This window comes from Dipteris shenzhenensis, chromosome 4 (assembly GCF_047967505.1).
Source record: "Dipteris shenzhenensis isolate YYH24624 ecotype China chromosome 4, Dip_SZ_1.0, whole genome shotgun sequence".
Classification (NCBI taxonomy): domain Eukaryota; kingdom Viridiplantae; phylum Streptophyta; class Polypodiopsida; order Gleicheniales; family Dipteridaceae; genus Dipteris; species Dipteris shenzhenensis.
In genome coordinates this window covers 52,967,680-53,080,676 of record NC_141599.1, presented here as the reverse complement: position 1 = coordinate 53,080,676, position 112,997 = coordinate 52,967,680, and the positions used below count along the sequence as shown (strand labels likewise).

Below are 112,997 nucleotides of genomic sequence, written 5' to 3'. Positions count from 1 at the left end.
AGACCTACATGTGGTTTCAGCAGACACGCAAAATACATTGTGATTTTGGAGGTGCTTGATGGCTCCAATTGATATGCTACCTCCCCAATCTTGCAGGTGAGCCTATAAGGGCCATAATACTGATGAGCTCGTCAATGAAGCATAACGATTTTTGTGGAGACGTAAATGCACACGATCTCCTTTGAAGACTAAATATTTGCATTTTTATTCTTCTTCGCTTGGGCATCTTTCATGTTCATTTTAGCTAATTGTAGAATGGCCTCTATTCTTTTCAAATCATTTCATGCTTTTGATTTTTCACCACAGTGTTGGCACTTGAGGGAGGCATGCCAACACATTGCCTCAAACGGGTTCATGCCGATAGAGAGATGCTTGGTTTATTGTGCCAACTAATTATCCCATGCCCTCTAGGTATCATGGCAAAATGCCTCAAGTATTGATCCACCTATTTGTTCATCCTTTGTGATTGTCCATCAATCTCAGGATGGTATGTAGCATTAGGTGTGAGTAAAGTACCCGCTATTGTAAATAATTCTTGCCAAAAGTGACTCATAAATTTTGCATCCTTGTCATGAAAATTTCATGGGGGAAGCCATGGTGCTTAAACACATGATCAGTGAGCTGCCAAGCAACTTGTGATGTTGAATATCGGGTCTTAGTGGGTATGAAATGGGCCTGTTTTGTCAATTTATCCACCACAAAATAAATGTTGTCCCATCCCCTCTGTCTAGAAGGCAAGCCTGTGATGAAATCCATTGCTATATGTATCCATTTGTCCTTTGGAATGGGTAATGGTAATAGATCAGTTGGTAGTTTGCTGTCCACTTTATTCTATCATGGTAAGGTAAACCTTCAGCAACATATTTGACCACATCTCATCACATGCTTTCCAAGAAGAAGATTTGTCTGGCCCTCTCATAAGTCTTGGTGACACTTGTATGTCCAACCATAGGAGAGGAATGAATTTCTTGTAAGACCAATTGCTTATATTGTAGTCGGGCACTAAGTTCTGTTCTAGCCCATTATGCAATTTATGTCAGAGTGACTTTGGCATGAGGGATCTTGCAAAATGTGAAAATAGCCTCTGCAACTACATTTTCTTTCCTCTTCCTATACTCAATGTCAAAATCATAGGACTCCACTGAGGCCAACCATCTCTTTTGCGCTTGACAGACAAGATGGGTCAAGTGAGGAAATATATGAGAGTCCTATGCTAGTTTTGACTTTGATTTTTCGTCCGTACAGGTAGTGATGCCACTTTTCGAAGGCATGTAGGATAGCCAATATTTCATGATCATAAATATGGTACTTGAGCTCTTTTTTTGCTTTCATAAGCTATCACGCAATGCTCTTGTCGTAAAACAATCCCCAAGCCTTTGCCACTAGCATCTCTCTCCACAATGGAAGGCCTTGAGACATACCAACATAGGCACGTGAGTCAAGGTAAATTTGAATTCTTTAAAACTCAGCTATGCTTCTTTCTACCACAGAAAGGCGTCCTTCAAAAGGTGAGTAAAAGGGGTTGCCCTCTTGGATAAGGTTTGAATGGCAAGACCCAAAAACCCTATCAGGTAGGTGGGATTTTGTGGTTGCAGCCATTCCCCTTTGGATTTCACTTTTGCAAGATCACCTCTTCTGCTATGAAAGTAGATATGTTGGCTTTTGCATAAAGCTGATGCAACCTCAAAATTTCCAACACGTTTGACATGTCCAATGTGCTCTTGGTGTAACTAAGGATGTCATCAAAGAAAATTAGCATGCATCGGAAGAGAAGTGGCTGCAATCTTTTGTTCATCAATGCCTAGAAAGTGGTTTGTGCATTAGTCAACCCAAATGGCTTGAACTCATATAAACCTCATTCTCTGTGGGGCGGCTAAAGGGTGCCTTGTGCTTGTCTCCCTCTTTCACTCTGATTTGATGGTAGGCCGACCTCAAATCTATTTTCGTGAAGAATTGAGCACCCTTGAGTTCATCCAAAAATCAATCTTGGGGATTGGAAACCTATTTTTTATGGTAGCCCTGTTGAGATCCTGAAGTCAAAGCACATTTGGTAGGAACCACATACTGGGGAGGCAAAGGGAGAGGTGCTATGAGAGATGAATTTTTTCTCAAGCAACTCTCGCACCTATACTGCTAATTCCCCCCGTTCCACTTTGGAAAGACGGTATGGGGCTTTGTTTATGGGCTTACTGCTAGGTTCCAAAACTATGGCATGATCCACATCCCTCTTTGGAGGCAATTGAGATGACATATCAACAAATATATCTGAAAAATTTGAGAGCATGTCCATATCCCTCACCTTAGGAATGTTGCCCGTATGAGCCATCGACATATTTATTGCATAAATGGCACTTTCTTGAGTTATTAGGCCAACTGCCTTGCTGAAATGATCTACGTTTTTGGGGCTGTCATGCCATGCGATATCATCGATGTACCCCTGTGTGCGAAGAGAAGTGTCAAGGCATTCAAGTCCATGCTAAACTCCCAAGGATTTCATCCAATTGCAACGTAGGACAATATCGATCAGACCCATGTCCCCAATGCAAAGAGATCCCCCGTAAAATCATAATCTTGAGAGAGCCGGATCCTCGCATCTTGGCAACATAGTCTACTGATCATATGTTGTCCATTGGCAACCTCCACTCTCAGCCCATGGTCTATTTCTATGGCAACCAATTCCACATTCTGCGAGGTCTTGGTGTTGATAAAGCTATGTGTACTCCTGCTATCCACAAGCATATAAACAATATTGCCTTTGATCTCACCCATCAATCTCAATGTTTTGGCACTTCTTGCACCCATCAATGCATCAAGCGAAATCAAATAAAGATCTGGTTGAGCATCCCGATATTGCTCCTAATCCACAAGAGCATTCCCATCTGCATATTCCCCGCATGGAATGGCATAGCAATACAATGCTCCACTAAGGAAACTTTAGGCCTACGATTTGGAATACCCTTGCTTGGCTGAATCCTGTGTGTGCCACTGGAGTGCCTTCTACGTTGAGTAATACCACCCGGGTACCCATTGCATATGAGTATTTTGTACTCAGGATTTGGGTACTTGTGTTTTTTTGCACGATATTCTCTTTCTTTGAACCCTACTCTTTGAGGGGGTAGCTGGATCGGGTTTGGTCCGAAGAGGTGTAGGGTTCCTCTGAAAATTTGTATGTAATATTCCCCTGCAAAACGCTCTATACTAAGTAAGTGACATATGCTTTCCCTTCTATGTGACGACTTTTGGAATCCAAAGTTGTTGTTCCCTTGTTGGGCATAGAGGATGTCCTTGCATATCCATTAATCACATTGCTTCTCAACTCTCTTCTTAGGAGGGAGTTTCAGAGGAAGAGGCTTAGGGGCAGCTAGTGTTATATGCTTCCCCTTATCGCCTTTTTTGTAAGGCCATTGAGGTTTATTGTTAGGAGATCCCTAGGAATTGTTCACTTAAGGGGTGCTCATTGTGGGAGTTCTTGATGACTTTACTGCCTTAAGGTTGTCCTCAAGATTTGAAGGTGTTGGGACTGATGTTACAGCAGCTTCTTCCTTGCATAGAGGCACCATTGAGGCGTGGCCACCATTCGTGAGAGTCACCATCTGCTCTCTCTAGTTGATCTGGCATTTGACCGTGTAGCACCATGTCCTTCCTAGGATCATTTGTTTGTTTGTTACTTTTGTGGGAAGACATAGAAACAACTTTCTACCACATGCCTATTCACTATTAGTTTGAGATTGACATAACCAAGTGCATTAAGGAATTGGCCATTAATGGCTCTAACATTTGCATTGAGTGGTACTTGTAGCGCTTCCCATACAACTTGGTTGTAACCCGAGAACCCATCTAAGAAGTTATAGGCTTCTTTGCCTGCCACTCTCTCCAAAACATGTTTGGTGAATGGGAATGGATAATGATATTTTCTTGTTGTGGCATTTACTTTTTTGATATCCACACAAAATCGATATCAGTGTACTTCTAGACAAAGCAATCCTTGTATTCAAGGAGAAGAGTGATTAGATATTTCTCCTCTGCTCCAATGAGGTCATCAACAATAAATATTGGCTGGCACTAAATGCCTTCGGGAGACAGATTTACCTCTTTCACATTTGTGGGGCTGTCATAAGCTTATGATCTATTCTCATCAGCTGTTCTTTTCGCTTGTTGATAGAGGGTCTTACGATCCTCTATGGTGTAGGCTCTGAAGTGAGCTGGACTGGACGTAGGTCCCCTTTGTTCTCATCCTCTTCTTCTAAGGTTGCCCTAGGTTCCTTTCCCTTGGCCTTAGTGATGCCTCCTTAGTGGTGCTTACTATCTCGACGGGAGTAATCACACGATTGAGTCACCTACCCCGATTGGGTGAGAATTCCTAATGCACGGGGGCATCTCCTACATACATCAACCATTGGAAATTAGATTTAACTGTGATTTCTCCTTTGGTGATGTCCCTTGGTCTAATTACATTGAACATATTGAGGGGGACTATGGTTTCTAACTCTTCAAGGTTCGGTGTGGCTAGCTGCATCCCTATTCTCTCGGGAGCATCTATGGTTGCCAGCACGTGCATCATATTATGTGAGAACTCTAGCTCTAAAAGTGGAGCATACCAGTGCTCATCATTGTCCTCACTTTCATTCTTTTCATCAGATGTTGGTACCATCTTTACTGAGGTTGATTCTTGGGTGGTGTCCGATTTAACGTGGTGAACAAGTCCCCTACCATGGGGAGGGATTTCCAAGTACTTAGGACTACTCAGGTGACTTGGTCTTTGTAACGCAAATAGATTCTGTTGGCATGCCAATCATGGACTAATCTCGCTTGATGCAAGCAAGGTCTTCCTAGGATGGCTTCATATCTTGAGTCATTTGGAAAGTCCATCGCTACTACGAACCTCATGGGGTACGTGAAGTCAAAAACCTTAATCTTAACCTCCTTCAAAACCCCTAGGGGTTTGGCAGTGTAACCATGAGCTAGTTTCACAATTAGGGTTGTGGCTTTTGTGCTAGGCTTACCCCATTTCACCTAGCATTGTTTTGTGAGAACACTCACACTGGCTCCACCATCTGAGATGACTTAATGTGCCGCCATAAGAGGTTGACTCCTTATTGAGGGTAACCTTTTGCAGTTGTGTACAATTCCGGACTCTCCGAGTCACTGGGCAATTCCTCCACTAAGACGATTTACAAGTGTAATATGTGGTTGAGGGGGTTGTGAACCTAGGATTGGTGGGGTAATGGCACAGTTTGAGCAGGATTGGCTCCTTGTATGGCTAGTTGGTTGGGTGCACCTGCGTTAAGGCTGACTAGGTCCTTGGGTGATAGTTTGGTTTTGACCCTTGGGAATCGGCATTCAAATGTATCATAGTTTCCAATGGTAGCAATGCACACATTAGAGTGATGGCCTTGCCCTGAGGCATGGACACTCAAACTCCACACCACACTTGATCTCTATGTGGAAATAGGTAGGGGTTTCTAGGAGCCTTTCTTGCTCCTCCACCCTTCCATTGCTGGCCTAAGTTGGTTCAGTAGGCTGGTGGCCAGCTCTTCCACATTCATACCTTTGGCCTTGGCTTCCTTGGTCAGTTCAGAGGTAGAAGATTTTTCACCAATGACAACTCGGATCTGGCTGCTGTATTTTGGGCCTTCTCCATCATGTTGTCACTTAGGCGGATAGCCACCTTGTTACAAATCTCGAAGGATGTGGGGTTCGTGGAAAATAAATGGTCATGAAGCTTTGGATCCCCGTGCCATAATAATTGCACGTCTCTCATCCTCTCATGTGGCTTGCAATGAGAGTTGAGGTGTTTTATCTTAGCAATATAGTCTCGAAGAGACTTATTTCCCTTCTGCTTCACCTCATAGAGCTGGTTTATTGGGCTCCTCTTGGTGCAAACCCTACAATAAAGGCTTTACACAGCATCTCCTAATTGACTTTTTCTTCGGGATTGAGAGCCCTAAACCATTGCCATGCCTTGCCATCTAGGCTAATTCTGAAGGCATTTACCAGATCTAGATCTCCTGGAGCACCAAAGGTCTCGCACCAAAGGTCTCGTGGGAGACCCAAATCCTCCTAAGAATTTCATCATTAGTTTGGAGATGGAAATGGGTCTATCCTGGAGGGATTTAGGTCTCTTATTGGAAATAATGGGGCCCCCCTTCCTAGTTCTTCCACTAGGATCCACATGGCATCGTTCGATAGGACCATTTGAATTATGAGCAAAGTCTACATCGTTGTGGGCCTTGTAGTATACATTGGTGGACTTATACCCTATAGGTTTGGCCTTGGAGTAGGGGTCCACTGATTCATGGGTGTGGATGCTGGAACTAAGGAGCTTGTCCCTCCAAACATAAGAGTTGTGATTAGGGGACAGGGCGGTCTCATTCCTTGGGTGGGTATCCCACTTGGCATCTGCATGGTTATTCCTTGTATAGGCCTATAAGGAGGGGCTTGGTAGGGCACACCACCCATACTTTGCGGCCAAATTACAAAGGTCGGGGGAACTTGGAAGGTAAGGTGTCCAAAAGGGGATCCCTCTTTAAAGGCTTGTGTGTTTCCAAGTTCTGAGTTCTATGAAGCATAGCGGGCTTGGGTGCCATATTGGTCTCTGAACCCCTGGTCATCATCATAGAATGGATATGGGTTTAGGTTACTTGTGGATACAAGGGGTCCTAAATCCATAAAAATAGCTTTAGCCCCACCAGTGGAGTAGAAACTGGTGGCTGATGTTGATCCTCCCTAACTATTTCCTGGTCTGCAAAAGGGTTCTCCAGGTTAGTGGACTTTGTATGCCCTAATTGGCCGAACATATTGGCAAAAATACCTCTTAGATGGGAGGCCATGGAGGGTGTAGGAGAGTGGGCTTGTGCTGATGAGTCGGTGTAGGTAGCTCCTAAAGCTCTTAAGTTGGGGGGCTCTCCCATTTCCTCTTTCAGACTTATAGATTCGTCTGAGCTAGAGGTTTCACTCTATCAAGAACTAACGTAAGAACTAGGGATAGACTTCCCCATCCTAGCGGATTCAAAGGTGGGCTGAAGGGTGGACAAAGTATGATTAGAATCACTATCCTCGGGCTGAAATTCTCTGGTTAGGATCCTACTAGACCTTAGGTGCATGTATCTTGACCAGCTTTTGGGCCCACCTAGACTTCTCTCTAGTCTGAATTTTCCTAGCTTTTTTACCCAAGCAACTTTATGTTATAACCCGATGGTGCCTGTTATAGCTTCTTCCGTGTCTCGCTGATAGTTTTTTCCCCCTAGATGGATTTTTGAGTTTTTGTTCTAGACTTTTGGTGCTGGGGGGATGCTAAACTGCCTAATCTACCTACTCAAATGAAAAACAAGAAAGAAAATCAACTTTTGAATGAAAAATGATGTGTTTTGCAGAAATGACAGTCTTCCCCCCTTCAAACCACTTTGAAATTCAGTCCTAGATTCATTTCTTAGTGTTTTTGTTAGGATTTTCTATCACATACACCTTAGCCAATTACCTAAGCTACCTTTCTATCAACTTGAAACTCAAAAAAGCATAAAGAACACTTCACAATTAACCAAAATCACCCCAAACACATATCTTTCAATCACACTTTCCTACTGTTCAAAACCAATAGTATTTAGCTATTCCTTAAGCATTGGTCCTTAAGCATTGGGCAATGGGTAGTTTATAAAAGAAGGAAAAAGCATACCTTGAACTCCCCATAAAACAACACCAAAAACGTTAAAGGTTGGTGGTGACTCTAAAGTGTCATGGAGATCTTGAAGAGTATGCCGATGGAGACTCCACTCTAGAACAACTTCCTTGTGAGAGCTTTGCGGAGCATTCATCTTCACTTGTGTCATGCAAGTGCTTCCTGGATTGTCGTAATGGGATTCCACAAGAGAGGGGAAAGAGGAAGGGAGAAGAGAAGGTAAGAAAGCAGATTCTTCTTCAAAGCCAAATGGTGGAAATTTCCAAAAGAAGGCAATAAGGTGCTACAAGTGCAACAAGATGGGACATATAGCAACTGAATGTCTAGAGAGAAAGAAGACTCCAACGGCAAAAGTGCATATGATCGCAAACAAAACAGCCAAGCAAGAGAAAGACACGATGCCAAGCCACTCCGAAGGTGGAGGTAAGTATAATTGTCATGCTCTTTTGAAAATGAAAGGTGTCATTAACGGTAAAGAAGTTGTTATTCTACCTAATGATGGTAGTACACATGATTTCATCTAGGAAAGAGCTTTGGCAAAGCTAAACCTACAGTCATACCCATCTCATTATAAAGTTAAAGTTGCTTTCACCAAGATGAAGTATAACTGCACTAGAGAAGTCAAGGATCTAGAAATTTCAATCAAACCTTACAAGGATAGATGAGACTTTCTAGTGGCACCCCTACAAGGACTTGATATCATCTTAGGAATGGCATGGAGACATCAATACAATCCCAAGATAGATTATGACTCACATCAGATGTGGATTGAGAAGGACAAATAAGAAATATGTCTAAAGACTTCTATGAAAATTGAAATCAGTTCTTTTCTCAACCATACACAATCCAAGAGAGCAATTAGAAAACTTGAGAAAACACATTTGATTTTGGTGAATACGATAACGGCAGCTACTAAGCCAAACACTAAGCCTACACACCAAAAGCTTCTTTCTCAAATTTCTAATTGTTTCTTAGAGGATTTATCACCCAGATTACCTTGTTATCGACCTGAAGATCATAGGATAGAAATCCTACCGGGTCATAAACCACCCTGCAAGGCTCCTTATAGAGTCAACCGGTTAGAACAAAAGGAAATTCAAAAATAAGTGGAGGAATTAATAAAGAGAGGATTGATTAGACCCAGAGTGGAGGAATTAATACAGAGATGATTGATAAGGCCCATTAGTTCACCTTATGGGGTACCTATCTTGTTGGTCAAAAAGAAAAATGGAACCTATCAAATGTGCATAGACTACCGTGCACTAAACAAAATCATAGTGAAGAACAAATATCCAATCCCTAGGATTGATGATTTTTTAGACAAATTGGAAGGGGCCAAGGTCTTTATAAGATTGATCTTAAATTCGGCTATCATCAAGCTTGTATGGTAGAAGAGGATATATACAAGACTGCCTTTCGAACTCAAACAAATTCCTAGTTATGTGTTTTGGGCAAACTAATGCTCCAGCTACTTTCAAAAGAATGATGAATCGAATCTTTCTTAAACACCAAGATTGTGTGGTAGTATTCTTCGATGATATTATGGTGTTTAGCAAAGACATTGAGGAGCATAAGAAACATCTAAAGTTAGTCTTTTCACTTTTGAAAGAAAATCAATTGTCCATGGATCCTGAAAAGAGTAGTTTCTTCCAAGATCAAATAATAATTTGAGTCACATAGTATCTGCTGATGGGGTTCGAGTAGATCCAAAAAAGATTGAATGTATAGTCACTTGGCCTAAACCTTGAGATATACATGAATTAAGATCATTTTTGGGATTGAGTAGCTTCTATAGGAAGTTTGTCAAGAATTTCGCATTCATTGCACATCCATTAACAAAACTTCTTAGAAAAGTTTGTGGGCGTTAAAGGCCACTATGCCTTAACCTCGATTATGTACAATATTCAAGCACACATATATATGGATAACATAGAAGATTAGGGTGTTCTGCACCCACCAAACAACTGTCCACTATCTCTTATGTGCTCTCTTCCCCTCACCATTTTCCATTCTGCTTTTGTAGTTGAGATCTCTCAATTGGTATCAGAGCATGGGTGTTCTAGTTGAGCTCAAGTGTGTGCTTGGAGCCCGAAGTTTGTTGCTACAGCTCCTCAAGAGGACAAAGCAAGCCTGTGCGTGCTTGTTTGAGATGCCCAAGTGGTATTTAAACCTTATGGGGTGCTTATTTGAGCTGCCCACGTGGTATTTAAAACTTGTGGAAGCCTATTGGTGGTTTTGGAAGTCTCTAGAGTGGTTTTCCAAGATTTGAGTGGTTTTTCTTTTTAAAAAACGTGGTTTTGGGAGCCAGTGACAAATTTTGAGCTATGTGAGCCGATTTCTCTCCGATAGCCATTTCGTGGGTGTTGTGGGTGTGGCTATTCTATGTCCTTGACTGGCCTAATCATTTAGTGAAGCATTATGAAGTGTTTGAGCATCAATACGTAAGGTAGCTCACGAAAAAGAAATCGGCTACTCTATCACGAAATAGATGAGGTTGGCCACTTTTGCACCTGGGAGCCAACAAGCTGCACTTGGAGGGCAGCAACATGAGTAGCCAGTAGCAACTAAGAAAGTTTAAAGCAAGGAAACAATCTATGTTGACTTTATGATTATGTTCTATGTTTCAACACTTGTGTGCTAGATTGGCTCATAGAGACCATCATTTTTGATTCCATCAGTTCCAGTGGCTTGGAGATGGGCCAAAACTGCTATCTGCAAAGTATTATGCAATTCGGTGGAGTATTTGCAAAGATCTAGAACTCTGTGGCACCATTTTGACTCTCTGTTTTAGATTTCTTCCAAAGCTCTACACAAGTGCCAAGGTCTAAGTTACCTAAAGTTTTTTAATTATTAGTGAACTACAAGGGTTGACTCCCCATTTACATTCATCGGTTAGGATTTTGGAGTTCGAGCAAAAGAGAGATATTTGCAGATTATCTTGCTGAGTCCGATTATGCAATGATGCCCATGTTTGAGGCATCCCAGGTTCTATTTTCACTAGCGGTCATTGCCGTGGGGTCATGATTTTTTGGATATACCTTATGCAGATCACTCTAGTTGTAGTCTAAGCCATGTGCGCTCATTCATGGTTTGCATTGGGTTGTAGTGGATGCTTTACAAACCATTTGGATCCATTGCGATCCTTGTTAGATGCGCTGATAGGCCTAGATTGCCTTGTGGGATACTTTATTAATGATGGACATTTAGCACACAGATGCTATTTTATGCTAAGGGACAATTTGATACATTGCAGTTGATGCACTGATAGTGCTATGCTCTCTTGGATGAGACGTTATTGATGCTTATGACCATGGATGGTGTTTATGCTTGAGGCCTTTGGCTCTTATTGGCATTGGGTTTGCCATTGTTTTTTCATTGCAGATTGGCATTTTCTTTTGGGCCATATTTGCTCATATTGATGCATAGTACATGCACATGGGGATTTCCAATTTTTGAGCAAAACCATCTGAGCATTTGAGCAAATTGGATTAGAATGTAGTTTTTTTGTGTCAAAGTTTATGAAAACAATCCAAGTGTATGAACCCCTTTTGTGAATAAAGGGGTCATATTGCTTAATAAAAGAAATGGATATCCTCATTTCTGACTAAACAAATTTTCTTACTCTTGAAGTTCATGAAATGAGGCCATGATTATGAAACCGTTTTGTAAATGAAGGGTCCATATTGCTCAATAAAAGAAGTGGCTATCCTTGTAAACTAATAAACCACAACAACCAATAACCAAAAAACAAATCTTGAAGTTGCTAGACCCCTTTTTTTATTGAAAGGTATGTATAGTCCACAAAAAAAAAAAGATTACGTTCGACCTTAGCAAAATCCAGTATTCTGCATCTTTGTTACACTAGCTTAATTTTAAGTCAAAATATTTTCCACTTATAGTTTTTTAATTATTCTATATTGACAATTTTAATATGTTTCCAACCTACATCACTACAAATGAAGATATGATTTATCACGTAAAAGACGTGTTCAAAGTTTTATAATTGTAAAATCATCCTACAAGGCATCCCATCACAATTATCATAATTATCAAGTATGAAGTATAGAAATAGCCCAAAGTTTCCATAAGGAGTAATGAAAAAGACTCCAAAACATTATTTTGGTGGTTCAAAATCTCCATGGTAAAAAGTATTATTATAATACTCCTTTCAAATTTTGTTCAACATCATGAAGGTGTACAATCTGTAAAAACCAGGCCTTGAGGCATGCAAGATAATGCTGTGAAGATCTTTTTGTACTCAAGTTAGCTTGGTGACCAAAAATATTATCTTTTCTATCCATAGAAGTAATATAGCCCAATTTTAAGTCAAATACACTCACAAAGCGGCCTTTCTTCTTTGCTACCACATAGAAAGACAGTGGTTCACATAATCACAAAACTTTGATGCATGGACCAAAGAGATCTCACATTGGATGAATACGTCACCAAGTTCTACACCCTTGCTAGTCACATACTATAATCACAATGCCACACCCTAGAAGTAGTCAATTCATTCTTCGTGCATGGGCTAAATGAAAAACTAAAAAAAGTTGTTGCCTCTTCAAATATGGCAGCATTGAACTTCGACCAACTTGTCAATGGTGCCTACCGTGCTAAATGCATGCTGATCCACACAAAGCATGAACCATTAACCCATCGAGCTAACCACAACTCTAGTATAGGCTCTAATGATAGTAGTAGAGAAGAGAAATCCCATGACATTGTGAGCATAGATCGCTCAAGAAATCCGATACATCATCCATAAAATGTGGCCTTACATGAAGATGGTAATGAAGCCTTGCTGCGGTTGTGCCATGGTGTCTAGTGTCCCAAATGATGTAACAATAGCATAGCTAAGAAGAATGTGGCCTTAATCAACTATGGTGTGCCATATGCCAAACAACCACTCACACCATACATGCCTGTAGGTATAATGCTCATCACATGCCACCCCTACCCCATGCGATTCACCATGGCCATAGCCCCAATTTAGCTAGCGACACCGGTCAATGATCTTGCCACTCATGGTAGACCCTATCGCCCTCACCAAAGACCACCTCATGGTCGTCCAAGCATCTCATTTGTTATCATTATGATGTGCTCATCCACCATTGGAAGAGTGAGTGCAAGCCGATTAAGAAAGACATGGCAAAAAGAGCCGTCTCCCATGTCCACATTCCTGTGGCTACACTTGTGACACCCCAGATTCACAATGTACAGATCATTGAGCTCGATGAGCTGGAAGTTGTAACTATTGACACTAGTGCCACCACCAATGTTGTCATCTAGCTAACTAGACAAAAAGATCAAGAAGCCATTAAACTGGTAGGAACATGTAGATGTTTGTGACATAGTGACAAAGTGGGTACAAGACTTGCAACCTCCAGTTGCTGATGTAAAGGTTTTGATGGAAACAATTCCAAAAGTGAAGGATGAACTCCCCTAGATCGGGTTGAGTATGCCCTAAAAAGTGTCAAAAATCCCCAATAAGGGTGAGCAAGTGTCATTCGAGGCTGAGTTCAGCATATGGAGCATGTTGAAGGACCTATAGATCAATATGTCTATAAAGTAACTATTAGATCTAATGCCAACCTTTTGGCATTAGCTCTATCATCAACTCGATGTTCTAGCAATGCTATGTATTGCTAGACCATACGAAACCAATACAATGGTCTGCATCGCCCATTCAAAACTACCAAGGGTATAACTAGAACCATCAATTTACAACACAAATGTGGTAGAGATCATAGTGACACTGAAGGGCCAAGAAATTCCGGGCACATTGCTTGGTCGTGGTTTAGGGATCAACATAGTATTTGATGACATGTGGTGATTGGGATTCTCTAGATGGAAGCCAATGTTGTTTGCATTACAGATCAATGGCATGTACAACCAATGGGCCTCCCCAATCATAGTGGCAAACCTCACATTTGTGGTTGCCATAGTCATCCTTTATATGGAAGATATTAGCAGTGCTACCCGATATTGCTGGACAGGCCGTGGTTGTTGCAGCAACAAGCATGTGTAAACCAAGATTGGCATTACAATGAGATCACAATCTGGTAGGGCAAGAAAAAGGTAAAGTATTTTGTAAAAGCCCAAAGGCCAACATGCATCCGTCCGTAGGTGGTTGAAGGAGTCAACATGATGGAAGGACTTGATGATAATGAAGAGGAGGAATTCCTTTGGAACATCCCTGATATTTGAATCTCTCTAAGGCGGACATAGTCTCCATCCTTGACAAGTACCACTTCCCTCAAGAAAGACCATCGTGAGACAATGATGTGCCAGTTGAGGATGATCTAAATCCTTTACTAGAAGCAGTCGATGATACCTCGGCTGATATCATATAGCTCATATAGGCCAAAAAAGATTTTGAAAGGGAGTTTCCTCACTCAAAATGAGTGATAGAAGATGCCTTGGTGGACTTGAACCTCAGCACAGAGAATGACTCATGGATGGTTTGCATCAGCACGAGACTCAATCCAAAGTTTTTAATTGAACTAAAAGATCTCCTTGGGACATTTGCCGATGTCTTTGCATGGAATTACATAGATATGGAGCAGATAAATCCTTTCATTTTACCAGCACAAAATCGTCCTAAAGGACAATGCAAAACTGATCTGGCAATAGCATTATTGGATGAACCCGAATTATGCAAAATGGATTAAAAACAATATTGATAAGCTATTGCAAGTGGGAATCATATACCCAATTGACCATGCAACCTGGATATCCCCAAGTGTAATTGTCTCGAAAAAGAACAACAAGTTACAAGTGTGCATAGATTACCACAAGTTAATACCTTACCAAATGCCATGTGGTGCAGCTATCCCTCAATCTAGAATGTATGCCTTTGTGGTCAATAGCGGATGTCTGCTTTGCCACATCATCTCGAAGGACAACATCGCCTTGGATCTTGATAAGGTTAAATGCATTTGCAAGGCCAAACAACCTACGAAGAGCAAGCAATTAGCTTGAGATCCTTGGCCAAGTGTAGTGCAATAGCCGCATGCTCCAGTACCTTACGAATGTGGCAACCCCTCTCAATGCGCTTCTCAACACCAAACCGCTCATATGAAAATGGGATTGCAAGTGGGATTTTTGATTCCTCAAATTGATGCTAGCCAGAGTCTTGGTCATTCAACCGCTTGATGGAAGGTTTCCTTTTGTATCTTTGTGGATGCCTCTGATAGCTATTGGCACGGTCTTTATGCAAGAAAGGAAAGAGCTGGTTTTGTCTGGTGTATTATGCAAGCTACCAACCATTCGCAGTCGGAGAGAAGAACTACTTTACAATGGAGAAAGAAACGATTAGAATGAGCTATTCCATCAACAAGTTTTGCCCGGGGGATTCACAAGGGGAAACTTATGATATCACGTGAGTGTACAATAGGGGGTTTTTTTGAAATGAGGCATAAGCTTATACATTAGGGGTGGAGGCCCTTTTTATTTTTTCCCAATATTGAATTTAAGTTAGGGGGCCATGCCATATTTAAAAGCGAGGGACTTAGTATAGCCTACCTTGTGTAACTAGTCCGAACAAGTTTGGTTTTGTTTATGGTTTTAAATAGTCATAGGGAAAGTAATCAAAATTTGCTTTTTGTGTAATCTAAATGCTTGAGAAATAACGTAGATTTAAGGAAACGGGGGGACATAATAGAATTTTGGTGGTATCTTATAAGCTTAAATAGGGGTGTTTTATCATCCTACATGGATCTTAAATAGGGGGTTTTCTTGAAGTTCATGCACGTAGGTGACACCCCCCTTTAATGAAGAAATCCCTTGGGAAGTTTGGCACTACTTACTCCAAAACCCCTTCGTCTTCGGAGAACTTTTCAAAAGGCCCATTAATGGGCTACCACCTTAGGCCTTATTTTGGCTCTATATCGCTATATCCCTTCCTCGAGAAATTATACGACGAGCTGGTCGTAATGCCCGCACATGTGGATTTAATTTGGCCAAATGTTGAGTCACAAAGTGATAGGGCGCACTCCAACTTAACTGCAATTCGTCACGTGCCGCATCCCAAAAAAGACCATCATCAAACATGCATGCAAATGACTACTTGCCCTTGCATGCCCTTTTTTCATCGATGTTTCTCATTCTCTTGGCCATTTGCAACCCTATTCATCACACTTCTGCTCTTCCTACTCTTTTTGCTTTCTTGCATTCTGCCTCTGATCCTTCCACCATGATGAGTTACACTTCGCTTGTCAACCTTCAACACTATTGCACTTGTGGTTGACGATTAGCTCAAGGCAATGTGTCTCAAAGGTTCAGTGAATCTACCATGGACCACGATCCCCATTCACCCTAAGGCTAAAAGCATCAAGGCACAACTCCAATAAGGTAGGATAGTGCATGTAAACTCAGGGGGCTATCTTCTCAACTCCAACTTGGTGGCTTCAGCACTTCATCTCCCTCTCAAGCAATGAAGTCCACTACTCCAGTACCAAGCCCAAAGATATGGAGGCGCTATTTGGCAAGAAGAGTATCCAGGATTACTTGCTCAGTAACCATGCCGACCCTCTCCTCATCCCCAAATATAGAATTTTTTTGGATTTAATTTGGTTGCAAGCAAAGCCTACTACTATTTTGGCTGCTGCAATAGGGTGGCTAATGCAGAAGGCGAAGGACAAAAAGCCCATGACATGGGCACACCTATTCATGGAGTGCTTCCTCCATGAGGTGAAATGCCTCGTTGAGCACAACAACATGCAGAGTTGCATCAGATAGGTGTACTCCATATTTTTCTCTTTCTCAGTACCACCAATAGCCAGAGAACCAAAGGTCAATTCCATAGAGACATTGAAGGCAAGAAAGCATCGTTCAAATTGCAAGCGAGAGAAGAAGACTGATCGTACTAGGAAAACCTTGCAAGTCTTGGATGAGAAGGATAGGAGCCCCCATGAGAACCTTGACTCCAAAGCATTTGCATATGATGACTTTGAGCCGATCACTTCATTAGCGCTACCGTTGGGTCTCAAAATAGTGACCTTCTCTAAGCCACCTCCATCAGCTCCCTTGATAAGCCCAATTGCCTTGGCACCCCTTCCCCCTCTTTTGACTGCCTCAGCTTCACCCTCATAGCCAACCCTTCCTCTACTCTACCTTTGACAATTCTGATCATACCACTCACCTCGGTGTCTATTTCGCCTCCCTAGGTGACCACATCTATTACAACTAGCATAGGGGTGATTCCCACTCTTAGCAACCCCATCAAGGCATAGTTCAAAAGGAAGGCTCAGCAAGGCCCAATTGTCAAGACATTCACCACCCCTTCCAACAAGCACTCAATCAGGAGGTGCAGTCGAAGCTCCCCATTATCATGCCACCACTGCTAGTAAGAGCTCAAGATGAACACGGATTAGCAGGAGGTGCAGTCAAAGCTTGCCATTACCGTGCTTCCCACTGATTGGCCACACTAGTGGAATTTCCCCCTACATGCCAACGAGGAGCATGTTCAAATGCTAGAGAGCCTCCATCGGGAACATGTAGACATGACAGCTCCAGTCCTTCTCTACGATACATAGCTTTGCACTGCCCAAAACTAGCCAAAAAGCACAGTCTCCATGGACAAGGGCACGCTGATGGAGCTACAAGCACTTGTCATGGTAGACAAGGCCCAGCGGTAAAGATAGCATGTTGAGTGCCTACAGCTCATCCTAGCATCTGGCTACAAATGAATGGTTGTCAAGCAAGACAAGCCGGAGCCAAATGCAGACATGATTGGTGCTTCTACTCTATAACTATAGGGACAAATTGGCATAACCAATCTAGCCAACCAATCCTTAGTATAGGATCAAGAGATGATGCTTGTGCTAGATGCTAGTACCCAGAAGCAGGCCGCCCTGTCCCTTGCAAAGGAAAAAGCCCCCCTCATGATAGAGCCTCCATGAATGGATGGCCTTCTTCTTCTTGTCAAATTGGCTGAAGAAGTAGAGCCCCCTCGATTCCAGCTCTTATAGAAACACATTTTTTCCCTACAACACAATTGGGATGATGCCAAGGAGAAACTCAAAGTTGCTAAGCTGCATTTTGGGCTTGAGTCAAAGAGTTGGGCAGAGCAAGAGTACAAACTTAGGCAATAGATCAAGATTGCTTGAGCAGAGCATGAGCCTCCTCTAGAAGAAGAGAGCACAAATACAAATCCAAGGAGATATGGATCCTTTGAAAGATGTACTAGCACATGAGTCACCTCCAATTCGGCGAGCAAAGAAAGCTCCCCATCCACCATAGAAGTGAGCACAATAGCTTCCTCCCTCCAAGATTGTTTTGTAGCAAGTGTGGGAAGCATAGAAAAATGTCAATTGCGGTCCGCATACTGTGGATAAACAACAACAACCTCCTACCTAAGAAGCAATAGCTCTAGCAAATCCACGACATTGCTTGGAAGCAATTGATATTCAACTGGTAGATTGTTGGCACTGCGTGCATGGGTATCTAGCACCTTGCTCAGTTGGCAGCACACTCGTAGATTTTAGAACCCCCATGGTATTCGGTGCTCTCTATATTCTCCAAGATACATGCATGCAATTGGGTTACTCTTCCACAATTAGCACCACTACCTCCACTAGCAACACCAAATCCACCAACCGTTGCACCTTGCAACAGGTGCCTCCACCGCTCAGTAATAAGCAACTGTCTATATCAATAGCCCAGTGAGGCGACAGTGTAGAGTTGGAGTGTAGAGTTGGAGATTGCTAGATGGCACCCTTCTTTTATGCAATGAGTATTGCAATTTCTCTAGCCACAAATAGCTGATACCATCTGCCCCCTCAAAGATCCAAGTATTCTTGGTTCATCTTTAGATACCATCCTGACTACTTGATAAGGACCTCTTCAGTTGCCTTGCATATTTCTTCAGTAGCTTGACAAGCTCCAAACGGTGCAAAGGAACATGCCATGACATACAGTTGGAAGTAGCCTCCTCCTCCCATGGGCTTACAATGACATGCAGTCCAGAGGGGAATGGTGAGACGGAGGAGCATCTTTTAAGTCATTAGGGGAATAGTGTGAGGGCACATCTTCACAAGCCTTCTTCATAGGTTCTCCTTCACAACAAGCATCTTTTGAGTCATTATTCGAGTTCTCAAACCACATGGCACCTTATGATACTTCTATTAGCAAACCCTATGGCACCTTATGATGATAGTTGGTAAGAAGTAGACCTTGAATGGGGCACCTTGCCCCTCTTTGTAAGTTGTTGATTCTAGACTTCTAATATACTAGTGACCTTGCTCAGTTAGGACCCGCCGACAGTTGAGTCATAGCACTTTGTGGGGATACTTTGAGTGCTGTATTCTTCAAGTTTTACATTCTGGCTTCCAACCTTGTCTTTGTTTGTTCTTGTTGTGTTTCTTTTAAGTACTGTAACGACGTAGCTAATCAAAAGCTTAAAGTAGCAGCTCAATGTGTTGCACCTTAACTTGAAAGCATGCATAGGCTTGGTTATAGGCCTCGACCCAGAGGATCTAGTGGTTATGGGCCCAACTAATCTGAGAAATCCACCCTCTACCCCACCTCTGACCCAAGCAGCACCAACTTTGATCCCTCCAATGCCCCAGTCCCAAGACCAAGGTTGGAGCCTTTCCACCATGAATCGCAGTTGAGGAAGGAAAAACCCAAGATGTGCACTGAGTTGGAGGACTAATAGATGGGCAACATGGATTTGAATCAAAACCATAACTCCCTCCATATACAATTGGTGGAAGGCCAACATAGATTGATGTTCTAAGATCATGTTATTGAAGGCGCGTGTGTAGGCATTCACTACCTTCGACAGTTGGTCACCCAAGCTTAGGTACCACAGATTGATGTTCTAAGATCATGTTATTGAAGGCGTGTGTGTAGGCATTCAGTGCCTTCGATAGCTGGTAACCCAAGCTTTCACCCAAGCTTAGGTACCACATCCTCCATTATACCTAACCCTTTTTAACCTCACGCAAGCTCTTCCCCAGTTCCTACCTCTACCACTACCTCTTCCCCTCTTCCTTGAAGATGCAAAGGGGGGAGAGATATCAACACAAAGCCTAGGATAGATGTTCATGAATCCACCTTCTCTATTACTGAATGCACACTTCCATTACACCTTACTTCCCTTCTTCATACACCTCATAGAGAAGAGAATCCTCAAGTCCATTTACACATGTACTATACAGAAGCCACATTAGCATGGCTTAACCCACACTCTATACATCAACAATCTCCCCCTCAAGCTTAGCATGAGTTTGTATATCACATAGGCCTAAAGCCTCTTTGAAAAAAAAAAATTTATCTTTATCCAATGACATGGTAAAAATATCTACAGCCTGTGCATCCATCTTAATATATCTCATGTCAAACTCTCCACTTATCACTTTTCTCTGATATAGTGATAGTGAACTTCTACGTGTTTAGTCCTTGCATGGTATATGGGATTCCTCACCAACATTATAGTACTCATATTGTCATAGTATATCACAACTGGACCATCAATGCATACACCTAGCTCACGAAGAAGTAATCACAGCAAAGTCACTTCATATGCTGCTATGGTAGCCCCTCTATACTCAGCTCTATGCTAGACAATGCAACTTTGGGTCGCTTTTTGTTGCTCCAACTAATCACACCACTTCCAAGAGAGAATTCATACCCTTTCATGGATCTTCTATCATCAATACTGCCAGTCCAATCTGCATCCGTATACCCATGTAAGCATATTTCTCCTTCCTTTGCATAGAACAACCCAACATTGATTTTGACTTTCACATATCTAAGTATCCTCCGCACCACATCAAGGTGACTCTTCAGGGCTTTTGCATAAATTGACTCACCCCACCTAATGCGTAGCTCAAGTCTGATCTAGTGATGGTGAGATATATTAGATTTCTGACCATCTTCTTGAACTTTAGTGACATCCTGCAAGAAGTGGCCATCATCAACCATCTTTGCATTTTTCTCTAGAGGAGTTTCAACCGGTTTGCATGTTGTGATACCATATTTTTCTAGCATATCCAAGGCATGTTGCCTTTGAATCATCCAAATACCATGATCAGTGTCAATGACCTCAATGCCAAGAAAGTACCTAAGTTGTCCTAGGTCTTTCATGTCAAATTCCTTGCCAATTGCTTCTTTATGGTTGTAATTCCTACATCATAGTTGCTCGTGATGATTAAATCATCAATATATATTATTATCCTCACCAGTTTTGACTCCTATTGGACATACAAGGAGTAATCAGCTTTGAATTGTCTGAAATTTAATCTCAGTAAGGTTTTGCTTATTTTATCACACCATGCCGTTGGTTCTTGCTTCAGCCCAGAAAAAGCTTTTTTCAGCTTGCACACATGCATTGGAAACTTAAGGTATACATACCCCTTCAGCTACAGCATATATACCTCCTCTTGTAATAATGAACCATTTAGAAAGGCATTTTTAGCATCCATCTACCACCATAAATTTCAACCAAATGTGTTAGCTAATGCAATAACCATCCTTATGGTGGTCATCTTTGCTATGGGGCTGAAAGTTTCATCATAATGTTTGGGCATAACCCTTTTCCTACTAACCTTGCCATGTACCTTTCAACACTCCATCTGATTTGCATTTAAGTTTATAGACCCATTTATAGCTAATAGCCTTTTTGCCTGTAGGAAGCTTAACAAGAGTCCATGTATTGTTTTTTTTCCAAGGCATACATCTCTTTACCCCCCCAATCTAAAATTTTGACAGCTTCTTCAAAACATGATGGCTTAACATGTTGCATGTTAGTAACCATATTTGCATCACTAGTGCATCCTCATATAACAATTATAAGTCAACCTATCCACAGGATGTTTAACCCTTTCCAATCTCCTCAAGGTTATGGATTTGACATTTTCTTTCTTGCATGTGGTGGCACACATTTTGTGGCATGCTTGGTCTCTTGAACTTTGACAAGTTGTAAATCACTCCCTTCATCAACACTTGCATCCTCAAGGCTCTCATCAAGTTTCAACCTCAACTTTTTGCTTCCCTTTGTCCACATGCATACTCCCCCTTACTCTACCACTCCATGTTTGAAGGTCCAACCTGTTGTAATTTTTCTTTCTCAACCTTAGGCATGTTTTCATCCTCAACCATAATTGACTTGGGTTGATACCACGGTTCATGCTCATTTGACATCACGACTCTCATATACTTGTCTTGTAGTGGAATCATTACTTTTATACCCTTTCCTTTCACTAGGTTATCCCAAAAGCACACATTTTATAGCTCTTGGCTCCACCTTCCTTCTTACTTCATTGGGAGCACAAGTAGCCTGACCCATTTATGACAGGTTGGAGACCCGCTCTGCTGGGTCTCAACGTGGGATCTTTAATTTCAAAAGATAAATTTTGAAGTTTGATGACCCCTTCAAACACTGGAACCACTTGGCTTGGCTCACTTAGTGTAGGATCACTCCTTAGGGTATTAAGTCTTTTGTGGCTGGCTTTGTCAACTACTAATGCTATTGCACAAGCGGCTACAAAGAACCCCTCAATAAAGTGCATGTGTTCCCATTGGCTCCATGTACCCAATGAAGTGCACAGATGGTCTTGGGACCATTATTCCCATTAAGAAACTAAGGAGGATTACCAGAATTCGAGCGACTGCGTTCGAGTGAGATGATGGTTCGAGCGAGGAATTTCATAACTTTTGACATTCTAGTGTGATGTTTTATGTTCAAAAAGTAGCATTCATCGCTTACTTTTATAGTTGTCCTACCCATGATATTGTGAGTAATCAATTGTCTTATAGACAAACAACAATTCCTGAAAATGTTTGGCAATGTTTTTCAAGAGTCAACGAAGGAGGGGTGGAAGAAAGGGGTCAAAGTATGTGTTTTTCTTGTGCAATTTCCATTTTCAAGGCAAAAAAATAATGGGAGGAGGAGCCTCCCTAGAGGCCACGATATCGCGGCCTCTTGGGAGGCTCCTCTTGCCAATTTTATTTGGGCCATATCTTGGTCAATTGGACTCCAAATATGGTCATGTTTGTAGTCAAAACGATTGGAATGATATGAATGAATACATTTATCATGTTAAAGTGTCAAAATCCTAGATCTTTAGAAAGTTTATACTTATCTTTGTTTCATAAGAGTCAGACCTTATCAAACTCTATATTTAATTATGACCATGGATTTTTCTCATATAGAGTCTAGGTCCTTGGTTTCCTCCCTCCATCCTAGAGGTGTATACATGGTCAAGGACATATGAAGGTGATCCATATTTAGTTAGCATCATCATGGTCATAAGGTGATGAATAATTTACTAGTTCCATAGTTTAAACATTTTATTCATGTGATCATTTTGTGTACAAATTGGATCAAATCATGTCAGTAGCACAAAAATCGATGAGCTACAAATAGTTGTTTATGAGAGATTTTGCTAGGAGGAGCTTCTATATCATTGGTGGGACTATTGTTGCCATGTATGTAACTCCATAAAATAAAGAAACCTGTTCAACTCACGTGCTACCTTACATGATTTTGAGTGATCGCCTCGAGGTGTAGACATTGCAACATTTTTCCTTTTGTATCTATTGAATGATTGCTAACTTGCATGTATTTATTATTTATCGAATAATAGGTTTTCTCTTTGTATGTTGCCAAGAATTTTCCCTTTGATATTCATTGAATGATTGCTGACTTGCATGGATTTATGAGTTATCCAATAGTAAGTTTAATCTTTGTAAGTTGCCAAGAATCATACAAAAAATAATTTAAAACAATATGTAATAGTGTCATGTAGATTTACCCTTGATGCACCTTTTCAATGAGATGCATGCAAATTTGTATGCTAGATCCTTCACCATGTGACTTGCAATAATTAAATTGATAAATCACCATCTATTATGATATTGAGCATGCATGATGGATGATTTAGTTGAGGGGATGCTGAAATGAAGTAGACATGCAAGGTGGTTTTGTGAATAAAGGGGTCTTATAAACCCTAAATCCTATTGGAAAATCAATAATAGAGAGGTAGTTGTCTACTTTTTCAAATGTTTGTCAAAGTTTCTTGGTGGGTTGGTGGAAGGACAAGGTGATTCTCAAATTATGACTTCTTTATCATGAAAAAGTAGACACTATCAAATTTACCTCAAGTAATTTTATTTAATACTCTATTAATAATTAACTAATTTAAAAGTAATTATTAATTAATAAAAAAATTAGTTAGTAATAAAAATTAATCAATGATTAAAGAATTAATAAAAGGTAATAATTTAAAACTTAATAAAAAATTAGTTAGTAGTAAAAAGGTAATAAAAATTAATAATTAAAGAATATAAGAAGTAATAATAACTAATAATTACATCAAGATATCTTGAATTATTATGCTTCAAAATCAAACTCTATTGCATATTGAGTCGGATCAAGTCTATCCAAATGGTTTTTAATATGTGAGGCTATTGTCCAGAATCATGATACTTTTTTCCACATCATACCCATGCTTCTTTCTGCAGAGTTCGAAGGAAGTGGGATTCATAACCATTACGTGGTCATGTAGCTTTGGGTCTAGCAATCCGATGAGGAAGCGTGGTAGCAATCGTTCCACTCTCATTTGGTTTGTAGCGAGAATTGAGGTGTTTGATCCTGGCGATGTAATCCGAGAGGGATTCCTTGTCATTCTATTTCACCTCATATAACTAATTAATCGGGCTCCACTTATGACCACTAGGGGTGAACACTACAATGAATGCTTTTTGTAACGCTTCCTAGTTGACTTTCTCTTCTGAGTTGAGGGCCCTATTTTGAGGCATGTGCAAAGTATCATGCCCATCGGATATGTTTTTCATGGTCGATCACACATTAAACCTTGATTTTCATAGTGTTAAAAATATGCTATGAGGTGTGTTATTTGATTGCGCACGTACGCGATGGGGACGCTACATCGTATGCACATAAATACCATGTATGTTTAAATGTGTGCAAAGTATTATTCCCCTCGAATATTTTTTGCATGGTCGATCATGCATTAAACCCTGATTTTCACCAAGTCTTATTTACAACCGTTAAAAAACACGCCCTGAGGTGTGTTATTCGAATGTGCACAGACCCGATGGGCATGCTACTTTGTGCGCATTTCAATCCCATCTATGTTGAGGTCTGTGAAAAGTATCATGTGCATTGAATACATTTTGCATGGTTGATCATGCATTAAACCATGATTTTCACCAAGTGTCATGCATAATCGTAAAAAAACACGCTTGAGGTGTGTTACTTAAACACTCACATGTTTGATGGGCATGATACTTTGCACGTGCATCAATATCACCTATTTTGAGGTGCTTGTAAGTTATGATGGCCATCGAATATGTTTTGCATGGTCGATCATGCTTTAAACCCTGACTTTCACCAAGTCTTATGCACAACTATAAAAAAACCTCTGTGAGGTATGTTATTCAAACATGCACATACCTGATGACCTCGCTACTTTGCATGCACTTGAATACCACCTATTATAAGAGAATCATGCCATCAAATATGGTTTGCATGGTCGAGGTTGCATTTCCACCAAGTCTTATGCACAATTGTCAAAAAACACGCTCTAAGGTGTGTTTTTTGAATGTGCACATACAAGACGGGCATGCTGCTTTACACACATGTCAATCCTACCTATTTTGATGAGTGTGAAGGTTATGTTTTGCATGGTCAATCATGTATTAAACCCTGATTTTCACTAACTCTAATGCACAACTGTCAAAAATCCCGCTTTGAGGTGTGTTATTTGAACACTCATGTACCCAAAGGGTACCCGATGGCCATTCTAATCATGCATTACGCCCTATTTTCACCAAGTCTTATGCACAACTGTCCAAAAACATGCTCTCAAGTATGTTATTCGAACGTGCACATACTCGATGGGCATGCTACTTTGCATGTGGGTCAATACCACCTATTTCAAGGTGTGTGTACACTATGATTCCCATTGGATATGTTTTGCATGTTTGATCATGCATTAAAACTTGATTTTCACCAAGTGTTATGCACAATACATAAAAAACATTTATGCCTCGAGGTGTGTTATTCGAAAGCACATGTCCTCGATGGGCATACTAGATTGCAAGCATCAATACCACCTATCTTGAGGTACATGCAACATATTTTTCCCATCAAATATGTTTTGCATGGTCAATCACACATTAAACCCTGATTTTCATCAAGTGTCATGCACAACACACAAAAAACACGCTCTACGGTGTCTTATTGTTATCTTTGTGCTAACATGGACTTAGGTAGCACATAATGTGTGTGTAGAGTAGCAACAAAGATCCACTTGTACTTGCATAAGTCTAGTAATAATCTCTCTTAGGAATCCAACATGCATGTTCTACATGCAAGCTCTACATGCAATTTCTACATGCAAGTTCCTACATGCAACATGCGATTCCTACATGCAACATGCAACTCCTACATGTAACATGTAACTCCTACATGCAACATGCAACTCCTACATGCAACATGCAACTCCTACATGCAACATGCAACTCCTACATGCATGCTCTACATGCAAGTTCTACATGTAGTTCCTACATGCAACATGCAACTCCTACATGCAACTTGCAACTCCTGCATGCAACTTCTAGATGCAAGTTTTACATGTAGAGAGAAAATCTCTTACAATTCCTACATGCAGAAAGAGAAGCTCTCCAACTTGTATAAACACCCCATAATGGAATGAATCCCACACTCTTTGGGGCATTGTGTTGAGTTCTAATTTGGTATTCCAAGCAATTGTCTCCAAGTGTCCTTGCATCCTTGCACTCCATGTCCAAAAGCATGTCCTAAACATGCAACTCCTCCTGGCCTCTCCTTCGACCTTGCAACCCCTCCTCTCCCTCTCTGGATCCCAACTCCTCCCTCTCCTCCTCCCTCTTCCTCCCTTCTACTCCCTTCTCCTCCTTCTCCTCCTTCTCCTCCTCCTCCCTCCTCCTTCCTTCTCCTCCTCCCTTCTCCTCCCTCTACTCCTCCCTCCTCCTCCTCCCTTCCCCTCCTCCCTCCTCTTTTCTTCTCCTCCCTCTCCTCCTCCTTCCTCCTCCTCCCTTCTCCTCCTCCCCCATGCTCTTGTACCTTCTTCCTCTCCCACTCCTATGCTCCCCCTAAACCCTTAGTCCCTCAAGCCTTGACCTCCATGATCTACGAGGGAGACGAGTTCTCTGCCCTGTACTCTACCTTGAACCTTGGATCCTACTTCTCAATCCTGAACCTCTTCTAAACCCTATAATCTACTTCTAAACCTTGGAATGTCCTTCTAAACCCTGAACCTCCCTCTAATACTTAAACTCCTCCTAAACCCTTCAACCCCTAATGACGGCGGCAAAAGCCTTCATTACCCCAATCATGATGATGGGCGTTCCTTTCACACATGCATGCAATATGTTTGCTTACCACACTTAAGCTCGCTTCTCTCACCGGAATATGACCCGAGGTCCTAAGCTACACTTATACTACAAATGACAACCCTGATATATCTATAGGTGACAAAAAGCCTCGGAACCTTGCATACTGAGATTACCTTGCTCTTCCTACAAAAGCCATGAGAAAGAGCCAACATTTGGTGCCACTGTTGAGGAATGAACTTGGGTCACTAGCATGAGAGGCGGGAATACTTACCACTATAATAAGTGTGGTAAGCAACCATAGTGCATGCATGTGTTAAAGGAACATGCAAGGTTTAAAAGGAGGCTTTAGGGTTTAGAAGAGGTTCAAGGTTCAAAAGAAGGATCCAAGGTTGAGGGTACAGTACATGGCGGAGAACTCATCTCCCTCGTAGATCATGGAGGTCAAGGGTTGAGGGGCTAAGGGTTTAGGGAGGAAAATGTTGGCTCTTTCCCACAACTTTTGAGGGAAGAGCAGGGTAATCTTAGTATTCAGGGTTCCGAGGCTTTTGTTCACCTACAGATATATCAGTGTTGACCTTTGTAGTATAAGTGTAGTTTAGGACCTCGGGTCGTATTTCGGTGAGAGATGTAGGCTTAAGTGTGGTAAGAAAACATAGTGCATGCATGTGCGCAAGGAATGTGCATCATCATGATTGGGGTAATGAAGGCTTTCGCTGTCATTGGGGGTTGAAGGGTTTAGGAGGAGTTTAAGGGTTAGAGGAAGGTTCAGGGTTCAGAAGGAGGTTCAAAGGTTTAGAAGAGGGTTCCAAGGTTTAGAAGAGGTTTAGAGTTCAGAAGGAGGATCCAAGGTTGAGGGTAAAGTACATAGTGGAGAACTCATCTCCCTTGTAGAACATGGAGGTCAAGGGTTGAGGCACTAAGGGTTTAGGGGGAGCATAGGAGTGGAAAGGAAGAAGCTATAAGAGCATGGGGGAGGAGGAGGAGGGAGGAGGAGGGAGGAGAAGGGAGGAGGAAGGAGGAGGAGAAGGGAGGAGGAGGAAGAAGGAGGAGAGAGAGGAGGAGGAGAGGGAGGACAAGGGAGGAGGAGGGAGGAGGAGAAGGGGGGAGGAGGAGAAGGGAGGAGAAGGGAGAAGGAGGGAGGAGGAGAGGGAGGAGTTGGGAGGAGGAGACAGAGAGGATGGGTTGCAAGGTTGGAGGAGAGGGGAGGAGGAGTTGCAAGGTTAGGACATGCTTTTGGATGTGAAGTGCAAGGATGCAAGGACACTTGGAGACAATTTTTTGGAATACCAAAGTAGAACTCAACACAATGCCCCAAAGAGTTAAATCTTCTAAAATAGTTGACATGTCCCTTAAAGACCTGTACACCTTTGGAATTTGTAGGAGGAGGCAATTCCATGATGATTTTGATATTGTCCATGTCAGTTTTTGCAATCCCATGTTGAGAAAGAATATGTCCCAAAACAACTCCACGGGTGACCATGAACTAGCATTTTGTTGGATTTAGGGAGATGCCATACTCCATGCATTTGATTAGAACTGCTTCAAGACATTTTAAGTGATCTCTTTTTCTCGAGTGGATCATCCAAGAACACCTATAGGAACTCATTTAGAAATGACTTGAAAGCGGTAAACTTGACTCTTTGGAATGTGGCTGGGGCATCACAAAGGCCGAATGGCATGACTCTACAGGCAAATATACCCTATTCTATAGTAAATTCTATTTTTGATTGGTCAATAGAAGAAATTTGCACTTGGTTATAGCCACTAAAGCCATCCAAGAAGCTGTATATCTCTGATCCAGCCACCTTTTCCAACACTGTTTCCGTTAAGGATAGGGGATAGTGATCCCTGATTGTGGCAACTTTCACATTTTTTAAGTTAACACATATTCTTAGCTTCTTGTTGCATTTAGTCATGATGATGATTGGTGAAACCCAATTAGTGTGCTCTATCTCATAGATGAATCTGGCATCTAAGAGTTTTTCCAGCTCATCATAGACCATGGTGCCACATTTTGGATTTGTTCGATAAGGTCCACATACCTAGGGTGGGTACCTTCCCTAAGAAGTATCATGTGTACTACCACTTCTGGTGAAATTCCCTTCATTTCCTTGTATGACCATGCTAGGCAGTCTCGGTCTTCCATTAGGAGTGCTTTGAGCTTTGTTTCATCTTCTTGTGTAAGTTGTTTCCCAATGAATACCAATTTTTTGTCCTCCCCTTCAAGGGCAAGGTTTATTGTGCTAGTTTTGGCCTGTTCCTCATAGATTGGAGTCTCTACAATGTTATCGATTTCTTTCACATCAGATTCTCTTACTGGTCTTGGCATTGCTATGGGGACACTACCACTTGTGTAGTTCTTGAAATACTCTGGCACTTCTCGAAGATCAACCTCTGATGGTGTTGAACTAACCTGACATGTGCTATGGGTACTGGGTGGCAAATTTTGAGGCTCTTGTAGACTTATTTTTTTTGAAGTCTCATTATCAAGCTTCGTCCACACATGTGGCTTAAACATTCAAAACTTATTACGTTAGTGGCAAAGTATTCCCAAGTAAGGGTTCATTTGCTATGCGCAGACTCCTTTAAGTCCATTACAGGACCATTCAAGAGGAGGTGGCTCAGATGTTGGGGAATCTGGCTTGGTAAGATACAACTCAAAAAATCCTAGTCTGGACTTGTTCGAACTCATTGAAGTGGTCGGCCTTGGCTTTGCAATGATATTATCCTTCAGCTTTCTTGTGGGACCTTTTGCTATTATTCAACTTTGGGAAGTTTGACTACCATTAGGGCATGGAGAATGGCTAAATCATTGTCAATCTTCAAATTGAGCATTTTCAGCCTCTATTTCAAGGTCCCAAGGAAAATCCGAGCCCTTATTGGAATGGGTAGCTTCTTCAGGTTCACTATTCCATTCAAGGTCAACCATAAAGAATGGCACCTCTGGATCGATGGGTTCTTCATGTGCAAGTGGAGGATTTACCTACATGATCTAGCATCAATTTGTGAGAATATGGTATCTAGTGTATGATAGTTGTTGTTAATGCTTGGATCCAATTGTTGATGTTGCTTTGTGTATCTCCCACTAAGGCATATTGTTATATGGGTGCTGATTTGCTTGAGATTGTCATTGAGAAGATTTCATCCAATGCTCTAGGCACAATGGGCTTTATTGCTCCTATCCTCACATTGACCCTTATTGTGGCATCGCGATTTTGGATTGTCATTCTATTAGTTTTCCAATCATGGAGGACTGATGCTTCACGAAACCAAGGACGTCCAAGCAAGATTTGATAAGATTTCTTGGGGAGATCTAAGATAGTGAATTAAAGAGAAAAGTGGATGACTTTTGTTGACATGCCAGTCACTATTCCTAAGGGCTTTACACGTGAATCATCTACACGGTGTATGTTGAAATTAGCCTTTTGCATTGGTGGGAGACCCCATTCATCATAGAGCTCCTTGGATAGGACATTCACACCTGCTCCACCATCCACTATGGCTTGGACTTCATCATATGCTTTATGGATCAAAGGCACGGTGATGTTACGTATGTCATCTCTCTCACCCATCCGCACAAGGATATCTTCTATGTCTTCCATGGGTGGAGGGGGATTTGCTAGTCCAATCCATCCTTTGAAACTCTCCCAGATATTGGGACAATTTCGTAACAGGATTCCAATGGGAATTGACACATAGCAACTTAGAATCCTAGAGAGTGCGGCACCTTCAAGTTGGCGTGGTGGTACATTATGTTGTGGATTTTGTTGATGGGACAAAGACTCAAGTATAGTGCTAATACTTGGTGGGGCCAAGTTAGGGATTGGATCTTGTGCTTGCTTCTCAACCTCAAATTGTGCTTGTTCCTTTTGCACCCATTGTTGAAGTGCCTAAAATCGAGCCTTCTCCACTTCTGCATTAAGGTATGGAGATTCTTTTATTTGAGGCTCGGGAGCTGATGTGGATGAGCTTGGCTGCTCATTGCTTGGCAGAGGATAGGGACTTATGCTTTCTTTTGGAGAGATCTTTTTGATTAAATTGGAATATTAGGGCCCTTGGTGGCCTCTTTTTGTTGCCATGTAATTACATTCATAGGTTGTGACCTAGACTTTGATGGTCCACCCCAATAACGTCGATTGGGATGCCAAGCTTAGCCTTATTTTGTTGTGGGACCTTATTTTTTATTGGACAATCCATACAAACATGGCCAATGCCACAGTCTTTATGAAGTGGTTGGAAAGTAGTGGGACTACCACCACGATGAGGGCACTCTGTGATCTGGTGATTCTCTCCACAACTGTAGCACTTGATTGGCACTTGATATGTGTTGGGCTGGACTTGATTCACATAGAACAGTATTAAACCTTTTGCTCCTTCCACATAGTACACTAGGTACTCAGCTTCATACTTGAATTGCGAATCTACCTCCTCGACTTGAAGCTATTGTATTGGAACTGTTGGAGGAGCTGGATTTGGCACTCTTGGATATGGTCATGGATTTGGATTCCTGAGTTATTGCAGGACTTGGGTCTGGATGAGAACATGATTTAGCCTTGGAGCTAGGGGTGCTTGTGCAGGTGCTGGCTACCTATACACTGGGATGGGTATCGGTTGGTATTGTTGAGGTCGAGGCAGGTTGTTGCGTATGTTGAAGTTGCAACTATTTTCATCATGCCCACTTACTACGCAAATATGGCACCACAACCGTGGTAGTGGATTTGCTTGTGCATTGATCCTGGCTCTTAGGATGGGGCATTCATTTGATGTATGATTAGCCATGCAATGTGGACACCATACATTTTCTCATTGTGGATAAGTCTGAGGTGGTGGCTGAGACATGTGAAGCTTTTGTTCCATGGCTTGCATCATTTCTTCTCTTAGCTTCATGGCCATGGCTTCTAGGTGATCTTCATTAGACGTTTCTGCAGTGGACTTGGATTTTCCCTTTTTAGAGCACTTATCGCATGTACTGACTCTTCATCATCATTGCTATTTTTAGAGTCTGTCATGCCATCCTCGATATCAATGGCTGCTACATGAGCAACATTGAATGTTTTGTAACGGCTAATCTTTTTCATGTCTTTGCAGATTTTCTTTCTTAGGCATGCAATGAACCAGGTTGTGAGGTACTTATCATTAGGGCATGGCTCACATTTGGCAATTAAGCATTCGAGGTATGTGCGTACATTTTCTTGCTGACCTTATTTGAGCTTGCTTAGTTGGAGAGCGGGATCATCTTGTAATCTCTCTGTTTGAAAGCGCCTCTTGAATTCAGTTTGTAGCAGGTCCCATGTGGCTCTTTCTTCCACTAGGAGGTCTATGTACCATTCTAAGGCTTCATTGGTTATCTCCTCTAGCTCGGCATGCGGCATTAAAATGCTAGAGGAATCTTGTTGGATCCTAGCTATTGTATTTGGGAAGTTTGAATTTGCTCAGGGGGCACTGCCTTGATTGTTATTGTTGTGGCCAAAATTATTGCGAGGTTAAAGAAATTATTCCCATCTGCTTCGAGTTCAAGGTCACCATCATCTCGCGATGGCGATCTGGCATGTTGTGTTATGGAGGAGTCAAAGGGATTGGCTGAATTTCAGGGGGGGAATTAGGGGTAGAGGGTTCTCAAAGATGTTGGCTGGAGCAAAGTTGCATGCAGATTTGTCAAGAGGTGGAACGAGTGCCTCTTCCGCAAATGTGGGTGTTGATGTAGGTGTATTAGGGGGGTTAGAGATGCATTAGTGTTTTATGGACTGTTGTGTTAATAATGTGCCTAGGATTGTCCCATGTGAGTAGGAAAATGTGCTGGTGTAGACAAATCGTCAATCGAACGTCACAACATAAATTTATGAATGAATTGGTGCAAAAAGGGGCGTGCATGGGGGCACAAATAACGAGTGCTAGGGGTGCCAAAATGGTGTGAAATGGGTTGGAAAAAATTTCCATGGTGTGGTGTTTTTGTGTGTGAAACAACAGTTCAAACTGGCTTTAATTTGGGTCTTAAATGGATGAGTTACGATGTGTTGAAGTAGGGGTAAAATGTGGCCCTTTTTTTTGTGTGTGTGTGTGGGGGGGGGTCCTTTGGCCTTAAGCATGGTGTGAGTGGACTTTAGTGGGAGGTAACTGAACTAGGGAACTCCATCTAACTGGCCAGTTACCCTAATTGTCCAGTTACTTTAATTGGCCAATTACTCTAACTATTAGTTAGAGGAATTGCTAGCTATAATGACAATTACTCTAACCTAACTTAGTCTAACCTAACCTAATTGTGAGTCTAACTAACTACAATTAGTTGAACTAACTATAATTAGTATCCTAACTATACCATAATTAGTCCAACCTAACTAGATCTAACTAACTCACCCTAGGTTAGAATAACCTAACCTAACTAAGCTAACCTAGGTTAGTGGTTAGGTTAAGTTTAGGGTTAGGTCCCTTTTTTTTTTTGATAGGGGGGACTAGCTGGCGGTGGTGGCTGGGCTATGAGGGGGATGAAGGGTGGAGGAGGGGATGGTGGTTGTGAAGGGGAGAGGAGGGGGCGGAACGTGGGGTGGAGGTGGAGAGCGTGAGAGCTGTGGGAGGAGTTGGGCAGATCGGCGCTGTGGAAGGAGCTAGTGGATGGAGTGTTGCAAAGGCATCGAGAGCGGTAGGTGGGCTAGAGTTGAAGGCCGCCGCCATTAGCAAGCACGTGACCTCTGGCAGTTCCACCACTAACGGTTAGCTATGCCGCCGTACCGCCCCTGTGGCAGGCTTTGCATTGCCTTGGGTGGGTTGTGCCACTCTATGGGCAGCTGGCCTACAAAGGCCTTAAGGCCTAAGGTCCTTAGAGGAGATGTTAGGGAGGGGTCGAAGGGGGAGGCGAATAGGGTGAGTGGAGGAGAGGGGGGGGAAGGGGGTGAGGGGGGACCAGGGGGGGGAGAGGAGGGGGGGGCAAGGGGGGTTAGAAGGGGTGGTGGGTGGAGGGGGGGGTTGGAGAGGGGTTATGGAGGGGGTGGTGGTGGGTAGAGGAGGGGGGGTGTTTGGGGCAGTGAGGAAAAGGGGGGGGGGAGGGGGGTGAGAGGGGGGGTTGGGTGGAGGAGGAGGAGGAGGGGGGGTGGTGGTGGAGGGGGGTTAGGGTTGTGGTGGAGAGGGGGGGGTGGGGGGTGGAGGCGGGGAAGGGGGAAGGGGGGGAGAGGGGCGGGGGTGGAGGTGGAGGTGGAAGGGGATTGGTGGTGGAGGGGGGGTGGGGGATGGAGAGGGGGGGGGGGGTGATGGTGGTGGAGGGAGAGAGGGGGTGGAAACTCAACAGAAATTCAAAGGGAGGAGGAGATGATCACCTACAATGCTCTCCTAAGTATTTCTCGATGTAACATGATTTTTTAGGGCAAATGAACGGTGGGTGGATGACTAGGTTATCGCTACGAGAAGGGCTCGATATAACTCACCAACGAGGATGAGTAGGGTGGTGGTCAATGGAGAGGGAGGAGAGTCTTGCATAGGGCTCAAAATGGGGAAGAGGACATAGGCTAGATGGGGAAGAAGAAGAATGAGGGGGTGGAGTGGGTTTTTATAGGAATGGGTCTAGTGGGTTTTTATAGGAATGGGTTAGGGTTAAACTCTAAGCTCTTTCCTGACCATAACTTTTCATCGTTAGCTCGGATTGCTCTTCTGTAAAAAGGTGAAATGTTTGAAATTGTGATCTCTACGCATTGGTATCCATTTCATAGCATGATTTGTTCTTCAAGTGGCATATTTTTAAAAAATAAAGAAAAGTTCTTAAGGTAGTAACCCAAGGTTGATGCTTGGGGTTGATATCTTTGGCTAGAGTTGGAAATTTTTTTACTCTCCTTGCCCTTGAGTGCTATGCTTGTGAAAGTTTATGGTATTTTGTTTTTTACACATACTTGCGCATGTTTACTCGTTACTTAAGATGCTAGTCTCCTCAGTAGTAGCAGTACCAAATGTTGGCTCTTTCCCACGGCTTTCGTAGGAAGAGCAAGGTAATCTTAGTATGTAGGGTTCCGAGGCTTTTTGTCACCTATAGATATATCGGTGTTGTCGTTTGTAGTATAAGTGTAGCTGAGCACCTCGGGTTGTATTCCGGTGAGAGATGTAGGCATGCATAGTGCATGCATGTGTGATTCGTGCACCATCTCATGATTGGGGTAATGAAGGATTTCCTTGTCATTGGGGGTTGAAGGGTCTAGGAGGAGTTTAAGGGTTAGAGGGAGGTTTAGGGTTCAGAAGAAGGTTCCAAGGTTTAGAAGGAGGCTCCAGGGTTTACAAGAGGTTCAGGGTTCAGAAGGAGGATCCAAGGTTCAAGGTAGAGCACATGGCAGAGAACACTTCTCCCTTGTAGATCATGGAGGTCAAGGGTTGAGGGACTAAGGATTTAGGGGGAGCATAGGAGTGGGAGAGGAAGAGGTGTAAGAGCATGGGGGAGGAGGAGAGAGGAGGAGGAGGGAGGAGGAGGAGGGAGGGAGGAGGGAGGAGGAGAAGGGAGGAGGAGGGAGGAGTTGGGAGAAGGAGAGGGAGAGGAGGGATTGCAAGGTCGGAGGACAGGGGAGGAGGAGTTGCCAGGTTAGGACATGCTTTTGGACGTGGAACAAAACCAGACTTAGATTTGAAGAAAGGCTTTTTGTCAAACCTCCTCTTCTTATTGAAGGGTATAGGTTGATCTAAACTCTTTCCTTCTTTTGGGATTCCATTCTTCCTCTCACAATTCATTGCAAGTGAAATGGTAGAGTTCAGTGAATGCAGGTGGAACATGTTGATCGCAGCCCTCAATTTAGATTTTAAACTTGCCACATACTTTCTTCGTTGATCTCCTCACTTACTCTCTAAGGATTGTAATTGAATCAAGGTTTGCCAAAACCTATCAGTGTATCTAGAGATCATTTCTTTGTCGAATTGTCTGAAAATATCCCACTATTGCCTGGTTTTTGCTTTGAAGTGTGAGGGAAAGAAATGTCTCTTGATAAACCTTTGAAAAGACTTCCTTTGGTTGTCTTTTACTATGCTTAGTGATGTTCCACCAAAGTGGAGCACTCTCAACTAAATGATTTGCAACACATTTAATTTTGTCTTTTTCAGAGAATTTCTCCCCTAAAAAATAATCATCTTCAAGACAGTACGTGCATCTTTCTTTCCATCAAAATTTTGAAATGAGAAAGCTTTTCTACTTATCTTACTTCCATTTTTTGAATTCTGTGCTCCCAGTGAATGAATGCCTCTTCTTTTCTTACCATTGAATTTCTATAAAAATCTCTCCCTATGCTCATGCTCATATACCAACTATGCCTGAAGTGCGTCTACCTGCTCTTAGAGAGTTTGTGGCTGATCCACCATGATAATGCAACAAATACAAACAAAGTGGAGAAGAGGGAATTAAGGACACTAAGTGTATGAGAAAATAAACGGTTGAGTGTATGGTAAGAAGAGGATGGTGGATGTTACTAAGTATATGAAATATAAAGCAAAAGAAATCAATTATCTTGCTTTTTGATCAGATGCAAAAAGGGCTAGAGTGGGAGATATGTGATCGATGATGTCACTTGAAGTCACCTTTGTGCTCAAACGCTCTCCAATTAATTGCTCAGTGATTTTGTGGTTCCAAACCCCCTTGTTGATTTGAGCTTTCTCAGATCCAGCTGCACCTTTTGCCTTTGTTATCGATGGAGTGGCCACACCTCAATGAGTCTCCTTGGAGCAAATTCCCTTTTAAAGGGGCTTTTATGAACCTTTGGGGGCTCTCTCTTCTTCTTCTTCTTTTTTAAAAATAAACTTAAATATAGACCTTTGAGTCTATTCCTTTACCCTTTGTATATAGTCAAAGGGGTCTTTGACTTGGTAGCATGCATCTCGTGATGATCTCACCCCCCAAAAAATTGAAGATTGCACGTATTGACTCTATGAGGGTGGCAAAGGAGTTGCAGGGCCTGGCAGTTGCTGATTCCATGCAAGGACGACGACCAAGAATTGATGGGCACGGGGCACAAGTGATGATGCAATACAGTTGTGGGTAGAGAAGTAAAGGGTGATGATGTTTAATGCAAGGCTATGGGCAGACCACTGTATTGATAGTGAGTAGAGAGGTAAGGCGGCTGCTATGTGCAAACAAAGGAAGTGGGAGTCTGAAGCTGCGTATAGAGCCTCGTGGAGTGTGTTTCATCGAAAACTCTACTCCATATTAGGGTTGCTGGCAAAGATCTTTTGAGCTCCTTTAAAAAAAAAAAGACTCTCTTGATTCTCCTTTTGAATTGACCCTTCTTCTTCTACCACAAGTACCACTTTGAGCAACTCTTGTCACAAGAGATGTTGCGTCAATTTCTTTTCCTCCTCCACAAGAGCGTGACCAAAGCTCTGATACCATAAACAAAAAGGGAAACCTTCCACACAAATTCACCACTTAATTCAATCGGAGAAGAAGTACACAATCACACATTGATAGTGACAAGCATACTGGGTACAATCTCCCCCCTTAGATGAGTGGCTCACACTTCCTCATCTAGAGTATTTATGATATTTCATAAAAGCACAAGGAGCCAAAATTATCCCTCTCTTCCAAAATAAGGGATTTGCTTTACATAGCCTCTTTGGGCCCAGAATTGATTTATGTCCTCTCCAAAATGTATTACTTAAACTTTGCAATATTAAAGAAATACAAAATTGGCCCATGGCCATAAAAGACGCACCATACGACACGTCGATCAGTACCATCACACTAATTCCAATCCTTGCCATTAGTTCCATCATCACCTATACTCAAGATGCCAATTACATTAGTTTATTAGCAATTAATTAAACGAATCACTGAATCAACCGATCCCAACATAAGCGCACTCAAAGTATAATAATCAAGCACAAAATCAATAACACTAGCGACATCATTATTAACATGGAATCACCCACAATATTGACCATATAGCATGGCAAAACACAGGCTTTTTCAAGACGATTTCATTCACTTAACAATGAGTTCACACATAAATCCTCCAAACAATATCCAAGGCACTGAATGTAAAATTGTGTCAGGTACACTAAAATTCCATAGAAATATGAAGGAAAATCTCCATAATTCTAAAGAAGATCTCATCCTAGATCATTGATTACTCTTTTTGCATTGGGGAAAGAGAGGGAAAAGAAGGGCAACATCGAGTAAAGGAGTGGGTAGCACTTTAGGAATTTAATGTGCACGTGGAAAGACAACACTAAATGAGAGAAAAAGATCCAACAAGAGGGCATGGTCCCAAATAGTGGTGGTGGTGAGCAAAAGGAGGTAAGGCACATGGAGTAACGACATAGTAGGATGAGGGGAAACTGTGAAAGTAACAGCTTGGATGGCATTTGGTGGAAATTGGAGAGTATTCCACTTCATGGTGGGTTTCCCCTTTGCAAAAAATGAAGCTCAATGTGTTTTTAAAATTTATCATAATTCTTGAAACTTCTATGTCTAAACAATTACGCAGGGATCCCATATCTTTCATGTGAGAAGAAATTCAATTTACGTAAGTCAGTTAATAGGTTTGATTTTGAGTTTGAAATAAATTGACCATGATAACCTACAATGATTGAATCATCGACATGTAAAACAACAAGAACAATGTTCCATTCTATTTTTCTAATGTAAAATAAAAAGATTTAATCTAACGGCTAAAAACCCATATTGAGAGAATACCTTTGGATTCGGCATTCCATGCTTGCAGTGCCATACAAGGATTTTGGTAATTGTAAATTACCTTCTCTTTACCTTTAAAATAACCTTATTGTCGAGGTAAGTAGCCTTATTGCTCCAATAATCATGTTAGATGGCATTATTAACATCTATCTAAAATTAAAACGTGGTGATAAATAATTACTATAATGATGTAAGTTTATGCTCTATATACATTCTAATGCATTGCATTTTTCATTAAACTTTACTTTGTACATTTTAATTGATCCATCTTGCTTTGTCTTGACTTCATAAACATAATTGCATCAAATAGGTTTCTTTTATTCTAATAAATTTGTCAGTGGCCATGCTTACTTCTTCATGAGAGCATGTACTCTTAATCTATGGCTTAATTAGACCATCACTTTACCAGTTCAATTCAAAAAGTTTTTTAGTCCAGTATGAAAACAAAGCAAAGGAAAATAAACTTACAAGACCTATAGATAATACAACAACCACATTACCTCAACAACCCCCTAAATTTTCATGTTTAGAAGTCACCAATTATTTAAAGGAAAGAAAATAACTTAAAAGAGGACATATAAAAGAAAGTTCTCATCTATGGCCAAAGTTATGGAAGTTGAAAATCCAAAATCATTCAAAGAAATAATTAAATCTTAAGACATTATTGTAGAGTATCATACTCTCATGAATGGAAAGAATCCATGAATGAAGAGTATCATGATCTCATGAATGGAAAGAATCCCCATTTCGATCCCCATGCAGGTCTTAAAAACATCTCCTTTATGTGGATTTCTCATTTCTATGAGTTATTGTCCATTTGAACTCAAGCTATGTGAATTCTTTATGACAAATACCACAATATTTGTGTTAATCTTTGATTTATATGTTAGATTACATAGTCATAGCTCAGAATTGTTATCCACAAAATCTTGGATTATGGCTCTATCCAGTTCTGTGTGGTCCCAACCTCTCTGCACGATTCCTTTATTACCATGTATGCACCTTCGTATACCAATTTCAAATTGCTCCCTGTATCGATAAAATATTGTTTTTGGAATACCATGCATTTCATACCATGCTCTACAACAAACTTGAATACTATTCAATGAAAAGACATATTTGAACTGCCCATTGTCATCTTTTCGACAAGCAACCCCAAGAGTGTCATATACATAATTGGTGCGAGCCTCCAAACTTTGGCCCCAATACTCTATGCATGATTTGGATATCATTTGATGATCGGCAAATTGACAACAATTTTGTTTACAACAATCAATCATAGATACTTTTATGACTGCATCCCTTGTGAGTCTAGATGATGCTAATGGCATGCCATGTTTTTTAACTTTTCTCTTTGTCATGCAGTAACGCCTCTTTTTTGTGGATTTTTCCATTGGGTCCTCATCTTCCATGTGCTTTTTCCCAAAACCACTTGAAGAATTCATGGTGTCATCGATTCTTAATGAAGTTCCATCTAAAAAGGTTATTTGTGCAATGGGCCATTTTATTAAGTGGATGGTATCGATGCCTGATACATCACTATGATACTTTTCAATTCCCACACCTAGATTACCTTCACCAAGCATCTCAAAATTTATAGGTTCAAATGGGTAGACATACAAAACAACACCCTCTGCAATGCTCTTGGTTTTCTGCTCATCCCATATTAAGACTTTCTTGTCCTTCCATGATTCTCGAATGGAAAACTCATCATATTCACATAGAGGTTCAACGTCAATGGTATCTGATGTTATATCATTCATTGGTACAATAGCTCCATTGACATTGTCCACACAACTCATTGATCATGCTGGGTGGAGTTACGTGTTGAGTCTACTTTAAAGGGTTAGCAGCTGGGTGATCCTAATCCTAGGTGTAGCTTAAAGTATCAGAGCACAAACGATCATGTGTCACAACTAACTCTTTTGATGGAGGTGGATCTTCAAAGGAGAAAATGGTTCTATATATTAAAATTTTTCATTCACATCTATGGATCAAGAGAAAAAAAGGGTAGACATGGAGTTATTGGCACTACTTTATATAGCTCCATGTCTAGCACGAGCAATCCCCTCTCAATTTCCCTATCCCCTCTTTTGTCTTGTTTCCTTCTCTTTCCCTTTTCACCACTTACCATAAACAAGTAGCCTCAAGTGGGAGGAACATTTTGCTTAAGTGTAAAGGGGAATCTTTACTTTCCTTTGATTTTTGTTTTTCTCTCAACGTGAGGTTCCTTTGAGTGCAAAGAGACACATGAAATGGGAAACCTATTATGGAGCGGCCTTGTCCTTGTGCCCACTCACGGAACCAACTTGTTAAACAAATATATAATTTTAAAAACATAGTAAGGAATCGTTTCAATTCTATTTGCTCTTTTTGTTTATTGAAGTTTCCTCAATAAGGAATGTGGCCCTATTGCTATGGACGCTAGAATAGGGTAACACACTATAGTAGGGTAACACATATTTTGAGGGACCTCATTTAAGTACTCCATGTTAATTGAGAAGGTTTCATTCAAAAAATGCTTTGTTTATTGTATGCATCCATTCCCAAAGGGGCTTGTGTTAACAAGATAGGAAATTGTGCTACTATGAGGTACTTAGTCCCCATATCCTTCTAGTTAAGAGAATGTCATTTGAAAGGTGATGCATGAGAATAAATGTGTGGGGCCATATTTTGTTTCTCTAAAAGAAAATGGAATTTTGGTCAACAAGATAGGTGGCTATACTACTATGAGATAGAACTTGTAAGATTTTTTTCCTAATAGAAAATATATTCTTCCTTACTTATTAGCATTGCTCAATAATAGTAGGGGACTGCACGTTGTTGTGGCACAACATTGTATGTAATTTCTTGAAGCAAGAACAAACCCAATCGCATTGCATGGTCTTGTGTCAACACCGCACCTTCTCCATAATTTCTCAAAAGCTTCTCTACAATTCAAAAATGGATCGAAGTGGTGGGTTGGGGGGTGGGAGCGTGTTGGGCAAGCCTTGTGGGGGGAGGCTTGTGAGGGTGTGTGGCAAGCCCTTCGTGCCACTTCTTGCATTGTTTCTTTATTTTTTTAAAGCCTCATTTTTGGGAGCTTTGTAAAGGTGATGTATAGAGAGAGAACGCTCAGTTTTAAACAAAGAATGAAGTCAATTATATATAGTATAGATTAGGGTACCATAAACATGAAAATATCGCTTGAAGTTGTGAGCATATTTGTCATTACTGCGTATGACTGGAAGCACATTAAAGAGCAAGAGGCTTGCATTGATCCCATGATCGGCATGCTTCAAAACGTAAAGGCCCAAGATATTCACTTTGTGGATGATCTTCTACCCTCACAATAACACGACTACCATCAAATAGACATGATACCTAGAAGCTTTCCGCCATTTTGAGCTCTACATGTCGAGCTTTGCATTGTACTAGCTAGTATTGCTTACCAACAAGAGATCCAAAAACTTATAGAAGAATTGCTTGAAGAGAGCTCATTTGATCTAGTACGTTGCCATTCAGCTCTCCTATTATATTGGTCCAGAAGAAAGATGGTTCATAGCAAATGTGAGCTGATTAATTGACCTCTCAACCATATCACAATGAAGAACTACTTTCCTAATCCCAAGATACAAGGTCTCTTCAATCAAATCCAAGAATCTTGCATCTTCTATAAGATTGATCTAAAGAGTGGTTATTATCGAGTGGAGGTGTTGTCCGCTCACAAAATGGCCTTTGTAGCATCATTTGGTCATTATGATTCTCTTGTCATGTCCTTGGCTCTTACACATGCAACAATTGAGTTGCAATTTTTCATCGATATTCCATCCTCATCATGATGGTGTATCTAAAGTAGCAAATCATGGAATTATAGACTTATTAAAAGCCTATATGTATGATTAGCAACATGAATAAGTTCATTTCGTACCCATTTTTATTTTCTTCCTTTGAAATAATGCATGATATGCATTGCACACCCATCACAAAGAAGCCTTGGAAAATGTTATAGTGACAATAAGGTCCCAAGAAAGATAAGGAGAAGAAAGCATATATGAAGAGGAATCCCATGACTTTCAAAGGAGGAGATTGGGTCTTCCTTAGATTCAACAAAAAGTGCCTCGCTAAAGGCAACTTTTCAGGTTTTGGAGTCGTGAACCCCATCAAACTTCCAATTGAAGCTTCATAACTCTTGGAAAATCATAGTGCTTTCAATATTTCCAAAGGGAACCTCCAACAAAATTGATTATGGATGATCCTCCACAAATAGTTGATGGTTAGGAGGTAGTCAAGCCCTAAGATATCATCATACAACAAGAGATGATTCATAGAAAGAAACAAGAATGAAAGTACATGTATTTGTTCAATCTTAAAGGAGATGCGATCACTAATAAACAATGGGTACCAATGTAAACAAAAGCCTCCAAGTTAAGGACGAGTGCTTGAAAAGTGAGAGGGAATGTTATAACTGTGGTTCATGTGACCACTATAGTTATGGGCATGGGCATGTCACCTATGGTGTAATACTTATATGGATTCCTAGGAATTTTGTAATTGACCTTGAATCAAATTTGATGAAATATCAAGAACTTGAGATATTCTAGAATATAAATGCAATCAAAATTAATTAGAATTTCATTTTTGTATGTACATGAATGATTATTTCCTTTATAAAGGCAAGATAATATTTGATGAGTTACTCTATACTATGTGAAATTGATAATTAGGATTAGAGACTTTACAAAGCATGCTCTTTGATAAATCTAAAACCAATCAAAGAATTCATCATAATGAGAACATGTCCCAACTAATTGGGCCCACCGTATGGCTCCCTTAAGCTATGCTCGTAAAGCTCAAGCATATGAATACTTTAATTGGTACCTGGGCTTTGTATGGAGCTTGGCATGACCTTAAGAAACTTAAGTTATATCCACTATGTATGTTTCCAAATCACAACTATATAAACCTAAGACTTTAGACCTTCGGTTGCGAATAAATGCTGCATGGTTCATTGTATATAAAATCTAATGAAACAATTCTCCAGTAAAACAAATTTAACAATTCTAATACTAAAAAAAATTCCTGACAGACTTAAGAAAACCAAATGGGAAACTTAATTTAAAATACCAGTACTAAGCAATAAGAATTGAACTGCAATCAGCTAGCCTACTGAGGGACTTTCATCATGTTATCTATAAAACACGATAATAGGAGCAAAGAGCGCATAAAGGAAAAGGAAGGATTCTGAGTGAACCTTACACCACCAACTCAATAAAAACACAACTTCTGTAAGTTTGAATTACAACCAACCCTCCTAAATATTAAGTATGAAAATCTCACTCCAGTTTCTGACCAAGCCAAACACTGAGTACAGCAATACTGTCACTTTGGGGGTTCCCAGCGTCTAAAAATCATATAGTCTCAATCAGCTTGCGACCTCAACAAAGATACATCTACTCTTAGTCAGCCATAGCTCACGATGAAGCATGTGTCTTAGTGAGAAAGCCAAGCATTGCCTTCAAAGCCATCTCAAGCATCACATTTCAATCTGATTTTAATGGTTGGAGGTGGTTCCTTGATCAATACTTGGCATGTGAATAAAGGATGAAGTGGGGTATCAAGTTGAGAAATGCAGATGTCTACTCTCGAACAGAGCTTCACTTGCCTTTACCACAGCTTCACCTGTATACATCCGGTTGCTTGGGCTTGGTCTGGACTACAGCCTCAATTCTCTTAAGCATATCAGGAGTCAACAATGGTATTGCATCGAGCGCTTTCATATTCTCTATAATCTGGCATTCAACAACAGTGAGTTATAATATTCAGTACTTACAAGAGAAGAAACCCCATAGACCCATAAGGAATCAAAAAATATATGAAATGCAGCATTTTCTATGACAAACAACTATTGCATGTAACACTCGCAATGATTTAATCACTCGCAAGGATTTAATTGGTACCTGCTGTTCCTTAGTAGCCCCTGTGATGACTGAGCTTACATTAGGGTTGGAAGCACACCATGCGATTGCCAGCTGAGACAAAGTTACACCAAGCTCTGCTGCAATGGGTTTTAAGCCTTCTACTTTGGCCAAAACTTCATCTATCAACGACCTGCTTGCCAGATTCTGTATATTTGTTGCATGAAAGAATCCCACCATGGGCGGTTTCCATCAGCAAAGTAATGTAGTTTAGATTAAGAGCACATGCTATTTGACAACGATAAGATATCAATCCTGACCTTGTAGTTTTCCAAAGCAAAGCGGCTCTCAGGAGGGATGTTGCTTTTGCTGTACTTTCCCGTCAACACTCCAGAGGCAAGAGGACTCCAAGTGGTTAAGCCAAGACCATAGTTCTTGTAAAGGGGTACATATTCCACCTCAACCTGCATATGTTCACAATCCATCTTAATTTTACTTTCATTCTGAGCTGGAAAATGTTCCACCTACATTATTCACAGCACGAGTCCATGTGAGTCTAGCATGGAACCGGCAAGCTAGGTAAGGAGTGTTTAGGAAGCCCAAAGTAAAATGCCTATGTTCCAGCAAACTGGCTTGTTATGCCTATTGTATCGGAGACAAAATCCTCTCAACATCAGAATTCTAATTCAGGAAGAAAGCATGTTTCGTTGAAAAGGGCTTGTTTGTTCTCAAAGACAATATCCTACATTTGACCAAAATGCATGTCATACTGACTACAGAGAAGATCCCCGCCCAGAAATAGCTGCAGTTTAGATGTGCCTTAAAGATATCCCTGCTGGGCATTTCTTACAATTTACAAAAGGCCACATTCTGAGTTACTCTTACTTCAGTAGAACGAGCTCTCCACTGATCCTTTGAACTTCATCCCTTTAAACAATGCCGTTTCAGCTATTGTCTTATTTTCTGGGGTCCACTGTTTCATTTTTCAATGAAGCATCTTCTGTGACTAGGCAACAACCGCGTGACATGAAGTTCGAGGATTGATGACTTGAGCAGAATACAATTATAGGGCAAAGCGGTGAGCAATAAAGCACCTACTCACCATCCTTCACTGGAGGACACCTCAAACATATTATATGCTTCAGGCGTTCTATTGCAGTGCACAACATCAGAGTGCATTTGATCGTTTGTCTCATAACATTATGCTCTACACCAGCCATATGTCTCTAATTTCACACAACTTGGTATATGAATACAACATTTGCACCATGTTATCTCGACACCAAGACCGGTGTTGTCACTTGATTATTTTGTGCAAGACGTCAGCACATACATTATGTTTCCAAGATCACAGTAAGACTCCACTTGTCAGAGCATGTAGCTTGGTGAGGGATCCATGTTCATGTAAGACCTATTTGACATTGAGAGAGAGAGTATGGTTGGATAGGACACATGCAGCGCAGAGGATACCCATGATTCATCCTCTTCATTGATGCTGTGGGAAGCGTCAAACAGGGAGCGATGATGTGCATCGACTATAGCTCGATATCACACCCACAGAAGATCAGCCTTTTATATGGCTATGTGGCTATGGTTATTTATGATGCAAGCCACCCTTATTACAAACAGGTGAGGAATGGATTTGTAAACAAGTGGGTGAGTGTGAGTTAGTCGAGTGATTTGTTAGGTGTCCGCCTAACATGATAAGCCTATCATGGCCTTGATTAAAGGGATTAACCCTGAATTATGGAGGGAAGGTCTCTAAGTGGGTCAGCAAGTGCCTGATTACTTCATAGACATTTTGCTATATGTTATCTTTCTCATAGTGAATAGAAAAGATTGGAAAAGAAGCTTTCACATGCATTCTCTTGTACTTCACAGTTCTATTCCCTTGCTTGTTTACTTCCGTCATCACGAGTGTGCGTGATGAAGTAGGCTGGATGTCCCAGTCTACACTCCGAAATGACTTTTCCTCATGTCCTGAACATTCAGCTATGGGCAGCATACATCCTGACACATCAACCTGTTTCCCTTAAGTGAACTTGCATCACAACACAGCAAACACTATAGCAGTCACACCTGTACCATCCTTCTATGGATCTAGGGATACTTTCCATCTCACGCATGGATTCCCGTGTACCAAAGATGTGCCATCTGCCTAGCAACCATTGCCTGCATGTGACCTATCTCCTAGAGAACAAAAAACATATTCCCACACGGAACATGTTACCTGCCAAAGCCAGCAAATAGGATACCCCATGAATTTGATCCCACTTGCATTCAATGCATTCCACTTCCCAAATAGGCCTCATCGCCATAAGCATAACCTCTATAGTTCATTGGTCTTGCTATGCATACTCCCTTGCTGAACTCTGCTTAATTCCAAGGCTGGCAATAGGTATTTACAACTGTTTCATAATAGGCACGAAGCCCAAGACTGTCACTACCAGCCACACAAGGCCACACAACCCACCACAGTTAGCTTCCTAGGGGCCACAAAGCCACTTTCCAATTCCAAGCAAAGAAAGGAAATGCAAATATCACAAATCAGATTCAAATGAGCATTGGACAGAAAAGGCCCCCAAATAGGTCATCCGCGGTGAGCACATAGCCGGAGGTGCTTCAGAGCTGTCCGTACACAGACCCACCGTAACCTGCCATACGTATAGATGAGCCACAACCGTACGCAACCGTACACACTTGTGCACAGCCGTACGACCAACCAGCCAGCCATGCAATTGCGTGAACGCCAATCAGCCCAAACGATAGCCTTGACCAGCCCGTGAGCACACGTGCTCAACTCAAGCTCCCCGCTGAATCTTTGCAATCATGGATTCTCGCCAGCCCTTCTGTATATCATACGCCGATCTCTACAGCCCGTGAGCGCCGTACATCACTGTCCAGAACCTGCCCCTGGCCAAGTTCCGTCGTACGTGGAAAAGGGAGCTGCAAAGAAAGGCTGTTGCTGCAGAGCTGCGTGGGAAGGGACTGCTGCAGGAGAAAGGAGCTGCAGAGAAAGCTTTACTGCAGAACTACATAGAAAAGGGAGCTGCAAAGAAAGGCTGTTGCTGCAGAGCTGCATGGGGAGGGATTGCTGCAGGAGGCTGGAGTAGAGTATGCATCAGCAAGGGAGTGACAAAGCATGCACATGAGAGAGAGGACGTTGGAAAAGGTGCTCAAATGCACTGGCTCGCTTGGAAATTGATAGGCTCCATGGGGACTGGAGTTCCTGCACTGAGAAGTGGTGCCATGGTTCATGCATGGCCCTCCACATGTCCCCACGTGCTGCGCCACCTCATGGGCTGCCATGTGTCTCATGCCACCTCAGAGCATGCCACGTAAATTGTAGACTCAGGTTATTTTAGCCACTCTTTATTTGCCTGACTTAGAAAACAGTTTGGGTGGTCAATACTACTCTGATTTCACTTCTATTTTCACCCTTTGGTTTCTGGCAGTTAGCTCTATTCAAAGGGCTAGTCTAGGGTTAATTTGAGTTTGTCGCCTTGTCTTGCATCTCTTTGACTCTCTCATGTTCATAGGCCACCCAAGGCTACTGTAAACATTCTCTTTAATAGTCGTTGAGTCGGTATGCATTCTATTCATCTGATTGGTCCTAGGTTGGGTACTCAGGGGGGAAGTGGTCCTTATGTTTCTCATACAGAGATACATCTCAACTTGTGGAACACTAATGCCCGTAATCCCATCGATCCTGAGTGGATATGTGTTTTGTGAAGAGGATTGACAGCTTACTCACATCCACAAAATGAAGCATTGGTGCAATGGTCATTGCATGCTTCCAATCCTTAAAGCATGCATCTAGAGCATTTGTCCAAACCACAGGTCTGTACTTCTTGCACAAGACCCCTTTTCTCTCCACCTTCCAAAAGCTTTGAGAGTGGTAGCACAAGACACATACTCATGGGTAATTGTTTGAAAAAGAGTGAATCCTACAAAGGATCTCATTTCTATGAGGCTATTCATTCACTACCTGAACTTTTTTTCAGTCTATGTAAGTACATCAACAGTGATAATATGGCCAAGATAAAGAACTCGCATTTGGACATCTTAGTATAAAGAATTTCGTGTCGGAAAGAGTATTGAGTGCTATCTTCAAATTCAAATAAAGGCCTACTATACAGAGAATATCATCAAGCAAAACAATAATAATGTTTTCCCAGATATGGCCAAAAAATGTTGTTCTACTAGAAATAAGAAGCGCATAAGTGACTCCAAAGGGTTAAACGAAAAAACTCATAATGCTCGTATCATGTGCGACAATCCATCTTAGGGACACCTTCCTCTCTAATGCAGATCTGATGTTAATCTTGTTAGAATAGGTTGGTCAACTTCCCACTTGTGAGCCCCCCATATGAGGAGTGCATCGGGGGGTAGACCATAGAACAGTAATAGGCATGGGGCTGCCAGGCAGCAGAGAGAGGACAAATACCTGGCCTCATTTCATTATCACTTGGAGCAGCCCTCAGGACAGCAGATAGGAGCAGCAGTCAGGCACCTTGGGCCTATACTCAGGAGGTGAAGGCCACCCAGAAGGAGCTGCAGAGTAAGCTAGAGCGGCAGCCCACCTAGGCTGGCTTTCCGGACGGCGGACAGCAAGGTGGAAGGGATTTTTTGGACAAAGAGTCTACATAAGCTCAGTGGAGCATGTGGGCTCAGAGATCTAGAGGTGCCAAGCATATAGTAGGAGAACATTTTGGTATTGTATTGTGTCCAGTTTGTGGACAGACGGAGATATGTAAGTGTTGCTTCTATATTTGTCTTGATACAGAGTCTATTTGCTGGCTTGCACTCACACGAATGGTTGTGGAGTACGAACATTTTTATGAAGCTTGATTCCATAGTGAAACACTTCCACGTGTAATTCTTGGGCCCATCTATCAGTCTTCCACTGCGGGATACCTCTGGCGGGATTTCATTCTGTAACAAACATGTCCGAAGATCGAGCTTGGCAAAATACATTGCACCATAATGTATGAGGTCATCCATTCAGGATAAAGGATACTTATTCTTAAGGGTAGCCTTGTTAAGACCTTTATAATCCACACATCTGAATGGATTTATCCTTTTTCCCTACAAAAATTACTGGTGCTCCCCAAAGAGATTTATTGGGACAAATATGTCCCATTAAAATATTCAGATAACTGCCTAGCAATTCCATCTGTTCTCAAAGAAGTCAAGACTCCTTAGAATGCACTGAGATCTCAATTATGTCATTCAAGAAACTTTTAAATCTGAAATCACAGCATGAACTAATAGTCTGTTCGTGATTTTAGCAACAAATATTTTACCCTAGTAAAATCCACAGATTGCTAATTTGTGCAAAATCCACTCGGCTACATTCACACATAAACCCCACTTAAGAGGCTAGACTAAAAGTGCATGCTTCTTGTAGGCATCATGTCTATTAGCATCCTGAATTATTAACATCGTGCCTAGTATGTGCAAAGTGTCATTGCCCCATCATTGTCTAGATGACCCCGTGAACATTTGTTATGTGTCACTATCTGTACCGGTCATTGTGTTTGCCTTACAATGAACGTGCCTTTCTTTCCCACTAGGAAACTTAGGATAAATAAGCCTCCTCTATCAGAGTTAGCCCTAGATAATCTGACCTAACCCAACCTAAAGTTAACTTAGCTAGTCCAGCCTAACCCACCCAAGTCAACTTGATCTAACCTAACCTAGAATTTCATTACAATGAAACTCGGCAAGCAACGACGGGGAGCAATGCAGAGAATCGGACATTAAACAGCATACCAAAGCCATCATATACAGCACAAAGAGGGCAAATCTATGCTTTAATTGTGACAAGAAATGGACTCCCGCGCATAGGGAGGTATGCAAAATAAAGAATGCCGAGACAGCCAAACTTAGTATGATCATCCATAGCTTTTTGATGATGATGAGTTGACGAATGCTCCTGAGATCCTTGATGTTACTACTCACAAGGAGCGACATGGAGCACACTAGTCTGGACAAACTGCAGATGCTTGAATCAGGAGTGGTTTTGAGTTTCCATTTGATTCAGGCAATACTACTCACTTAAGGGGCATGCCCACCACATACACAAGGTTCAGCCCAAGAAGGATGTTCCATGTCATACTCCTAGAGTTGCTTTGTTGAGCTCTACCATTCCATGCGTTGCATGATGGCGATGGAAAATTGAAATGCCCCTATAGATAAGGGGTGGTAAACTTGGCTCTTAGGAAGATGCATACCAAGCAAACACAACCTCTATCGAACTATCGTGTTGAGTCTCAACAAAAAACCTAACAATGGATTTCACTATGAACTCCACGAGAAAGGCATCATGTGGAGTGCCTCTCTTCGCCCAAATCATGCATGTTGAGCATCATGACTTGTAGCCTCTCGAACCAGACTCTTTGAGGTCTATTGCCCAAAAGGCCTCACATAGGTTCCTAAAAATGGGCTTAAAAAAGTGCAGTTCCAGCCTTGCCAGTGATGCACAACCTCCGGGCAGATGTGTGTCGTAATGCCATTCGGATTGACTAATGCACCAGCCACTTTTCACACGCTCATGAGCACAACATTGCAGCCTTCTGATGTGAGTTGGTTTTCTTCGACGAGATCCTCATTTATAGCAAGAGCAAACAAGAGCACATTGAGCATGTCAAAATGTTGGATAGCTTGAGGTTGCATCAACTCTATGCAACAGCCATCAAATGCACTTTATGGCAAAAGAAATTGAGCAAAGACGGAATTCAGGTGATCCTACAAAAGTGAAATGCATGAGGGAAATGGCCAAGATCACATCCCATTCAGAATGGTCTCTTGTTCATAAAAGCGTAAAGTCTACATACCAAACATCCGGGACAAAAGGGAAAACATCCTCTTGGAGGGTCATGATACCCCTTGTGCTCGACATTCTGATGTTGAACGTTATATTTGAGAGTGTCAACCATGCCAGTCAACAAAGCGGAAAGCTTGAGACAAGTTGTCTTGCTACATCCATTGGAAATCCCAAACAAGAAATGGGAAAGCATTTCCTTGGATTTTATTATTGGATAGCCACAAACTACACATACATGATGCCATATGGGTGGTTGTGGATAGACTAACCAAGATGGCCAAGTTTACTCTAGCAAAGCCTACAATTTCGGCCCCACAACTAGCATAGTTGTTTCTAGAGAAACTGCTTAATCTTCATGGGCTTTTGGCTTAGAATATCAGTGACAATGATCCTAAATTAACAAGTCACTTTTGGCAAGAAGTATTCAAGAAGTTGGACAATAAACTCAGTATGAGCTTACCTGAGCATCTAGCGTCAAATGGACAAACTTCAAGGAAGGTGGTAAGTCGGTCAAGTTCACTACCTTTAATGGAAAGTATGGAGCCACTGAAAATGCTTTGCAGTTCATTCGTCAGTTTGATATAGTCTTCAAAACGGGGCACTATCGCGAGAAGTCCAAGTTTGAGATTGTATGCCTTCACTTGACAAATAGTGCCAGTGCTTGGTGGGGAGCTCTTCTACGGTGTGATAGCTTTTGAAAGCAGAAAATTTGATGCCAAAGAACTCATCTACCATGTTAACATTAGGAAATGTTGGCCATCTTACATGCCTTCAAAAAGCAGCATCACGCCCTATACACGAGCTAAATAAAAGTAAAAACTGATCGTAGAACACTGAGATTTTTCCTTGCACAGCCCAAGCTGCAAGCCAAGCAAAAGAGATGGTTGGTTAACTTTCACATTGAGTATAGAAAGAAAGAAAGTCTAGTAAAGTCCAGTAGAGACCAAAAGGTCTATGGGACAGCAAGAAACCCTCTAGTACCTCTGCTTTAGGGAGGGCACATGGCAGCTTGCAAGGAGTGCAAAAAGCAACCCACATTATTTAGAGTACCTACATGATAGTCTGAAAGAGTAAACAGCCATACATCAGTTTAATACTGAGAGTCTTTTGGTTTTGATTTAAACTCTCTGATTAGTGCTACGCCTTCACGATAAACTGCCCATTTTCCATCCTTTCTGGCAGCCCTGACTTTAGCTGATTCAGTTGCCTTAATCTTGAGTTGAGCTTGTGTAAGCTCCTCTGCTATCTATACTTTGGTGCCCTTCAACTTGTAAGATTGTTGAAGAAGCATATCTTTTGACTTTAGTGTAAGGATTGCATGACCTTTATAGTGCATAATAGAAGCTGGCCTGGAGTCGTCATCATCCTGCTCATCATCATCTACCCATTCAATGTTGGGCAAGCTTGCTTTGATAATTGTCAATATTTCACTCTATGTGTCCTCCTCTTTGTACCAATCTTCTAGAAGTCCCCCTATTCTAATCTTTAGCGCATTATCACATCTAGCTTCGTGTTCTTAAATCTCTGCTTGAATATCAGACTTACTTGCTTTGGTGTCCACTTCCACAATCTCTTCCTTCTTAGCAGTTTGTACTTCAGTGTGAACAAGAGCTTTGACTGTAGAGACTAGCTGCTGGGTAGGGGGGGAATCCTTACAAGATTTTACAGCCTCATCAATTACTGCCTGCTTACCAAGCCCTTCCAGAATGTGAAGTCGAGCCTTTACTTCTGCCAGTTCCAATCGTAGCTCTCTCACTACCCGCTGCAGATAAAAAATCTGATCATGTTGCCCAAGGATGGGTCGTTTTGAGCCTTCTTGTTGGTAATACCGTGCATATGGAGAGGGTGTCATGGCTGCAACTGTAAAGTACTGAGTCCTGATGGATGTTGAAGGAGTTGAGGGGGACTTGGAGGAGAGGGTAGGCCACTCCATAATTGGCTGCCTGTTGAACCCCCTAGCTTAACCTAAACCCCGTACTATCGACAAACTGCTCCTCCTGGTCAAGCACCATCGGGACTAGTTCCTCCCAAGTCAACACATTCATCCTTCCACTTGTTGTCAACGATGAATAAAAGGCCCCATACTGAGAGGATAACTAGGACAGTAGAGTTATGGCCACGTCCTCCGACGATATTTGCTTCCCTACCTGGAGGATCTCCGCTAAAGTTCCTGTAACTTATTAATGTGCTCCCGCATCCCGCATCAATGAAGACTTCTTGGGATCCAACAAACACATCTAGACTTCCAGGGAAACCCTCTTCATGGGAGAGGTTCGATTATATGGGGATGCCAAGTGCTCCCAAATACTCTTGGCTACTGTCATGTGCTTCACATGATTAATCACCTCAAGAGTATAGTTAAGGAAAATAAACGACCTTACCCTTGCATTGACACGGTCCCAGAGCTGAGACATGGACTCGTCCTCCTTCTGCTCTAAGATGCCAAGAGTGGACACAAGGGGATCGGGTTTGGCAGCTCCTATCAATATGAAATCTGCCAGATCATAGAACTATAACACAAACTCCATCATCACCCGCCATAACTCCGTAATTGAGCCCATCCAACTAACAATCAATCGGGAGCGTGGGCAAAACTAGGATTTTTGTCTTGTTCACTGCCATCTCGGACAAAGTCACCATGTTGCAGTGAAGAGAGATATACCTTTGTAAGACTAGAATAAGTCCAATCATACAAATTTAGATTTTGTCTTGTTCACTACCATCTTGGACAAAGTCACCATGTTGGAGTGAAGAGAGAGCTGAACTGAAAGAGAAGGTAGATGGGATAGAAGAGGACAGAAGGTTGAACAAATGAGAGGGCTCGAGAAGAGGATGTACCTTCACTCCTTGCTATCCGTCCCTCCTCTCAGATCTGAAAACACCTTTCAAAGTCACCTCTTGCGGGGCACCTGAACAGTCCACTCCTCGCACATGCTCCTCCTCAAAGACACCTCCGAACACCACCCTAAACCTCTTGTATGTATGCTGGCTCAACACTCCCCTCCACTCCTCAGGTCTCTAGCCAACCATGGCTCTGATACTATGCGAAAAGTGCAGCAGATAGAGCAGAAATGGAGAGAGAGAGAGAGAGAGAGAGAGAGCAAACCTCACACACACCACATTGAGAGGGAGAGAACAAAACAAGAGAACTGCAAGTGATCTCGGGCCAAATCCCCTCTACACCTAGCGGAAAACCTCTGCACAACAAGCTGCTCAAGAGCTCCACATGACTGCTCAACAGCCACCAAACTGAGATGGAAAACAAGGAATGAGGGGGGGCCTATATATAGCCCCTCACCCTCCTCCAGTCGTCTACAGCATGCATACCAACTCATGCTCTACAAGGATGACTCAGCCCTAGGGGACCGACCCCCTCTGCCCTCTAAAAAAGGCTGGCACTCAGCCCTAGAGGGCTGCCTCAAGAGCCGACCCTGGGCCAGCAGCAGCCCTATAAAGGGGCTGGCCCCCTCTGCACATAGGCCAACTCAGCAGCCCATATAGGGGCCGACCAGGCTGCCTCAATAAGGCCAGCGACATAAAAGAGGCTCACCTCCCTCTATGTGAGGGCTGACCAAGAGAAATGTAGGGTCGATTCCATGGGCCTCCAAGAGAGCCGACGAGCTGCTCTCCTCCACGCCCTCTGAGAGCTGTCCACACAGTCATGAGGGGCTGAGCTCCTGCCCCAACTGGGCTGCTCGACCTGCCCTGTGCGCCTCTCTCTCATACTCACACCCACAACAAGGCCCTCTCTCTGGACTAGCCTAACCTCACCGAGGCAAGCACACCCACAAGCTCTGGCCCTTTCTCACTCAGGTGACATCAGGAGATGTTGACCTCCAACACCCCCTCTCAGCTTCTGGATGGAACACAACACCAAGGAGCTGGGTGTGCCACTAACAACTAGAGGAATCCGTTGTGTGATACTCCATCGCTGAAAACTGCCACAGGTAGTGTCGAAGAAGCCCCTTCGAGCTAGAGGAATCCGTTGTGTGATACTTCATCGCTGAGAACCGCCACAGGTATTGTCGAAGAAGCCCCCTCTTGGCGCGAACTGCCCCAACACGGAAACCTGGAACTGTTGCTCCTAGGCCACAGGTGCTAGGTACACTCCTCTGGTCTGGTACTGGTACAATAAATCATCTGGTACAACAATCCAACTGCTGGTATTGGTACATCACTCGAACAGAAGGTCCTTGAACAACAATCCAACTAATACTACCACCGGTGCAAGGTATGCTTCCCTGCTTGGGCCCCTATATCTCAGAGCTAGAGAGCCCCCTCTGAAGCCCCCTCCCAAGTCCAAACTGGTACACTGTCGCCATATCAATGAACTTCACTGCTCCAATGACAATGGGCATATAACAGCTTACAAGGATCAATCACGTGTGTCTAGATTCCCACACTGGCCATTTGCTGACCCATCCGGAATCCGGATCTCCAGCAGCTCATCAGACAATAGCTCAGCAAAACACTAGGAGATCCCCTCTAGATCTGCCAGGTCATAACGTCCAAACAAATAACATACTGGTAACATGCTGCCACCTGAGTCAGCAGGAACAACTCCTTGTGGCTAGAGGTCCTGCCTGAAAGATCAATGACTCCCTTCCCCCTGTACCTGATTAGCACGTCCTGCTGCCACAAACAAGCAATCCTCCATCTGGATCCACTAAGCCCGCTAACAACACATCCTGCCTCGTGCTACTAGAAGACTGAAGTATAAGTCGTGGTGGCGGTAACACTGTCCAATTGATTACTAGTCCCTTCACCGTTCCTTTGAGGACACTGCCGCCAATAATGACCTTTCTAGCCACATCAGTTACACGTATGAGATGCCTAGAGTGCTTCTCGTTCCTCAGCTGTCAACCTTTCTGCTCAGCTGCCAAAGCTTCAGGCCAACTCCCATAGGTACGATCGACTCCTGGTCAAGCACCATCGGGACCAGTTCCTCCCAGGTCAACGCATTCATCCTTCCACTTGTTATCAAGGACAAATAAAAGGCCCCATACTGAGAGGATAATTGGGACAGTAGAGTTATGGCCATGTCCTCAGACGATATCTGCTTCCCTGCCTAGAGGATCCCTTGCTAAAGTTCCTGTAACTTATCAATATGCTCCCGCATCGATGAAGACTTCTTGGGATCCAACAAACGCATTTGAACTTCCAAGGAAACCCTCTTCATGGGAGAGATTCGATTATAAATGCTACCGGATAATGTTGGCCACTGTCATGTGCTTCACGTGATTAATCACTTGAGGAGTACAGTTAAGGAAAATAAATGACCTTACCCTTGCATTGACATGGTCCCAAAGCTGAGACATGGACTCGGCCTCCTTCTGCTCTAGAATGCCATGATTGGACGCAAGGGGACCAGGCCTAGCAACTCCTAGCAATATGAAATCTGCCAGATCATACAACTATAACACAGACTCCATCATCACCCGCTACACTCCATAATTGAGCCCATCCAACTGATGGTCAATCGGGAACATGGGAAAAACTGGGATTTTTGTCTTGTTCTCTGGCATCTTTGACAAAGTCGCCGTGCCGGAGTGAAGAGAGAGCTGAACTGAAAGAGAAGGTGGATGGGATAGAAGGGGACAGAAGGTTGAAGAAAGGAGAGGGCTCAGGAAGAGGATGAAGGGGCGGACAACCCAATGTACCTTCACTCCTCGCTATCCGTCCCTTGGGAACACGTCCTCTCTGATCTGAAAACACCCTTCAACGTCACCCCTTGCTAGGCACCCGAGCAGTTCACTCCTTGCACACGCTCCTCCTCAAAGAGGCCTCCAAACAGCACCCTAAACCTCTTCTCTGTATGCTGGCTCAACACTTCCTCCACTTCTCGGGTCTCTAGCCAACCGTGGCTCTGATACCATGTGAGAAGTGCAGCAGAAATGAACAGAAATGGGCGGGGGGGGGAGAGAGAGAGAGAGAGAGAGAGAGAGAGAGAGAGAGAGAGAGAGTTTATTAAAGTCTTCGGAAGACCGATGGGTCTATGAGACTGTGAGAAACCTGATATAAGTTAGCTAGAGGAGTGAAGCTACTAAATTCTAATCGAGCATCCACACCCATACAAAAGCAAAAAAACTGTATCCTACAGTCATATCAAAAGAAGTAGTCATCTACAACATCACCATCATCACCATCACCATCACCATCACCAACAAAGCAATTGTCATCATAATACAAAGTGAAATGTGCTCCAAGGTCAGTGGGGCCACCTCCCTTGTCAAGAGTGAGGGATAGATAACATGAAATCAGATATAGAATGCTGTCAGCTCCCTGTGGATGCAATCCTATGCTGTCTCTTGGTCACAGCTCTATGCCTAACAAGAGCGACAGTCAACCCTGCCGATCTCACATCCACTCTGAACATGGAGGGAATGTCCCCGAGTGTAATCTGTGCATCAACCCTTTGCCTGAGCTGCCGCATCACGAGCTCGTGGTCCCGATCATACCTAGGACCTGTTAGAGGGGGGGTCTATGTGGTCCGATTGGAAGAACTCCGTGATCATGCTCTGAGAAGAACCGACCCCAAGGTACGCTCCTCCTGTCTCTGAGATTGGAGTAGGTGCACACCGCACACGATGCCTCACTGCCTGATGAATGAACGCGGCCATGCACCTCTAATTTGAAAAAGCAAGAAATCGGGATAGGCAATAAAAACATCCTCTGATCTCATAGTAAACCAACCAGGTCTGGAATGTGTGTGTAGCTATAGAAGATCCTCACGTATGACCTAGGGAAAATGGCGCATCAATGTTGTATTGGATGGGAAGAAGTCTATCCATATGTAACCCCAGTCGCTCAAACCATCTCACTGTGTGCGCAAACCAGCATCTCTGGTCCCCTGCCTCTAATAATGCCATGGAGGAGGACAATGCTAACCACAATAATCTGTTGTGTCCGGACGAGTGATCTCCGTATGCTCTGACTTGATATAAGTAGGCAATGACCTGAAATGCTGCTTCAAGCTGCAGTGGTGATGATCCAAATGCAGCCTGAATGATCTAGTGAGAAACCGACGGATTACTGCAAATCATCTGTGATAGCATAACTATAGTCGCTCCACACGAGCCCACTCAGTATCAGACAAGTCCGGCCCCCAACAAGGGCTGCCATACATCGCTGCCGATCGAACCAAAGAGTCAAAGAGTAGACATTTGGTCCGAGGGTCCTGAAAATATGAATGGAAGCATTGCCTCTCCAATCTGGCTAATGAGGCACATCCTTTGCTCATGTCAAAAGTAAACCGCTCCCAATGCATAGTGACCTGAGATGTATTCAAGATCATAACCTTGGTTTTACCAATGTTGACCTTCATATCATGCGACTCGGAGAAAGATTGTAGTGTATCCAAGTGTCTCTGGAGCCCCTCAAGTGAGGACGATAGGAGTACCACCTCATCTGCATAAAGCAATTTCTGAATCACAATGCCAACAAGGGAGCATTCAGCCCCCCTAGTGTCTGCATGATTGCCTCAAGCTCATCGATGTAGAGGCCAAACAAAGTGGGTAATAAAGGACATCCTTGTTTGACTCTAATCGTGCTCAAAATCTCATATATCCACCCAGCTCCTATCCAAACTCTGCCTAAGACTCTCTCGTAAAGTGCCATAACAACCCCAGATAATCTCCTGATCATAGCCAAAGTCTTGCAAACGCCTGATGAGGCGGGCTCTAGGAACTATGTCAAAGGCTTTGCAGAAATCCACAAAGCAACAATAAACCCTCTGTCTTTTTGCCCTCGCCTCCTCAATAATACATCTGAGTGTGAGAATGTGGTCCGTGGTCCCATGATCATGTTGGAACCCAACCTATCAATAAGCTCTAAGCCCCCGCATCTTTGCGAATCGACTGACCTCCGAATCAAGCACTATTTTATAAATCTTGGACATGACATGCCCAATCATAATGATTCTGTAGTTCCTCGGGTCCATGGGATCCCCTGCCTTGTGGAATAGGTGAGATAGTATTAACAGTCCAAGTGCATGAGAAGCCAAGGCAAACAGCTTCATTAAAGAGCTTTGGTAGGATTGGGGCAAGGATGTTAATCACATATGCAATGAATTCAATGCATAGACCCTCATGATCTGAAGCTTCATCACAGCGTCCTTAACAACCCCCTTACTGAAGAGTGTACAGAAAGTAGGATGAGGTATGTGGGAAAGGTCAGGAGTGGCTGATCCACGATGTCATATAATGTGCGTGCATATTCATACCAAACTTTGGTATCGGTGAGAGTTAAAGGGGACCATCTCTCTAGAAATCTCCACCAAAAGTCTTTGGAGTTGTTACTAAATAAAGTGTTCAATAATTCCTCCTCATTTCGGCGGATAAACTCCTGTTTCTTCCTACGAACCAGTCAACGGTACTTGCGTATTGTTTTAAGTTTGGTCGGAAGATTATGTTTGGTTTCGAATTTGAGTTGGCAGCGCAAAGCCTTACACTCATCATCGTACCAATAGCTACAAGGAACAGTCCCAAGTGGTGGTGGGCGAGTAGAGCGAGTAGTGTGAGGAAAGGCATGAAAAGTGCAACCTTATGAAGTGAGCGAGTGATCAGGGCAGCGTGGTCCTCTAGTAGGGGTATGAAGTCAATATATGTGAGGAGCGTATAAAGGCGTGCTGAGTACCTAGGTGAAAGACTACAGTCGAAATGTATATCCTAATAAGTGTTGTGACTGATCTGAGGGGTGGAGGGTACTGCGAGGCGGGGTATGGAGATACGGAAGAAGAGATAGGTGTGGTAAGCCCGAAGAGGTAGTGGTTCAACAGAAAAGTCAGTGATGCGTGAGGCAAAGGCAGGATATAGTCAACGACACTGGAACCCCCTCCATGAGGGAAGCAAGTAAAGCCACCCGAGGATGGCCATCTGTCAAGACCATTATAATAATGAGAGAGAGAGAGAGAGAGAGAGAGAGAGAGAGAGAGAGAGAGAGAGAGAGCAAACCTCACATACACCACACTGAGAGGGAGAGAAACAAACAAGAGAACTGCAAGTGACCTCTAGCAAAAGCCCCTCTACACCTAGGGAAAACCAGGCTGCTCAAGAGCTTCACAAGACTGCTCAACAACTACCAAACTGAGATGGAAAACAAGGAGTGAGGGGGGGCCTATATATAGCCCCTCGCCCTCCTCCAGCCGGCTGCAGCATGCAGGCTGACTCATGCTCTACATGGCCGACTCAACCCTAGGGGACCCACCCCCTCTGCCCTCTAAAAAGGGCTGCCTCAAGAGCCGACCCTGGGCCAGCAGCAACCCTATAAAGGGGCTGGCCCCCTCTGCACATAGGCCGACTCAGCAGCCCCGACCAGGCTGACTCAATAAGGCCAGCCACACCCCTATATAAGGGGCTCAACTCCCCCAAAGTGAGGGATGACCAAGAGCGCTAAACGGCCAACTCCACGGGCCTCCAAGAGAGCCGACTGGCTGCTCTCCTCCACGCCCTCTGAGAGCTGCTCACGCAGTCATGAGGGGCTGAGCTCCTGCCCCGACTGGGCTGCTCCACCTGCCTTGTGCGCCTCTCTCCTACTCTACTCTCACGGGGGGTGGGCACACCCACAACAAGGCCCTCTCTCTAGACTAGCCTAACCTCACGGGGGTGAGCACACCCACAAGCACTGGCCCTCTCTCACTAAGGTGACATCAGGAGATGTTGACCTCCAACACCATCTCCATACATATTCTTCCTCGTGTCTCACACCTCCCTTCCACTATCCTGTACCCCTCTTTTTTACAATACCGGGCCATTGAAGGCCTCACACTAAAATAAAAATTAACCATCTGACATATGTAATCCACCAACCGGGTTCCCACAATAGAAACACTCCTTGCCAAGCAGCACATCGATATAATCCATATCTAGAATATGGAAGAGCCTCCTCATACTCTTGAATCCATCAGACTGCCAAGACCGCATTGATTGTAGACCTCTAAATCCCCCTTGACAAATTTCACAGTTGGGTTCCTGCTAGTAACACACACAGAGAGAAATCTGCCATATAATGTGACGGCCAATAGAAAGCCTCTATCCAGGGTCAGCAGCCAAGCTTCCAAGGAAAAAAATGGAACCGTGAGATGAATAACCGCATCCTTCTTCCACGCACGAAGAGTCTGGCAAGAGCCGCATATGTAACCACTCCTTGCCATGCAGCATATCGATCTGATCCACCTCATACTCTTGAATCCGCAAGACTACCAAGAACGCACTGATCCTAGACCTATAAATCTCCCTTGGCAAATTCACCATGTGAATATGTAAGACACAACTAGCTGCCTGAGTATAACCAAACCTTGCTGAGCAGCATGTCGATCTAATCCATATCCAGAATATGAAAGGAAAGAGCCTAGTCATACTCTTGAAACAGCAAGACTGTGCCAAGAACGCACCAATCCTAAACCTCTAAATGCCCCTTGGCGAATTTCTCCCCACATGAGAACAAGAACCCACTCCTTGCCAAGGAACACATCGACTCCATATCTAGAACAAGAAAGAAAGAAGCTTCCTCATACTCTTGAATCTACAAGATTGAGACAGGAACGCACCAATCCTAAATCTCTGAATCCCCCTTAGCGAATTTCGCCCCGCAATTAGGTAGTACCTACCGTAGGGAGGCTCAATTTCTGCATCAAAGAATGATGTCAACAAAGTTGTCGCTGCTTGCATTGTCAAAGACAACATTTAGTTGATGACCTCGAATGTTCCCACAAATAAGCAATAAAAATTGTGGACCAAAACTAACGTAAGTCACAACTATCATAAGATGAATCAGCAATACTGAAAATTTCACCAGACATACTGGCATACTGGGCGAACATCGCATTTATGCAACGGCGATTTCATAATTTTCTTTGCCTATAACTTCCTAGTGTGAGGTTGTTTTGTGGTGGGAGAATTGTAATGACTCAAGGTCATGGTAGGAGCTGGCATTGTTATGGGGTTAGGGGACAATTTAAAAGGGGTCTAAAGTGACTTCAAGTCTATGCCCAGTGTACTATGCCTCAGCCGAACATCCAAATTGGTGGACTCCAGTGGTATGGGACACAAGCCTAGTGACTATGGAGACGGATTGTTGCAAGATTTTAAACTCGTCTAACCCCATGAGGAAGAGTGCTCGTAACTTAAGGTGCCTTCTTAAACCTATCTTATAGAGATTAGGAGAAGTAAATATTGTGACGATGCCTCTCCAAACTCCTCTAACCCAATGAGGAAAAGTGCTCACACCTTGAGGTGTCCTTCAATAGAAATCAAACCTTTTGGTCAAGATTAGGAGAAGGAAATATTGTAATCATAAGCTCAGTTCTTAAAATGGGAGTGCTTCTAAGACCAAGAGCTTGAGACTTTAAAAACTTATCTAATCATTCTTTCACTTGATAGCAAGGTTCATTTCTTGAATGGAGATGACAGGATAAGTTTTCTACAGCACATAGAAGTTTATAAAGAACTTGTATTATATCTTTCAAAAACCTTAATAGAAAAATTACCCAAAAATGTAAGTCATCCAAGAAGTGCAACCTTCTCTTATGGTCTGTAGGTGAAAATCCTCAGGTTTGAGTAAGGAGAATTGTGCCATCGGTCTAGAAGTAGATGCAATGTTTATAATAGGGGAATCACAACACGATGCATTGGTATAGAAGTAGATGCAATATCATCATTAGGGAAATGGGGAGAATAACACGAATCACTTTTGGCTTCCATGCTTGGTCTGGATTACGACGATAGTCTTTGGACGAGTTCACCAAAGAATAGGATTCTTTTGACTAGCCTTAGGCTTCGATCTGTCGTATAGCATGCGTAAAAACTCAGAACACTTCCAAAATATAGAGTACACAGTATATGCGCTGTCATACGAAACACAGATGCAGGCTGTATGGCGACATTCCCCCGTGCCCCTCACACCCACAAAAAAAGGTGTAAATGTATAAACAACGACAATTACTTCTTGAGCACACGCAGCGGAAACGATTTCCTACACAAAATGAGAATGTGCAGACGAGAATGCGACGTTTAACTGTGAAATAACACAAATAAGCACATTCGTTTGCTTCGGGGTGACGCCACCGAAAGGCCAACTTCCTCTCTGACTATCTGAGTAAAGTCTGGAAGTTGTTATCCTGGCGGGAAACCATGAGCTCAGATGCTAAAACTTGAGCCCCCGGACAGCGCCATCGCAACACGGAAACACAATGTAAAGTTTAAAATCAAGTGCAAACTCAAATCATGAGTCTCACCTTGTCACGAGCTAGCAAGTTGTACTCGGGTTGTTCAGCAGCTGGTCCAATGAGGCCTAGACGAATGGCAACCTCCCAAGCTTCAGTGATCTGCCGCGCATTCCACTCGCTGGTGCCCCAATAAAATGCCCAACCTTGGTTAATGACGTGGTTCATGGCCCTAACAGTCTCCTCGATCGGAGTACTCACGTCCGGCCTATGGCAGAACACGATATCAACGTACTCCATATCCAATCTCTTGAGAGAAGCCTTGAGGCCTTCGACAATGTGCTTCCGAGAGAGGCCCTTATCGTTGGGTCCAGGGCCGCCCCAGAACACCTTGGTGGAGATAACAACATCCGATCGTTTCCAGCCGAGCTCCTTGATGGCCTGACCCATGATTTCTTCTGCGCGTCCATTGGCATAAACCTCGGCGTTGTCGAAGAAATTGACACCGAACTCGCGGCATCGGGAGAGCAAAATCTTGGCGTCTTTGACGTCAAGCTGGTTGCCGAAGGTGACCCAGGTGCCGAAGGAGAGGAGGCTAACCTTGAGACCAGTGCGGCCAAGGTGACGGTATTGCATGGAGGAAGCTGGAGCAGGTTTCATGGCGGGAAGGAAAGCAATGCCAAGATGATGAAGATCAATCAAGCAGCAGGCGATGAAGAAGAAGTTAGCATTTGTTAGGCTGTTTCTTTCCTTCCATACAAGTCCAACTGGCATTTTGGGCTTTGCTCCCACCAAAGCCATGTGGCTGCCCCGCTCCTCTCATTATAACAACCTACAACTCCCTTTGGCAAAGGAAGTTCTCTTTGGTAGCTCCTCGACTACCCCACGAGCTTCAAGCTGAGGTGCAAGTTGGAGAGAACAAAGCTCAAGCGCAAACACAATCAAATGGTGCACAAACAACCGGAGGCTTCGATGAGGGAAGATGGCAATATCCTGATCCAAATATCTCACGTGGTGGATCCAAACAATATTGGTTTCAAGTGCTCTAGATGACCAATAGACTAGCTCCTCATATTGACAGCCGGACAACGATCAAGTTGGAATTGAAGCATGTGGTGTCCCCTAGCAAGACATGCTTCCATGTCCCAAAATGTCAACTCGCCATATAGCTCATCTCATCTGAGCCCACAGGCTCACTATTTGTGAACAAGCACTGAGTTTACATTACAGGCATTTGGAATCTATTGAAAATTTTATATTATGGTATCTTGCATCCTTTAGCCCAAAGACTATGCCAAACCTAAGGCCATTTGTCACAATTAGCTTAAGGTGTGCTAGTAATAACGAAATGGATGTCTTAACTTTCAGTTGTTTGTCCATTCAATCCACCAATCATGATGATAATGCAAAAAAATAAACATTAGTGGGGCAAAATGGGGCCACAGCAAGCCTTGTTTTGCCCCACTAAATTTTTTTATCATTTCATGACTATTGATGATGAGAAGCTTTTGGATAAGTCAGTTGAGTGGCTGCAATCACATGCTTTGATTGGTTTTCTACATGGGCCATGGTACTCTACTACTTATCTAGAGTCATGGCTACGAAATAACTAGATCAAAAAAGGCTTCACTATCACTAACATGAGATTTTGTGACATGCTTACTTGATTTTATAATTTTGAGAAAGCCAAAACGGCTGCTAGAGATCTGCATTAGGGACTTAGCCTTTGTATCTTGAGAGTTGGGCCCCACGTTTTAGTCGAAACAATCAAAGATCTACAAGCCCCCCATATGGATTGAGCTACTAGATCTTCCATTTGCATTGTTGTGCAGTAGCTTAAGGGAGGTTGTAAGTGTTCAAAGGGAAGATTTCATTAACCCAAGAGGCAATCCTCAGGTATGTGTACAACTTACATAACAAGAGGAGACCCTCTCAAGTTAAGGATGATGTTGCTCTTACCAAGAGACCCAACCCCAGGGCTAAGAAGGAGCCTAAAAAACATGGTAAGTAAAGCTCTCTCTTTCCTCACACATAATGTATGTGGACTCACAGACCCCTCTATTTCCAAAAACATCTTTTGGTCCATGTGTTGGACCTGGTGATTGGGACCATGTCCCCTATTATATGTGGGCCTTGTCCCCACATACCTATATTTTAGACGAGGGTAGTAACGTAAGACATATAGAGTTGGCACCCCAGGACTCTCCACCATTGTCAATACTTAGGCATTTAAGCATTCTATCTGACTGATTATCCATTACCAAGAATAGATGACATTCTAGATTCATTGGCTAGTTCAAAGTATTTCACAACATTGAATTTCCCAACCTTTTTGGCCTTATAGGAGGCCAAGATCACAAACCAGGCCCTTGAAGATAGGCTCAAAGCTATAGATGAGAGACGAATTCGGTTTTATACTAAACATTTTGAGGGCAAGCTATCAAGGATTCTGTACTTAGTGAAGATAAATGGATTGTACTACAATGCTTAATCAAAGGTTCTTAGATTATTTCTATTTCTCTTTATGCCCCAACTAGGAGTTTGGACAAGAAGAGGACTTGGTAGTTTCTAGAAGAGCTGAATGGAAATGTCATTGTGCTTGGACATTTCAACATGGTTGAAAGCAGAAAGGATAGATGGCTTAGGAAAGGCACTATTGTTAGAGGGGCAGAATTGCAAGCTTGGGAGTCACTTAAAGAGACTTTGCACTTGGTTGACCCAAATATTCTTGGAAATTTCACATGATCCAACAAACAAGTGAGGGAGTTTAGAAGGGAAGCAAGGTTGGATAGAGCCTACTTATCCTAAGAGGTATTGGTGAAAATCATCAAGGTAAACATGCAAGTTTACTCTTCACTCTCTATGTCAAACCACAAACCTCTAATGATGGTCTATGATTTTGAACTAGGTATAAAAGCCTCATGTTGGTTTAAGGTTGATCCTAGTTTGTTTCCCCTCAAATTGGTCCAGGAACAAATCTTAGAGGTCTGGAGCTCTTCTTGTTCTACGAAAAATTGGCATGGGAGATGGAAAGTGTAAACGTTGCCCTAGAATTAAGGAAAATATTTTCCACTTGTTTGTGGCATGCCCCCAAGCTTGAATATATGGAAGATAACTCAGATCTAGCTAGGGGAGCCTTTAAATTGGAAGTCTATTCTCCTAGGGGAAACCATTAAAGTGAAGGAATCTTTTTGGACCATAGTTAGATCACATGCTCTTTGGTTTTTATGGATATCCACGAATGCTTTTGGTTTAGCTAGACAAATACTAATGTTGAGGATTTAGGTTTAGTATAGTATTTATAATTTTAGAATAAAAGGTGTAGTGTTAAGGGTTTAGTATAGTATTTAGGATATCTACTTTAGGTCTTAGGGTTTGGAAAACATGGTTTACAAACGGTGTAACATTTCTGTTTTAGGGTATATGATTTAGGGTTTATCATATAGGGTTTAGGATTGATTGTGTAGAAACAAGGAAATATTTGTTGACGTGATTTTTTTTTGGCTCGATGCATAATTTTTAACCCTCACGCGTGACATATAGTGAGAAGCAAGGAGGAAATATGCATCCCCAACAATGAAAATGATATTGTATGGGTATAATACTTTGCATGAGCCTTAAAGTGGGTAACATTAAGTCCCTTTTAAAGTATCATACCCAAGAAATATAAACAACTACGATAGAATCACCCCGATATGTATATTTGACACTCATGCATGACCCATGGTGAGAAACAAAAAAATATGGATGCCTAACAATGAAAATGATATCATATGGATATGATACTTTTGAAGAGTCTAAAGTGGGCGACATTTAAACCCTTGCAAAATATCATACCCATCAGAGATAAACACATATGATAGAAATACCCTAATGTGCATATTTTCACACTCGTACATGATGCATGGTGAGAAACAAGAAAAATGCATGGCCGACCATACAAATGATATAGTACAGGTATGATGCTTTGCGTGGACCTTAAAATGATTAGCATTAAGGCCCTTGCAAATTATCATACCCATTGAAGATAAAGTTTTATGATAGAATCACCGGGATGCATATACTTTAATACTCATGAATGATGCGTGGTAAGAAAATATAGATGCCCAACCATGAAAATATAGATGCGTGGTGAGTTACAAGAAAATATAGATGCATGATGTGTGGTGAGGTACAAGAAAATATAGATGCCCAACCATGAAAATCATATCCAGTGGGTATGATCTACTTTGCACGGGTCTTAAAGTGGGTAAGATCAATGCCTAATTTGAGACATTCACATAGGACAGAAGTACCATGATGTGTATTTTTTGACTTTCATGCACGACGTGTGGTAAGAAACAAGGAAATATGCATGGCCAACCATGAAAGTGATGTATGATGGGTATGATACTTGGCACATATCTTAAAGTGGGTAAGATGAATGCTCGTGTAAAATATCATACCTTTGGAGATAAACACATAGGACAGAAGCACCCCGATGCATATTTTTTCACACTTACGCGTAACATGCGGTGAGAAACAAGTAAATATGCATGTCCAACCATGCAAATGATATTTTATGGGTATGATACTTTGCCCATTGGGCCTTAAAGTGAGTAAGGTAAAGTTCCCCACACAGTATCATAGCCATCAAAGATAAACATGCAGCCTAAAAGCACATTACTACATATTTCTTCATACTCATGCATGACACATGGTGAGAAATAAGGAACAATGCATGACCAACCATGACAATGATATAAGATGGGAAAGATACTTTTTATGGGCCTTAAAGTGAGTCTTTGACACACACATAGGATAGAAGCACCATGATGCATATATTTCTGACACCCATGCATGACCTCTGCATGACACATGGTGAGAAATAAGGAAATATGCATGCCCAACCATGCAAATAATATCTGATGGGTATGATACTTTGAATGGTACTTAAAGTAGGTAGGTATTAATGTCAAAGAAAAGTATCATATTCATCGAAGACATGCATATATGATAGAAGCAGCATGATACATTTTTTTAAAACACTCATGCATGATGCATGGTGAGAAATAAGAAAATATGCATGCCCAACCATGCAAATGATATCCAATGGGTATGATACTTTGCATGGGCATTAAATTGGATAATATAAGGCCCTTGCAAAGTAGCATATACATCAAAGATAAACACATAAGATAGAAGCACATGCCAAGTGGGGAGAATGTATGGCTGGGATTGTGGATCCTTGTGACAGATGGGATGCCAACATAAGAGGAAGATTTAGGGCTACAAGAAAAAGCTAGAAGAACGAATCAATACGAGACCCTCATTGAGGCACCAAAAATTTTGAGTCTGGCATTGAAGCTCCCTTGCAGACCGTGTTGCTGCCATGTTGTTAGTGGAAATTAAAGAGGACGAATATTAGGCTAGGGAAAAAGGAATGGCTTGGCCTTCTTGCTTTGTGTAGCAGAAGTGTATTTCATGCCTTTGGTCTGGGTCTACCTTGTTGTAGACTGAGCTATAGACTAGAAGGAAACTACAGAGTAGAAACTAGACGAAGCAACCTAGGTATAAATAGAGGCATCAAAAGGTTTACTGGTGTCGTGAACGATCAGCTTAATAAACCCCGACCCCATAGGAGTAGATGTGGGCTTGCAATTTTGAAATCTAAACCATTCTAGGATCATATACCAATATACTTGTACTGCAAAATATCCCAATACCTTTATCATCCTGTATAAATTTGATGCCTAAATCTAACATTTTAAATGTCAGCTATAATTCAACCTTAAAATTTTTTAGTTTTATAGCATTAGTAGCAGTGAGCATCATGTCATCAACATAACAAAGAATGATGAGCAAATCACCCCTCTCTTCCTGACATAGAGGGTGCTCTGATGTGGACTATTTTGTATTCTCTAGCTAGACAAAAAGGCATCTATATTTGCATACCAAGCTCGACGAGCTTACTTCAAACTGTACAAAGCCTTTTTAGCTTGCATACTTTGTCTTCCTTGCCTGGTTCCACAAATCTAATGGGCTCAGAAACATATACCTCCTCTTGAAGTCCCCATTTCAAAATGCACTTTTGATGAATCCAGCTAATAGATCTTCCATCCATGAAATGCTACCAATGAAACCATGCACCTAACAGTGGTCATACAACAAAGGTTTCATCATAATCTATGCCTTTTTGCTATGCATATCCCTTTGCCATCACAATACAAGATTTGTACTTGTTTATGGAACAATCTAACTTTCTTTTGAGCTTGTACATCCACTTTAGGTCAATCGCCTTCTTGCCTACAAGCAAGTCATCAACTCCCAATTGTGGCTTTTCTTAATGGAGACAATCTCGGCTTGCATTACCTACATCCACAACGCACATTGTCTCGTGCATCTTCAAAATAGTCAAGCTCATTTACCTCAAGCATGTTGTTGACCCACGCAAACTCATAGTAATGGGCATCCTAAGTGCCCCTAGTGCCACTCCATGTATGGCTAGGAAGTGGTGTATAAAGATTGCTATCCTCAAGAGTGTGGAGTGCTGATCTTACTTCCTACATTGTTGTACAGTCATATGCTACAACATCATCAATCTATTCCTTGGAAATAGGAGCAGCCATCGGGAGCTGAGGCATTTCCCATTGGAGCATCTTGCTACAAATGGTGATTTTCCACTAGCATATCAAGTGTAGCATAAAAGGAAATGCAGCTCGTAGAGGGTTTCGAAAGACCCCGATTTCTCTCAAAACCAGCAAAGGGTAGATCTGGATTTTCACCAAATATAACACCCAACTAGTGATAACTTTTTGTAGACAATAAAAATTCACTTTTTTGCCTTGTCATAAAATTTGCCAGGAAACCCTTGAGACACATGTGCATATGCTAGACAACCAAATGTACAAATGTATCCCGTATTGGGCTTACGACCAAACCATGCCTGATAAGGTGTCATGACCTTAAGTGCCTTCGTGGGACACCTATTCAAAATACTATTCAAGCACATAATAAATTCCATCCAAAATTTGTGTGGCACCCTTTTGCTTTAGCATGCATCTCCCCATATTCAAGTACCAATTTTTCCTTTTAGCCTTTCCATTCAATTGAGGAGTATACCTCACCATAAATTAATGTATATTTCCCTTCTCATCAAAAAGTTGTTGCAATGCCTTGGATAGATATTCCCCCCCTCGATCAGAAATGGAGGGTCTACAACCTGCATTCGGATTGGTTTTCAACCAAAGCGACAAAAGTGTTTGACCACAGTGCAAACTTCAAACTTATGCTTAAGAGCAAAGACAAAGGTTAAATATGTGAAATTATATATGAATGTAGCATAATAAACATGAACTCCAAGCGACCAAGTGTGCATGGGTCAACAAACACTAGTGTGTAATTTAGATGTATCCCTTACTGCACCATCCTTTGAAAAGGAAAAGCAATGCATTTTACCCAAAATATAGCCCTCACATATTTTGTCTAAAGGGGTCTCTAAATGAGATAAGGCAACCATATTATGCTTTTGAAATAGCTTAAGGCTACCATAATTAACATGCCCAAACTTGGCATGGCATAACTCTACATCCTTCATGGTAGAGGTAGAAGCTACAAAAGTTAAACATGCTCTTTTCTCGTAGGCATCAAGCTAGAATGATCCGTGACATAATGTGCCTATGAAAATCAAAACATAGTCTCTGTCCCTATCATAAACCGGACATCTATCATCCTTAAAGATGACCTGACAACCTCTTCCTCACCTCTTTGAGAGAAAGAATAGAAAAAAAGTAAATTCTTTGAATCCTAGGGACATACAAAGCATCCTGGATGCAAAGATCTAAATCATCTAGGGTTGTGATTGAAAGGCCTCAAATCCCATTAACGAATTATTGGTACAAGAAATTGACTTGTACTAGATATCTTATCAAAGATTATGTGAGATAAGATGGCGAGAAGCACCAATATCTACTAACCATGTTTGATCCATCTCATTCATGCTGAAAATGCATGACAACATGTTATCCATCTCATTCATGCTAAAAATGTATAACTCCCAAGAAACATCATAACTAAAGAAGGCCCAATTATGCTCAACAAAATGAGAAGAAGTATCATTGGAACCTCCATAATGAGTTGGTCCTAAAACTTCCATACCAGACACTTTCTTCTTCCCTTTGGCAAGCCTCTTGGGGCATTCATTGATGTGATGACAAGGCTTTTTGAAATAATGAACTTGTTTGAGATGAGAGGCTTTGCTGTGTCCTTTGTATCTTTTTCACTTGCACGTGCATGTTTGAAACTACTGCTAAATGCATGACTTACTTGAACTTTCTTTTTGCCCTTATCCTTGGCTAAAAAAGCATGCTTCCCATGCGAGAACATGAAGCCATATCTTTTGCATCTGCTCCTCCTACAACAAAAGTGCTACGAACTCTTAAAAAGTGAGGTGACTCTTATTTCCACTCATCGAAAGATTAACGTATGAAAAGAATGATAAGACTCTAGCAAGGAGTTTAAAGTACTAGAAATAAGCTATGAATCGGGAATAACCTCATTGATATTCAAGAGTTTCTCACACAAATTTTGAATCCTAGTGACATGATCCTGCATAGAGTCACCTTGATCCATGTGAAAACTATCAAGAGCTCTGTGTAAAAATGAGACTCTAGCCTCATTACAAGCTTGATACATATCCTCCAAAATATTACAGGCAACATTAGTAGTCCAACAAGACCTGATATGGGGACAACAAACCTCCTTACATTCACTACTATCAAAGATAATGCTTGGGCATTCCTAGTATCACACCTCTTTTCCTCAAGAGTGACACGCGCATGTGCATGTGCTTGTGCTTGACCAACTAGAGCAGCTTGTTGTTGCCCTTGTCCCGCCTCCCCCCTCCCCCCCCCAAATGTGCCACCACCACGACCCTACTCTCCCTTTGGAGGAGCGCCTAGCACAATTTGAACAAGATGAGCTTCATCATTTGTATCATAGTCCCATAAATTCTTAGTAGCCAAAAGATTCTGTACCATAAAACTCCATAGAGAACAGTTGGTGCCATCCAATCTATCCTTCTGAGCAAGCATCTAAAGGACATTTATTCCATGCCACTTGAGTAAACAGCATAGGAAAGCTCATGTGTTGTGAATACTTTGCTCAAGTAAGAGAAATTGTAGCCAAAGCCTATACTAGGCTTGAGCATGCACCACAAATCATAGAAAACTTTTGTGTTGGGATATGTACTAAAATTTCAAAACTCTCTCAAGAGTCAATGAATGCTTGGCTCAACAAGGCATAAACCCTCTAAAAAGCACCTTTATTTCAAACAAAAATCTCAATTACAAAAGCCCAATGTCCTCTCAAGGATGTGAACACCTAATGGGTGAAGCCAAGAGCCGACCCAATGCACGATGTAGTAAGGGTGAGGTGGTTTTGGTTGTATGTTTCAACCAATTATTTTGCTTTTGTGCCCCACTAATATTGTTCAACATAGAAAAAGAGCTACCAATAGAGCTGACCAACAAGCTAAAAACTGTTCTCAACGTAATACAAGCTCCCTAAAATGCTAGTCAAAGGGTGTAGGAGGCCTGAAAGTAGTGCAAGAGTGAGGGGGAACCTATTTTGATACCAAATGTTGGAAATGGAAGTGAGAGAACACAAGAAAATAGAGCTAAAGAAAGCTAGAGTTAGATTGCATCCACTAATGAACTACAAAGCTAGGTTGGTCATAGAGGCAAAACCCTAGGATGGACCCTAATAAATGGTTAAAAAGATGTGTAGTGACTAACTCAACTTCTAACTGGGGTTAGGGATTAAAAACCTTAATAAAGTGAAAAGGCATGCCCCTAGCCCCTTATCACATAACATTGGCCACTACTTTAGGAAATATAAATATATATAACAATGATGTAGCACATCCTAATCCTCAAAAGAGCAAGCTTGTGGCCAAATAAGATGGACAAGTTGGGACACAAAATGGATAATTTTATCACAAACTACAAAATAATGGTGGACTACTTGGCTTAAAAAACGGAAACTGAATGGGTTGGAATCCTCATCCTCACACACACATCAAAAGATGTGGTGGATAGTTGATTGAAGATATTGGTGTAAATGAGTTATATCAAATTACAAGAGTGGGTGAAGTAGGCCATACACTGATCGAAAGTGGAGAATGATCTATTGTGCAAGCATGGGTCGCAAAACTCTTTGACAAGAAATATGGCCATTAGCTAAACACACCAAGGTGGTTTGTGCCTTATAAAATCACCACCAACATATCACAAACTTACAAGGGAGTACATTGCTCGATGTAATGGATTTTTATTGAGATAAGCTCCTATAGCTATTTATTTTATGTCTTCAATCATGAACTAAAACTTTTACTCGAGTCCATAAGATAGTGGCTCGACCATGGGAGGTACATGGTGTTGACGTTGTGCCTAAATCTCATCCATTGTTGGATCCACTACCATGATGGTCTCCTTAAGTTACTTTTCATCCCTTGCCTATAGTTGTAAATATCTATTAATCCTTAGACTCCTTCTCATTGCTAGGAATTCCTTTCTCAACTACAATCACATCATCACGAGCTACCAAATTGATTTTCAGAACTAAAATCCATGTGGCACTTCCAATGTATTTTTGGCACATACTTGCAAGACTTTGGAAGGTCAAGCTAAATTAGGGCATGAGCTTTAGTTGGAGTTGTCCTTGTCTCTTAAGAGGGGTAGCATGTTGGGGGTCCATTCCTTTGTATCACCATGTCTTGGCTAGAAAGACACTATCGAACAACATGCTAGAAGAACTCACTCCTTACAAGGATATTTGGAAGGAAAGAGGAGGAGTCAAGACCATGGCTAGGATCTCTGGTGGCAAATTTTGAGAGCAAATTAGTAGGGCAAACGAGGTTTTAAAGTTTGAGTGGAAAGTGTAATTGTTTTTGTATGCTGCAATCAATGAGGGGTTTTGCTTGCAAGACTAGGACATTTATTGTTGATTCAACCCTACTTGTCACATTTTGTCTACCCTGAGCTCCCCTTGGTCTCCTCCTATTTTGTACCACTAAAATGATTCTTTCACCACATCAAAATCTATGTGGCACTTCCAATGTATTGGTAGTACATATGTTGTAAAGATTTTGGAAAATAGGGCTAATGAAGGGATGAGATGAGGGCCACAACTTTAGTTTGAGTGGGATGGGTGAGCAAAAATGTGCTACTATGGATGGAAAATGCATGTCATAGTGGGTAGCCTGTTGGGGTCCATTCCTATGTAAGCATCACCATGTCTTGGCTAAAAAGACACTATCAGATGACATCTTGGCTAGAAGGACTTGTGCTCATGGAAAGGATATCTTGAAGGCCTGGGTAGAGGATTCAAGATGGTAGCTAGTAGGGGGTCTATGATGGTAATTTTTGAGGGTGAAATTGGTAGGGTGGATCAAGTATTGTGGGTTTAAGTGGAGATTGTGATTGTTCTATTAGGTTGTAATCAAGGAGGGTTGGGAACCTTGATCCTCTCTTTACTAAAATTTATGTGGCACTTCCAACATATTGGTGATACATATGTTGCAAGAATTTGGAAGGTCAAGCTAGTTTAGCGAAGGAACTTCAATCAAGGGAGTCTCTACTTGCTTAGAGGGATGGGTAAGATTTTTTGGTGGCAAAAAAAACATTGTCAGAGAACATGATAGGACTTGCTCTTTTAAAAAATATTTGGAGGGATGGGAGAGAGGAGTCCAAAGGGTGGCTAGCAAGGGTCTTTGATGGAAAATTTTGGAAGCAAATTGGTAAGGCAGACAAGGTTTTAGGACTTGAGTGGAAAGTGTATTGTTGTGGTAGATTGCAATTAAGGAGGGGTAAGGCTTGCAATACTAGTAGCTTCTTCCTCAACTAGCACCCTACCCATTTTTATCTTCCTCTTAATGTCACCCAAAAAATACTACAATGCCAACTACTCCCCACTAGGTAGATCCAACCCCTACACTTCCCTTTCCTTTGTAATTCCTATTCCCCCCACTAGGTAGATCCAGCCCCCACGCCTCCCCATTCAACACACACAATGACGAGGGTAGAGAAGACACTAGCCTATTGACTCGAAAAAAATGTACACTCTTCAATTCCTTAGCTGCTACAATCAATGGTTTAGTTGCTAAAGCATATAATAGTGTGGCAATGAGTAGCCCTCTTAATTGAACTGCTCAATTCAAATTTCCCTACTATGCCCCCCATCAATTGGTACTAGCAGAGAAGCATTCCCCAATATTGGATTAGTCATAGGTATAAATTTAGCTAGAAAGGACCTCAGTCATATAACCCCACCTCACCCAAGCATAAGCTTTCTCAAAACATAGTCCAAGCATGACACAATCCATCCTCCTCCACTACATAATCCATAGTTACTACTACCTGTAGGAATTCTAAAAAAATGGTACAAGTGTAGAAGCATTCCCCAACATCGGATTGATCATAAGTATAAATTTAGCTACAAAGGACCTTGGTCATATAACCCCACCTCACCCAAGCATAAGCTTTCTCAAAAGATAGCCCAAGAATGACACAATCCATCCTACTCCGCTGCATAATCCATAGTTACTACTACTTGTAGGACTTTCTAAAAAATGTCCTAGTCAAAGATAACTAGGGATTCGAATTCTCTCTCTCTCTCTCTCTCTCTCTCTCTCTCCCCTAAACTAGTTTCATACTCACTCTTGCCACTAGTGGCATGTTGAGTCCTTTTTCCTAAACCTTCAAAGGAATCAACCATGCATTCCTTCCTAAACTTATTCTAGTGATTGTATCTCTCCCATTTAAATCATTTTCTTTCTTTGAGATTTTAGATGTTTGAGCTTCATTGGATTGTCTTTTGAAATTTTTCAATAGATTGGATTGTCTTCAATAGGTTGGGGAGGACTTGAAGGTGGTGGAGGTGGTGACGACTACCAAAATCGCAAGAAACACTATAGAATTCTATGTGCTTCTTAATAGTACATTGGCCCTCTTGTCATTAGTGAAGATGCATTTCCCATTTAGGCCATAAGGCCCTAGAATAGAATGATGATCAAAATGGTGTGAGCTAGAATATAACTTGTGCTCTTTGTGTTGTCCATCTGTTTCTTTGATTGTTCAAGTGTTCAAGGTTGATGATTAGATTAGCTTCTTTAAGTTTTCAAAGGCAAGGGTAAATCATCATTGCACTTGTGGAAAGCATTGTATCGATCAAAGCATCAAGAATGAAGATATAGATGTGATTCCTATACCTCACTGACCTGTGTCTTCTATATCTTCTTTAGAAGTTGCCAACAAGCTCATTGTTGAAGGTCATTGGCAAACATTTGTTGTAGTAATAGGAAGGTGAGTGCTAATGCAACCCAACAGAAGGAAGAAGAGATGATCATGCAATAATGTTTGACATCTTGGAAGGGTAGGGTGAAATATTTTAGAACAAAGGAAGGACAAAAAAAGAAAATTGAAATATTGATTTAGCATGTATACATGCACAAAGAGCTTGTCTTGCTAGACCATCCAAATCATCTTCCACAACACATACAAAATTCTAAGCTTTGAGTCTTCTTGTTACATAACCATAACTTTTTTGCTCTTTTTTTGATCCACTTTGTTTAATTTTTTGCCTCAAATATTTTACCTTCATCTTATGAGCATTCATGGCAACCCACATAATGCATTTTAGGATAATGGATGTGTTATACAGGTGGATTGTGAATTGCAATATCAAGGTAGGTATGAAAAGTAGTTAACTAAAGCATGTATATTTTTTAATGATCATTTTAACCAACTACTGGACAAGGGCAACACACATGGCATGTTGAAAAAACTACTAGACCTCCCTACATGGAACACTATTGATTGGCCAATTCCTCAAGGTAGTATGCTAGAGACATATAGAGCCAAGCTATTTATAGAAGTACACTGCTCTTTAAGGCAAGGATTGCTACAAGAATTTGCCAAATAAATGTTTGCATGCCAATCGTAGATTTTGTTGAGTTGTTCAATCATCTTGCAATCAAAGTTTGCAAAACAATGCTCAGTTATAAAGCCAATGGCACAAAGATAATCTAGACTTCTTAGATGCTGGTTAGGATAGGATAACATCCAACTCAGTAAACTATGAGGTTGTGTGTAACTTGATTCAACTTAAATACATGATTGGGGCTCCAAATTTTATATTTTGCTTTTACTACAAACGTAGTAGATTGATTAGGAACCAACTTATTCCGCTAAATTTGATCTGAGCTCATTTGGTTCTGAGACAAATAAATTGATATTGCAGTTAATGAGAATGCAAACTTGGTGGGTATGTCCTCTTGCCTTTGTAGTTTGTGGGTCATCTTTTTGTGTCCTTCTCCCTTTAGATCTTGGTGCTGCAACTTCTACTATCCGTGGACCTTTTTCCTTTCTTCTAGAAGTCTTAGGGAACTAAAGTAGGGCTGCAAAATGAAACACATACAAAATCAACACCATGTAATAATCAAATGAAGCACTAGGCAAAGTGCACAATAGAATGCAATTTGCAAGGTTGGAAAAATCCAAAACATGCAAATCAAATTCTTTTGCACATTTTATCTAGTGCAAATTTTTCTATGCCAGGGAGGGAAAGAAAGAAGGGAGAGAGAGAGAGAGAGAGAGAGAGAGAATAACAACCACCATGTTGGTTTTAGTTGGGGATTTATGTAAGCTAACCTAAGCAAGCCAATCAGGTCATCCAATGATCGGGTCTAGCCACAAATATGTATACTAAAATAGCATGCTATATAGCAGGTTTAGTGGGCACATATAGTGTGCTACATAGCTTATACAATACGGTAATGGCACATAGTGTGTAATACAGCAACATTAAGTGTGATAAATGAAATGTGCTATGTGTGCAATGTGTTACATAAATGGTCCTGGTGGTCTAAAGTCCCAACCCTAGCACATGAAAAGAATCCCCCAACCTAGACACAATCGCAAATTGCTTATGTTGCACGTTCACGTTTGATGGAAATAATGAGATATTTTCCAATACACTGATGCCACGTCTAATGGAACAAGATCAATATTGAGATATTTTCCAATCCACTAATGCCACATCAAATGGAACAAGATCAATACCATGATGTCTCCAAACTATAATAGGTGATATTTATAATTCCATCAAAGGCCAATGAAATCCAAGAGATTTTTGGTTGAGCCTGAGTGTTTCTTTTCATGTGCTAAAGTTCATATCATGAAGATGTGGAAAAATGATGGTTACCACTATCATAGGATAGTTGCCAGTCTTGACTATGCATGATAATGGTCAATCACTTGAGATTGTTTGCTTTTATAACTATGGCCAATGCTAATTGGCTGTAGCCATTTCTGTCTACTTTTATAACTATGGCCAATGCTAATTGACTATAGCCATTTTCTGTGAATTTTAGGGTGATGCTGGAGAGCCAAAATTCTTTTAGTACTTTCAACCACCATGCTAGTTGTGTCACTTTGGAGAGGAAGATTGTCTATTGATTCCATAATACTACAGCTTATTGGGGAGGCTTGCAAGCAAGGGAGAAGGAGCTTCTTATCGGCGGGTAGCAAAAAATTTGTTGAAGAAGATTGTATTAAATCCATGAAAATTGTCTATTGAATCCATGATATGGTAGCTTGTTGGGAGGCCTGTAAGCAAGAGATAAGGAGCTTCTTATCAAGTAGCAAAAAAATAGTTGTAGAAGAAAAAGTAGCAAATTGTACTCGTACTAAACTATCTAATCCACTAAAGTGGACCTGTCACATCAACATTGTCTTTTCTAAAAGGCTAAGCATCAATCAAGGAAATTGGTTAATTTTCACTTGCATTTTATAAAACTAACTCGGAGGATGAGTGAGAGGGAGAGAGAGAGACACAGAGAGAGAGAGAGAGAGAGAGAGAGAGAGAGAGAGAGAGAGAGAGAGATCTTCACACAACACCTACAACCATTTGCAATGTCAAGAGAGGAGCCACATTGAAATGGTGGGAGAAATAGAAGAGTACTAAAGAAGAAGACCATCATGTCTATGAGGTATGGACACGTTTTTAGTGCATGAAAAGAATTGCTACTATGTGTGTTTAGTGCCTACCTAGCATCATTTAGCATACCTTGTACTGGGAAAACCCGAAGTCTCCCAATCAAAGGATATTTAAAAATTGGTGTTTAATGAGGAAATTTTCTTAATCTGGCTAATACAAGTATAGGGGAACAATTAGAATCTGAGGACAAGGGTAGTCGGGAGACAAAGAAGACAGAGGCACTCTATAGTAGGATTTAAGCCTATTGAGCAACATGGTAGATGGAAGATAAGTGTCTACAAGCACCAAAAGATGCGAAATTCTATAGAGCAACATGGCAGATGGAAGATAAGTGACTACAAGAGTGTATAACTCATTCTAGATCATGTTTAGAGCATGTGAGTCATTATAGATCAATCATGTTGTTTGGTACATACTAAACTATGCAGACTGCAATCAAATGTCAAGTACATGTTAGAGCAGATGCAGAGACTTAGATGCATGTCTAGTCCATTACGATGGGTATCTGGTGAGGTCATTGAGAATTGGTAGGTCAACCATCAATCTAACTATGTCCTTTCTATTATGGAAGTAGAACCATCAGTGTGTCATTGGGTTCCACACTTGAACACCACCTCAGCATGTTATTTCTTTAAGTGGCTTCAACATCAAGTTTTTATTCTTTCAATTGGATGTTAATAAAATTAGACTGTACATTATTTTGCTCTCAAATACCTAAATTTTCAAAACTTATTATTATTACCAAATCATTATTACAAAATCACATATGCTTATCTCATAAAAGAATAAATATCATAACATAGATGCTGCAAATAAGATTTGATCAAAATAATGTATGTGAAGATGCTGATGTGCTAGTTCCCACATGTGCAGTGCCTTGAGTGTTTGGTGATGCACCTTGGCTATCCAAATTCATGATATCTTTGATATTGAACATGTCAATTGCCTCATCCACATCAATGTCTCCAAACATCGATCTGTAGCGAGTGAGCTCATCTTGTAGCCTCAAGTTGCTCTCTCATACAGTTGCAATCTCTTCATCTTTCCCAGCAATCTCTTCATCTTCCTTGGCAATTCGTGCATAAAACTCTTCTACCATGACACCTTGCTATCGGAGAGGTACAGCTGCTGTAGCTAGCTCAACTGGGGGGGGAGAGAGAGAGAGAGAGGGTATTCTTCTGGTAAAGACGAGCATGGTGGTTCAAATAACTACCCTGCTAGCTCTAGCCATTATGTTGGTTGTCTATTGCTATTATGCTGGTTAATTTTTAGTTGCATCCAATAAAATTTGGGGGGGTGTGGGAGGGGGGCCGGAGAGAGAGAGAGAGAGAGAGAATGTTCTTTTATAAAATACAAGCACAGTGGTTGAAATATAAACCATCGTGCTAGTTGAAAAGTTCAAGGAAGAGTACATAGCAGAGAACTTGTCTCCCTTGTAGATCATGGAGGTCAACGGTTAAGGGAGTAAGGATTTAGGGGGAGCATAGGAGTGGGAGAGAAAGAAGGTGTAAGAGCAAAGAGGAGGAGGAGGAGGGAGGAGGAGGAGGGAGGAGGAGAGGGAGGAGGAGGGAGGAGAAGGGAGGAGGAGAGGGAGGGGAGGGGTTGCAAGGTTGGAGGAGAGGGGAGCAGGAGTTGCAATGTTAGGACATGATTTTAGACGTGGAGTGCAAGGAAGCATGGACACTTGGAGACAATTGCTTGGAATACCAAAGTAGAACTCAACACAATGCGGGCTTCATTCCATTATGGGCTATTTATACAAGTTGGAGAGCTTCTCTCTCTACATGTAGGAATTGTAAGACATTCTCTCTCTGCATGTAGAACATGCATGTAGGATTTGCATGTTGCATGTACAACTGCATGTAGGAATCGTATGTAGAACATGCATGTAGGAGTCGCATGTAGAACTTGCATGTTGGTCCTTGGAGATGCATGTTGAGGATTCCTAAGAGAGATTCCTAGACTTATGCAAGTATAAGCGAAGCTTTGCCGCTACTGTACACACGCATTCTATGCTACCTAAGTCCATGTTGGCAGAGAGATAACATACTCCCGAATTTATTACCCATCCTCGAGTCATGGCTTATTGTGATCATGGAGTTGGGATGTTGTGCATGTAACCTAGTGGTTGTGGAACTTGTTCAATCGATCTTGCTGTAAAGCCTTAGCACCATACAAATTTTGCTCTGTTTCTAGGAAGCCTTTATCCACCATTTGTGGTGTGCTTCTAAGAAGATGACTCTTTGATAGAGTCAGCTTGTAGTCTGAGCATCGATCCATTCATTGGGATTGAATCTAAGTGGAGTCAAATGGCGGTCAATGTGGTTGGGGACCTCCAGAATGTATTCCAATGTTTTACTGAAGATAGCACCTTTGGTGAAGGATGCGATCGATGTTGCCGTGCATTATTTTCTCATGTTGTTGAAGTGCTCGGATCAGTGTGCCTTGGATGTTCCATTCTACACAAGAGTATGGCTCAATCATTTGCCAATTAATGGTGCGATCCTCACCTAAAGTGTGTATGTTGGCCTCCCATCTGTGACATCGTGGAACTGCGTAGAACTTGGGATGGGTTCAGAGACATGGAGGTGCACATAGGTACTCTTTCAAGAATATTACATCAATGCACTGCTAATCAGGTTGGGGATCCAATTTGCTAACCCAAGCTTTACTTATTTGATGCTAACAAAGGTTGGTAGGGAGGTTGTCGAGGGTCCATCCACCTCGAGTTTTCATATTAGGATATTTGCTCCAAAAATCCTTGATGGGGTTACTGGGAAGTGGTATCACATCAAAATCATATCCATCATTGGAATTTGGCATCAGAGTGCAAATTGGATTATCTAGAGGTTGATATTCAAAATCAAATATGGGGTCATGTTTTGATGATGGAAGCACAAGTAGTGTCGAAGCTGATGGTGGGGTAGGGAGAGAATCTGGGGACATGGGGGAGATATATGGAAGAGTGTTAGTTGTGGGAGGGGAATCAGAGGGGAGGGAGGGAAGAACTGGGCAAATGGTTTGAGCCACTTGGTAATCCTTGAGGGTAGGATCAGCAAGGGAAGGAAAGAAGTTAGGTGTGAGGGGCTGGTATGTTTGCGATTGTTGGGTTATTTGAAAGTGGTGAGAGGCATGAGCAAAGAGATGATGAAGGGAGTAGATGTTAGAGGCTAGAGATCAAGGAAGGTTAAGAGGGTGGTAGCAACAAGGGTTAGTGAGACTATGAGATTGGCATAGAGAGTGGTTCGATAGAGGAGGCAAAGGAGCATGATGCACAAGCGTGATCATGATAGTAACAATCGGTGTGTTGAAGACATAGGGACGGAGGATATGGTGGGTGCATATTTTGGAGGTCTGACAAATCCTGTCCATGTTGAGTCCAAATTCATTGAGAGCCTGATGAGGGAGTCGACCTCAATCCCCTTATATGATTGTGCTCCTAGTTAAAGCTACTTTGAGGTCACTTGGCAATCTTAAGGCTTGCAAGCAACATATGGGTGGTCAAACACATCTCTATTAAAGTAAGTGCATGCAAAACTCTTGGATTTGCTATAGGGTATAGGGGAATTGTTTTGGGCATTTATTCCATTTTAAAAAATGTGGAGTGCCATTTTTTACATTATGGTCCAAAAGATGTTGCCCTAGCCAAATACAATGCCTTTATCAAGGAATGAAGCCAAGAGCATGTTGACAAGGGTTGGAATGGATTACAACAATATACATGATTGCCCCAATGGCTACATCTTCTTTTGACATGAGTATGAGGTCTAGGATTCCCATCCATGTTGTGTGGTGCTATGGTGCAGGTAGGTCTTACAAGGCTAGATTATCGAATGATAGTATTGAGGCAGTTTTGAGTCATTGATAGACAAGGGTTGGAATGGGTTACAAAAATATCCATGCTTGTCCCAATGACTACATCCTCTTTTAGCATGACTATGGGGGCTATCATTCCCATTCACGTTATGGGGCTCTTTGCTATAGGTAGGAATTAGAGAGGACTTATAGGGTCAAACTATCCCAATGAAAGAATTGAGAAACTTTTAAGTTATTGATAGGATATGATGTCTATTCAGACCTCATTCAGACTAAATCCATTGCATAATCGATGACTTAGCATGCCAAGAATCCACTGATAGAAATCAAAGGGTTCCTATGGATTGTGCCACATGGAGACACATTGATAACATGCTGCATGACTTTGTAAAGGAGCCATAAAATTTGCATCTGAAGTCCCAAGACAAAGTCACAATGTCTTGATAAGGAAAGTCTTGATGTGGATATGGATACTACTCAATAATTTTCAATGGAAATATGACTAAACCTTTTCTTATTATTCTTTTGTGGATAGCTCAACATTTTCTTATTATGCTTTTATGGATAGCTATGATGCATATAACATTTCAACCCAATTTATAGTTTGAGCTTTGATCAAGTCAAAGTGCTGAGTTGAATGTTTCCTCTTTAAAGATGTTGCTCTTTAATTAGTAACAATAGCAGCCAATAAGTTGAACTATGAAAAGATACATTATTGAACTATGGAAAGATACATTAGACGTTGAAGACCTGGAGGCATTGTCTAAAAGTTGTACACTGGAAAGATACGTGACTCGACTCGATAAAGAACTTGTAGAATGTAGATCAAGGTCACTCTCTTTATCATTCGGACTGTTACTTGGTGAAATTTCTTCCCCTTAATATGAAAAGCCCGAGTTGTATCAAGAGGCATGCAAGAGTGGCAAGTTGCATTCTATAATGCAATTGGCTTTGCAATAGACACAAAAGCAAAACATCCAATTGTGAAGATGTGGAGGGGTGCTTTAATGGAATCCTCGATCTTGAGGACGATCTGGAGTGGGTGAAATCCATGAACTTGGGTTGAGGAGAACTTGAGGGGATTCTAGAAAGAATAATATGCTGGCGATGAGGGGCAAGCTTGGATGGAGTGGAGACGACGGAGAGGGCAAGGCTGCAAGGGCGATGCGATTTTGGGATGGTGAGGCAGCACAAGGAACTCGACATCTCAGAACGATTTCTTTTTTATGTGATGCTTAATTTGCCCGAAGGAATCCAAATTAACCAATGTTGACGACACCTCCGAACGTTTTTTTCTAACTTGTAGTGTAGTTAATTGACACACTGGCAAATGAAATTTAGCTTCAAATCACAGCTTACTGAGTAGCCTCGTTAGTGACCAGTTCTTGAATGCTTCATTCAACCACAAAAAGGCCAAGATATAATTGTCGCATCCCAGCGCGAGGCGGTGTCTCCCTGGAGGCTGGGAGCTTGTAGCATTTGCGATTCACGAAGTTAAAATCTCCCATACAACCCCACAACCGAGGTAGTTGCCAATGTCCCACCTATTAAGAAACTTCCTGTCTGCTTCAATGTAATATATTGCAAACGTCGCTTATGGGATGAATCGAAGACGGCATAACGATAATGTCGACGATCATAATCTGAAATTATGGCTGTTAACGAAGCTGAACTGTTCTAGATCAAGCAGTTCATGGTGTGTATAGATATGCGTGGAGGTACCGCGGTTCATCAGGTAGCTTCTTTCTAGCAGCCAGCTTGTCCAACCCAACCAAGCGGCACAGAAGGATCCTTATTACTTGACCGAGCTTATCTCTGCATGACTTGATTTCTTAGAATTTCACTTCCAAGAACGGAACCAATGCAGGCTGCATAATAGCCAAACTTCTCTTGCGCCTACAGGTGACCTAATCTGTTTAGCCATAGCTTGTCAACATGGTGCTCACCACATCTGTCCGCTTGTTCAATCTCTCTATTTTTATTTCCTTGCTGAGTGTGTTCAGCTTGGCATATTATCTCCTCATGCAACCAATGAGAAAAAGGTTTGGAAGTGGATTAAGTATACTACATCATGTTTATCATCTTTGCAACCTTTGCAAGGCTTTCTTTTAATGAGACCGCACGTATTTGACATTATAAGTTCTGTCCAGCTTTATATTGTATATTTAGGAGCTCTCCCACAAGCGTCCACGAGTGAGGGTATAGTGAATTCGCACGTCAAGCTGCTTTCATCCGTAAAGAGAAGATACTGTCTAAGAGTTCCATTGTTAAAAGAGCGCTGACTAAATCCCACAGAACTACCATATTGTAGAAGGAAATGATATCTTGAACGACCGTGAACATGCATATGAGAATCTCAACTTCTCAAGATCGAGTTCCACCGAAAGTGACATGCTCTATATAATTTAAATCCAAAGCGAAGGGTTGATTTAGCTGGCACTCCGTGCTTTGTCTGTGTCACAGAGAAGACGTGGTGGCTCGTAGCTGCCTCGTGGTCAGCTACACAAAGAGCTTGAATGGCTTCAGCCTTCGCGGCGAAGCTTTCCCTTACAGAAGCCGAGACTCTGAAAGGTAAAGGTCAATGGGCTCCCTGGGTACATGCAATAAGAAATCAACGATTCGTCTAACCAGCAAACTGCCATGCTTTTACGCAGGAATGCCCGGAGTGGCGTCTGTATTCCCCAGCCAAGTAAGGAAATTGCTGACTACGAGGTCCTGGGATTTTGTGGGTTTAACATCTGCGGCCCCTAGAAATACGACGGTTGAAAGCAACATTATTATTGGCGTCATCGATACTAGTAATTTGTCGGATTGAAGTGATTCGAGGCATCTCGACTTCTGCTACGACACGAGTCTTTAACCTCGATTATTACAAGCTTTTGCCACGTCTTTGATATGAAAGTTGGAATATTTCCAAACGGAATGTTAACATTGTTAAAGTTGCACTTGCAGGAGTATGGCCAGAATCCCAAATGTTCAACGACGCATCTGTCGGTCGTATTCCGTCACGTTGGAGAGGTGAATGTCAAACCGGAGATCACTTCACCAGTGAGAATCGCAACAAGTAAGTTCTTTTCTAAAGCAAGAAGGCTAATTAACCGTTGGCAAAAGCTGTAAATGGCGAAGGCGTCGTGACTAGTTTGGCTGGTTTGGTGTTTATAAGTCTTCTTCTAAAAATGAACTGGCTAGCTTTTCTGCCCAGAAAACTTATAGGGGCAAAATACTTTGAGAAAGGTTATGTAGAAGTATACGGACCTGTTGATAGCTCCTCAGATTTTATATCACCAAGGGATGCCAATGGGCATGGCAGCCACACCTCCTCTACAGCTGCTGGGTCAGTGGTGGAACGGGCCAACCTTTACGGCCTGGCCGAGGGCAATGCAAGAGGGGGAGTCCCTTCAGCAAGAGTTGCTATGTACAAAGCTTGTTAGGGCCCTAGGCAGGTTACTGTACTAATGCGGATAGTTTGGAGGGAATGGACAATGCTATTCACGATGGCGTAGACATTCTTTCGATCTCACTGGGTACACCTGTACCAACCGCATACGACCAAGACGGTATTGCCATAGGTGCCTTCCACGCAATGGAGAAAGGCATCTTAGTATCATGCGCCGCAGGGAATGACGGAGGACAGTAACCCTGTGGTGAATACAGCACCTTGGATCTTCACCGTTGCTGCTAGCACCATAGACAGAAAGTTCTATTCACCCATTTTGCTAGGAAACAATGTCATAGTGAAGGTACAGATACAGGAATGAGCACTCAGATTTTGAAGGATCATGAGCTTCGTCTGTGCGCACTCATGGAAACATGCATGAATGGCCGTCCAAAAGCGGTGCATCTCTTATACTCTTATGTTAACGGACCTACAATTTTGCAGGGTGTAGCGATTAATACCTTCGAGATGAACGATACATGGTATCCATTGATCACGGGAGGCCAGGGTGCTTTGGCCTCCAACGCAACCTCTCAACTTTGGTAAACACACAGCTGGGCCAATGCGTACTTATATAGCCGTTAATTTGATGTGGTGATCACTATTAATTTAATGTAAATTTGTCGTTATTGCGACAGTGTGGCGCTGGAAGAAACAACGGTGAAGGGGAAGTTAGTGTATTGAGACGTAGGATCATCAGGCTTCCGCGGCGGTTTGGACTTCAGCGTGTTGCAAGCCTGGGGCAGGTGTAGTTTTAGGAGGGGCGCCAGAATTGGACGAGGTGGGCATTCCCTTTCTCCTTCCAGGAAGTAACGTTGGGTCTAAAGCCGATGCAGACAAGATCTTAGCATACGTCGACATCACTAGGTAGAAGACGGTATCCTCCTCGACTACCATCCTCATCCCATACATGCACACCAAATCTTCATGACCATGTTTAACATTCTCACTTTCTTTATGTATTCAGCTCCCCAGTCGCTAAGATTTTGCCTTCTGAAACCTCCCTCGGCCAACTAACAGCTCCCGTCGCGGCTTTTTTCTCATCCCGTGGTCCAAATGTTGTCTCAGGGGACATCCTAAAGGTCGGTCTTCCGACATCACGAACTAGTTTCGTAATTATATTCTTGCACTTGTCACAAAACTAACAACCTCAGCTGATTGAATATGTGATTTCATATGCAATTATGACCAGCCTGACATCGCCGCTCCGGGAGTAGACATCCTTGCGGCTTGGTCATTGAACGACTCCCTCTCATATAAGACAATAATTACGATCATGGTTATCCACCTTACAATATACTCTCTGGGACGTCTATGGCTACTCCGCACGTTAGTGGATCTTCAGCATACGTGAAATCTTTCCACCTCGATTGGAGCCCTGCAGCCATCAAGTCGGCGCTCATGACCACAGGTTTAAGTCGTTAGTTGTTTCCTCGTTATTTTCTTAGGCTTGTCGCCTGTATGATCCCTTCACTTCGATTATTAATGGAGAATCCTTGGTGAACAGCAACTCCGTTCGACCCGACCAATCCCCTCAACTCAGATCTCGAATTCGGTTATGGTGCCGGACAGATCAACCCCACGAAAGCAGTAGATCCAGGTTTGATATATGACATCGGAGCCGAGGACTACGTGCTATTTCTATACACCACAACTCCACCTATACAGTCTTAATCACAGGCAAAGAATGTCCTGCCAACACGACGACAACCTTCAACCTAAACTATCCGGCGATATCAGCAGGTGTAACGTTATATTTGAAAGACGAGTTGGTATATGTAACGAGGACGCTGACAAATGTGGGCAGCGGGGCAAATGCGACATACGTTGCGAAGCTAGAGGTGCCGGACGGCATGGAAGTGGAATTATCACCACAGGTATTATCATTCAGCAAGATGCATGAGAAGCAATCATTCGAGGTAAAGGTGAGGGTACCTGGGCTTAGCACCAAGCTCTCGGCATCCCACACTGTGAGGAGCCCTATATTTATCACTGTGAGGAGCCCAGTTAAACACAACTAGAAGTTGCCTGGTTCAATTTGTAGCAGATTCACACTAATAAAGAACTCAAATTTCAGAGGAAAATAGGAAAACATGTATTTGATCATTTCTTTTGAGAGAGAATTACAATGAAATCCTTTTGGGGCGTTAAGGTGAACTTACAAATTGGGCCTCCCATGATGTAATACCCCTGCTCCAAAATGCACATTTCCATATTACTCCATTTGGATCCTTCGTGCCTCCACGTGCTGTAGACTGGGGTCTGCCTTTGCTACCTTCATCACTTTCTTCCACTCGCGTTTATGAGCAGTGTCGGGTTGGCCCCTTGGTGGTTGACCTCCCTCTCTCCTAGCAATCTTAGCTAGTGCATGCCTCTTAAGTAAAGATCTCTTATTAGCAAGTATAATGGTAATCTTTGACTTTGCCCATTTCTCTATGAACTCAACATTAGAGGGATTGGGATACCTAGAGCGTATAGCATTGATGGTATCATCAGCCAAACTTTTTTTCTGCTCTTTGAATGGAATAAAGTAATCTCTATAGTTGTTACCAACTACAAAGCACATGAAGGCCATGATGTCCTTCCCCCATGCATCCATCAAGATGCCGCCTGTCATAGTGATGTCATAGAAGATCGTACCATGCATCCACGCCACCCCCACCATTACCTCCAAGGTGTTGTGCCATGCATCCCCTCAGCTCCACAACTCCACGGAGAGAAGGAGGCATAGGGGAGAACAGATTAGAGGGAAGCCAGAGCCACCTCTAGCTCTAGCTTGAAAGAACATTGCTAATAGAAAAGAGCAAGCTGCTCCTACAGGCTCGTCAGGATGGGAAACAACTGAGCCAAGGTTTGCCCAAAAGTTGAAGACAAAACCCCTTCAAAGAGGAGGAGAGGCGACATGCAAGCCTCTTCTATTGTTGCTTTGTCCTTTTTCTGTACCTACAGGTTTGTTTTTTCTTGATGTCTCATCTCCACATCATTTATACACTTCAACTAATGTGGCATTCTAGGTTCAGGAAAATGGAAAGCTCCCAAACTGGAGTATCCAAAGAAAAGGAGGTTGTGCCTTATGAAGGAGGCTTTTCATGCTGAATATGGCCTCAGTTTGATGGGAGGTGATCCAAAAACCTTAAAGGAGACTAATCTGTCAAAGATGGAGTGGTTGGGTGTGTTTAAAACTCCCAGAGATCCATTAGTGTATAGAATTACATGCAGCAATGTTCATCCTGAAGCATATAGGGATTTTCTTCCACAATAGGGTGTACCAGAAACAATGCCCTACTAATATGGAGGTTAGCCTTTGCATGAGGGTATACACAAAATAGTTTAGCCTAGTTGTGATTGAGAAGGGCAGTTCGGTTGATTTTGCATGGGTAGATTTTGCAAAGGAGTACGTCGAGGAGTTAAAGAAAAGTGGCTATTTTGAGAGCCACACCATTAAGTGGAAGAGAAATAATGAAGTAGTGTACAGCACAACTTCTTGCATGCAGATGGTTTAACAACATTCTTAACAATTGTTGCATCCTCTGTTGTGCCAGATGGCATCTTTTGTCTCTTTAAAGGTTCAAGTAGAGAAGTAGAAGTGGTATTCTTCTTCTTGCCCAGCCTAGCAACCACGTTTTCCAAGGGACTGTCATCGCCCATGTCCATCTAAGTAGTAGTTGATACCTCCAATTGATTCTCAAGTGTTTTCAAGTCATTTAATACTTCAACAATATCTTTTATCATCGCATCCACATCTTCAAGTATGGGGACATTACCAGACATATCTTCATCGGGGATGGCCTTCGGGTGCAAGATATCCTCTCCACTCAATTCACTTGTTACAGCCACCTTTCCAAGCTCCTCCTTTGTAGCAAAATCCTCTCCAAGGTGTTTAGGGTAGGAGATGTCCTCTTCACCATCTATATCTACACAATATAGTTTAAATCAATAGTGGAAACACATATGTGGCTTTAATTATACAATACTTTATCATCAACAGAAATATATGCTAATAATAGATGTGCCAATTTTATATGTGCTAATAACACATGTGCTCAATGATATGCTAATTAGCAAATCTGCTACTAACATATATGATAATTAGCACATATGCTAATAACAAATATGCTAGTAATGGATATGCTAATTAGCACATACGTTGATAACAGATATGCCAGTAATTGATATGCTATAGAATACTTGATATGCTAACTAGGACATGTGCTAATAATAGAAGTACTATTAATAATATGCTAATAGCACAAATTTGCTAATAGCATACCCAATAATAATATATATATAATTTAGCACATATGCTAATAATAGATATGATGATTAGCACATATGCTAGTAATAGATATGTTAATAATAGATTATAATTAGCATATATGCTATCATTGCTAATAAAAAACTATTAATAATAGATGTGCTAACAGATGTGCTGATAGATGTGCTAATAGATGTGCTAATAGATGTTGTGCTAATGGATATGGTACCACGTATGCTAAAAATATGTGTTCATGGATATGGTACCACGTATGCCAACAAACAGACATGCTAACATAAGTTGTTCTCATAAGAATATTCATATAGTACCAAATGCTCTAATGCTAGGTGTGCTAATAGCACACCTACCAACTGTTGGGATGTATCAAGGTCATGCCTCCTTGTTAGCACACCTTTGGTCCTATGTGTGTGCTAGAGGCACAGTTAGGTGGGAGTAGATTCCATCTAGATGTTGGCTAGATTCTAGGGGAGTAGATGAGCTCAGTAGCCTTTGGTCAAAGGTCATCGATGATGTTAATGATCATGTAGAGACATATGGCTCTCATTGTTCTTCATTCTATGAGCACTTCTTTTCATTGTGTCTATCTTCTGTTGCTTCCATGCTCTCTAACAACATGGTATCAGAATGGTTCCATCCTCCTTGAGTTGCTTGACTCCACGCCATTCTCCTCGTCACTTCTCTCCTACTGCTGCTTGTCGTTTTGCCACCCATTGTTGAAGCTTCGGTTACACACGTTTGCTATTTAGCCATATCTTGCTTGTGCAGAGGAAAATCAAAGCAGTATTTGCCTTGAAAAATCGAGAGTTTTGTAAGGAAAGCTTCTTGAAAAGCTCTTTAATACGAGAAGGCTTCCAAGAGCAAGATGTTGGCCATCTTTCATGACACAGTCACCCATGGCCTTGAGACCCTCGCTTCCCCAAACTCGGGCAGATGCAGCTCCAACTTGCTCGCAAAGTTTTTGGCAACATACCAGCAGTCTATCTGCATGAAATTCTAAAATTCGACTACATATCTTCCATGGTTGACTAGAGAGCCTATTATCTTCTGGTTCGATAGTTTTTAGAGGGTTATCTTCTTCTGCCATCACTTTGTAGAAGGTTTAGCAAAGTGCTGCTGACAAAGCTACTGAAGGAAACATTCTGAAACTCTTTTTATTTGCTACAAGCCTACTATCCTGTGAAGTTTTGAGAGTGAAGGCTATCTATTTCAAGTGCAGCTGCTTGGTTTCTCTCTGCAGTCGAGAGTTTTTTAGCAATCAGAGGCATTAATGAATGGTGTCTCAGAGTTCTGATTGTGAAGGTTTGGCTCACACAGCCCATAGTTGACACTAATGCACAGCTAAAAGGAGCAGATGAGGGTTGCTAGCCACTGCTACTCTCTAATAATTTGGAAGTTTCGTCTTCTTTTATTGGTCATGGTTGTGTTCAACCAGCCAAGCAAGAAAACCCATTTTGTTGTTGTGCCCAACATTAGCTTATCATCTCTGAGCTGCACCAAAAAATCACGTTATGTTGCCTTGCCCAAGATTGGCTCATCATCTTGTCAGATTTTGAAGGAGGCTAGCTCTGTTGATGGATGCCTATGGTCTCTCAAGACATCAAAATCCAAAAATTGGGAATTCGATAGCTTTCTTTCATGTCCAAAAGATGAACGCTTCCCTCATTTTGATTAGCAAGTTGAACTCCCCAAAGTGCTAGATGTGAAGGATCGTCGACGTATTGTTCAGGATGACCATCTTCATCACCTTCCTGTTTTCTCACATTGTGTTGAATTGGCTCTATGAAGCTGCTCCACCTTGGGAGTGAATGAGTTTGATGATGACACCTCTATCTCTACAAAGTTCATGACAGACCAAGAGCATTTGGACAAAAGATATGTGGTTGAGCTCACTTTGAATGGACATAAGATCCATGTCATGGGTGGATTCTTTGTCTCATAATCATGTTTCCAAAATAGAGTTTGTAAACCTTTTGCAACCGTTATGAGTATGCAAAGGTATCTTATCTTGTCTGTGTGAACCTCTCTAAGGTATCTATGATATTTTGTACTCTCCTTGTTTTGTGTGTGTCTTTATCATTGTAATCACCTTTGGTCACCATATGATGTAGGCCATCTGTATGTGTTTAACTCCATGGTACCTCCTGCAGACATTGTGTGCATGTACATGCAGGGGAGATAACCATTGGGGGGTCTTATGTATCCCTTTGTTTGCCTCACACCCTTGGGAACCCTTGCTAGCATGAGATCCTAGCCATAGATTTATCCTTGACCACCATGAGATGGCTTGAGACACTATGTGACTAGATGTATCCTTGACATAGCCTGAGGCATTCCCTTGAGGGGGGGTTTGTTGGGATGTATCAAGGTCATGCCTCCTTGTTAGCACACCTTTGTTCCTATGTGTGTGCTAGTGGCACAGTTAGGTGGGAGTAGATGCCATCTAGATGTTGGCTAGATTCTAGGGGAGTAGATGAGCTCGGTAGCCTTTGGTCAGAGGTCATCGATGATGTCAGTGATCATGTAGAGATGCCCTACATATGGCTCTCATTGTTCTTCATTCTATGAGCACTTCTTTTCATTGTGTCTATCTTCTGTTGCTTCCATGCTCTCAAACAACACTAACAACACACTTTCACTAACTGATGTGCTAACATATATGTTGACAGATATGCTAAAAAACAAGTGAGGTAATATCACGAATGTGCTAAAAACACAGGTATGTTGAATTTGAGGTCTATTAGAAAACTTAATACATTCAACCTTACAGCATGCTTCTTACCAGACAAGTCCTTGCCAATGGTTGTTGTTGTAGATTGCATACCAATAGGAGGCTTTCTGGTATCATCATCCCTAAGCATCCCAACGATGTACATAGTTGCAATCAGAAGCCCTACATGATGAGCCCCTCATGAGCCCATGGAGCAAGCTATGGTAAAGCACAGAACATGGTAGCTATGTTTTCATGGCAAGCATACCAACATCATGGCGTTCTCATGCTCAAGGGACATCCCATAACCTCTGCACCAACTTGTGACATTGATTTTGCCCTTTACTACAAGTCAGGGATAAGGAGGGGCAGGTACAAATTGTGCATGACTCTTGCTCTTCAAGTCATAGCATGCTAGTTTCCCAACTCTAACAAATGCTCTGAGTACATGTCAACTATAGCCTACAAACATGATACAACATGGACCAAGTCTAAGAAACATTTAATGAATATATATAAATGCAACTCAAGATGGGACTAGTGACAGTACTCAAGATGGGACTAGTGACAGTCAAAGTTGGATGCACATGCCTAGGTGTCAAACACTTCATTCTCAACATGTTCAGTGTCCACCATGCTAGGGTCTTAGAGAGATGATCAACTATCAATTGCAACTCAAACATCCTCTTTGTATCTGCAGAGTCTAGCTACAAGGATTGCAATTCAATATCCACTTCCTCCTTCTCTACTCTAAGTTGCTTCAAACTTCTGCAATCCATGATGATGAGGAAGATTATTTTCAGGAGGACATTCATGGAACAGATGAGAAGGGGCATCCTAAAGAAACCCCCATATCAAGAGATTTTTTATAGGGCACAACAAAGAAAAATAGCAGTTGTATGCTTGTTGACCACCCATATGTAGAGGAAAAAATTATCTCACTGATTGATCACTTTAATGCTAGACTTAAAATTGTTGCACAAGAGTTAGATAGGGCAAACACTTCATTAACAGATGCAATGGTTAGGAAGAGGAGTTGGGAAACTATATATGTAGTTGTGTTGTTGTTCAAGTCCATGCTAGAGTGGACCCAAGGGTTCAGCCCATGTGACGTTCTTCTACTTTTGAAAACCTATATGCTATTTAGTAGATCCTATGACTTGGTCTCCTATAGTTGTTAATGCTTCTTAGTACTTTTTATAAATGATAAATAAATTACCCTGATTTGAGGAAAAACCTTGTAAATTTGTTCTCTTACCATGGCAACCCCATTTGACATAAAAAGCTAACTAGCTTATTTTCCTATGGTACTTTACTCAGTGTACTAGATATTCTACTCAATGCACAAGTTATGCTATTGAGCATACATTGGTATACTTATGGTCCCAACTACCCTACATTAGTTAGTTAGCATTCACGTAGAGAGTACTAATCTTCTAGACTTCTACTCATGTGCTAGCTAGATAGCAATTGTAAGCTAATGTTTTATTGATAGAAACATACTAGTTAGAGGTACTCCACTTATTTCAGCATTGTTGGATTGTCTTTTTTTGTAGATCCATCAATGTGTAACCGAGCTGCACACTCTTCAACTCTAAAGTTGCAGGATGGAATTGCAAGAAAGGTTAATAACATCATGAGAGACCTTATAGATGCAGGATATGATCCAGAAGATATTGCAACTGCGGATATCCTAGACGACAATCCCTTGGGTCACCAGCCGAAAAGGATGTTGAGGAAGAAGGGCCGTCATCTCTTAGATTCTTGGGTCAGTCCCACAACATAGTATACTGGGGTGTGTGGAGTGTAGCGTAGAGCTATTGTATCTAAGCCATTTGGGTTGTATACTAGGGTGTGTAGAGTACATACAGCACATAGCTATTGTATTGAAGCCATTTGGGCTAAGTAATAGAAGGGATATTAATAGGTTTGGATGCTGATTTTATATGGTTCATTTTGAAATTTCAACATATGAATTTATATATCTGATGTTATATGTTTGGTTTTATATTCTCATTCTGGGCTATTTATAGCTCGATATGCTACCCTCACCTATGGTACATGCTTCGAGGAAGACTCGAAGAACTGCTACATTCTTGGACCCGTTCTGGTTTTATATGGCTCATTCAATTTTTTATGGTTCACTATCATTGTAAAGTGTCTAAATTTATATGCCTCATTCATATTCTAAATGGCTTATTCTTATTTTACATGTCTGATGTTATATGACTGAGTTATAAGTCTCATTATGATTTTATATAGCTTGTTTTGATTTTATATGACTCATTCTAAATCTATATGGATCATCTTGATTTTACATGTTTGTATGGCTCCTGATGATGTACACAAAGCTTTATTTTAAATAGTGTTAAACCACTCTTTTGGTGTAGCTCTACTTGATGTTACTTCCTCTCATGCCCAACCAAAAGTGTTCGAGACCAATCGGGCAAGGAAATTGAGGGATGAGTGCCCAAATTCATAGAAGGGAAATGAGCATTTTATTAACACTTCAGACACATCCATCTGGGCCAGTAGACATCCCATTGATGGATCACACTTCAACTATTATGCCTACCTACACCCCCACCAAAGATTGTCCCTACACCTCTCCATGAAGATCAGAGAGCAATTGTGTTGGATCTGAATGGTCTTCTGCTAAAGATCATAGAGCATTTCATTCAGAATTACCCCCAACCTGGAGATGGATCCCTCATAAATCAATTTCAAGAGTCCAAGGGATGGGCTATATATATTAGGAAAAATGCTCCCACATTTTTAGATTTTTGTCTTGGTTTGAAGTTTTTGTTTGGAGTACTTCTCAAAGAATTAAAGTTGATAGAATTCTTCATGCTTGTTTTGCACAGCACAAGGAAATTAAAATATTGGCTCAAGAATAGTATCATCAAGCAACGTTTGACAATATGGGATCGGCAAAGGTAATTTCTAATGTAGCCAACACCATTATTTTGGATGATTCTTCACCAAAATTGTCCGATGCATGGTACATACTTCCCAAGTTTGAGGTATAGGATTTTGAAGAAATGTGGTCATATTTGAACATGGAGGATGTACAGTCATGGTTGTTTGTTTGGCTTCAATGCCAAGATCGCTAGGCATTCATAACTTAGTTTGACCTATTCAACAATGAGGAGTCTATCAAAATTTTGGAATTCATCATTAAGATGAGGGAAAATGATGCAAAGGAATATATATAAGGGTATTCTATGTACCACTTTGTATTATCTTGCAAGAAAAAAACTTGCATTTCTGCATGGATTATTTGTCATTTGTTCATGGATCACCTTGAATTTGTTCTTGGATTATATTTTCAATGATCTTGCATTTGTTCCACATTAGTTGCCATACAATATGCTACTCAACATATAAAGTGTGCTATGCTAGATAGGGAAATGTGCAGCCAGTGGTTGACAAAAAGGAAAGGATGAGGCTAGGCATAAATGCAGCACCAAATGGATGCTTTTCCTTTTGTTCATAACTAACATCACAATTTATCTAAAATACTAGCTTGCACTTCGATACTTATGTCGAACAAATTCCAAGCTTAAATACAAGGAATGCAATAACTTCCAAAATTGAAATGAAAATTTGGCAAATTGGCATTGTGTGATTTGGTATGGTGCTAGAGATTCACAATGTAGCACAAGGGGTGATTGAGAATTGCAAGGAAAGAGCCAATGTGAAGAATCCAAATATGCATGCTATGTGAATGCAAAAGGAAAATGATAGGCTTCATAGTATGATAAAGAATATCTAGGAAAAAAGATTATAGGCTAAAACAACTTTGCAATATACAGAATACAACTTTGCATCAAGGGGTTCCCTGTCACTATCAATATAGCCCTTGGGGGGTCCCCTTTAGGGGCAAGGGCCATACAGACATGCCATATATGTCCAATGGCATGTTGATATGGCCCTTATCCCTAAAGGGGACCCCTCAAGGGCCATATCAATTACTTATGTTAGCATACTTGTTAGCACACTTGTTATCATACTTACGTTAGCATACTTATGTCAAGATACTAATGCTAGCATACTTGTTAGCATACTTATGTGAGGATACTGATGTTAGCATACTTGTTAGCATGCTTATGTCAGGATACTGATGTTGGCATACTTGTTATCATAATTATGTTAGCATACTTGTTAGGATACTTGCTAGCACACTTATGTTAGCATGCTTATGTTAGGATATTGATGTTAGTGTACTTATGTTAGCATATGTGTTGACAAAAATTACCTTTTGAATGTTTCCAAACACTTCATATTGCAACTATTCCTCAAAGAATAGATTGTTACATGTCAACATCAAAGGGCATGCTATTATATAAGACCTCATAGGTCTCTAAAATGATTGAGAAAAGGTTTCTTCATTGTGGGAGACTCTCCATAGGTATCTTAATGCAACACAAAAGGTGTGAAAATATGTGGACTCTCGGTTGAGTCATGAGGACTTTAAAGGAATAGTGATCTATTTGTTTGTAGAAGAGATCCATAATTTCACAAGAACCCCTTGCTACGACATTTCCCCAATCATCAAGATAGTCCTAATCAGATTGTTGTTTTTTTATAGTGCATTTAAGTAGGTAAAAATCTACCTCAACATCATTGGTCTCAGCATTGACTACGAATGTGTCACCAACATGCAAAGCATTGCTTAACACATCACGATGGCCTTCAAAAGTTGCAAATGTGTATGCATCTTCCTCATCTGCAATAGGCTCTATATCTTGCAAAGGTACCAATGTGCAAAAACCCCAAGGTTGCACACATGCTTTGTTGGTACATCTATTCCCAATCCCATGCATGCATGCATCACAAAGACATGACAAATGTTTGGTAGCAAGGCATAATGGATCTTGTGGGTTGTGACCTCGAAAAACATGTAAAGAATGTGAATTGGGAACAACTTCACAATTCCAATTATTTTCCATGTTCACGTCTCCCACCTAATTCTCCCAAAATACACGAGAACACTCCATTTGTTTGGATATGTAAGAGGCTACAAATCCCTCAGATAAGTTGGCCTATAGGAAAGCAGCAACATTGCTTGCACACTTTAAAATAGCATCATCTTTGAACTTTCTTTAGTTGTTCATGTGTTAAGGTTCTTTTAATAATAGCCCCTGCTCCATGGTGCTCTCCTTTGCCATGCCCACTAGCAAAGAAGTTCCAAGTCATTTCCATGCTTGTCATTCCAGCATACCTAGCAACAAAATAAAAGGGCTTGCAAGCCTTAAACTGGGAGGTAGCCCCATCAGACCAAACCCAATGCCGTTTCACTGCAATTCCTTGTTCTTTCAACCACATCTCATGTAACATGAAACAATGTTGTACAAATAATGTGTCATGCTGTCTATCATCTGAAATGAAGAAGTGAACTATTTTAATAACTTTTCCTCCCTTACGATAGTAAATTATGTGCACAAAAATTGATACTTGTACCGAATGCCAATGCATTGACTGAATCTCATTTTGTTCTTTGAAAGCATAATTTTCTGCGAAGTCTACAATTGAGACAACCACGTCGTCAGGGAATTTGAGAATACATTCCTTGAATTGAAGCACCTACCATCGAGCTATGTAGTTGTGTTTGATAAAGTGCTTCATTTTACTTTTCAAGAACTCCAAAAACTCCCAACACTGCATGCCTTTGTTCATGAGATCTTTCCTCTTCTTGTTATTTCCATGCTTGTCTACAGTATCCACATATTCAAATACTTTCACAGTGATGGTTCTCCCTTCCTTCATTGTCTTCAAGGGGCAGCATGCCAACTTCTTTATGCCACAATCCTTATATTCACCCATTAAACACTTTCCTACGATGGAAGGTTGCATCATTCTATGTTGGGCAGATCAATGACTTTCACAAATGAGTGAGACCTTTGTAAGTGTCTAGAGTAGATGAACATATGTTGCTTGTGTCATCTCTAGTACAAACAATACATTTGCAAACTTCTAATTGTGCATCAAGTTTAGCGCATCTTTTAGAAAGGACATGTGCACATGGTATTCACAATGTTCAATGTGTGTAGCAGTCCTTTAGCTTGCACACAAATAGAGGCTTCAAATATTCAAATGACCATAGTTAAATCCTACACTCTAGATTTTTCTATTTAAATCGGTGAAAGAGCTCAACTTGCCATCAAAAGGAATGTGCAGTTCCTTGTTAACAATTGTAGGTGGTGACGACCGATCACAAGAGTTGACTAACGAGAATTCCATGGACCAACTAGCATTGCAAGTGCTAATGGGTAGTGTAGGTTGTAATAGGCAGTGCAAGCACTAACAGCTAGTACAAGTGCTAATTAACATAGCTAGTAGTTTGCAACAACAAGCATCGTAGATGTTAACAAGCATTCTAGGTGCTAACAGGCATAACAGGTGCTAATTAGCACAATTAAGAGACAATTAGTAGGTGTAATAATAGGCATTGCATGTGCTAACTAGTGGCAATGGTAGATGAGATTGCTAATAAGGATTGCACTTAACCTACCAAGGATTGTAGGTGCTAGCAACCACAAGTAGTGCTGACATGAAATATAGGTGCTAACAAGCATTGTAGATGCTAACCAGCATATGAAAGTGGTAGATGAGAGTGCTAGTAAGCATTTCAAGTTCTAACAAGGTTTGCAGGTTCTAACAAGCATTGCAAGTGCTAGCAACTATAGATGGTGCTAGCAAGAAGTGTATGTTCTAACAAGACCAAGCATTTCTTGCCAGCACATGCAATTGTTGTTAGCACATGCCTGTTATTGCATGTGCTAACAAGCACATGCAATAACAAGCATTGCACATCTAACTAGCATCGGGCAGTATTGGATGAGAGTGCTAATAGTCATTACACTTGTACTAACAAGGATGGAAGGTGCCAACAAGCATTGTAGGTGCTAGCAACCATGAGTGGTGATGGCAAGAATTATAAGCTTTGCAAGTACTATAGGTGATAACAAGTATGGTGTTAGCAACTACAGGTGGTGCTCGTTGCAAGAATTGCATGTGCTAACATGCACAAGCATTTCTTTCTAGCATATGCTAACAAGCACATGCAATTCTTGTTAGCACATGCCTATTATGTTAGATATGCTCAATGCCCCACCCTCCTGGTAACCACCAGTGGTCCAAGGTGCTCAAGTTATAAGGCCCCCATATGAGAAGAAGCCATGTGTGAGCCGGGGACACTGGAGGGATCCTAACTTGCATGTCAGATGAGGTCTATCAATGAGACTGTTGATGGTAGAAAGGTGATTATGTGGGAGCCCCTTATTCTTGCTTGGGCCTAGGGGCCAGTGGACTCCTTGGTGGGGGTTCGGGGGTGGGAGCCCCCGAGGTGACAGTATAGGGAATATTCCCTATATATTCCATGGACGACTAGTTGGTTCCACTGACTAGGATGACTGATCGGCTCCACCAACTAGGTCGACTAGTCGGGTCCACCGACTAGGTCGACTGGTCGACTCTATCGACTATGTTGATCCAACTACTACCCTCATAGCTATAAAGAGGCGACCTCCCCAGTCCATTGTATTAGATCATTTCAGATCAGATCAAATCTTCCTGCTAGTAGCTCTTCACCTAGTATCTGTCTAGATCACCATCTAAGCTCCACTATGGGAGCGCACAGGTGGATGGAGCCATCATTTGTACTACATCAGTATTAAAGGAAAAGTTTGTTCCTCTCCAATTTGTTGTGTACTCTCTATTCTTTTTTTAGTTTCTGTTCTACTGCACCATGTAATTTAACATATTATTGCATGTGCTAACAAGCACCTGCAATTACAAGCATTGCATGTGCTAACTAGCATCTGGCAATCATAGATGAGAGTGCTAATAAGAATTGCAAGTGCTAATAAGGATAGCATGTGCTAATAAGCATTAAAATTTGCTAGCAACTACAAGTGTTTGCTGCTAGATGAGAGTGTTAAGTGCAAGTGCTAGCCATGATTGTTCATAGTGCTAACAAGCATTGGAGGTGCTGGCAAGATTGATTGTGGTAGCAAGCATTGTATGTGCCAAGCATCCTATGAAATCGGTAAAAGAGAGTGCTAATCAAAATTTGACAACTACAACTAGCATATGGCAATGGTCAAAGGTGAGTGGAAACCATCCCATGATTTTTGTTAATAGCACATGACAGTGGAAATCAACATATCATAATGTAACTATCATGTCAATGGTAAATTACAAAGTAGGTGCTATCAATCATGCAATTTAATAGGTTGTGCCTGAAGCTCCTCAAGAAGGTGCACCGAGTGCTTGATGTAAATATTTCTACCAACTCTTTCCTGACACACGTCCTTCTTGTTGGGGGAAACATGTGACGTGGCCTCCCAAAATGATTGTACAAGTTCCTTTGTTTCATCATCAATGATTGGGCTAGTGCAGTATTGCTTCCAACATGCAGCCAATGGGAGTAGTCCATTACCATCATTAGCCAATGCATAGACTCTAGATCTTGCCTCATACAAGCTATGCCTAGGAACTTGAAGTACACTTGAGACCTTTGCTTGGGAATGCAATGATTGGAGTTCATTAGCATAGTCAATGCACTTTTCTTTTAAAAAACTCATCTTTGGAAGTTGATTGCTTTACAATCGCTAGTATACTACAAACATTACCAATGAGGCATGCTTGAACATCACCTTTTGCCTTTGATGAAAGGTCACAAAGGCTTTGAACCTGAGGATGTTGCAATATTGAATGGAAAAGTTCAGTCTTGAGTTCTGCACCCATGCCAGTCATGACACTATCAAAAAAATACATAGTTTTGTCAATAATCCTCCTCTTCTACAAGTCATCATGTCCATGTATAGTAACCTCCCTCTTGCGTTTATCTCTTGCACACGTTCAGAGCATTGCTTAGTTCTAGCCTGTAGAGTGAATTGCAAGTTTGGGGTTTACATTTGAGCTACCAACGAGGTGAGCCAATTCAAGGCAACATGGGAAGATCCATTGAACCAATAGTATGGGACAATGTCATAAGGGATTACGAAGCTAGAAAGGAAAGAGAGCATCCAAACAATATAAACCAAGAATCCATACAATTTTCTACGTCAACTCCATAATTCAAAGTCTAAAAAGAAAACAACAAGTGGAAGCATCAAGATCTGGTGACTATGGTGAGTATGGTGAGCATACTTATCAAACCTTCAAGAAAGCTTGATTGCAAGGAGATCTGACAAGATTATGGGGGCCCCTTCAATGTAGCCAAAAATGATATGTGTCATTGGAGAGAGAGAGAGTCCACGTGAGAAATACTCCACCTCAACAAGGATTCTTGGCAATGGATCAAGCAAGAGGAAGCCCGCGCCTGTGTGTGAGTGTGTGTGAGAGAGAGACAGTCCAGGCATTGCAATGTTGCCTGTAACATTAGTAGAGTGAGTGACAGGGAGGACAACAATTCCTGGAGATGGAACATGCAGGAGGAAGATTGCAGCTTTGTTAGAGAGAGAGTTGGTGATGGAGAAGGTAGGATGAAGACTGCACCTCTGTGCATGTGTGAGTGAGAATGAGAGAGAGAGAGAGAGGGCGGGGCGGGGGGGGAGGATGTAACTGCAATCCAAATTCCAAGTAGAGAGACACTCCACGTATGGGCTGAGTGTACCTCTCAATCAACATTATGCTCACTTACAAACAAAGCCCACGTGATTACAACTATAGTATCGGCAGTTGGTTCCAAAGACAGTATCCGAAGAATGGTCACGAGTTTACTATTGTTGCCATTGAGGCAAGTGGTTCATTTCAAGCAAGTTATGCTCTCAAGCCTGAAGTGAGATTTCTGCAGTATGCAGCCTGGATTAGAAATGAGAGTGTGGTGATCGGAAAAGACATTCGTTCTAGTAGACACAAGTGTTATTCAATGGTGCTTCTTAGCATTGTCCATGGATATGCTTTTTTTAGTAGGTTAGCATGCTTCCACCCTTGTGAACTGCTACTTTGTTTTGCTACTTTTTATTAGGGGGTGCTAACTGCTAACTGCAAGCACTCCTAGCATAGTAGTCTTAGTTCATAGAGTAGTGGTGGCAAAAACTATTGATCTACTAGTTTACCATGTGAAATGTGCTTATTACTGAGGTCACCACTTAATCTAGCAAGAAAATTCTAATTCTTACATCATCAATCTAAACTGAGATGAAAAAAAAAGAACACAAAAGCCATAACCTGAGCTCACAATAGTAGGGAGCATAATAAACATGACATCCATAACTAGAAGTGTAAAAACTAGAAAGAGCCACAACACCATGCACTTCCTCAATGAGCATCTTGAAGGGGGGACGAGGGAGGGGGGTTGTCATTCCCATCAAATCTCATTTGCACAGTCTAGGATGCATTTTTTCTTGTTTTTTACCATCCATCATGAATGAGGGTCAAAAATATGCATTGGGATGCATCATTCGAAGGTGGTGTCTCTGATGAATACATTACTTTGCATGGCCCTTAATCGCACCCACAATAAGTCCTATGCAAATTGCAATGCCCATTGGGTATCATTTGCATGGTGGGGGAAGCAATTTTCCTCATTTCTCATCACATAACATAAGGTGAAATGCATGCCCAATCATGCAAATGATATTTTATGGGCAAGGTACTTTGCACAGGCCTTAAAGTGGGTAAGATTAAGGCATGTGCAAAGTACCATACCCATCAAAAACTTTTAGGTATAGGGATTAGGGTTTAGGGTTTAGGGTTTAGGCTATAGGGATTAGAAGATAGGCTATAGGGTATAGCGTTTAGGCTATAGGGTTTGGGCTATAGGGTTTAGGGTTTAGGATATAGGTTTAGGATTCAGGGTATATGGTATAGGATTTAGAGTATCGGGTTTAGGGTTTAGGGTATAGAGTTTAGGGTATAGGGTATAGGGATTAGGGTTTAAGGAATGGGGTATAGGTTATAAGGATCAAAGTTTGGGGTATAGAGTGTAGAGTTTAGGGATTAGGGTTTATGATTTAGGGCATATGCTTTAGGGTTTACCATTTAGGCTATAGGGATTAGGGTTTAGGATAAACGGTACAAGATTTAGGATTTAGGGTTTAGGGTTTAGGGTTAAGGGTATAGGGATTTGGGTTTAGGGTATATGGTATAGGGTTTAGGGTCTACGTTATATGGATTAGGTTTTAGGGTATAGGGTTTAGGGTTTATGGTATAGGATTTAGGGTATAGGATATAAGGATTAGGTTTAGGGGATAGGGTATAAACTATAGGGATTAGGGTTTAGGATATAGGCTATAGAATTTAGGGTTTAGGGTATATGGTCTAGGCTATAGGTTTTAGGATATAGAATATAGGGATTAGGGTTTAGGTTATAGGAATTAGGGCTTAGGCTATAAGGATTAAGCTTTAGGGATCAAGTTTTAGGGTATAAGATTTAGGGTTTGGCTTTGGGACATAGGCTATAAGGATCAAGGTTGAGTATAGAGTGTAGTATTTATGATTTAGGTCATATGGTTTAGGGTAATATAGTGTATAGGGTTTAGGATTTAGGCTATAGGGATTAGGGTTTAGGGTATAGCCTATAGGGATTAGGAATTAGGTGTAGGGTATAGGGTTTATGATTTAGGGCATATGGTTTAGGGTATAGGGTTTAGAGTTAAGGGTATAGGGATTACGGTTTAGGGTAAAGGATATAGTATGTAGGGTTCAGGGTTTAGGGTTTAGGGTTAAAAGCATAGGGATTAGGGCTTAGGGTATATGGTATAGGGATTAGGGTTTAGCATATACAAATTAGGGTTTAGGCTATAGGGATTAAGTTACAGGGATCAAGGTCTAGAGTATGTGGTGTACAATATAAGATGTAGGATTTAAGCATTGTAAAGGTATTTGCAAAGTTTTATGACCATGCCTTTTACATAATCTACGAAAGGGGTTGAAAATGAAGATCGACTATAATCCTTGTTTGTGCAAGGATTAATTTAATATTATAGTTTGAAAAAATAAATTTAAAAAAGCAGTCGTGGTTGCAAGAGGATAGCAACAAATAAAGGAAATTAATGGAATGGACGAGACAGGAACAGAAGGAAATTAATGGAATAGAGGAGAGGGGGAACAAAAGGAAGTGTGGAAATGTTGGCAAGGAAAGCAAGGAGAGGGGTGGGAGGGAAGGGAAGTGAGAGAAGGAGAAAGGTAAGGGAGGGGGAGCAGAGGAGTGGGGGAAATGGTGGGGGAGGGAAGGAGAAAGGGGGAGGGAAAAGGGGGGGGGAGGGGAAAGGGGGGGCGAGGGGAGAGGGGGGGAGGAGGAAGGGGGGAGGGCAAATGAAGGGGAGGGAAGGGGGGGAAGGAAGAGAGGAAGAGAGAGAGAGAGAGAGAGAGAGAGAGAGAGAGAGAGAGAGAGAGAGAGAGAGAGAGAGGCAATAACAACCCACCATGTTGGTTCTGGTTGGGGATCTATGGGCCCATAATGTGTGGGATATCAATTCCCATGAGAAAGGAAGCTAGTAACAATTAATTATTTTGTACATTTGGTGCAATTCCATGCCTCAAGTTATCAGAACTCCATGAAATTTAGCTCATCTTTCTATTCTTTTAGGAGACTAATCCCAAACCAGCCACGTGGCAGGGATTGGGAGGTTTAGGGATGAATTTTAGAGGTTTGGGGAGGACGAGGGATGTTTGATGAGAAAGGGAGATTCGAGGAGAGAGGAGAGTGCCACGTAGCCGTATTTACAACATTGACATTATTTAAGTACTTTTAAATACCTGGTGGGGCGCTCCAGTAACCCAGATATACTGCTCCTCAGTAATAAACCCCTCATCATAGAAGTGCCTCCACGTATGTCATCTGCGATGTCCACGATGGTAGGCTGTCTCGACAAGAGTAGGGTACCTGCCCACGATATCAAGCTGCAAGATGACACAATTTGCAGAGGGGTTAGTACAAAGAAACAACCTCCTAATAAACCACATAAACACAATATAGCTACTACTGTGGGAAGGGGAATGATGAGAACTGTGAGAGGGGAGCTTTGGGTGAGAGCAAGCGGGTGAGAGAGTTTGAGCACTAGGTGAGGGATGAATATTATGCATTCCAAATTTGGCAGCAATATGTCAGTGAGCATAATGCATCTGAAGATGTTGGGGGTGCAAGATGAAATGGATGCACATTGCGTAGTGGTGGGAGAAGGGAAGAGGCTCTTGCGAGATTGTGATTTGGAGAAGATATTTGCATTAAAACTTCATTCACCAAGGCCAACGATGTTGGGACATATTGAAGTGTAATTAATTGCTTTTGAAATCTAACATAGACAAAATGCAGGCTATAAAAAAGATGAGAGAATAACTGGTTATCCAGTTGAATGACTCCTCAAAGTTGAAGTACATGAAAACTGCTCAAAACTGACATCCATTGAAACCTTCTTTCAATCTCTGAGATACGCTTGCTCTTCAAAAGGCCTCAAGATAATCTTCACCCTAGTGCATTTGTCCTTTGTGAAGAATTCATGACTCAACTAACCATCTCATGGGACCCTCTTCCGTCCCAATGGAGCCATACAAATAGAGCTCTTTCACGATGAACATGAATTTGTTTCACCCCAAGCCCCAACAATGGAAGTTTTTACCACTTGTGCCACCACCCACCAAATTTATTGTACCATGCAGATTCAAATCTCAAGCAGCCTCACATCTTCTACCTATAGCAACCGACATCGGGTGTAATTTGGGCAGCAAGCTGAATTGCGTGTTGCACAATTTTAATATTATATTATTTTATATACTGAGAGGCTACATACCCTACTTGAAATGGTCACGTACATCGAGTTCACGTGTGCTTACATGAATTCTTGAGTGCAACTTCTTGTGTTTAAAGAGTGATCGAGCAAATTGAGTAAGAGGATCTACGCCATAGGATTTTTGAATGATGTGAAGAGGGCACAATACACCACACAAACTCGATTCGATCAAAGTCCCTTCTCTTTTGCACGCTTGCATAAGGTTATATTTGTTCAAGATTGTCCCATCACTTTCTTCTTATACAAGTAGCTCATTCTCATCGTCAAGCTATCTAGAGCTGCTCTTTTGATGGGATTTTTGCCAGAGTTGCCACGAGTCAGGGAGCTGCTACTGTGGGAAGGGGAACGATGAGAACTATGAGAGGGGAGCTTTCGGTGAGAGCAAGTGGGTGAAAGTTTGAGCACCAGGTGAGGGATAGATATTATGTGTTCCAAATTTGGCAACAATATGTCAATGAGCATAACGCATCTAGAGATGTTGGGGGTGCAAGATGAAATGAAGGGAAGAGGCTCCTACAAGATTGTGATTTGGAGAACATATCTGCATTAAGTCTTCATTCACCAGGGCCAATGATGTTGGGACATATTGAAGTGTAATTAACTGCTTTTGAAATCTAACATAGACATAATGCAGGCTGAAAAAAAGATGTTGAGAGAATAACTGGTCATCCACTTGAATGACTCCTCAAAGTTCTCGCAAAGCAAGTTCATGAAAACTGCTCAAAAGTGACATCCATGAAGATTTCTTTCAATCTCCGAGATACGCTTTCTCTTCAAAAGAACTTTCACAAATCAAGTTGCAAATATTTTGGCTTATTGAGACCATAGGAAACTTGAATGAGCTACACAATACAACTGGACATTATACTCAAAGCTTTTGTTGGAGATGCAGTTGGTATAGGATGCGAAGTTTGAATCCACAATGGTGCATTAAAATGTGACATTTGGCTAACAAGCAATGGAACCAGGGTTGAAGCAAATTCACCTTCATCATGAAGGTGAATGATAGAGCTCCTTTCATGCTTCAGCTGCTCCGTTCGTGAAGGTGAAGGGATGGATGAGGGTCCCATGAGGTGGTCCCATGTGCTAGTCTAGGTGGGCATAATGACAAATGCACCACGACGAAGATTATCCTGAGGCAACATGGCACACACCAACGATGACTCAACTTTGCAATGCACAAGCTCACCACATTAAGCCTGAGCCCAACACCAACAATGCCTACATGACTGCACATGTAGCCATCTCTAATGACCATCGACCATGACTACATCATAACACTAGCAACGACAACAAGAAACAAACCAACAAGCAATGACTAAAAAGCTCTCATTGACGTTCAATGAGAGCCACAACAAGCTACAAGCACTGCCAACAAAAGGAAGCTATAGAGAACTAGCATCCTTTACTCACAATCTACACTCAACTACCTAGTTACACAAGTCATGCCACCACACCAAGCACTCACACAGCCCATGAGAATGGCCTCAAGCTATAAGCAAATCCGGTAGTTGAGATTTTGCATGTCAATGGAATCTTTCATAGATTCTCTTAACATCTACGAATATTTTAGAGCATCACAAACTATTCCAACCGGATCTAATAGATTTTGGGTATCTTATCACTTGGTCTTGTGACATGTGGCACCACAAAAAGGTGACACATGGAGCCTCATCAACTTTTCCATGCCACAACCCTATCTCTTGTCTTCCACCTCAGTAGCATCCACCACATGGCACCTTATCTACTACATCATCATGCCTACCATGTCAATTGCCATGTCACTCAATTGCCACATCATCAATCCAACTCACCTGCAACATTAGCATGTTGACTCAATTGCCACATCATCACACCACATTAGTACAGCCACATCATTAGTGACACATCATCTACCATGTCACCCTACCACATCATTTGCCACGTGGGGCACAGGCACAATTTCCCCTTACTAGGCACACTATGCACACACTACACGTGCACCTAGCTACCACTCACACACAGTGCTCCATAGGCACATCCCTTGCTAGGCACCATTTTTCATGTGGACACAATTGCCACATCATCATTTTCACCCTTTTTGCCCCTCCACCTTGATCAAGCTATATTTCTTGATCCATGAAGAATTTGAGGGTGCTCCAAAATGGAAAATCGCTCAATTTTTTGTGCTCTACATGTTGGTCACATCAAAAGCACATTTTAACACACTTTTTAGCCTCATCAACAAATCCACTTCTTGTACATGTTTAAGCCTCTTTAGCGATGCATCTAACCCCACACCTAAAAGGAACAAAAGGAAAAGAAACTATTTGCTGCTTTTCATCACTCGATGGTTGATCTAACTTTATATTAGTTTGCCATAGAGGAAACAACTCCAAAGAATCCCATCCAAAGCCATGCCCAATAATTTTCTACTAGTTCCTACTCAAAGTGAGTCTCGAGGCGCACCTGAAACCTGACTGTCTACACATGAATGAGTAGATTTTAGAGTTTCAAAGGTATTAATAGATTATTCAGTGGGAAGATTGCATATCATTAGCATTATTGACTTTTTTTTTTCCATTTATGCACTCTATTTTGAGCATTGTAAAACCTCTTGGCTATTCTAACATCATTTGCCATATAAGACTTCTAACATATTGGATATATATTGTAGTTCTATCTTCACCAGTAGTTCGAATTGTAGTTGTTTTAGATAGTGGCTTCATAGGCATTTTGAGTGCCTTTTTGCATCATTTCTACCACTATCAACCTCAATTTAGAGGCATCTTCTATGTTGGACAACTCCAATTATGACACATGTAAATATTGAATGGAAATGTTCTTGTACTTCAAGAAAAATGGGAGTATGTCAATGGCTCTACACCTAGACATCTAGTGTGCCACCAGCAACTCCCACCATTGCCGCAACAAAAGTAGAAGGGTCTACACTTGCATCAATGGTGTCCACACATGCAGTAGATCTTGCCATTTCTTGAGCAAATCTAGAATGGGATAAGAAAGAAAAATATGCATATCATTTGGTTAAGAAAAATGTGCAAGATGTCATGCTTGGACAACACAACACAATGAAGACATCCAAAGAAGCATGGGATATATTCGTAGCTCTTTATGAGTCTAAGAAAACACCCAAGACTCTCACACTAAGAAATCAAATCAACTAGAGTTTTCATAATAGAAATGAAACTAGTCATGTTAACATACTCAAAATCAAGGAATACAACAATCAACTCACAACAGCATGAGAGACTATGAATCCTTCAGTAATGGATCAAGCTATTTTGAATGGACTAAAAGAAGGATATGAGAATTTAGTCCAAAGTATTGCCATTCAAAGGAAAATTCCAACACTGTAGGCAGTGTTACTTGGTGAAGAACTCAAGACTCAAACCCATTCAAGCATGCAAAGTTCAGTCCAATGATCAAGCATTCACAACCTCAGACAGAGGTAGAGGTAGAGGATCTTGGAGAAGTGGTCATCATCATCAAAATTAGCATCAGCATCAACATCCATAGTGGCATCAGCATCATCATCATCATCTAAGAGGAAATAGTTCCAATCAAGGGAGATTTTACGGAAGAGGAAATGCATCTACCAACATGTTAAACATTCAGTGCAAGTACTATCATAAGTTTGGATAGTATGAAAGAGATTGCTACAAGAAGCAGTATGACCAAGGAGGCCAATCTAGTAGCAATAGAGGGAATTTTTATGAAAGAGAAAATCACCCTAGTGGACATTCAAGTCACAATCATTATGCCAATGAGCCTAACACCATGTATCTTGCAAGTGAGAGTATGCAATATACTGACACAGTGTACATTGACATTGATTGTAACTCCAAAGTGGAATTCAACTATCAAGTTGACCATATTGATCAAGATTCGATAGTGGTTCATCATCGCACATGACAAAGCATCAGGAATGGTTCATAGAAATGAAGCCATTAGAAGGACCAAATAATGTTATCTACACCGTAGATAATGCACCAAATCTTGTTCAAGGGAAAGGCATTGTCCCTATGAACAATTTCACTAGTACCAAAGCATTGGTGAAAGATGTGATCTATGTTCCAAAGCTCAACAAGAACCTCTTATCAGTTGGGCAAAATATGGAACACAACTAGCAAGTCATGTTTGATGGAGATGAATGCATAATCAAGGATAAATCCAAACGATATCATCTAGTGTGGGAAAAGCAGTCTTGGAAAAGTTTGCAAAGTATGTTGCTTTGATAAACAAACAAAACCAATTTGGGCAGGAGCAAGAGGTATTCTTGATTTGATACATACAAATATATGGGGTTATGCATAGACCTACAGCATCAATGGTTCACTATACTACTTGACTTTCATCAACAACTACAGTAGATATTGTTGGGTCTACTTTCTCAAAGAGAAATCTAAAGTCTTTTCCATATTTCAAGAATTCAAAGCCATGGTAGAGAACTAGATAGGTAGAAAGACCTGTTAAAGCAAGAGATAAAGGAGGCTCAAAGCACACTAAATAAGACATGAGAGGGAGATAGCAAATGTAAATCTATATTCAACAATACAACATAGGCTTCTTATATAGAGAGAGCCCTTAGAATAGTCAACACTTGTGGGATTCTTCGATCCACATCTCTTCTTATGGATGTCAAGGCATGATTAAGATGATTATTGTGACCTTTTGCACCATTTAGTAAAACTTCATGCATCAAAATTTGAATTTAATAAACAATTAGCCGATTTCTTACATCGGATGTAGACGAAAGTTTACCTAACAGGGACCATGTTAATATGTTATCTATTTTAGCTTCTACCACCATTGATTTCTATAAGAAAAGATTGATTTGTTTTGGAATTTAATTAATTTTAAAGAAAGAGATGTACTTACTCTTTAGATTTTGTTGCATTGGTGGGATGTAAGAGTGATTCATTAGGGAGGGTTTTTTTGCAAACAAAAAAACATGGGTTTTGTTCCAAGAGTGAATAGAGTTTCAAAAACCAAGCATTTGCACATGCATGTTATGTAGACTATTCCATTCACTTGTGTGGAAGATTTCATTGGTGATCTCACTTATGTTGGTAGAGAGAGAGAACTTGATTATGGAGGATTACAAAAAAATGAACGAGTAAAAGTAAGCAAAGACAGTCAGCCTCCATGTATGCATAAATCTTAGGCTCTAATCCATGCTTGACATAGCATATGGTCCTGTGAATTGCATCCAATCAATCCCCTTGACTAGAGCAAAGACAAATGAATCTAATATACAAGTGACCATGCCAAGCACATGAGCCTTGCTTCAAGCCATAAATTGCCTTATGCAATTGCACACCTTATGTGGATATTTGGTATCATCATAACCTCGTGGTTACTGCATGTAAACCTCTTCCAATAACTCTCCATTCAAGAATTCTTAACAACCACCATGCAAATCATTTC

The 112,997-nt window shown here is 41.6% G+C and overlaps 1 protein-coding gene and 1 pseudogene across 1 annotated transcript; one reads left to right on the top strand and one right to left on the bottom strand.

Moving 5' to 3' along the window:
• Positions 1 to 43,909: 43,909 nt before the first annotated feature.
• On the bottom strand, positions 43,910 to 64,323 carry LOC147903032 (putative voltage-gated potassium channel subunit beta). The gene is made up of 4 exons (XM_087373275.1): positions 63,631 to 64,323; positions 44,890 to 45,033; positions 44,612 to 44,776; positions 43,910 to 44,443 (listed from the first exon to the last, which is right to left on the bottom strand). Exons 1-4 carry the CDS (start codon positions 64,216 to 64,218, stop codon positions 44,330 to 44,332), a joined length of 1,011 nt encoding a protein of 336 aa, XP_087229401.1. The 5' UTR covers positions 64,219 to 64,323; the 3' UTR covers positions 43,910 to 44,329.
• Positions 64,324 to 85,520: 21,197 nt separating this feature from the next.
• On the top strand, positions 85,521 to 88,866 carry LOC147903031 (subtilisin-like serine-protease S; annotated as a pseudogene).
• The last annotated feature ends 24,131 nt before the right edge of the window (positions 88,867 to 112,997 follow it).

Excerpts from the sequence above, each read along its gene's own strand:
- LOC147903032 (XM_087373275.1), bottom strand. The coding sequence starts at position 64,218 with ATGAAACCTGCTCCAGCTTCCTCCATGCAATACCGTCACCTTGGCCGC. Across the intron at positions 45,034-63,630 it reads ACTTGCTAGCTCGTGACAAG|GTTGAGGTGGAATATGTACC; the intron begins GTGAGACTCATG and ends GAACATATGCAG. Across the intron at positions 44,777-44,889 it reads TTGCTTTGGAAAACTACAAG|AATCTGGCAAGCAGGTCGTT; the intron begins GTCAGGATTGAT and ends ACAAATATACAG.